The sequence below is a fragment of the Malaclemys terrapin genome, chromosome 19 (genome assembly GCF_027887155.1).
Source record: "Malaclemys terrapin pileata isolate rMalTer1 chromosome 19, rMalTer1.hap1, whole genome shotgun sequence".
Taxonomy (NCBI): domain Eukaryota; kingdom Metazoa; phylum Chordata; order Testudines; family Emydidae; genus Malaclemys; species Malaclemys terrapin.
The window spans coordinates 12,801,760-12,941,629 of NC_071523.1; the positions used below are offsets into that span (position 1 = coordinate 12,801,760).

At 48.2% G+C, this 139,870-nt stretch overlaps 2 protein-coding genes and 1 long non-coding RNA gene across 7 annotated transcripts; all 3 read right to left on the reverse strand.

Annotated features, from left to right (window-relative positions):
- Positions 1 to 3,627: 3,627 nt before the first annotated feature.
- On the reverse strand, positions 3,628 to 75,358 carry SPSB1 (splA/ryanodine receptor domain and SOCS box containing 1). Of its 2 annotated transcripts, none has more exons than XM_054009122.1 (3): positions 75,066 to 75,358; positions 12,576 to 13,397; positions 3,628 to 5,891 (listed from the first exon to the last, which is right to left on the reverse strand). In XM_054009122.1, exons 2-3 carry the CDS (start codon positions 13,267 to 13,269, stop codon positions 5,764 to 5,766), a joined length of 822 nt encoding a protein of 273 aa, XP_053865097.1. In that variant the 5' UTR covers positions 13,270 to 13,397; positions 75,066 to 75,358; the 3' UTR covers positions 3,628 to 5,763. The 2 variants fall into 2 exon arrangements, with proteins under 2 accessions (XP_053865097.1, XP_053865098.1); XM_054009123.1 differs by lacking the exon at positions 75,066 to 75,358 and adding an exon at positions 15,593 to 15,959.
- A 14,540-nt stretch (positions 75,359 to 89,898) lies between these two features.
- H6PD (hexose-6-phosphate dehydrogenase/glucose 1-dehydrogenase) lies at positions 89,899 to 112,953 on the reverse strand. Of its 4 annotated transcripts, none has more exons than XM_054009118.1 (6): positions 112,903 to 112,946; positions 111,150 to 111,212; positions 102,532 to 103,188; positions 98,642 to 98,759; positions 96,497 to 96,766; positions 89,899 to 95,764 (listed from the first exon to the last, which is right to left on the reverse strand). In XM_054009118.1, the coding sequence occupies exons 3-6, from the start codon at positions 103,156 to 103,158 to the stop codon at positions 94,407 to 94,409; spliced, it is 2,373 nt and encodes a 790-aa protein (XP_053865093.1). In that variant the 5' UTR covers positions 103,159 to 103,188; positions 111,150 to 111,212; positions 112,903 to 112,946; the 3' UTR covers positions 89,899 to 94,406. The 4 variants fall into 4 exon arrangements, with proteins under 4 accessions (XP_053865093.1, XP_053865095.1, XP_053865096.1 ...); XM_054009120.1 differs by lacking the exon at positions 112,903 to 112,946 and adding an exon at positions 112,791 to 112,840; XM_054009121.1 differs by lacking the exon at positions 111,150 to 111,212 and having other exon boundaries at positions 112,903 to 112,953.
- Positions 112,954 to 131,775: 18,822 nt separating this feature from the next.
- LOC128826052 (uncharacterized) lies at positions 131,776 to 136,277 on the reverse strand. The gene is made up of 2 exons (XR_008442781.1): positions 135,494 to 136,277; positions 131,776 to 134,471 (listed from the first exon to the last, which is right to left on the reverse strand). It is a non-coding gene; the product is annotated as an uncharacterized LOC128826052 (long non-coding RNA).
- Between the last annotated feature and the right edge of the window lie 3,593 nt (positions 136,278 to 139,870).

Sequence of the window (139,870 nt, forward strand, 5' to 3'; positions counted from 1 at the left end):
TAACTTGTGAGTTACTTCTGGGGATGGGTTTTTTTGGGGGGAAGGAGAAAAGGTTATCATCAGGATATCTCAGATTCTTTCAGAGATCACCACGGGACATCTCTGGGGAGAGGAGCGTCAGATACCTTGGATTGCATCACAGAGAGCAAAGCAGGATAGACTGCAATAAAATGGGAAGGCAAAATTCCATGCAGATGAACGTGATTAGTCAGCAATAGAAGGGAGACAAACGATATTGGCCAGCAAGCCAGGATTGGCTTTAAAGGAAGCCCTGATGCAAGTGGGACTTGTAATTTTCATGCTCTTCAGAGGTGGGAGCAGCCTTGGCTGCTGCAGGCCAGGACCCAAGCATATGCGACAGCAGGGGAAACAGGGCTCCACGGATTCATTAGGATTTGCTAATCCGTGACATCATTTGTTGATTCCACCAGGTCCAGTCCACATCTCATGACTTCCTGCATGGTTGCTAAGGCGATGTACATAAACACTGCAAACTCCAGGCCCCGAGCAGGTCATTTATTTCAAATATTCCCAGCAGCTGGAACACGAGCCTGTTTGGGTGTCTGGAGCGGAGCATGAACAAATTTCTCAGTCTTTGGCACCCACCCCACCTTCTGTCCCCACAACCCCAGCCCACTGCTGTGCCCCTCCCAGTATCGTTTATGGCTCACTAGAGCTCACATTCCATAGAACATTGATGGGACAGGCTGCAAGGGAGGCAAGCTTTGCCCACATATGGTCAGAAATTAATATTTCTCTTCGAATCCCCGGTACCTGCAGCATGAGAAAGATGCAGAGATTAATCGCTACCATGTGTGCAGGCTGCCTTTGCTGAGCATCATTTCACTAGCGCTTTCCTCCCGCCCCCTCCCCTCCCAACCCTCATTTATCTTGCATTTGCCCCCTGCCCCGGGCAGAAGCGGTTTCTGGTGTATTGCAACCTTCATTGGAGCTCAGTTTTACAGACCCCCTTCCCCAGACTGGAGTTGTAAGAGGTCGTTTTCCTCTCGCACCCACCCCGCCCAGTTTGGTAGCTACGGCACTGGTGTGCTCCCTCTCACAAGAGGGTGCAAGGCTTGCCCCAGATTAGTACAGGTGCTCTCAACCCCAGCCCAGTAAGTTGCATACACAGTAGTCTACCAGGGAAAAACTGCAACATTAGCTAAGGTCACCTTATAGCCATTATAGAATTCTAGAAAGGACTAGACAGAGCAACCACCCCGAACACCACGGCATTGGCATTGCACGATGCCACTTCCGGGACCATGGAACTACCTTCTTTAGACAGGGCTTTCTTTCCAAGGAGTGAAACCTCTCCCCAAAGCCTCTGTAGTGTCATTTCAAGCAGTCACAGGGAGGAGTGGGCACTAATCATACCAACTGCATCCCCATCGGTGCTTTGAGTCAAAAATCACAGTGGAACGGCTCGAACTGGTGAAAGGTGCTAGGTTAAGAGCCCTGTAGCTGAAAGGCCTCAGTGTATTGTGTGGGCAGCGGCAGTGTAAACTTCCACCCACTGCCCCTTGCAAATGCTTCAGCCTTGACCTGGAGGCCCACCAGGCCTAAGAGGGTTATTCAGATTCCACCACCAAATTAAATTTTTGGCCTCCAACAGCCAACTGCAATGACATCTATACCAGACAGATCTAATGGCAAACGGTCTCAGTTCATCGCCACCAGGTCTGACCTAGGTAGGAGTCAACAGCCTACAGGAAAGAGGCTCTGTGCATCCCACTACAGATTCCAGAGCCATCAATCCCCTGCATCAAGAGCATGTGCTACATTAACCTGCAGGGGCAGGGCACTGCTCTTCAGCTTTCCCACCCCATCCAAAAGACCCTCATTTAAGTGAATGAGGAGAAACAGGAATCGCACTACTTCCATGTAACCTCAGAAGAGCCCGGCTGGAATAGATCATGATCTCCTTTATTTATCCAGTTCCCTTCTCTCGCTCCATTTCTTCCTCTCTGCCTCTCCCGATCCCCTCCACTTTTTCTTCGCAACTTTCAGGAACCCACTCAAATAACCCTAGAGGGAAAAAAAAATGCTCCCGTATTTATGGTGTATTGCCCATTAAATTTTGCTCATATACATGGTGATTCTTTACCCTTACACTACAGCATGAATAAGGCACACATTTTAAAAAGAGAGGCTAGCTAGCCATTGGAACTTAAGGAATGTGGTGGATTCTCAGTCACTTAAAGTCCAAATCAAGACTGCAAGTGTCTAAAAGATCATCTTTCCTCACCCAGAAGTTATGGGGTTGATACAGGAATCACTGGGTAAAACTCTCTGGCATGTGCTATGCAGGAAGTCAACCTAGATAACAGTCCCCTTAAGGCCTTAAAAAAAAGCATCTATGAGTGAACCTGGTTCATTTTAAGGAACTGAGTACAGGGCCAGTAACAAATCTTCCCTGCCAAAACTGCCATCTCATCTCAGAGATATTCATTCCAGCCACATGTGCAGTAGAGATTTCCAGGCATGACTGGCAGATGTGGGTCCCATAAGCCTTTAGAAGTTAATGAGGTTGTCTAAACATACTGGTTCGCAGAAGATCCCCAATGCTTCAAGGAAACAAAAGTGCTGCAATTCTCATACATCACATCCCCACTCTCTTGGCCTGCCTCCTGCAGCCCTCCTCTCACTCAGTATTCAGAAGGAAGTTACATGCAACGAAAGGGCTGCAGGCTTGAACCCAAGTGACAAACGGTGGAGACCTGAACTCAAATGGTACCTGCTGTTACAGGTGGAAACAGTGCAACACTACCATGATAACCACAAGCTACCAAAGGAAATGGTAGAGTCTCAGACTCTTGGGAGTCTTCACTTCAAAGACCGGATGCCTTTCTGGAAGATCTGCTCTAGCCCAACATGTTGTTGGTGTCAATGCAGGGGTAACAGGGTAAAACTTCCCTGCCTCATGATACGCAGGAAGTCAGACTAGGCGATTGAATGGTCCCTTCTGGCCTTACAATCTATTAAAAAAAGCTGAGCCGTCTGAGGCTATAGTTGTCCATTATGTGCCTCTGCTAGGAAGCATGCAATGGATTGCAAGGAGCCCAGCGTCTGGAGAACAGAGTGAGGGGTTCCACTGGTCAGATGGAAGAAAAGTGGCACTGGGGGCATAGGGGCTGGCCCCTCCACTAGCTACAATAGGATACTCCAGCCTTTCACCGATACCACTTCAGCTTCCTATCCACACAACCCTGTTCCCCAGTCACCTCTACGTCTCCTCCAACACGGCCAGGCACCTTGCTTTCAGCAGGGGAGCACCACCACAAGCCCATACCAGATGAGCACAAGTGCAACTAGTAATGACAGCTCCGCATGTAAGGAGGGGGGGGGGGGGGAGAGTAGGGAAGAAGCGTTTCAGTCTGAAGAGCAAGGATGGTCCGGGGGTTATAGATTAGAGATCTGGGTTTAATTCCCAGCTCTGCCACAGACTTTTTGGGTAGCCTCAGAATGGGATCTGTAAAATGGGCATAACCCATGCTCTCATCTTTGTTTGTTCTATTCAGACTAGACTCTTTGGGGCAGGTCTCTTGGTCTGTACATAGACCCGAGCACAATTGGCCTCTGATTTTGGCAGGGCCCCCTTAGGCACAAATAAAACAGGACTCCTGCTCAATATTTAATAAACTTTATTTCTGTATTGAGTTACTGAGTATTATTTACAGCTGTAAAAGAGAAAGCAAAGAGTTTAAAACTGTACAAAGCAATGCACTGGGGACAGCAGAGACAAAGGAGGGGCTAAAAGCACAAAAACAACAGGGCAGAAGGAGTGGTGGAAGACGCTGGTAGAGTTGAAGGCAATCAAGCTAGGCTCTGTACATGCTGAATTCTCTTGTGCAACTTTGTACGTGTCCCACCCTGTAACAGAAGCTTGTACAAATCCCTACATAAAAATAATAATCCAGGTTACATTAAAAAAAAAGAAAGGGGGCACTCTGCACCCCCACCCAGTCTTGGCACCAATTCTGTGCTTTAAAAAATATACTATGCCAGTAGATTTTTTTTTTTTTTTAAAAAGGTACCCTACAGCAGCTGTTTAAAACAGGATTATACAAACACCACAAATATATATTAAACATTTTCAACAAATAAACGCATTTGTACCTGTACAGAACAGAAGCAAAAAAAAAAAAAAAACCACACAAACATTGTTTTTCAAGACAAAAAAGAAATGTGCAAAATAACCCCAGAGAAGGCAGCTTAATAGCCTGCTATTTGGAGAGGCCAGGAGAGAGCAGCTCCTGTTGACGGTGGGGAACTGGGTCCTCTCTTTTTGGCTACTGAGGTGAGAATCTTTATTTGGGATGTGCAAGGATTTCTCCTTTTAAAAAAAAAATAATAATAATAATAATAAAGTCTCACAATGGTTCTTCTCCCCCTCTTTTCTTGACTGTAATTCAGGCTAGTTCCCTTTGCTGTGCATGCAAAGCATCAAAAGAGCACTCTTAAGCCTCCCATCAAACTACTTTCCATCACATCACCCTCTAGACGTCTGGCCTGCTGACATACTGTAAGGCAGAACACACTGTTCACACCCTTCCTCCTGGGTCGTCCCTCTGTCCACTAGCAGGGATGAGAGAGAGGGTCGTTCCTGCCAGAGAGCAAGGAGGAGATTACCTTGATGGACAATGGCAGACTGAAAAGCTCCGATTTGAAATACTCTAAGCAGCTTATCAAAGCAGAAGATTCCCTGGCAGATCCATTTCAGGGGCGCGAACATGGACTAGAATATGCATGACGCAGACATGGGAAAGGAGAGGTCTGTGGTTGTAAAGGATCTGCCATCAACAAATCAGTCTGGAGTGGCTGGCTCTCCAGGGATGATATTGCATGCCAACGAGTTGTGGCGGGGGAAGAAACTGACCGCCAATGGAGAGGGGCAGGCATCTGATCTAAAAGCTGCAGGTTAAAGTGAACACAAGGAAAGAGGGGGGGAAGATGCAAACATCAGAGGGGCTGCTCAATAGATTGGTTTCCCCATCCACTTCAGGCCTTATTTGCCCCTAGCGTCACAGCCAGTGAAAAGGAAGACAGACAAGATGCAGGAAAAGTGGAGTGAGGGATGGAAAGTGATGGTGAAAGAAACAAGATTCAATCTACATAAAGTAACAGTTAAGACAGGGTGAGACAGTATCACGACATTGACATCAGCTACATAACCACCTTATCCAAGTTAAAAAAAAAAAAAAAAAAAAAGTGTCCATGTGGAGTTTTTTTGGTGTCTTCACTTCCCATTGAAGTGATTTACGTCCTTGCTTGTCAGAAGGCCCCCCCATCTCGTGCCATTCCACTTCTAGCACCTGGCATTTGACGTGTTGCAATTCTCAATGCTTCCCCGTCCAAGCTTCATGTACTTTCCTTCAGCCCGAGTAAGAGGCAGAATTTGCTCCTAGACTTCAGGCATTCAAAGGATGCGCTACAGCTGTTTGTCAGGAGCTGTGAGGAAAGCAGCAAGGGATGTGCAGAGAGATTCTGGAAGGTTGTGTTTTTGGGGGTGTTTTTTTTGGAAGCATGCAGGGATGGGATGTGACCTTCATCAGCAAAGGTCATCTTAGTCGTTGAAACAAGGATACTTGAAAACGGCCATTTTAAGGTCATATTTGGTTTGGGCACTGGAGGAAGGTACTTGGGCTGAGGATGTCCAACACTAGTGATGATGGGGGGAGGCTGGCAGGACCACGGTCCAATGGGTCAGCGCCAAATCATTTGCCTCTGTTTCAGATCTCACAGCATCCTTCAACCTGTAGGTCATTGGTAGAGAAGGTAGCTCTTGAGGGATGCCGGCAGTGGCAGCGCTTGGATCTCACTCAGTCGATCCTTGCCCAGAGCCAGCCGCACAGAACGCCGGCACAGGTCCATCAGAGGCAGTGGTTCGGCTGCAAGACAAAAAAGCCACACGTTAACTCGGAACACGAGTTAGAGCCCGGTGGCTGCGTTGTTAGTTACGGTAGCCAACACACTCAAGAGGAGCGTGAGAGAAACTGAGGCCCTGGTCTGTTCAGGAGCCCTTGACTACCCAGCACCCTCAGCAAGCGAGGCAGCAGTTCTAGGTTACTATGCAGGGGGTCCCAGTAGGCCACGAAAGCTGTGAACTATCTGCAGCAAGCACTGAAGGTAATACATGCCCTAGAAATACCAACGGTAGAGCAGGAAAGGAGATCCTGGAATCCCCCTATAAGTAATTAAGGAGGTGTATTCAGTTAAGGGGGGGGGGGAAGATCCCCCGTTTTAGACGCCACAATGTGGGAACCTTTGTGAAATCTGTTTAAACACAGGACTGCATGTTGCAGTATGATTTTACCATTTCTAGGTACCCCAAAGCACTGTACTGTTCTTCACATTTCTAGGCACCCCAGAAGCCTTCACATGCTTACTTCTGACCTCCCCACTCCCAAAATACGGACAGGCCAGCTCCATCAAGGTTCACAAGTCACTAGATTTGCTCACCTCAGCAGAGATTTCACCTTCAACCTGAATCCTGATCCAGCAGCACCACATGGGACTATACACCCGCACACATTAGTTCAGTATCCATGCAGCAGGTTTCATAGCCCTCAGCAGCGAGCCAGCTTTATTTAGAGCTCACACCGCCAGTTCTACTGGGATGTCTTTCTATGCATCCTTGGTGGATTGGGCACGTTCCTTGTGCCAGCACAGCATCCCCCATGGTGGAGCTCAAGTGTTCCTATTCTGTTAACACCTCCTGAAATGCAAGCGCCACGCGATTAAGGGTGCAGGTGTTCTGGCTGCTAAAGCCAGTGTTTGCACTGAACAGGCATCACTGATGTGAGTAATAATTTCTCTTCTGCAGGCAACCCTGCCCACCCCCCACCCCCCCAAAAACCGTCACTGCAGCAGATCTCTAGCCCATTTCCTCTCCAAGGAGATTTTCCAATGACGTAGCTCAAGACCGCAGTTTCCATCAGAGGCTAATGGTAGCCACCTTGAGAAAAATCCAAAGCCTAACATGAAGTCACCCCCAAAGAGCGAGTGGAGCTCACTTGCCTAGGTCAGGACTTCAGTGTCTGGTGGGCAGATGAGAACCAAGCCACCTACATAATGTCCCCAGCAAACCAGGTTTCAACACCTCTATTAAAGGGGGCAAGCCCATGTCATAGACCCCAGAGAGTGCTCCCAGGACTGGGGACAGACCAAACTCTACTGGAAGATCTGCAACTACAATTCTTGCAAAATGTCTTTAATAATACAGAAAAGGAGAAAGCACAAGAGTGGCTGGCTTCACTAACCAGGATTAAGACCCACCCAATGTGGAAAAGCTAGTCAAAAGCCCAGCTTCATTTTAGCTCCACAGTTACATTTTCAGGTTAGGTTTGACCGACTACGGCAGTACCCCAGCAATGAGGAGTTGGGGAAATGTTTTTCATATCAAACGATTGCATATGCACCTATGGCTCCATACACGTCAATGCAGCAGAGAGCTGCTATCTCTAGTTCTCAGGAAGAGGAGACTCTACGAAGGCCAAGTTTCCAGCACAGTGAGCCCAGGAAATCGAGGAGGTTGAGATTCAGATTTGATATTTTAGAGACAGAAGATCCAAACTGCCATCTCCCTACCTCCCAGGTTACAATTCTGCTATCTAAGCAATTTCATAGCCCTGAAAAAGTTTGGGATTCTGTAGGCCAAACTCAAGAACGCTCTGCATTCAGATGCATGAACAGCAAGTAGGAGATAAAATTTAACTTGAGCGAGCTGCCACAACAGATTAAAATACAAATGAATATTTACTAGGAATATTTCACTATTCTCCACAGGAAAGACTGGTTTCTTGTGCTCTGATGGGGCAGACAGCAGAAACCAAAGTTACAGCTGCACATAAGGAAAAGAATCTGAACTTTCAGGAGTTTTTCTTGATGAAGTTTTCCAAGCTCATCTGGATAGCACTAAATAAGGGTCAAGGTTTTGCAAAAGTGACTAGGCATGCCTCTGCTTTGGGCGGTCTCACTAGAACCTTTAAGAGGGTCTGATTTAAAAACAAGAAAAACAAACAAACAAAAAAGCTCACCAGCATCTAAAAATCCAGGCTCCAGCTGGGAACCCCAAAATGGGGACTTTGAAAATCTTGGTCAACCAGTGTCAGTTTTTCAGGAGCTGACTACAGATTAATGCCAACAGCGCTCGCTTCCTCTGGAACAAGCCAAATTAAGCTATCGGCCCTGTTCATCCTGCTGCCACTGCCAACAGATGGGAGGCAAAGTTTTTAGTCCATTTTCTGACCATAAGTGTCACTGCATTCGTGCTCCCTTCCAGGATCATTCCAGAAAAAAATAATAAAAAAAAAAATCCCTCTTGCATCTCTCCTCTAACGCTTTCCACTCCATAGGAGTTTTAAGATCCATCCTTCCCTTTCTGTCCAGAGCAACGACACTCTCATTCAGGTCTACCCCCCCACACCTCGTTTTCAGATTATTGTAGCCATTGCTTCCACCTTTTAGCCTCCCAATACTCATTGACAAAACTGTGGCAGAGTTTGCCTAGCAGCTCGGACAGAATCCCTTCATAGATTGCAAGGCCAGACGGGACCACTGGGAACCTCTAATCTGACCTCATGTGTAACCCAGGCTAGAGAAATTCCCCGAAATAATTCCTAGGGTGTAGTTTTTAGAAAGACATCCAGTCTTGATTTCAAAATTCAGTGCCCTGCATGTCAGATCAAGTTCAAGATTCCAACCCTTCCTTTCAAGGTTCTAAACATCTCTGCTCCCCTCCTCCCCCCCTCCCCCCCGGCACACCACACCTCTCTGCCCATCAAGCAGCCTCTCCACCTAGCCAGCGATGCCAGCCTTGTCCACCGACTGGTCTTTGAGCTTTCCACTAGGATCCACCCCTCTGTCCATACTAGGGTTTCCCTGCACCAACCCCGAAGGTCCCAATCCTTCTCTCGAGATGCAGCTCAGCTGCAGTGCTGGTAAATCAGCTAATTAATGGCTACATGGTGAGGCATATGGGGACATGACTCTTTATAAGTCATTTTAAAAGGCCAGAGTGCACACTGTGCATTTGATTCTCTACTTCCCGCTCCAGGCTCCATCCCAATGAACTTCATTTGTCCTTTCACCTGTAAGCTCTTCGGGGCAAGGACTGCGTCTTTGTTTACACAGCATTCAGCACAATAGGGCCCTGACCCTCCTCCTTGGGTCCCGTGGCATCACTGCAATAGAAACATGCCAATGCCGTGGCCTTCAAAGACACTTTGGATGCAAACTAATCCAGCTAAATCGCACTAACTACGTTAGTTATTTGTGCAGATAACCCCAAAACAGTCCTGTAAAGACCACCCCGCTCCACAGGAGCCAGGAATGAACTTCTGTTGGTGGGTTAAACACCCAGAAGAACAAACCATGCTGACCCAGAGAACGCAGCCACTGCTCGTGGAGCAGGTTCATGAGCATGGTGTCATTAGACCCAGGATCATTACTAAGTACTCCAGTACAACTACACTCAGGAGCTGTTCTATCTGTGCCTGGTAGCTGGTGTCTGACCATTTCTGACTCTGTTACCGTTACCCACGGTCAAGGCTGGGCTCCAGTAGCCCCATATTGGGTATGTTACATCTTGGAACCCACTCCAGCTGAAGCAGACACAGAACGTGACTGTTTGCTTGCTATGTGGAGTTCTGTGCTGAGAACTCCAATCTATATTGGCCACCTACTGGCTTCACCCCTATGGTGCTGAATGGTTTGGGACCCAGCTACCTGAACGACTGCCTCCCCTAGGCCATACTGGATAGCAGCAGTGAGAGCTGGAATCCCTTCTGAGTGGTAGGGCACCACTGCCAAGAGCTCTCTATTCAAATGCTTGATCCCATGGCCTCCAGGGTTGGGCACCCGTCTGGACATGCTCTCAGCTAGCCTGATTAGAGACAAGGAGGCTGGAGGAAGTAGCTGCTGAGGGACCATCTGGTTTTTAGATGGTAGTGTTTACTTGTGGAAGGCAGTCTATACGGAAAGCATTGACAGTGTGCATTTTCAAGTTTCAGCACCAGCATCCTGAAGGGGCACCTCTCATACATGGAGATGAGACATCGGACCTTTATCCAGTGCCTTTCCCTACTTCACACACACACTTGCCCTGTGCCTGGACCCTTGAAACCAGTGCAAGTGAAGGGCTCTTGCTCATTTATTAGCCTGTAAAGTAAATACAAAGCATTCCCAGCCATTGCCTCTGCCCTGCCATTGGCTCCTTTCAGATACAGAAGACTTGATAGGGTGATTGGCCAAGACCACAGTGCAGACAAGAATCTGTGTTCCTGTGTCACAAAACTCGATTTAGGCCACCTCAAAATTAGACCAGTCTAGTCCCATCACTGTTTAGAAGGAGAGGAATACACAATATCAGTGCTCCAATCCCTACCCGTCTGCTCCTGGATGTAATTTGAAATGCCTGTTTTGCTTTACCTACGTCCACACGGTTTGGGACCTAGGTACCTATGAGACTAACCATCCCCAAAGTGCTGCTACAGCTATCAGGCTTAGCTGGAAAGCTCTCTCCAACCAACGGCACCTGGAAGTGAGGAGTAACAGCAGAGTTTTTGAGGAAGGGTCCTGGGCTGTGGAATTCTCCTCTCTGATGTGCAGGGCAAAGCTCTTCCTTTGAGCCAAGCATTTGCTCGACATGGGTCACAGCTAAGACAATGTTTTGCTGTGAGAGGTACCGGGGGCGAGGGTTGGGGGGCTGTCATTAGGGAGATCTCAGTTACAGTGCACTGAAAGTGTAGAGTAAAAATACACGAGTTTGGATATGTTTAATCAGCAGCTGTCTCTGTAGTCATGTAAAAGCTCAGAGCTTGCTAAATACCCAGCTGCACCATTGGCCAGGTTTGCTCAGGGCCACTAAATTTGAAAATCAAGAGACTGAACGGTAGGTGTTTACAGCAGGGCAAATTAGGAGAAGTGAAAATTAGCGCGCACACACACACACACACACCCCCAAATGTTTCACGCCAATGCCTGTGACTCAGCACTGGCTCTGTCTCAGGCCAGGAATACCCTACTGCATGTCGATTGGTTGCCAGGTTTGGCTAGATAATAGAGCAGCAGAAACACCAAAGCTGGAAGATTCAGTCTCTGCAGGCCAACCTGGGTAGCAAAAACTAGGAGGAGTTTTAATGCAGAGTGGAAGGAAAAAAAAAAAAAATCTCACTGTTCAAAAACATTGTCCCTTTTGGTCGGTTTGTATAGCCCCTAGCACAACAGAATCCTGCTCCATGACTGGGGCTCCCGGGGGACTACAATACAAACACCACCCATTGCCTTAATTTAATAGCTACAGTAGCAAGGAGAGTCAAGTCTGCAGTATTAGGCACTTGCACTTCGTTCTACAGAAGTGAACTATCCTGCTTAAATAATTCATAATTCATTAATTGTAATTAATACTACACTTGATTCTGAAAGGGCTCCATCATTGCCCTGGGTGACCTTTGCATGGCTTTGATGAAGAGGAAGTATATTTACCCCCAAATACAGGAAGAAAGTATTCTATAATCCCTTGCAACAATACAAGACAGATGCTACTCTGGGGCTTGGGGTGAACATGCTAATCCTTCCCATATTAAACCTGACAAATTTCTGTAGCAGTGAATCCAGGTTAAGCCATTCCTCCGAATGGACTAAGTCCCATTCTGGTGCAATTGGGAACCTCTGTCCCAAAGAGACAGACAGGCTTTTTTTCAGGACCAATTTGAACTTGGGAAGCTTGTACTAAGCTTGGTGACCAACTGCCATCCTGAGTTTACACTGAGAAGTCAGAACTACGAAGGTTTTCCTGGCCACAATACCCAACCCCACTCTGTTCAACAGCGTTCCTTAGCCTGGAAGGGAAAAGGACAGAAAGCTAGTTGCTGAAAGGTGGGGTTCCAGGCTAATGACTGCACAGCTCCCTACACACCTGCCTGCAGAGCAAGTTTAAAACTTGTTCTCCTGTATAAAGAGTACGTGGAGGAAAGGTCACCTTTCAGGTAAAGCGTGCTACAGAAAAGCTACAGGATTCTGCCTTGTCCATTGGCCTAAATCCATAGTAAGGCTCTGGAGACTCTAGCAGTAAAGAGAAGGAGGAAGAGAACATCAGTTTTCCAGATAGACTTCATGCAGATGGCTGGAGTCCCAGCCGTAGGTTTCCTCTCCGCATGGCTGCCCAAAATCCACACTTTCCGTCCTATACAGTCACCTAGTTACTATCAAACTGCTTTCCTAATTTGAGGCTCCGTATGCTGATGTGTACCCAGACCAGTGGGGGTTACCCTGCTATAGGGACATAATCTGGCTGACTGGTAGCTGCACCAGATCCAGTTAGAAACAATACTGGTCTTTCCAAACACAGCCCATCAGCAGAGACTAATCTGGAGTAGAAACCCCATCCTCCCCCTAACCCTTTGCTGCCCGAACAGACCCTGCTGTCCTAACCGGCTTCATTTCGGTTTGCACGAGTCACAGTTTTCAGGTACATAGCTCACTAGCTATTGGGAAGAGAGTGCGGCTATGTGGTTCAATCTCTTTAGCGGGGCTAGGAAGGCATGCAGAGATTTGCACAGGGTTATACTCACGATCAAGCCCGTTCAAGTAGCGCATCCGTATTTCGCAGTGCCCCCACACCGCGCTTACAACTGGATACAGTTTTTTCCCTTTAAGTCCTCGAAAAGCAACACCCATGTACTGCCCATCTACGATGAAGCTCAGGGTCCCATCATCCATGTCCAGGACCACCAGGAAAGAGTCCGGCACAATGAAAGTCTCATCCGGTTCTAAGAAGGCAGGGTAGGTTTTACTCGGCTGGTTCTTGCCATCGTGGTACAGTCTGTTCCGCCCAAGGTCCCAGCCCCAGGATTCATGGTTATTCCCTATCAGGGTCGTGTACCCTACAGAATGCAAGGGCGCGTCCGCCGTAGCCACCCCTACCACGGCATGCGTGCCCCGCTGCCTCATGGCCCACGTGATCTGCCACACATGCAGTCCCCTCGTATATCCAACTTTGCCTCGGATGGCATCTGTGCTCTGAGCCACCGGATGCCGGTGAAATATTAGTTTGTCGTCCTCTTTCACAAAGACATTCAGCGAGCGGTCATCGTTGTTCCATGAGTGCAGCAGCTGGACCTCGTACGAGACCGGAGGCATGTCCAATAGCAAGTCCAGGCGCGTGGGCTTGCAGTAATCCAACCCCTGGAGCTCCTGCTTGAGTGGCCTGTATGCAGGGTCTCTCATATCCACAGTCTTTATCCCGCCAGTGACCTTCTGACCCATCTTGTGTTTTGATTTCACGTATTTAGAGACTCCCAGGGCAAGCTCATCAATTACCCTCCCGCTGTCATTCAGCCCTGCAGAAGAGGTTGCTAGGAGACCTTATCAAGATGTGCACTGGTCAGTATTGCCTAATGGAGGGAAAGAAAAACAAGGAGAGTTAAACATTAGAGTTAAACATTAGCACATCACCCATAAACAAGATTTCCAGCACCTCCTTGTCAGACCAAAGGTCACACCTAGGGGGGCTCACGTGCCCTGCACAGACAGAGACCGGACCACCACTCACTGGAACTTGCAGTGTGTTCTAGAGGGAACCTTTAAAAGTTCTGTCTACACTGCAGGACCAGGTGTGACTGCCACATATACTGACCTACCTGAGCCAGCTTTAATCTAGCAAGTGAGAGCACCAAGAGCAGCGAAGCCACCGCAGCACAGAGGCTTAAACCCGTCTGGGACCCGGGGTACCCAGGCAGTTAGCCGATGCTGAAGTCCTTGCTGCTGCAGCCTCACCACTACTGGGACTTGCAATAGCTGGATTAAAGCTCTCTCAGGTCGGTCTCCACACGATGCAATTTCACCTCTAACTGCAGTGTGGACATACTGTAAGGACTGGGAGTTTGCCAGGCAACTCATGTAGGCGAGGTTTAATAAGGAAGCTGGAAAAATTTAAGCACGCCCAGCCTCTCACGAGCTGCAAGGAGGACACAAGTCTACGTACGGTGATATACGATGCATCGAGAAACCCAGACTTTGGCCCTTTGTGGGCGTCATTGAAAACACTGAAGCTGTGGTTTTCCCTTGGGTTACACAGACTGGACCACCCTGTTGTCACTGGGCCATGCTAAAACTTTTAGACACAGGGCTTCTCTAATATGCTGCCTTCCCATAGGTATCCCCTGCATTTAATCCCCAATCACTCCTGCTAAATACTCTATTGTATGCCGCATACATGGGCACAAGCGTTGATACAAGATAGTGGCAGAGATTAAGAAATTCCTTGATGGTCCTGAATCCACAATGGAGTTGTAGCAGATACGGCTTTTAGCGAGCATAGCCTTGCTTCCTCTCAGCCCCAACCTATACGCTCATGGATGCAAGTGGCACGAGACACCCCAGCCACTGCCAGGACCATCCACCTGTGTGCATCTTTCCAGACACTTAGAAAGGCCCTGGAATTACATTCCAACTGGACAACAGTCAAAGCAATCTCTACAGTTGCCCAGAAAGGAGCCAAAACACACAAAGCATTTAACATTCTGCAAAGAAAAATCCCTAAACAGCCCCAGGCAACTACTGCGCCTATTTGAGCCCTTGTAGCAAAGCGATTCCCAGAGGTAGGTCCAAGTTCAGAGGGATTGAAGTCGCATTTAGAGCCTAGAAGGAGCTTGCTTTCATCTTGCAGGGGAGACTGCTCTGGCAGGAGAACTGAGCTTGCTTATTTGGACTTGGTTACTGAAGCTTAAGGCAAGGTCCAGGGATTACGGCATGTTCGGTATTTAGCTAGTTCTTAGCAGCACAAGCCTCCCCATCCTGATCCCCTAGTCTTATTTTGCAATAGATAAGACACAACCAACCTCCAAACAGAGGCAGTTGCCACTAAATAATAAAGGTGGCTGAAATAGGACTATAGGAGTAGTAAAGGAGCAGGCTGGGTTTCAGTGGGTCTCCCTTCAGGGTTTTATTTCCTAAACACCGTGCTCTCAGGGGAAACCTGAAGACCTGATCCCAATCTGCGAAGATGTCTAGTGCTTGCTGGGATATTACAGGGCTGGCTGGCAGAGCCGGAGGTCTATGCTACCCTGCGTCCCACTCGCTGGTTCAGCAAGGGCTGAGAGCACAGCAGAGGAAGCACTTGCTCATGTGAAGTGGGGAAGTGACTTGCATGGATTTCCCTGGAGTAGCTATAGCTGGCAAAGGGCGCGGGAGATCCAGCCTTCCTTGGCTGCCTGCCGTGGGTGACAAGGCTCTCGGGGTGGGAGGGAATCCTCTGGGCTCTAAGCACCCTCTGGAGAAAAGATTACACAAGGCAAACGCACAGGCGAGGTTGGCTCCTTGATAGCTTTTCCTTCCTCCGCTCAGCACTGAAACGCAGCTCCTGAAAAAGCTTTAAACATGGCTACTTCCCAACAGCAATAAAGCTATTTCAGTGATCAAAAAAGGGAGAGGCCAGGCAGTAAGGGAAAGCCCCCAATGGCTACAAACCATTTTCTGATCAGTGGGCAGAGTTAGAGAGCGCACCCTCCGCTGGGACAGGTCTGGAGAGGAATCTGTCCCCCAAACCCCCAGCACTTCCCTAGTCCGACCCCTCAATACTGTGAAGTACCTTGGAAGCGTCCAACTTTGCAGAGCTGAAGGAGCAGGCAAACAGGCTCAGCCCAGCCTCAGGAGGCCCACATTCCAGCAACGCTTGGCAGCAGAGCTCCCATTGAGTTACTGGAATCCAGACAGCAGTTACAAAAACCCTCCTTGTACGTTTCGTCTCCAATTCTCTGCATCACTGGGGCAGCTGCTCTTCCCAGGGAGACAGAAGCAGACTCCGAGTCCGGAGAGAGAAGCAGGATTCTTTGCACAGCTTAACAGTTTCCTTCCAAGCTTCAGACAGACTCATTTTGAGAAGAGCCTATCTGCTTCGAGACCAGCTACCCTCGTGCACCGCTCTGTGGCATTGTGTCCACCCAAGCAAATCTGCTCTCACTCGGCTACACAAGCAACCCTCTGTTTATGAGCCGCCAGAGTAGGGGCGGCTATTAGGAAAATAAAAATATGGGAGGGGAGGGAACCAGCTTTCTAAGAAAAAAGTGTTATTTTAACATTTCCTGGAGTGAGGCAATCACCCAGAATTCCTGCCAGCTAACAGTCACAACAGTTACTCATGACCAGGACCTCATCTGGCATGGAAAAAAAATCACAGTGCATGAATCAGATCTTGTATAAAAAAAAAAAAAAAAAAAAAAGGTTACCGGACATAAGCGGCAGCACTTCAGTTAGAGGCAATGGGGGGAAGGAAGGGCTGTAACGTGCGTCGGCATTACCATGGACAGACTGATCAGCTTCGCCTAAGCTTTATGCTAACGAAGTTGCTGAGACTACTCTGCTATTTTAGGTGCCTGCGGTCCAGGGTTGCTGCAGTTCTGTGGCTATTTGCATAGTTTGCTAAACTACACACACAGGTTTCAGAGTAGCAGCCGTGTTAGTCTGTATGCTGTAGTCCACGAAAGCTTATGCTCTAATAAATTTGTTAGTCTCTAAAGTGCCACAAGTACTCCTGTTCTTTTTACACACACACACACACACACACACACAGAGTTTGTCAAGCTTTCTGAGACTAACCCCCAAAGTTCCATCTCTGAGAAGCCAGTTCCACAGCTGGCATAGTACATTGGCCCTGAAGATCTTCCACATTCTCTTCTACCTTTGCCCGGTGAGCTGAACGTCAGATTCTTGGAGGTGTGCTCTTAGGGAACAAACCACTCCCAACCTCCCAGTCAAGCCTGCCCTAGTTTGTTAGGCAACTATGAAAGAAAAAGCAGCTGCCTCTTAGAACAGTTTGTTTCTCACCTTTAGATGCCCACCCATTTTCTGCTATGGTGTTGCACAGGCCGTATGCTTCACCATTTAAGAGACAGTGTCAATGAAACAACAAGACCTATCCTACATCTCAAGTACTATATTGGGCTCTCTTCAGGGACCTCTGCCCTACGAGACAGAAGTGCTTTAACAAACTCCAGTCCTGTAGAACAGGGCTGATAACATTGGTAATGAACAATTTGAAATGGAGGCTAATTACTATAAGTCAGACATCATCCAGTATTATCCACGGGGGCACCCGAAGACGAGCTAGGGAACTTGCAAGGACTGCTTAAATCACACTCCAGCATTTGCTGACTGCCTAAGCAGCTAAGTCACTAACCAATTGCAGAACAATTTTAATGATGTTCCCCTTTCTTTGGCTCAATGCTTCTCTTTAAAATATGTGCCTCATTCTCCCCGGGAATCTCATTCCACTTCACTCCAATAGGTGGCAACACTAAGTCTTGATTAAATCTGCAGATATTTAGGTCTCTAATCTGCCTTCCTAGCACTTCTCTGCCAATGCAGGTGCCTCTGGCACTGGTGCACCTGGGTCACTCCTATTCTCTCCCTGAGGCATATAGTAATCTAGTTTCACATGGGCTGAATGCTAGAGTCTGGTTTCGGTTCGGTGTGCATCTGCTGGGTGGTGTTGGTGGCCTGTGATATATAGGATGTCAGACGAGATGATCTGGTGATCCTTTGGGGCCTTAAACTCTATGATGAAGGATCAAAACACTGGCAGAAAAGGAGATGCAGAGATTTTCCTGAATGCAATAGTCCACGTGACAGCAACAGACAAGAAGCTACAATCCAGCCTGCCAAACAGTGAGTATCTGGTGCAGACCATTTTGAAGCAAGACAGACTTGAGAGTAGAGTAGAGGGTACTTCTGTACTCTGCTAATGAGCAAACAATCCCCCATTTCCCTGCTCCATCTACGGAAGTGCCAGCAAGACTAGATTCCAGTACGTGTTATCTACAGCAGCCTTTCATACACTCCTTGTCTTTGACTTAACTTGCACTTGGGAATAGCTTCCCTTCAGCAATCTCTGTTACTGCACCCATGCTCATCCGTAAGTAGATAGGGTTTGCTTCTGCTTGAAGCCGAGTGGAGCTCAGAGAAAGGGTGGGCTTTACATACCTGTAACACTGAATTGAGCCAAGGATTCCAAGGACAGAATGAGAGCGCCAAATCGGAACACCGTGGCTTGTGGATTTAGCAAGTATTGTAATGCATCACAATATATACCTACTGCAACACTCCATTGTGCACCATGTGCCCAACAGAGCCGCTGCCCCAGAAATGGGGTAGGGGTGTCGCAAGAGAGAAAGGAGCTTTCAGCTGGGAATGAAAGCTGATGCCCTTGGAAACTTGAAAGAACCTCACCCACCTTTGGATGAGTACTAGTCACTGCATGCTTCATTACCTTTCTTTCCTGAGGCAAAGAACTAGGGAGCTAGCCAGGTCCAAGCAGCAAAGAACTAGATTCGACATTACAGCCAGGACACGAGAGAGAGAAAAAGGTTGGGTTGGGAAGGAACAGAAAGGAGCAGCGAGAACTGAACACAAGTAAGGGGCTTCTAGAAGGTCAGACTGGATAGTGTCCAAGTAACACAAGGAGATGCTACTTAACTTATGGCTCCAAGATGCATGTAGAATGTGGCCCCTTTACAATCTGACAGGCTAAGGCAGAATCCGTCAGCTCTGTTAGAGGGATTGACGAACACCGTGCAAGCTGACATCTAGTTATAAGCAGTAACACTAGTTGAGGAGAGCCAGCTTTGGCAGGGAATCAGATTACCCAAAGGCAGGGTTTATTCCTTACACCCCAACAGGATTTTAAAAGAAAAGTGCCTGCCTTTTCAAACTAAAGTATAGCAGCCACCATGGTGCTCAGCAAGCACAAAGCAGACCAGAATACAGTTCTGCTGTGCAAACGGCTTTGTGTCCCGAGGACTGGACTCCTGTACTGTTAAGAGTGGTGGCTTACCGATCTGGGAGTGCAGAGCTATGCATTACGCCTCCCTACAGACAGCTCAGCACGAGACGCAGGCAGCCCTAGAGAAAAAGGGTCAGAAGACACCAAGCACTTAAAGCTACAAACCTTTCACCACAAAGATTTTCAGGGGTCTATAAAGGTGCCTACCACCGTGGAATCTACACACTGGAAGATCTCCATTGCTCATGCAGCCTGTGCTTACTGGATTTCTGCATTGCTCTACTACCACCAGCCCCGTTTGGCCCCACAGTTTTAAAGCCCCATTTTGCTCCTGTGTTATTCTGGTTTTATTCGGAACCTGACAGATTTAAGAACTTTGGAGTCTCACAGCAACGACATCCGCTGCTATTTTCAGAGCATTAGCTCTTTCTTTAGTTTAGCTGCTAGGAACCAACTGGCAACGTCCCATGGTACACACACGCGTCAGGCTACAAAACAAATGATGTTGGCGAGTGGGCACGAATGCGATCATGAGACGTTTCTCCATCAAGGGCTTTCACACCACAAGAGAGGAGCAGGGACATTGTTTTGGGGCTGCTCAAGAACGATTGCAGCAAAGGTGCAAATGGAAGCGGAGATGGAGAACAGGGTATCCCACCTAGAAAGCCTTCTCTGTCTTCCTGGCACCTTGTCTCCCCTAGACAGAAATGCTGCCCCAACAGCCAGGCTCAACCACTGAGCACATCCAGACCATCTTCTCACCTCTCCACCCAAATAACTTGTGTTTTACTAAGAGTCGAGGTCATGCAAACGTTGCTTCCCTGACAACCTCCTTTGCCTTCTCCCAAGGGATGCATGCAGCCTTCCATTTGCATGTTGTCCTGCACCATCTCCACTTCCTAGGGCTGGAACACCTCCCCTAACCCAGCCCCATTATGCAACCACCCTCTAAGGCCCCAAATTAAACTGCACTTCTTGCAAAGGACTTGTAAGCCTCGCCCTCCCCATTGAATCATTAGCTAATGCAACGATTCATCACCAATACACTGCATGCAAGATGTTGAGAAGCCACGCTTTGCCTCTGTTCATACATTCCCCTCCACCCCAACATCACATCCAAACCCCAGCCCTGCTTTGGCCATCTAGACCCATCCACACTACAGAGCGTTCAAGTTTGAAAGCAACTGACCAACTGAGTTAGCTGACAATGCTCACCACGATCTAACCCCGACGCTTCGCTAGCGGTCAGCCCTGCGTCAACAAACTCGACTGTTCATAATTTTGTCCCAACACGGCAACGTTCTGTAGTGTAGGCAAGACCCAAGACTCCGCTCCATTGCTTTTAGTTTCTTTTGATTTGTTTAAAACACTCCCACAGAGGGTCCGGAAGTTTCACAATAATTTATACAAGGTCTGAGAAAAAAAAAGTCTAACTACTAAACTCCAGACAGGCTAGGAGGAACCCCACAGATTCATAGACATGCCCTACCCACTCCATCCTTCAACCCACTGTGCTCTCCTTTTTTGAGCTTTGCCATGTGCCATAAAAGTTAAATCTGGGCCGTCTGAACAACCAGGAGGAGAAGTTCTCAGGAAGAGGGGCTCTCACCCAAGAAGTCCTCCCACCAGCTCTCCCTGCTCTGTCTAAAGCCAGATGACTGCTCAAACTGCATTGCTGTCACACAGACCGGTCGTTTCAGATAGTCCCATTCCAAACCACATGGGGCTTTAAAGGGTCAAATCCTACGACAAACTCCATCCAGGAGCTAAGTGGGAAGCAGTGCAAGTCTGCAGAACATCAGTGCACAAAGCAGGGACTTGGTGCTGGGAGCTTTACAAAGGAGTACAGAGACATTGCTGGTGCCATTACCCCAACCCCACCCTGAACTGTGGTTATCAAGTTTGTAGTAAGTCCTGCCCAGAGCTCTCTACGCTCGAGAGGGTTAAAGCAAATATTAAAAGCTGCATTAAGGAAAAAAAGCAGAACCTCTCCATTTGCTCTGGGACAAGCAATGTTGCCAAACATGGAAGCAGCAGGAAGGGATGTTAGGACAGGAAAGCACCTCCAGTGTGGACCCCTACGATGCACTCATTGCATGGAGCAGAGCCATACTGGTGCCAGCTCAGACAAAGGAGATTGGAACTGAAAACGAACCAAACACTGCAGAAAGGGAAAAGCCGAAGGCAACTCTAGCCAGCTACGAAAGGTTTTGGACAACTGAAGTTCAAAGCCACGCACAGCTGCTCTGGCCAAGCTGAGCTGCAAAGCAACGGATGACACCTCCCAGGTCACCAGGCACGGAGGCCCCAACATGCTTTTCTCCATCCCCTGGCTTCCCGTGTAAGTTTTGCTCTATGGCTGTTGGTTTGAGGGAGAGTTTACTCTGGCTCGCTCTCTTCCCACAGTATTTACACAGAGTTTCTACGGGGGAGAGGTCAGGCATCTATAAAGCACCCAGAGCGTGAGGAGAAACTCCTGGCCCCACCCCAAAGAGCTTAAGATCCAGAGACACCATACAGAGGGGCAGGGGGAGAGGAAATGCTGTGTACAGCCACTTAACCAAGCTTTTAAAAAGGAGAATGATTTAACTGCCTGGTATGAGCCTTGTCATCATTCTACCGTTCTTTAACCCTGGCTTATGTCTTTTAAAAAAAGGAATCGGATTTTCCAAGTCCTTTTGGTTTGTTTTAGGTCTAAGACTAAGTCAACGCTGTCCCTCTTCCTACTTGTTAGAGACCAAGAACTCATCACGGCCAGTGGGCAGGGCACTGGACTGGCGTGTGGAGTCCTGGTTCTAGTCCCAGCTCTGCCCTCAATCTGTTCCTTGGGCAATTGACTCCCCCCCCCCCCACACACACAATTTCCCCATCACTCCTTTGTTTTGGCCAAGGCCTCACTGTGTCTGTACAGCGCCTAGCACAATGGAACCCTTCTTTTGACCCTCTGACCGCACTCCTGTCCCTCTTATTTCATTAGTTGTCCCCCGAAATCAGTTGGGTTTCGGGTCCTGTGGATCCTCCCCTTAGGCTGGGGGGTGGGTGAAGAGAGAAGAGATCCTTCCCGGAACCCAATAGGTGCAATGGAACCCTGATCTCAACTAGGGCCTCTAGAGGTGGATCTACACTGCAAACACACACCTGCTGACACGGTCTAGCAGCAGGTGTTTGATTGCCATGTAGACATGCCCAAGTGCGACTTCAATCCAAAGCAACAATAATCCTTCCTTCTCTCAGCAGTCAGCACCGTCCAGGAGCACAAACCCTCTTGCATTGGACTGAAAGCACAGCCGACTGTAGCAACATTTTAACCAGAAGGGAAAGCACACCGCTCAAGTTCCCCTGTGAAACTAGTGCAACTGAAATCTGCACAACAGTTAAGCTTTGATCTCAGCAGAAAGTTACCAGCACTGTGTTTTTATTCTCAGTCCACTCTCACAAAGGAGATCAGAGGGCGACGTCAGGAGACCCAGTCCTGCTACTCCCCCACCGCACAGACACCCCCTGCACTCAGAACATCTCCGAAGTCCCAGCTCCTGCCGCTAACAATTAATCAACGCTTTTGAAACACCTACCTGCCAGAAGGAGCCTTTGCCGGCTGCCCTGGAAGCTAGTCGGTGTGCGGCAAACGCTAGCCAGCCCCAGAACAGGCTGCCTCGGCAGCTGCTAAGTAGCACACAGAGACCACTGCATTAGTAACACGGTTTACGCTAGTTTTGAAGTGTTGCAAGTCAGCCCCAGCAGAGACGGGGAGGCACAATCATCACTGCCCGGCACCAGTTTTTGGCACTGGTTGCCGCCCCTCTTCAGTCTTGCTTCACAGACCACAAAAAGAAGTTGTCCAAGGGGGCAACTTCCCCCAACCCCACCACCGGCAGAAGCAGCTTGACTAGGAAGGTTCAATTGCTGGAAAGGCTGTTACGGTCCCTCTGCAGAAAGTGAAACTGCCTTAGCATGTGAGAGCAGGAGGAAAGCAATAAAGAGGGATGGCACACGTTCTGGCAGACAGACAGAGCAAGAAAATCCTCTTCCAAAACAGAGGCCCCGACAAGCAGCTGTATTCTACAGATCTGCAGGGGATGGAGGAGAACAAGCCTCTTTACAGCCTAACTGAGCAGTACTCTGCCAAAAGCAATGCTGGCAACCCACGTTCCTAAGCCAAGCACCAGATTCTTCTGCAAAGTTGTGGGCCCTATGCCTACAGACTTCTGCAGCTAGATTCCAGTTCTTCTAGATGCTGAGTGAGAGATGTACCTGATTCCTCATTCCTCTAAGAGAGAGGTCTCCACTACAGGTACGAGGAGGGGTATCTTTTCAGAAAGAGGAGAAAGGCCATCTCCTGGGCAGGGGCTTTCAGAAAATTCGACCTTGTAAAACAGCTGGCTTTTAAACTGCTCCAGGTCCTAGCAGTGCCATAAAATGGGTCTAAGAAGGGTCCTCCAAGCAGAAGCTTCGCAAAAGCGGTGCATTTTGGGTAGCATGTGAAATGCACTGTGGACATCTCATGCGCTGTGGTTCATCCTCAAACTGTTCAATTTTCAAACACAACCATAGCAGGGCTGTGAACTCAAATAAGCCAGCACCCGGAATTAGCTAGGCCCACCCTCGCTCCCGTCAACATCTGCATAAAGCCACATAACGGAGGAGCCACCTACAGGAATCCAATCTCCTGGTTAAGTTTCCACTCTCCTCCGACCCAACACAGCCATGAAGCTCTGCAGCTAGCAACAAGAAAGTCTTGAAGCACCTCTACAACCAGGGAAGAGGATGAATAATTCATAGATTCCAAGGCAAGAAGAGACCACTGTGATCTAGTCTAACCTCCTGTACAACACAAGCCAGAGAACTTCCTCAAAATAATTCCTAGGGAATGGCTTCTAGGGGGAAAAAGAAAAATCTAATCTTAAACCTCCAGTCAAGAGATTCTGAAGCATTGTGGTCATCAGGGGAGTTCTGCACAACTCAGTTCCAATAGCTGAGACAAAAACATTTGCTTTGTTGAAGGTTTGTACTCGGGAAGACATGTCTGGAAGAAGGTGGTTTCCTGCTACTGCAAGAGATGCTCCCCTGGATTATACAGGCCAGCTGCAAGTGGCAGTTAAAGTCAAACTCCTGGATGCAATGTGCATATCGGCATTTGCTAGTGGTCTCAAAGGCCTGGTCATATCTTAAAAGCTTTAAGGGGAATCCCGCATCACAAAGTTTAGCAGATGTGCCAAGAAGGTCACTAGATTATCTGCAGCTCTCAAGAAAACTCATATTCCTTGCCAGTGCCAGCTGCAAATCAAACCACATGCACAGACACAGCATTTCCTCAAGGCTCTTAAAAATAGCCTGCTTAAGTGAAGGCAGATTCCAGCCATTCCCTCCCCATAGCAACAAAATCTACACTAGAGGGACAGAAAAGTTTCAAACTGTACAATTTTTTTTACAGTGGCATTGCCAGGCCAGCTCTCCATCTCCAATGCTGGTCAAGATCAGGCTTTTCAGAGGAAGATGCTCTAATCCTCGCAATGCCCTACTTATGAGGAAGATTTTTCTTAACTATCCCCCATCTGCATCAGTCAGTGGGTGGCTTTTGCCCCCGAGTGTAGGAGATTATAAAAAACTTGCATTTATAAAAACCACCTTGTTCAAGCCCTGAAGTTCAGCTACAGGCAGCTGATATATTTTCACGGCTTTCAAGATCACAAGGGATCATTTTTCCCCCTCACTCTGTCCCATTTAGGACAATATCCGCTTGGCGCTTAAGCATCCAGGTTAGTGCTATAGATACCACTGACACATGTGGATGGGTTTGTATCCTGTCAAATGCTGCCAGGGTCCTCTTGGCAATGACATGGGATCCGGCTTCTTTCTAAGCGAGTATGTACGTTTCAGAGCACCTTTACGGCAGTTGCTTCTCAGACAGGGTGCAGAGTGGGAGCACGTTCGTTTTCTTTCCTCCTTTGATGGAACAGCACCGGCATGAAACGGCGCAGTGCCGGAAGACAGGATTCCATGTTAATGGTTCTCAGGCAAACCAGCACTGGCTACCTGCAGCCAGATCAGAAACAATACACACGGGTCGCCACAAACTGTAGCGCCACCTGTAACTGGATTTTCTCTCTTTAAATAAGGATGGTTCACACACCCCTGCCCCGTACTCCATTGTCTCCGGTGCTGAGCCAAACCACTGTTCCCCCTCCCCCCGCCCAAAGAAGTTTTTTTGTTTTAAATAAAGTGATCACACCCGAGGATATATTTCAGGCTGCAGCAAGCTTTGCTCAAAGTGCTGTAAAGACACATGCCTCCACCACTCCAGAGACCACCAGAGGCAGCGTGGCTTAATGGATAGAAAGAGGTGGGTTTTCTATCCTGGGCTCCGATCTGCCGCGAGACCTTGGCCAAGTCACTTCTCCTCTGTGTGTCCGTTTCTCCTCCCATCATCTGTCTTGTCTATTTAGTCTGTGAGCTCTTTGGGGCAAAGACCATCTCACTGTGTCCAATGCAAAGCACAAGAAGGATCCCACTACGGTAGGCCAGGTGCCACCATGATAACCCTTTGGTAGATTGGAGGAGAGGGAGAACCAGGCGCAAAGGTTAAGTGACTTGGCCAAGTGTCTCCCAGCAGTGTCATTTGCACAGCCAGGAATAGAAACCCCAACAGAACTCCCAGCCCATTCCCCTCAAACACCAAGGCCCAGGGATAAGCACCTCTGCAGAATGACTTCTGGCGAGCAAGTTTAGCAGCTTTATATTCTAGAAGGCACCTTTAATAGTGATAAGAGGGGAAATAAGGACATGGGGATATTTCAGTGAGTTCGCCAGAGCTAGGTCACTTTAAATAGCGGCAGGGACGTGAACTATTAGAGACCATCTCCCCAGGATACAGCCCTGGCCGTTTAAGATCCCATTAAACTAGTACTGCACTGCATCTCTGCCAGATTGCTGAGAAATTTAGCAAAAGCCCCTTCCCATGTCCCTAATTTGCAGCTGCAGCCCTGACCTTCCCCACAACTCTTCCCCTCTGCTCCTCTCCAACATCCTGTGGATGCAAGCATTTGGCTGCAGCCCACTGGCGAAATGCTGTTTTGATCAGCTGTGTCTGTGTGTCACAAGAACTGCCAGGCACTCTTACAGTTCAGAGATCTGGTCTAATGAGCTCTGTTTCCAGGTATACTTCGTGGTGTCTAAACCACCTTCGGTGCCACAAGCCAGACTGTCACATGTCTGGACGCCAACTGCCACCGAGAGTTAATCCAGCCATCTGTCCGCAGCTCTTTCTGAAGCTAGCAGTGTGTACGGATGGGTTGCAGACATACCTTGTTTTTATGCAAGGGTTGCAGACAGGCTATATCAGGAACATCACTGATGATGATGATCATATGTGGGGAGTTAGAATAAGAGCCATAACTCTGAACTCCAGATAGACTCTTTTGGAGGAAATAGCACGAAGTTGTGGTCTGGCAGATACGGCAGCATTGAGACGGCACCTGTACATTGCGTTACGCCTGGATTTTCCTGCCCAGTATTTTTCCCCTTGCTCCAAGGCAAGTCTGAGGCGGCAAAAAAGACACGTGTCTGGAGCATCCCAGAAGTTACACATCAGAGAGGGAAGTGAGGAGACAGAGAGAGAGAGAACAACGTGTCCTTGCAGTAATTAGGCAATTACACAGAGCTATTCCTCTCCAAAGCGCTTTGCAAATATTAGCCATCAGCCCTCCCATGCTGCAGTGTAAGCATTTCACCAACGAGGAACCAGTCACAGATTTAAGTGACTTGGCCAGGGCCACAGTATCAATTGCAACATTTGGTGCCATGGCAACCGATCCACATTCTTAGGTGTAAAGGGGACACAACTGACTCTTGCAGAAAGTAGATTGGCTAGATCAAGCGTCTGCCCCAGACAGGAGAACAAGCCTTCAGAGCACCTGAGCTGGCATCATTTGCCATAGTTTGTCAAAAGGCAGGACAAGGGGTCAGGAGCTCCTGGTTCTGCGCCTCGTAGACGGGTGGTTTTCTAAGCCAAGCTCTTTGTGGACATTTATAACACCACAGAGCCGATGCAGCGGCTCGTCTCCTCAGTCGGAGCACCGAGGGTGCAGCGTCCACCAGGACTGAGGTTCATTGGCAGAGCCACGTGGAGAGGGGCTCACAGGTTGGATCAGCAGCCCCTCATGCCAAAGTCAACAACCCAGGGGGACGGAAGTCGATGGAGTAAAACTAGGGCCCCAGAGCGCAGTACTTTCTTCGGAAGGGCCCAGGCGTTTCAGAATCTCATGGTGATGGTTCCTTATACCCAGACAATATTTCCAGCGCCCATACTGGGTCAGGATTCAAGAACCACTTGCCAGTCAGGATGCTGTGGGCGCAGAGCCAGTGGGGGAGGGGAGGACTTCATCTCTCCTTAGGAAATCTCGCCTCCCATCCCCACATACCTGCCCTATTCCGAAGTTAACTTTTCTAGCACTGCCAGGACTTGAAAAGCTCGCACACGCCTCCCCCACGAAGACGTCACCTCCCCAGTAAGGGTTGTGCCAGGCTCGGCTTGCGTCACAGCTAGCAAAGATCCCAAAGCCACAGCTTAGCAGCGCTGGAAAGACTGGTTTGGGCAGTGGGGAGACTGTACTGAGAGGCACCAGCCGTGCTGTCATCCAGGTTATTAACAGAGCCTTGTCTTGGGAGCCTCTCCCTGCTTTCACAAGCTAATCTCCACACTTCCCCGTTCCGACACATGCTCAGCAGGCAGGACAAGCCTGGCTTTAAAGAGGCTTTTTTAAAAGCCAGGTGCTCAGGCAGGCTTCTGTCTCTATGGATGCTGCATCATGGTTCCTGTGTCCTTAGACTAGAAGCTCTTTGAGGCAGGGGTTGGCTATTTTGTATTTGCACTGCACCTTGCCTGATAGGATCCTGATCCATGCCTAGAGCGCCAAGGTGCTCCTACAACCTCCCCAATAATATTACCCTGTGCACAGCTGCCCCACCTCACAGCAGACAGTCATAGTCTAGGCCTGGCCAAACGAAGAACTCACAGAGACCACTAGGGTGATACCAATTGCATCATGTTTTTTTGACTACAGCTGACAGGTCTGAGACACACCCAGCTGGTGAGCTAAGTGGGTGAAAGACTGATCCTTCGTGGCCACGCCAAGTTTCCACTTCTGGGGTGGTGCACTCAAGCCATCAAGGAAGAGTTGACACATTACTGGATTTACTGAAATTGCTAGTCTAGCTCAGAGCAGCTGTTCTGACTTGGAAAGCGTCATGTGCCTGTGAATAAAGGAGCACTTAGCAGCAGGTGGGTAGGTTCCCTACCACTGACCCTCACCTCCGGACAGTTTGTCACTGTTATCTTGTCACTCCCCGTCCAGGAACACAGCCAGCTGGAAAGTACAGCATCTGAGACAGCTCTCGGGCTGCTCTTTTGCAAGACCCATAGGTTAAATGGGCAGGAGACAAAACAGCAGGAAAGTGTGGGTGGAATAAAGAACCAGATAAGGAGGGCAGGGATGGTCCCCCTAAAATTAACACCAGTAACCTTTTGCCATAGTTACTGGGCAGCAAACTGACAGAGGTGCTCAGATTAGCCCCAGTTCCAATGTGTTTAACTGTTCTGTGCCTGGCTTGGGAGCTTCCAAACAGCTGGTGCCTTCTACACCCCCCTCAACACAGATTCTCCCCTCAGTAAGAAGTGTCTAGCTGATTAACCCCTTCCCTCATCAGGTTTCTCTGAACCCAGGAGCTATAATATCGGGATAAGCAGCATTTTAAAAAGATATTTCCTCGGCTAGTAAGCCACCATAAATTTAAAATAGATGTTTACCTTTGGAGTTATTTGCATTAAAGAAACACACCTAATCCTTAGCCAAACCAAGCTCCTCTTACACAGCCAGGGCTCCAGCGTCTAATTTATTCCCTCTTTACTTATTCATCGCCCATGCAGCAGTCAGCCTGTGTGTTTATCTGCCTAAACGACCTTCTTTAGTTCTGTGTCATTCGTTGGACAATCACACCAGTTTGAGACAGTGGGGAAGAGAAGGAAAGAAACGAGTTTCTATCACTATCCAGAGTTTCTGTTCCCATATCAGAAGCTCTTTTCTGCTGAGACAGTACTATGGGCCAACAAAACAACCCATCAGGACCCAGGTTTTCGTAACAGCACTCTCCTTCCCTCGTGAAGCCCGTTAGCACTGAGTCACTGTGGTTTAATGCTAGCGGCAGCTGCACTGATGGAAGGAATCCACATTAAAGTTGAACAACATCATCTACCCCATCCTTCTCCAAGGGACAGTGGGGCAGACAGATGACTGCTTGAAAGCCCAGGAGATTGGGACAGGAGCAACCATTTCACTGGGGGGTAGATTGTTCTTAGGTAGAAGGAAGGGGCTGGGTTGATAGCAGGGACAATTACAGCACAGGCAGTGGTGAAACTTAAGGCTCCCACACCCCAGTGTGCAAGTTTACCCTGCCGTGGCAGGACTAGCCAGTAATACCAGAGGAGTTTAGTTTTCATTCTGTTCAGCCCTTGGCCTGCCAACCAGTGTGGACGCCTAGGGTACATCTACACTGCAATAACAAAAACCCACGACACCGAGCCTCAGAGCCCAGCTCCACTGACCCAGGCTCGCCGGGCTAAAATTTGCAGCGTAGATGTTTGGGCTTGGGCTGGAGTTTGAGCTCTGAGACCCACCTCCCCAGCAGAGTTTCAGAGCCTGGGCTCCAGCTGGAGCCTGAACAGCGACACTGCAATATTTTTAGCCGTGCAAGCCATGTCTACTGACCCTAGCCAGCCACGGCCAACCTGCGGGTCTTATTGCAGTGTGGATGTACCCTTCGTGACTAGAACCAGGCAGAAGTCACTCATTTTCATACAGACTTCTGAACAGCAACTGGCCGGATCTGAACTAGTAACTAAGACACACAAGACTTTTCCAGTTACCAGGATCCTGTATGATGACTGGACAACTAGAGAGCACAGGCGGGTCTCCCCTTGTGCCTCAGCATTCTAGGAAATTAATTTCCTCCTTCCCTTACAAACGGCCAAGCAAAGGTGCATTCCACACTAGCACCCCAGCGACTATCATGCCCAAACAGCGCAGTGACACAGTTCTGGGGAGTCGTTAGCATGACCCCAGACTAGAACCCAGGTCTCTCCTCTATTGCCTGCTGTAGCCACTAGGTGACACTCTCCTAATAAGCAGTTCCAGGAGTCAGCGCAGATCTGAAAGACAGGCCTGCAGAACAAAGCCAAGAGTCCTTCCGCTGTTAATGCCTTGTTTTGCCTTTGTTTTACCATTTGTTTCGAGAACACAGCAAGCTTGTCAGGGATTGAACAAGGCAGCCTAGTACAGGACTGTCACGGGGATCGGAGGCCTATCTGAACTAGTCAGCCACTGGAAGGCTGAGAGGGAGAATCAAAGGCTAGAAAGGAGCGAGTTTGCTCATATATACTGAACCGACAGGGCCAGAGAGATATTCGGAAAAGAATGTTTTTGTGCTGAGCCAGAAGTTGCCAAGCCTCCTGTGTGTATGGGCGAGGCTTGGGGAGCGGAGAGCAATTCCTTATGACCCAACCGCCTTTACATTCTTTGGGAGCATCCAGTTAGCTGGGGATCAGCTGTCCCCTTTAAGATTCCGGTTGCATTTGGCAGAAGTCCTTCGCACCCAAAGCAACGGGACAAAATTTAGTTTCCAGGTTAAAATGTTTCACACAGCTGACGATACCAAGATGTGTGGGTCTTGCAGAGGATCCTAGAAAAGCCATGACTCCCTAGCCCCAGAAGTGCAGCTGAATACATCTAGAATACCAGGTCATCCTAAACTGCTAACCTGGAGGCTCCATCCAGCATGGCAGAGAAGCCACCACTAGCTAGGATCTGGAGAAGGGCAAATGCATAGTAACACCCCCCCCCCCCCCCCGCCACCCCAGCAACTCTGAGCCATGGTCAACGTAATACAAGTGGAGACACTGCATTACCTATGTCAATGCTAACAGTCCTGCAGCAGCTGTTGAACGATGCCAGACACTAGCCACTCTGCTCACAATTGTAAACCCCATTGCCCAGGTGTCACTGAAATCGGAAGCCCCCCATCCCCTTTACGGCCCCCCAAATTTTTGAAATGCCTTTTCCTGATTGTCCAGTTTGGTGAGCTCACCTAATCGCTCTCCTTTGTTGTGTGCAACTGCTCAGCTGACCCGGACGGCTACAAGCTCCAGACGTGCTCTGGCTTGGAAAAGACAGGAGATATTGGATCCCCTGGGCCTGTGTGGAGAAGAGGCTGTGCAAGCAGTGCTGTGGAGATCTAGGAGCAGGATGCACAGGGGATGCAGGCGAAGGGAACAGCAGCAGTGTCTTAAGAAAGCAAAGGAACTGTGGTAGGCCTACCAAAAGGCCAGGGAGACCTACCGCTGATCCACTGCCAAGCTGCAGGCCTGCCGCTTTTACAAAAAGCAGCATGCCATACTTGGCAGAGACCCCACCAATCACCCCTGGTGTGAATAGCTAGGATGACGAAGAGGCCGAGGATAAGGGACATGCGACCGGAGGGTCCAATTATGCTGCAGGCCAGGACCTATTTGACACTCCACCACAGCCCAGTCAGTTGAGCACGGGTGAGACCAATGCAGGGGAAGGAACTTGGGGTAAATGTGTGTCAATTTATTTCCCATTACAGTGATGGCGCCTCCATGTTAGCAGGACACAACTATCTACGTCTCATTAATATCCTCATGCTAGAAGAGGTCTTGGTACAACAGAAGTAGAGTTATCTACTTTGGATGCAGGCGGCTGGGGCGGGGGTTGCGGAGCAGTTCACGTACACAGGGATGTCCCTGGAATCCTTGAGATCTCTCAGTGAAACTTCCCTGGAGATACTCTGCAATCCTTTCCAAAAGGTTTCTAGGGCTGGCAGCTTTATTTCTTCCTTTGCAGTAGGACACTTTCCCACGCCAGATGGGGATTACTGCAACGGTGCCTGCCGAAGTTAATGGGTTAGCAGCATACCGGCATGGCCAGCTTTGGGATGCCAGCTGCAGCGGTGCTCGTGTTACCCTCAGCAGTGAGAGATCAACTAAAAACACCACCGAAGGTGGGGAACGATGCCAGTATTCTGTGCCATTGCCCTATAATTATAGTTTCATGCAACTGAGCAATTCCCTCCCAATGTCCCTCCCCCGACTAGCCACACTCACCATGGCTGGAGCCAAGAGCTGTGAGAGCTGACCATGCACAAGCACTCTGAAGCAGACGTGTCCATAAACACGCCTCATTTAAAACTGTAGGGGAACAAGGGAAGAGAGCTCTGAATCTTCACTTTCACTTTCTGAGGTGCCTATACAGACAATAGTGCCTGTGTGTGTTTTATCTGTAGCTGCTGCTGTGGTGGCCTTGAGGGTTTTTTTCCTCCACATCTGCAGAATGCCTGAGCCAGATAAGGAGGAGGAAGAGGACGACATGTTCAGCGAGGTCCTGCAAGCCAGTGCTGCATCAGACCAGGAACAGAGAGCCTGGAGGATGAATATTGCAGACTGTATGGAGAAGGAAAGAGTGGACAGGAGAAAGGCCCAGCAGTTGGAGAGGGAGAGGCACCAGGACATAAACGGGGCTTCTTTGGCAGAAGACAGATGCTGCAGACTCTTAGGGAGCTACAGGTTCAGTCCCAGGCCCACCTCCCCTTTGCAGTCGATCGAGAACTCCAGTACAGCACCTTCCTACTCCTCCCTCGCCCCGATCACTGTACATCGGGGGACATTAAGGACAACCACAGCTTCACATACCCTCACCTGTGAGCAGGGGTGAAAGTAACTTAAAGGACTTACCGGTATGCAGGGCCAGAGTCCTGAGCAGGGGGGCGGGGCCTCAACTGGAAGGGGGCGGGACCTCAAACAGAAGAGTCGGCCCCTTTAAAATTCCCAGGCCCTTTAAATCTCAATTTAAAGGGCTCGGGGCTCCGGCTACTATAGCCGCGGCTGGGAGCCCCGGGCCCTTTAAATCACTGCCGGAGCCCCATGGTAGCGGTAGCTGCGGTGGTGGCCAGGAGCCCCGGGGCTCAGGCTGCAATTTAAAGGACCCCAGGCTCTGGCCACCGCCACCCTGGGGCTCTGGCAGCGATGTAAAGGGCCCGGGGCTCCAGAGCCCCAGGCCCTTTAAATTGCCAGCCGAGCCCTGGGGCTCCCAGCTGCCGCCGCTACTCCAGGGCTCCAGCAGCAGGGCTCTGGTGGCAATTTAAAGGGCCCGGGGCTCCGCTGCAGTAGTGGTGGTCGGAAGCCCCAGACCCTTTAAATCACCGCTGGAGCCCCGGGGCTCCCGGCCCCCACTGCTACCCCGGGGCTCTGGCGGCAATTTAAAGGGCCGGGGGTGCTACCGGGAGCCCCAGGCCCTTTAAATCGCTGGCCTAAGGAAGCTGCCCCCTGCTGGTACAGTCGGCTGTGTACTGGCTCTTGCTGGTATGCCGTACCGGACCAGCTTACTTTCACCTCTGCCTATGAGAGCCACAGTTGATGTATGTGTCGCTAAAACAGAAGTGAATGTTCCTTCCCCTTCTTTAAGCCTGTTCCATGAATTTGTTAAGATTTTAATGCATTTGCTTTTAACTTGCACAGAATTTAAGTAGTTTTGTTACTCAGTAAAACTATTATTTGGAAAATAGTTTATCTTTATTAGTTCCCAACATATGCTGCAGAACAGCTGGAGGGACTTGTGATTGTACCCGGACACAACTAATAGGATCAAGTATCAGAGGGGTATCCGTGTTAGTCTGTATCCACAAAAAAGAACGAGGAGTCCGGTGGCACCTTAAAGACTAAGGGATTTATTTGGGCATAAGCTTCTGTGGGTAAAAAACCCAACTTCTTCAGATGTATGGAGTGAAAATTACAGAGGCAGGCATTATTATACATGAAGAGAAGGGCGTTACCTTAGAAGTGGAGAACCAGTGTTGACAGGGCCAGTTCAATCAGGGTGGATATGGTGCACTCCCAATAATTGATGCGGAGGTGTCAATTCCAAGAGAGGGAAAATTGCTTTTGTAATGAGCCAGCCACTCCCAGTCCCTATTCAAGCCCAAATGAATGATGTTAAATTTGCAAATGAATTGTAGCTCTGCAGTTTCTCTTTGAAGTCTGTTTTTGAAGTCCATCCGTTTGGAGAGGAAGATGTCTGTCTGTATCTGTGAGAGTTTTTTGAGGAGGTTGATGGATTTCCACTCATAGGATCAGTGACAGTGTAATCATACATGTGCACCAATCACCACAAAATTCTTAAAAGGCCCCCAAACAGAAGGCCAGGCACAGTAGCGTCACGACAACGTATTACTATGGCTCGCTGATCTAGTGCTCTTCCAAAGCCCCCCTGAACTGTATAGGTCCATGCTGAGCTCGTGCCAGCCTGGCTGTTCAAACTCAGCTGACAGCCGCTCCACCTTTGCCCTCCACCCTGGCAGCAAATTTCCCCCGCTTTGGTTCACAGCTGTTATGCAGGACACAGCAGGCCGCTAGAACCACTGGGGTATTTGTCTCATTGAGATCCAACCTTGTGCCCCTTCAATCTCCTAAAAGGGCATTCAGTCATTCTGCACCTACTGAGCCAGTAGTTGACTCTTTCCTCAGTGCTGTTGAGGCGGCCAGGGTCTGCTTTCATGAGCCAAGGAGTAAAGGGTAGGCTGGGTCCCCCAGGATCCTATATGATCATCTACTGGTTGGGAAAGGAAGTCCCTGCTTGTAGCTTTTGAGCAGTCCTGTGCTCTTAAAGATGCGAGCGTCATGCACTTTCCCTCAGCAGCTAGCGTTAATGTCAATAATGCATCCCCAGTACTTGCATAACCATAAAAAAAAAGGAGAACCCTCCCTGTTCATGTACTCTATGGCAAGACATTCTGATGCCAAAATATGGATGTGCTTGCAATCTATCGCTCCACAGCAGTTTGGGAACTGCTGGAGGGCTGGGGCGAGCTCGGCACACAGATCCAGGAACATGGCATTGCGCATCTGAACGTCCTGCAGGCACTGCTCGGCATCCCAAACCCGCATTATGATGCGATCCCACCAGGCAGTGCTCATTTCTTGGGCCCAGAAACAGCACGCAGTGAATGCCATTGACCATCTTGAACGGATTCTCGTTCTGGCCCACAGCAATCTGACCTCCGGGAAATGGTCATTTGCCACGCGGCTCTTCTTGCATCTCTGTGAATACCAGAGGATTGCGTGTCCTGTGTTTGTAATGCTCTGGACAACAGGGCAGAGCTGTTCAGGCTCCATGCTTCTCTCAGAGGTAGCGAACCAGTCCCATATAAGGTTCATGGGTTTGTCAAAATAGGCATGAAAAATCATGGGTGGAGAAAGCTGCATCATGGGAACTTATCTCCCTCAGTCTCAATCATCCCTTCATGACACATTTCTGACCCACCAGGCTTTGCCAAAACTTCCCAAGTCAATGGGCTGGATGATGGTAAGGTGCATACTGGGATACCTACCTATGGCGCACTGCACTGTGCATCGAAACTAGCACCCCGATGAGCAAGTGCACCCCAATGCAAGGCTGCAAGCATGCACAAGCAGTATACTAAACTGACAGCTTTATGCTGATGGGACTTCCATCGGCAAAAGTTTGTAGTGTAGACATGCCCTCAGTCTGACCTCTAAGGGATGTCAGAGACAGGACTATGGGGCTGCATGCAAATCTAAACCTCTGCCTCCAGGGCGGGGACCTGCAGGAGAATGAAGTGACTGGATAGACGGCGGAATATTTTTGTGACCAGGCAAAGGCAACAAGCCCTTCAAAACTTTTGGGGTGACAGATGGATCCAAGTTCAATCTTTGAAAACAGATGGGTAGAAGCAGTTTGTTCAGCCTACACATTTTACCTTAAATTTTGTATTTTAGCTGGTGCAGTGTCCTCCTATAAATGCTGAAAAAAGAGTCACACATTCTCCATCACCTTGCTTTCCTCCCAGGCACTCGAGACAATCCCACCTTACTCTCCATTAGGCTGCTTCATCCTCCCACCCCAGCTAGTCTTGCATTCAGGGAAACCACATCTTTAGCACTCAACTAACATTCCCAACAGAGCGTTTCCATTCTCCACCTCCTTGGGTGCTCTGCTTTGGCTGCAGACCCAGGAGCCTTCCACTGGCTTCTGCAAGCAGCAGCATGACTGGTGCGGTGAACGTGCACCTCTGCTTGCTAGTGCACAGCTGGCGGTGTCACCATTACAGCCCTTTGTCTCTTCTTGAGTTGGCTGAGAAATGGTTTGGTGCTGGGAGCAGGATTCAAGTTAGATGAGCAGTAAGTCTGTTCCAACAGCAGCTCCACACGCACAGGCAGACCGTCTCCTCTAGATGGAAAATCCCTTACAATTTTCAAGTTGTTTTATCAATACTAAGGCTGCCAAACTGCACCCTCCTCCTTCCTCTTTTCATTTAAGCTGTGTTAGCCAGGTCACAAGCACTATTAACCAAAGAGCAGAAATCCCCCACAATGAAGCACTAGATTACTCAGCCTGTTCCCTTCTAAGGCTTTGTTGAGTCTGATACACAGCTACAGTAAATGCTTCTTCATCAGTAAAGTCTCTGCCCAAGGGGAAGTTATGGCAAGCATGCTTGGGCCAGGTCTACACTAAAGTAAGGTCAGCCCACCTGTGTCCCTCAGTGTGTGAAAAATCCACACCCCTGAGCAATGTAGTTAAGCCAATCTTATTCCTGAAGGACTTCTTCCATCAACCTAGCTGCTGCCTCTCGGGCAGGTGGATTCCCTTTGCTGATGGGAGAATTCCCCTCCCATGGCTCTAGTGAGTGTCTACGCGGACATGCTACAGCAGCACAGCTGCAATGCTTAAGCGTAGACATAGCATTGGCAATGCCGCTCAGCTGTTTAGGAAGGCAGCACTGTCTGAAAATATTTGCCAACTAATTCCGCTTGATCTACAGCAGGTGCCCCTCCACACCCCACCCACCCCCAAACATTCTCACCACCTCTCCTGCAGAGAGGAGCTCAAGGGAAGTTTTGAGGAGCATAAAGGGGCCACGCTTCCATTTATTGGCATTCTATGCCAATAGGCCCAATGAGCCACTGGGCCACAAAGACTGAACTACCCATCCCTCTACAGGGGGTCTCTCCAGGTCAGAAGAGAGGCAGACTGGGTCTGTACATGTTTGTGCAATCTTGCATCAAATGATGCATTTTCTGAGGCTGAATAGAGGACATTACTCTGCAGGACTGGAAGGCAGAAGCTGCACCGTCAGCTAGCGGTGTTGAGATGCAGTGTTGCCTAGTCAGTAAGGCGCTGGAGTGTGATCAGGAGACTGGGTGCGAGTCCCAGCTCTGCCGCTGCATTGCCGGGGGGGGGGGGGGGGGGGTCAATTTCCTCCCTCTTTCCCCCCCCCACCCCATATCTACAAAATGGGTATAGCGATATGACCTCCTTTGTGATCTATGGATCAAAGCATTGGATAAGAGCTAGGTATTATTAAATGAGAGGAAGAACCTGGATCAAAGTTCCTCCCACCCCAACCCTGAGCAGCATCTCTTCCTAGGAGGGACTAGATCCCTCCTCACAAGAGCAAGAGGCATCTCTAGATAAATACAGAAGTGCTTGTGGTTGGAAGACTAATCAACTCCCTTCCGCTAGCCTCTTGAGGCAGGCAACACAGCACATTTGCTACAGTGGATTTGTTTTCTCCTTCCTATCCCGTACTCCCAAAAGCCACACTTCAGATGTGAGTTACAGTTTCTCTTTTCCCTCCTTTTCAACCTTAAATTCCTTTAAGAGGCCAACACTGAGCTTTTCTGGCTTCACCAGTCTCTGGTGTTTACACCTTACTACTTGTATTCAGTAAATGGACACTCAGCTTTGTGGAGTGAGATCTGTGCCAAGCCTCTCCAGCCTTGCTGGCCAACTGCCGCTGTAGGTTTACACTCATTACAGGGGCGGCTCTGGATCTGATCAGGTGTGAACACAAAAGGTGCACTGGTTTAAAAACCCCTTTGGTTAAACCAGTGTTCATAGGTGGTTCTACACTCTTGTTCTGAAAACTGGCTAAAAAGGATATAGCTAAAATTGGCTTGTTGCAAGCCTTAGGCAAAGTCAATTGAGCTACATATATTGTAAATAAGTGCTCATGCAGATTTGCAGCTGAATAATCAAATCGGTTTTAATCTACACCGTTTGGTATTCAAGTGCAAGTCTGAAGGTAGAACAATCACTTGGCCGAACCCAGCCACGGCAAGCCCATGCATTTATTAAATAGTCAGGAGAGGGGGTTATAGATTGAAATAAAAACGTTCCTGTACACACAAATAGCATCAGGTTTGAGGAACTAGAAGAGAACCACTCCAAATGAACAGTTAATGATTGCCCAATTACCCATGGAATTTCAAAAAGTAGAATGCTTTATTAGCTCTGTGACGAGCAGCCGCATGAATTGAGAAAACAAGCTGGGAAGTCAGACACCAAGAATGTCATTTTAGGATGGAGCATCTCTAGGATACATTGAACACCTTTCGGGAGCTCTGCCTAGCGGATACTTCTGCATGGCCTTCTAAAGGAGATTGAGACATGACACAGCACAAGATTGAGAGCGTGTTTGACAGGAAGGGGATAAAGTGATGCACAATACAATCCCCTTCTTAAATTCAACTTGCAGTCCACCCAGCCCACCAGACAGGCAGCACCTGACCCCCATACATAACAGCATCCCATGTCATCAGCATGCACTGAAGGTTTCTCCAAGCTGCTCCACCAGCAGTTTAAAAGATCGAGGTTACTTGTGCTCTGCTCTTTCCCTGTGCATCTGACTTAACATGCTAGTCTCTCCCCTCTGTTGGGGATAGCTGGTAGCCTTCCAGTGGCAAGCCGCCAACTCTGCCAGCGCATGCCAGTGAGACTGCGTTGGGGGGGGGGGGGGGGGGAGGCAGCAATTCCATTCCAAGTACGGCCAAAATCCCCTCCCTGCAGCAATGGGATAGCCCTTCCATACTGGGTTTCTTTCTCCCTGTGCCAGCACAGGTCACAGAGATTGAGAGCCTAACCCTTTTCTGGAGTCTACTAATAGCGAATCCAAACAGGAGAGCTAGGATCATATTTATGTAGTGCGGTACCCAAGTTCCTATATCTCTTCTTCTCTCCCTCCCCCCCAAATGAGGCAGGGAATACCTGCTGACACCTTATGGGATCTAGAACCAATCGACCCAGGCCAGTCGCAGGCATTTAACTGCTGTACAGATGTATCCTCTGAGATCTCCAGGATGGGCCTGGTTAAAGATCTTTATTTGGATAGATTCTAAAAGAGACAGCCCCTAATTTCAGCCCCCAGTGACATAATGTAACAGCATGAGTATCAAGCCTAGAACTGCTTCCTCTCATGACAAAGAAATGCTTCTCACTTATTAGCAATACTGACTTACTGAGTAAGACAAGACCGAGTCACGTGATACACAAGCCTGCAGAGTGCGTCTCTGGAGGAATAAGGCTATTCAGCTCCGGGGACAAGGTTACTGGAAGAGTCAGAAGAACCTTCTGTCCAATCATATTAGTCTGTTGTCCATCTGTGATTCCCAGCTCCTTCTTTTATACCACATGTCAATGAAGCCGCACTGAGTTAAAAAAAAGGACCACATCAAGAACTTAATAGCTAAGCTTCTCACAACCAATGCAGCTGCCACTACAGTCCTAGACAGGAAGAGATGCCAAGCTGTACTGAGGTTTTGTAATAGGGCCAAGTGTCCTTGGAGGAGTGAAATTAGATTTTGCTCTCATCTAACTGTGACCCAATAGACACTGGAACCCCATTTTGCTTGGAGAGTGGCTAGTCCACTAACATCCCTGCATCATTAAGTTCTCAAGCCACTTCCACACAAAAAGATGCTTCTACATCTTTGCTTATTCTCTCTGCCGGAGTCTTCCCCGAAGTGGAGAAAAATCTTTGTTAACAAAAGTCAGTGAAAGGCTCTGTACTGTTCTCTCCCCCACGCCCTGCCCCAAGCCACACAGTGCTGCATGCAATGAGATGGTCTTTAGCAGGGATCAGTTAAAGCCCCCAGCATTCAGCCAGGCAGAAACAACCTCCTGATTCCAGGACATGGGGACTCAGGTGTGGGAAAGAGATGAAGGGAGGCATTGTGCAAATGTCTAGGAGACTCAGAATCTCACAACAGGCTAGTCCTGGAAGGAGAGAAGAGAAAGGACCCTACTGTCTGACAGTAAGGCAATCAGCACTACCAACAGGAATTAGCAAGACTAGTACTGGAGGCAATCATTATGAATCAACAAGGAGTTTTATTTATTTGCAGCCAAATGTCTGAAGTACCCCAAAGCCAGACAAAAAACGAGGAAAGTCCCTCGGACAAATGGTCTGGATATAGTTGAAATTTCAAGTTTCAACATCACCACCCCCAAACAAGTTGTCTGCCCGTTGTTTTTGGGTATGTGGGAGGGGGAACCCAGGAAAGGTCTTTTCAGCTGCTTCCTTCTGGGAAACAAGCAGCCAATATCCCAGAACACAGCCCAGGCATGCAAGAGGTCAACATCTGTTGGCATACTGCTGATACACTGTATAGCTGCCACTCCTCCCTCCAAACCCACAAATCTCCTGCTTCCAAAGCTTTTAGCTATCCTGCAGAGAGGGTATGTCTCCACTGCATAAAAGAGAGGTTCCGTACCCCGGGGCAGGCAGCACCGAAGACAGGGGTTCGCTTTTCACTTGTTAGTGGCTAGAGTTAAAAAGTCTACAGGGAGTCTGGTGTTGAACTCAAGCAGCCTCATCTTCACTATTTTAACCTGAATGTTCTTTACTTGGGTTGGCGAACCCCTTTATTGAGGGAGGGGGGGAAGAGGACAACAGTGAAGACCTGCCCGTTGTGTGGTCAAAGCAAACCTTCAACAAATAAATCACAGGACAACGATCAACTGCTCCACAAGCTAAACACAGCAGCTTCCCCTTAAAAATACAGGTTGCCATGCTCCACCTCACAGAATCCCTGAGTTCAAACACCTCCACTGCCATTAAACAGCCCTATAGCCAAGCCCAAGCCTGCTGGCATGGGCCAGCAGTGGGTTAATTGCAATGTAGACAACCCTTACAGTCCACTGAATCACAACAAACCAGTCAATCTCACTTGTACCGGATACATGAGCTACTTAGATTGCCTGGGCAAAATTGCACTAATAGACCAGGTACAAAGTGCTGAGAGCAGAGGTCTAAGGAGAAGGGTACGTATACGGGTATTCCCGAGTGGAGTTTCACCATATGCCAAAGTCAGACACAACGCCTCCTAGTTTTTAAGAATCTCCTCCAGGGTGTTTGTCAGGATCATTTATCCCTCTATAAGAAGTTATTGACAAAAAGTGGCGACGGGAGGAAAGAGGAATTAGCCTTGTGTCTTCCTTCTCTGATTCACAAGGGCCCAAAAGGATGTTAGATGTTTGCTTACACTAAACATTCAGCCCCTTCCTGCCCTGAAGACGGACACCGAAGAATGTGCAGTTACAACAAACCCAAGACAGAACAGAGTTGAGTAACCAAGGGAGTGATTTTTACAACAGCTTCTGTTAACGCCAATACTTAACACAACCCCCCTTTTGCCAAGTGCTTATTAAGGAGTCAACATCCTTGCACATGCAATTAAAGTGTGAGAGCTCACACCCCCACCCCCAGGAGATCTTTCAGAGCCTGGGGAGACCATACTCGATATTCCTGATGTTACTAATCTTACAAAAACGTGGGTATGGGGGGGGGGGTTGTTTTTAAAGAACGCTAAAGACCTTCATGCAAAACAGTGAAATTTTCTAGACCAGCTAGGAGATTTAGAGACCCATTGGTAGGAACTGGAAGATCAACCCTTAGGCAGCTTTGGGGGGGGGGGGGGGAGAGAGAGGCACAAACTCCATTTTAAAAGCAAAAGCCTTTTACACGTCACCTTTAAAAAGTATGATACCGGTTTCGGTTTGTGAGCCAGGACCCCAAGCTGAAGGAGAACAGTCCTCACTTCTGGTCTGTGTCCTTAACTCAGAACCAATACTGGTACTTTGATAAGGCTCAGTGATCGGCAAGGTTGGGTAGGGAAAGAGAGAAGAGCCACTCGGTGGCACATTAAACACTAGCTTTTGATCCACTAGCGAGCCATGGCATGGGGTCATGGAAGCAGAGGAAGGAACCCAGCAGTTTCCCAGTAGTAAGCATGCTGGACAGCATCCCCAGCTCTGCCCTGTGAATCAGAGCGTTATCTCACCAATAAAAGGAAAAACGTGTTCAAGCGTTAGAGTGCCTCATGGTAACAACGAGCCTACCCATGCACATGGCACTTCAGCTTCATGCTTTATAAATATCCACCCTATATAGACAGCGCCAGCCCTATTATGTAAGCAGGGACAAGTTAGACAAGTGACTTGCCCACAACTGCAGAGGGAGCAAGCAACAGAGCCAGGACTAGACGCGGGGTGTTACCTTACGCCTAGCCCCACGTTCAGCCCAAGCAGGGAAACTCAACAGGTCCACCAGATAAGATATACTCCTACCTGGCTTGCAGCTACAGATCACTTCACTGCCACAAGTACTCCTGTTCTCACTGCCACAGTTAAAGGTCTTCTCAAGATTGAGGTTCATCTGCCCGGCTTCCTACCACAGTTGTGCTAGGGAAGAGCTTCACGCTGAACCACACCAATGGCACGATACCGGTAGCATCATTTTCACACTACAGCCTATAATCAACTGGGAGGTGAACAAGTTGCAGGAACGGTCGGTACAACATGTGATGTCCCTCAAACCAACTCTTCCCCTTCAATCCCTCATTTTCCAGCCTCCCGGCTCAAGCTCTACCTGCCCCTCAAAGAGGCCACATGCTGCAGAGCGGTCAGTGAAACAGCCAAGTGGAACAGACTACGAGAGTCGAAATGTTAGCCCAAGTGTGGTCCCCAGTTGCTTTGTAGGGTCACGTTTGATTTTTAGGGAGGGGGCTGAACGACACAGGGCTCACCTTGCTGTAAAAAAGGCATTTTATTACCAAAGTGGTCTGGATGGGGAGCTTTGAAAAACTCCCTTCTCCCCCCACATGAAAGTCCAGTTAAATTTAGCTTTGCAACCAAAACAAAACACAAGCAGCATCTGCTTGGAAGAGATGAACACAAGATAAAAGGTGTCCATGACAGAAAGCTGGCTGCAGCCTCCTGTTTTCTTTTCAAGTTTGAGCTGGGAAAGAAACATAACAAGAGCTGTGGAAAAACCCTTTCCAAATCCAGCAACGCAGCCGGAAGAGGCAATTATTCTTCCCCAACGGCATCAATAGCCAGGCAAGGTAAGAAGTTGAGACAGATCTAAACTTGCTGTCCCCTCTGGTGCCTAAAGCTCCTCTGCTTGCAGGAATCTGGAGGGATTTTCCCAGCCCCCCAAAGAAAGAGCAGTTTCCTAGGGATCTCCCTCAGCAAAAAGGAAGTTGAGTTTCATATGATGGCAGGGCGCCTCCAGAATTTTTCTGGCATGGAAGGTTTGCAACCCCGCCAGTAAGGAAAGGAAAAGCACTGGCATCTTTCCTCTGCCTAGAACGGACTGTTCTTAGAGGAGAGTGAAGTTAGGATCATCATGGGTTTGCTGGGACGTTATATAATACAGTATTTAGACACTGCTGAGGTCTCATCGTGGTTAAGCCCAACACTGCAGTATGAATAGACAAGGATTGCCCGGCTGCAGATGCACAGTAACATAGCAGTTCTGCCCCCACTCCAGGGAGGCGCCACCATCCCTTACCTGGCAGCATCCCAGCTGCCAGTACCCCCTTGGACACACAGTGCCCCTAGTATACAAGTTAATCCAGCACAACAGAGCTTATGAAATGTGGGTTTCTGCTAGGGGCCGACTGAAAAAGCCAAGGTGCCTTAAGGATCCAGGATTTTACACACTTCAGGCTCTTGTGGTCTCAGTCCAGCCTCCAATGGACAAGCCTCCACCACTACACTGGTCCCCCTTGTTGTCAAGCCTCAGCATAGGTTCCCAGGACTGAATGGGCTAGCGAGACCCAACGCTCACCCCTAGAGGCGGTTGCTGCAGAACTGAAACAGCCTGGGCAGGGCAGGGCAAGCTTGCCATGTGAGGATTTATTGGTCTCCAAAGTCAAGTATTCCCTCTTCGTGAGCACAATAATCACACCAACAGTCTTGCTTGCTGATTTTGCCCATACTACTACTATTTTTGTATGGCATTTGCCAAGCAATGGGGTGGGATTATAATTGAATCTTGAGATTCAAAAGCCATTCTAATGCTTCTGGGGTAAGTAGGTCAGTCTTCCTTGTACCACAACTGTAAATGTTAATGGGGGTGTTATCCATGAGGCATCCTGGCCACCTGAGAGATCAGGTCAGGCTGTGTCCCTCAAAAGTTTCTATAGCTGAAGGACTAGGTACAGGGGTTCCCTCACCTTTCATAGCATGAACTACATTTTGGTAGAAATTGTCATACGGACCTCCCCCTCCAGCTTCCGTTGCTTCTTATCCCTGAAGCAGTTCCAGCAGTTGCATTTGGAGTACACTCATTTCTCATCTTCACAGTATCCGGCAGTCAGAAAGAAGGAGAAGAAGTTATAAGACGACGAAGGGGAGGGGGAGGGATGTGATAGAGGTCTATAAAACCATGACTGGTGTGGAGAAAGTGAGTGTTACGTTTACTCCTTCACAACACAAGAACCATGGGGTCACTCAGTTAAGCTAATAGGCAGCAGGTTTAAAACAAACACACCGTCAACCTGTGGAACTCGTTGCCAGGGAATGCTGAAGGCCGAAAGCATAACAGGATTCAAATAAATAAATAAATATAAAAACAATTAAAAAATGGCAAGTTCATGGAGGATAGCCAAGGACAGCTGTTAGCCAAGATGATCAGGGATGCAACTGCATGCTCTGGGTGTCCGTAAGCCTCTGACTGCCAGGTAACGGGATGGATCACTCAGTCGCCCTGTTCTGTTCATTCCCTCTGAAGCATCCAGCACCGGCCACTGTCAGAAAACAGGATACTGGGCTAGCTGGACCATTGGTCTGACCCAGTATGATTGTTCTTATGTTCAACACTACGTGCCCAGCCTCCTCTCAATCCACCTGCAGCATCTATTAAAAAGGTACATACGTGCCCCTCCCATTACCAGAGTATCTGTCAAAGTCTACAAAGCATTTGAAAAATTACATACGTGGGAACCAAACAGGATTCATCCAGATGTGGCACGGACAAGTGCTAAGCCACTCTGTCAATGTTGAGATGACTATCTCATAGTACACCAGCGCAAATACCACTGCCAGAACACACAGAAGTGACAAGTTACGCCACAGCATCTCATGGGCTGCCCAGTAACTATTGGGTAAGAGGACATTCCTGAGAGAACTCAAGACTACTCAAAAGGCAGCTCAGATTACCCGTGTACTGGAACATACACAGAAACTCCCTCAGCTAAACATGCTGGGCCGGTACCTCTCTAGAGCTCATGGATCCTTCATTAGTCAAAGAGGTGGTTGAACCTTGTGTTTACCAGAATGCTTCAGTCCAATTATTTTTAAATGGGAATATGGCAGGCGGTACACACCCCTCAGTGAAGATTACAGCTCTGCACTGCCATCCAGGCTCATTAGATAATACAGGACTCCTTTCACCCTACCCGGAGAGGCTTATGAGAACAGAATCATGTTTGTCAAGTGCTTTTAGTAGGGTGGGGCTACAGGAGTGATTAATTTGGATTCTTACATCACCTAGCATTGCAAAGGGATTAAGATACCACATGGGTCAGCGACAAGACAGCTAGATTTGTCCATTTGTTTAGGTGTTTTTTCAGCTTTGCCAGTTGAAGTTTTATGCAAAGCAGCTTGCATCAGAGGACACAAGCAGAGCTCAGATTTGCATGTACAAAAAAACTGAAGCTACTGGTTCAGCTGTGCTTCCCTTTGGGGAGGTCTACACTGGAAACACTACAGCCGCACAGCTAGTGCGGCAACTGCGCCGGTGTAGCGCTTCAACATAGACAGTCACTACAGCAATGGGAGGGGGTCTTCCGTCTCTGTAGTAAATCCAGTCCCCCGGGGAGGCGGTAGCTAGGTTGACGGAAGAATTATTCTGTTAAGTCCCCATGTAGACAGTGCTAGGTTAAGTCAGCTTAACTACAAAGCGCAGAGTCAGATTTTTCATTCGCCTGAGTGATGTAGCTGCGTCCATCTAATTTTCTAATGTAGAGCAGCCCCGAGTCTTTACTCCTTCAATATAGCCCAGAGGGATCTGCTCTTCAGACAGCCCTCCCTCATTGAGAGAGAGCCTCTTAAGACTGAGGCCTGGACTACACCTACCTAGTTATGTCACTTTGGGGCATGAAAAAGTTTATTCCCTCCCCCTCCTCCCCCCGGAGCGAAGTCACTCAGGGCCTGTATACACTTATCGGGGATCGACGCATCGGCGGTCGATTTAGCGGGTCTAGTGAAGACCCGGCTAAATCAACCGCCAATCCTCTCCCATCAACGTCACGTAGTGTGGACCCCATGGTAAGTGGGTCTAAGCTACATCGATTTGAGTTATGCTAGTCACATAACTCAAATTGCGCAACTTAGATCGACTGTCCCCTGTAGTGCAGACAAGGCCTAAGCCAACCTCAGCCCAGCTGTACAGACTCTGCTAGCTCAATGGAGAATTCTTCTATTGACCCACCTACTGGCTCTCAAGGGGGTGGATTTACTACAGCAACAGACAACCCCCTCCTGTTGCTGTGGAGTCTACGCTACGGCAGCACCGTGCCTGTAGCACTTGTAGCACAGGGATACCCAAAGAGGAGAAGGACAGTGGGAGCTGCGTCAGGCCCATAGAGTTGAACGGCACAAGCTCTAGACATAGATTGCAAGACATCATAACAAGTACTTGCCTCTCCAACCTCTTCCAGTCAGCGTGAAGCTGTGCCCAGCTCATTAAATTACTTAAGGGAGTTCTAACAACTTAGGCTTCCCCACGTGGTGCATTCCCTATACCAGTTTACATAACAGGAGCACCACCCTAGGGCAGCAAACGTGAGCTGCGTAACTTGACTACATTACTTGCCGCCATGTCAGTGCGAGGATATTAGTGTGACAATATGGTCCAATAAAAGCCTCTCTCACCCACCAACTTTTGTTGGCAAGAGAGAGACGTCTGAAGAGCTCTGTGTAAGCTTGTCTTACACAAACAGAATGTGGACATATAAAAAAGATATTATCTCACCCCCATGCATCTCTAACTTCCTCAGACTAACATGACTATATGACCACAGACGACAACTTACTGTACACACTCCTTTGCATAACCTCATGCAGTCTTACATCGGCTGGTTAGAAGACAAATTGCATGGTAAGCACATAAGCAAATTCTTATAGCCTTCTGTTCCTTACAAGCTTTTTTTTTTTTTTTTTTGGGGGGGGGGGGGGGGGGTCCACAGTGGGAAGAATACCTGGCAGTAAGATTAAAGACCTAAAAACAGCCATATTTTTGACACTTGCCTAGAGTTAAAGGAAAGTTGTTCCAGCCAGTCTAGAGTAATCAGAAGTGAGGTCTAGTGAAGCTGTGAGGAAAAGCAAAAGATTGTAGGAACTGGAGTTAGCTCACACTGGATGTTTGAGCTTGTTTTTCCCCTGTAAATCTGAAGTACAGATGAGGCTTACTTGCTGATTTCCTGTACTAGAATGTATGCATGCTTGGTTGGGAAATTAAGACCAGAGTTTAATTAGCCTTGTAATGCATTGACTGATGGTATAGATTTTGTTTAGCTATCTGCCAAGATAGTCTCCAGCAATGAAGAAAGGCTGCTAGAACACACTGTCCACAGGGCAATTAGCAAAAAACAAAAACAAAACAAAAAACAACCTTTGCCTACATAACTTCACATAGACCTCCCTCCTTCGTTGAAAGGGAATTTTACTTCAACCCTCTAGAATAAAAATAAGAGAAGAGTTTTCCAAAAAACACATGGTCAGATCTTGTTCATGCTGCATTGTAGAACTTTAAGAACTAGCCTGCCCCTTACATTTTCACATTCCAAGTGCACCAACAATACCGCAGGGTCCTGTGTTAAGTGGTGTTTGGAAGAAGCCTCAGAAATGAGCACACACACACACACACCCCCCACGCCCTCCCTGGGACTCCCGTGCAGACTACACTGTGGGCTTCCTCTTAGAAAGGACAGAATTCCAGTACAATACCTGTAATTAAGCTAGCTGCTTTATGCCACAACTGTTCCAACGTGGATGTCTGAATCCTTTCCATCATTACCAAGGCAAAAAAAAAGCAAGCTAGACAAAGTGAGAAAGAAACACAAGAGAGTCAAAGAGAGGGCAAGTACCACGAACCAACCCCGAATTCTCTTATCTGGCATTTCACGGCTGCTAGTATTTTTTACAGTTCAAAGGCAAGGCAAAAAAATATCCATAGTCAACCTGTCCTCTCATAGCCATCTTAAGTCCTCATAAATCAACATACCCACTAAACAAACATTTAATACAAATGTTTATATAGTCACTTACTTCCTGGTGAACCAAATCATTTGAAGTGGGCCCTGGAAAGTTGATGACATCAGTGGAAAGTTTCCAATTAGGAGACCAAGTTTAAGGCATATTAAGGGCATTTCGGGCTCTTTAAATAAAGCTGCGGACATGGAAACAGCCAAAAAGAAACCTGCTGTTAAGCAAAGAGTCATTTTAAAAACAGGTTTCAGTGGTAGCCGTGTTAGTCTGTATCAGCAAAAAAGAAAAAAAAAAAAAAAAAAAAGAAAAAAGAGGAGTTCCTGTGGCACCTACTGCCCAAATAAATTTGTTAGTCTCTAAGGTGCCACAAGGACTCCTCGTTTTTAAAACAGACTTCTAGGACCAAATGAAGAATTTAGATCAGGTCTTGTGTTCTTAGTCGGTGCTTATGCGAGCTGACTGAATGCAAACAGCACATGACCCGATGGACACGCTAGGTCATTAGGTTCAGGCTTCTGTCTTTATTAAGACTGGTTGAGGGACTCAACAAGCCAAGCTGTTTCATCCATCTAAAGCTCACTGAACCTTTACCTCTTTTCAAGTTACCATTGAGTTAGAAGCATCCACTCTAGATCAAAAGGGTAGAGTCAGTCATTACCAGTCTCTTGCCAATCACACACACATTTCAGGAGCATTCTCCATCAGGACTTCTTACTAGGCTACATCAGCTCTGCAGTACAATAGTTGGACTAGACGATTTTTCCCAGTTTTAGGAGTCTGGTATCTGGTCCCAGCCAGATCATGGGCTTGAGTACAGGGGAGTGGTTCCCCTCCACCCTCAAAGGAATTAACACTTGCCAAAGCAACTCAGACAAGTTGCAGTAGAGTTCAGCAATCCTCAAGAAGCCACCATTAAAATAGGGGCTACTGGACAGAGAAGGGGCAGACTGCTGAGCCCTAAGGGGCTCTAGTCCAAGCAGAGACTCTAGTTTACCTCTTAAGTGTGTGTGTGTGTGTGTGGAGGGGGGAAGGGGGGGGGTAGACGGACGACACAGTATTATTTATAGTCTTTCTAAAAACTGAAGTTACACCAAGCTAAGTGTGACAGTCTGGTGTTTGAGGTTGTGGGGAGGACTTTCGCATTTGCTTACAAACCACTTAGGACAGGACTTGATAGGTTTCCATCAACATGCCTCTTTCCAGCCAGATTCCTGCAAGGAACCAGTGCACTTTCAAGACATTTGTCCAACAGCCGTCATTCCGATGTGGTCCCACTGGACTGAGGTTATTGCCTGCCAGCTCTTCATTTCTAGTGGTCTCGCTCACAATTAAGAGCCCAGAGGTAGATGCTAGTAAGAGGCGCCGCAGGACTGCTTCTTTAAGACACCCATGTGTGAAGAGCCAGACTCAGGACCACAGCTGCAGAGTGAGCAATCCTACGGGGGTGGGAGGAGACAGCCTCAGTAAGTATCCGCTCTGCTAGCTGTTGAGTGAAAGGGACATCCCGGCCAGCCTCCACACACGCTGCTTTCTAAGCAAGCGCAGTGCTGGCCTGGAGCTGTGTCAATGCAGCACACCCTTTGCCAGAGGGACGCTTGTAGGCACTTCAGTTTCCGAACCAAAACGTACAAGAGAGACTTGGAAAAAAGAGCCCTATGAGGGATAATTACAGACTTCACACAACCAGCTGTCTCCAAGTCACGCGCTCTACAACAGCCGCACTTACGGTGCTAAAACGTTTTGTGCTACTAACACCACGCACAGAATGGGACACCTCCCCCACATCCCGATTCCCAGCTGTCACCATTACAGAGAAGGAACAGTTGTTTTTTTAGTGCAGAATGATCACCTTTGCTTTTCGAATGTGACCAAGGAGCTATCGCCTAGGACGGGTCTTGAACAATCATTACATCAGACAGGAGCACTCTCTCTCTCCTGTTAAGGCATCTGGCATTGGACACTGTCAGAAGACAGGATAGTGGGCAAGCTGGACCATTGGCCTGACTCAGTATGGCCTTTCTTGCCCTTAAGGGAATTCACAGCAGACAAGCTTGGAATCATGGTCATTTTTGGCAATCAAGTCACTGCAGATTTAGGGAGTCCTTAAGAAAAGAGTGGTTTCATGTTAGGGTGACCAGATAGCAAGTGTGAAAAATCGGGACAGGGGTGTGTGTGGGGAGGAGGGGGGGTAATAGGTGCCTATATAAGAAAAAGCTCCAAATATCGGGACTGTCCCTATAAAATTGGAACATCTGGTCACCCTATTTCATGTACTGAAGTGTACTACAATATTAGACCTCTTTCCTCCAGGGCAGGAGGAGTCCTGGATTAGCCTTATTGCCCTGATGTAGTACAGAGCACATATTTTAACAGGCAGGGAAATAATGGCCAGATCCTCGGGACCTGGAATAAAGTTTGGCTTCACACTCATTAGAATTTAACATGAAAGGAAGGGGTGGCAGTGTGGTCTAGTAGATAGGAGCACCAGACTGGGACTCAGGAGACCTGGATTCTATTCCCAGTTTTGTCACTGGCCTGCTGGGTGACCTTGGGCAAGTCACTTTGCACCCTGTGCCTCAGTTTCCCCCATTTGTAAGATAAAAAAAATAAGGCTCCCGACCACGTAAGCTGCTTCGAGATCTACTGATGAAAAGCACTGTAAAACTCACTGTCATTACTACTCCAGGAGCTACGTTTCCAAAGCAACACTGTATCAACTTAGAGCAGAGGTGAGTGATTAAGTACTGCTTGAAAGGTGCTTCCAAGAAGGGGGGTATATGAAAAAGGTTCATCTAAAGTGGTAGCCTGAAAAATTACCAAGGGCCTTTTAACCACTTGAGACGGATTGTGTGCCAACAGCACAGTAATCTATAGCAAGAGGATCTTGAACGGAAGCTTTTAGTTCAGGATGGATTCACTAGAGGATTTCTGGAGAACAGCAAATTGACAGTTGTCTAGTAAGTCTCAAGGTTGTGACTTGGGGCCTTTTTAGATGAGCATCCCCTTGTTTAGATGATTGGCTTCAAGGGAAGCCAGAGCTTGGCTCAGACCTCTTTGCAAGAGGGGAGCCGGGCTAGAAGAACAGAAGCTCAGGGCAGTAGAGAACTCACATCCCAGCCTCCTCCTCAAAGAAGAATCTTTCCCAGTTGCCTGAACCCAAGTCAGGATTAAAATACCCTGCTCTGAGACAAGCGAAGAGCTCTCCACTAATGCAAGTATTTAGAGATTGGCAAAAAAAAAAAAAAAAAAAAAAGGGGGTGACCCATTATAGAAGGCAGGGTAACAGGTGCAAACCAGATGCACCGTAGCATCTGCTGCCCAAGCACGGAGCATCTGTGCCAAAGCAGAGCAGGACATACTCCTGGCTGACCACTTTAGAAGGTCAGTGGCAGCATCATTCAGGAAGTTTGCTGCTAACAGCAACAGAGGAGTAACCTTTGCAATGTCTTTTCCGTGCCACAGCTGGGACACCCGTCTAATTTGGGCAGCCACTATTAAGCGCTACCCAAATCGGCCTATTGCACAGTGGCTTTTCAGGAGACTGCCAAACTGCTCTCAGTCTGCAAAGATGAGCTGCTGTCAGTTCATCCCACCATCAAACCCTCCACCACAGGAATACAGCTCTCACACAAAACACACTGAAACAACATCCCCCCATAGGTTTGATCATGCCACACACAGATCCAAAGGCTGGCTAAGCAGTTCTTCACCCCAGATAATTCTGTATAGATGCACATGAGGTAGATTGGCCAACTTTTATATTAGCCTTACAGCCAAAATGGTTAATTTCAGCCGTCTGCAAAGCCATCCCTTTCGCTGTTGACTGCCTGCCACCTGCTGGGCCATTTGCCTTGTCTGCTCAGGACTCACGAGAAAACCTTTGTTAGCAAATGGCTCAATATTGGCACATACAAGATTTCACTAGATTCTTTTATGGGTGGCCCAACCGCGCCAAGACAACAAGATTCCATGACACATAGAATAGGACATTAAAAAAATGCTACTCCAGAGCTGGTGGGGCCTTTTGCTGTTTGATTCTAGATGCTTGGGAGGACCCCAGGCAGCCAACCAACCAACCAGATGACTAGGGTCTTGTCTAGACTAGGATTCAAGGCATGATATTAGCATGTTAGCCAACGTGCACCAACATGTTTAAGAAATCAGTATAGACATGGGACACTGCTTTTACACATGCTAAACTGGTCAAGTAAAGCCTAATGGATAGCTTAAGATCCAACGTGACCAGCTTCACAAGCATACATTGCCTTGTTCTACCTATCCTAGGTTCCTGAAACACACTAGCATGTGCCAATGTCATACCACAAATCCTAGTCTAGGCAAGTCTTCAACTGCATCTGCTACAGCTTAGTCGCATTTGTCTTCCCCTCCCCCCGCACAATGAATATTGATAGGACTGAACTGGAATGTAGTGCTCTTTCCTATCTGGAACAGGACGTTCCCTCAAAAATCATGACCCTTTTGAGTGGTCCGCCCGGGAAACCACTTCTGCTTTAAGCTGTTTGAGAGCAGAGTGGAATCTTGAGTTCTGTGTTTGGCTCTTCTGTATTTCCTGATCAGGGACACAAAAAAGAGTCAGAAGGATGTTGTTTATTGTCAAGGAAGAAGTCTCTACACCAGACATTTGGTGTTCAGAAGGCCCAACATGACTTGGAGTCTACAACATCACGACCTTGGAACACAATGTCTATATTTATATAGGTTTCAGAGTAGCAGCCATGTTAGTCTGTATCCGCAAAAAGAACAGGAGTACTTGTGGCACCTTAGAGGCTAACAAATTTATTAGAGCATCTATATTTATATATCCCATCAAGCTCACCTTCACTCCTCCCCTTCCAGGAGGGGCTCTCGCTATGGCTGGCCACTCTCCCTCCCTGGCATCCAACGAAGGAGTCCTTCCCTGATGGCAGCAATTATCTCAGCCAGTCCTCTAGGCGAGTCCCAAGCTTGCACCCACCTTAGTAACTATCTAGGGCCAGTCCATTCCCTACCCCACCCAGGGGCAGCAGAACAGAGGGACCAGGGGGACATGGCCCCATCACTTTTTACCAGCCAAGCAATGGGTGGGAAGGGTCTCAGGGGAAGAGGCAGCGTGGGGCAGGGCCATGGTTCGGGAGCCGGTGGTCCCCGCCACTTTGAGGGAGCTTCTGTAACTGGAAATTCCCCCTCACCCTCCCAGCAAGGGCAAGCAATCATTTGACCATGTTCCCCAGCACTATCAGCAGTGAGCTGAAGAGTTCCTCCTGGAGTTACCTGGCTGCTAATGGAACTTCATAGCTCACTTAGTCTGCAGTCGTCAGCCCTGCTCTGACTAGCCTTACGCATCCCTTGTACCACTGATGCTTTTACTCACAACAATGTGAGCAGGCTTGTCCTGCAGCTGTCCAGAGGTTCCTAGAAACCAGACAGTGCTTGCCCAGTCTCCCAGTTCAGCTTATTCCTTGGCTGCTTGGCCAGGTTTTGTATTTCTTGGCCGGGATGCAGCCTGGAATCTCGCACATCTACTTTGGGTGAACTTTGATTCGGGGATTAGACTAGTCCAAAACATCAGAGCAATCCCCCCCAATCAACTCAGGCTGTGATTGGTTTGATCCCGACTAGCTAGGGAAAAACGCTTTCCAATGCGTTCTCTTACAGGAAGGCCAGAGGTGATTGATCTAGCAGCTTTGTTTTGAACCACTGGCATGTAGAACACCCCCCCCCCCCCGACACACCCATCACCTCCATTCCTGCAGAGGCAAAACAGACTGAGGTTTACAACTGCCTCACTCAGAAGCACTTCAGAGCAAAAGCACTTCAGAGATCACAATTCCTGTACACGAAGACAGTCACGCAGCTCACAAAGCAGCAGACGGGCAGCTAATGCTCCTGTGATGTGCCCATGCAGATCAGTGAAAGGCTGTTCTGATTGGTTACTCTTTTGGGACATGGTTTCAACAAGCTTGCAAAAGATTTCACAGCTGTCCATAAGTATAGTATTCACAATTGGAGCAGATCACAGGGACTTAAAGCTGGTCACATTTAAGATTTGCCTTTTGAATTACAGGCATGTAGAAATCTCTTCTTCCAACAAGTGGTAATTTACTGTCATTCACCAAGGAGCCAGCTGGAATACAGACACACACACACCCCTTCTTCCCCAATCAAATTCTACCCTTAGCATACCCTGTGTATTCCTTTCTGCCCCCATTTTATCCATTGGCTTCCTTGAACGTAGTCCACTTAAACCAAGTTCTTCTGACCAGGGACCTGCCTTACTTGGTGTCTAAGCCCCTAGCGCATTCGGAGAGCTACATAGACACAAACACATACAGAGGCAGCTCTAACAGGAGGAAGAAGAGTGCCAGTTTGAGGCTTGGTCTTCACTTCTTCTGTTGGTAGAACTACGTTGCTCCGGGGTCTGGATTTTCCCCTGAGCGACAGTTATACTGATCTAACCCCTGGTGTAGACAGCACTATGTCAATGAAAGGTCTTCTTCCCCAAGAGACAGTAGCTATGTCGACGGGAGTGGAGTTCCTACGCCAACAGAAGAAGCTCTCCCATCAGCGTCGGCATAGACAAGCCCTGAGTGTCAGTCTCTGCAATTACTTTTACCGACATTCATTTTTATCGCTGGTAGAAGGAGGCGAGTCCGTGGCTTTGGGTGCCTGGGCACTTATGAAAATGCTAAGGAAGTTAAACCAGGTCACACTATTGAGCCCACCCCCACAAAAACTAGAACCCTGGCCTCTTTAATGGGACACTGTTCAACTGCATCAGGCTGCTTCCACCACCGGTTCAACAGTCCGAAGGCATGTGCTCCACCTGGATTGGACAAGATCAGGTTCAGGGGCACTGGAATGAGTGGTGTAGCAGCACCCCGGCTTAAAGTAATAATAGCGTGGCTTCCATAATATGCAGCGTTTGCAGTGTTGTTCAATGGCTTTCAACACCCCTGCTACCAAAATCATTCCAGCATCCTTGGTCTCGGAGTTTAATCATCAGCTTGGAAAGAACATTTAAATTCTGCCTGGCCCAACTCACCAATTCATCCTTCTTTTGGTAGGGACTGTAGATACAGTCCTGGGGCCTGACTGCTCTGTGCCCCTGCAGATTTAACCAACTGAATTGCGCACAAGTTGTACAACCTGAGCTGAAGCCTCACAACCAGGAGGTCCTGGTAGGCCCTGGAATCCATGAGTTAGAAAGTTGAGGTATGTCAACCAAGTTGCATTGTTATAATTAAAAGACACCCTGATTTCTGTTGAAACAAAGCTTATTTTAGCTTGGCTCAGCTTATTGGGAATCTCTTTCAACTAACCCAACAATGCCACTCAAGTCAGAGAAGAGTCCACACAAGGGTTTGCAGCAGTTTAAATGAGTAAGTCTTTTTAAAGACCGATTTTAAACCAGTGCTGCTTTCTTGTGCAGAAAAGGGCTTGGTCTCCTCCATCCCTGGCTTATGTTGGCTGTTGACAGTTTGTGGCTTGAGTTCTCTTTAAAACGCAGTCATTCCTAGAAGGACTATTGTTTAGTTACTGACTGGCTTTGTACATTTATGGTGTCGAGGCCCCATTTGGGATCGCCTCACGATATAGATTCTTGACATGGCAACATGTCACAGATCCAAAGAAAGCATCTCTGGCATCTATGCAGCTGCTGCAAAACTGAAGACTTCTCATCAAATTCCCTTCCCAGCCCGGGAGAGAAAGCCCTTGTTTGGTAACTCCATATTCTAGCACACCGCCACCTTCTGCCCCAGTGCCCTCAGATAAGAAGCAGGCATATCTGTACATTTAGAAAAAAGAAAAAAGTAAAATCCTATCTCCATCCCAAGGTTATAAAAGTCCTAAGGCAATTTAATATACTAGCAGTGCTACCATAGTGAGCTGTCTGCTTCTGGAGTCAGAGAGCAGAGCAACCACCTAAACCTCAGAGAATTTTAAAAAGGAGTTTGTTTTATTGCCATTAAGAAGGTTGCAGAGAGCCCTGTTGACTTCTAACAATGTGCGCGCAGATGGCAATTTCTGCATGAAGACTGGGAAAAGCATCTCATCTGAAGAGTTTCTTTGGTGCTCAATTTAATTAGTCCCAAGACTAAGTAAGCTTCACATGTGAAAGGTTTCTGAACGACACTGAAGTTGTGAGAAAATAGTGGGAAGAATTTTTTGGATGCGAGTTGGGAAAGAATTAGAGCCAGTAGCACACTGTTTTTCCTACATCTGTGAAGGGGAAGAGATCCCATTTCTGAAGCTTGTTTATATTACGGTAACATCCACAAACCCCCAAAACCAACTGGGCCTCTCACTGCATTAAGCTCATAAGCAAGAGGGCTGTCCCTGCCCCACAGAGCCTACAATTGAGAGCACGTAGCGATGCACCAGATCAGAATAGCCAAAATGCACCAATATACTAAGGATGGCTTATACTGTTCCAGCACGAGTCAGGAAGGAAAACAGCCTGGCCCTGGTAGGGTCTGCAGCTGACAGTGGTCCTCAGATTATTTCCAGAGAGAACATACAACAAAGATTCCTTCTATGCCCAGGAAAGAAGCAGCTGGAATGTAAAGGGATGCCTTCCCCTCCCATTCAAAGCTATGTTGGTGTGTCCCAGGGAAGAGACGGCACACCAAAACATAGTGCAGCACCAGATCAATCCAGACTGTCCAACCCTCAGTGGAGAGAAGCTGCATTTCCTTTATCAAACGTTTCATTTGACGGTAACCCCACCACTGATGCCAAGGTCCTGCACACATGGCAGCTGTTCATCAGCTTTTAAGGAAGCCCAGGTTAGAATGGCAGGAACTGTACACAGGATACATTTTAAAACCCAAATTATCTTCCTTTAGTATGCACGGAGCTCCGAGAGAGGGTGAGAAGACTTTTCCCAGTTGCTACTGATATCTTCCAATAAGAATTAATCTGTTTTTATATATGCTGCTTACTTTTTGCATCTCACTCTGCTTAGACGATGAAGCAGCTTCTAAACCAGTTTCACTTCCAGGTTATCATGCACCAGCACCAATAGCCCAAGGTTCGCAGTGCTAGCCCTGTAGGGGAATGCACGTTGAAGTCCAGAGACAAAGCCTCATTTTCGCTTATTTTAAAAGTTAATATTTCTAGTAGAATCCACTTTTACAGAGCAAAAGTACCTTAATTTTGGGCTTCACCTGCCTAACATGGGCCCTTCTGTAGCACGGCCCAAAAGGCAGGGAATAGAGCTGTGGCAGAGCTGGTTTCCTTGGTTGTGTCCTTTGCAGTCAATCAGTCCCCTTGCAACCAAGGCTAACTTCATGAAGTAAAGCGAACAGAAATCTAGGCCTAATTTTTTGCAGGGTTGTGTATGAAGCGATACAAAACCTCAGCCCAAGGTGGCAAAGGAGTCCAAATCAAGGGGAGTCAATTGTTAAATCATTAGGTAGTCAGAGGTGAATGGGCCACAGGGGATGGATCACTTGATGATTATCTGTTCCGTTCATTCTCTCTGGGGCACCTGGCATTGGTCACTGTCGGAAGACAGGATACTGGGTTAGACGGACCTTTGGTCTGACCCAGTATGGCCGCTCTTATGTTCTTATATTCTAATAGTTCAGCCCCGAGATGTGTAAGGCATTGCACAATAAAGGCTAGCAAACCTAATACCCAGTCTCCCACTTTGGTCAGTGCTCTCTATGTCTTTCTAGCCCACTCCTTGAGCGCCGTGCTTTGTAATTCAACTAATATTAGGGCTTGGCAGAATTTGTTGGTTTTTTAAATAAATAAATAAATAAATAAACATCGTTATCCATCAAAATTATAAGTTCTATTTTTATCGAGGTGTTTTCACAGTTGCAGGAAGTTATGGGGTCATGCTTCTCAAGAAGCATTTTGCTTACTTTGCCCACTTGAGTGTTTTAATTATCTATGGACTTTTTTCATTGTGGAAACTGGTGGAACTGATGTTCACCACCATTTACTGATAGGAATCTAATCCTGCCAAGCCTTGTCATATTGTATTTGTCTGAGCCAGACTGCAAACATTTCAGCACAGGCACTGGACACGTCGGCCTGGTCTACACTTACAAGTTTTACTGGTATAACTATTTTGGTTATGGGGAGTTTGTTTTAAAACAAATATTTATCCTGCTAAAAGCCCTAGGATGGCTGCAATTATAACAGTATAAAGATAACTTATATAGTATAGCTTCTTCCACCTCCTGAACCAGAATGAGTTATACCAGTACAAGCACTTACACTGGTGTAACTGCGAGAGCGGTCAGAATAGCAGATTTTTCAGTTTGCAGGCAATTCCAAAAAACAGGAGGGGGAGATTGTTGTGTGTCAAAACTAAACGTCTTTTTTAACCCAAAACAAATTGTTGTTTTGACAGAGTTTTATGTGTAAGTGTTTAGACGTTTCCTTTAAGTTGAAGTTAATTTTGAATCACTGACGTTTTTTTAAATGAAATGTTTCTATTTTATATTTTCCGACCAAAACAATTCAGAAATGAAAGTTTGTGAAATGTTTTGGTGTTACCAAATCTGCATTTTTCTCCAAAAAAGGTTTGTCAAAAAGCGTTACCCTGCTCTAACGACTTCACCTACACTAGTAGTTTTGTTGCCCCCACCCACCCTCACCATAGCAAAGCTTTCTAGTGTAATTAAGGCCCTTGATTCAATGCCATTTAAAATTCAATTTTTTATAGTAAAGGACATAGTTTAAAAACTCTACCCCAAACGGACCGAGGGGCTAGTTTATTCTAATGTGATAGGTATTGGTAATAAGATTGTCGTACTACAGTAACCTACCGCAGCTGCCTATGGTAAGGGTGGGAGAAAAGCATTTTGAACTATTGCCACTACACAAGTTTGAACAGACGCCAGCATCCAAATCATGCCCAAAAGGTATTAAGGAAGATCAGAGGCCTCTTTAAAAACCTAACATCCAGCAAGTAAAATAGTTGTTACTTTATGAGAAAATATTCACAACCTTCTACAGACACAGGCAGGTTCACACAGAACCTGTAGCCAGTTTACTGATTATTTATAATCGCATCAACTTTCTCTTGCTTGGGGGAGAGTTTGTTTCAAGCATGATTTTCTCTATACATGAAAATTTGTTTTTTCAACCAGACAGCCATGCACATAAAACAATCAGGAATAGACAGAGCAAGTGAAAAATGGCTTCTCTACATTTGTATATTGGGCTTATGCATGAGAGGTGTGCTTGGGTGGACAGTCAGTACAATGCCTGGATGTTTACAATAAGCCAGAGAGGCATGTGCAACAAACAAACAAGAATAATGAAGTATCAGAGGGGTAGCTGTGTTAGTCTGACTCTGTAAAAAGCAACAGAGGGTCCTGTGGCACCTTTAAGGCTAACTGAAGTATTGGAGCATAAGCTTTCGTGGGTGAATGCCCACTTCATCAGACGCAAGAATAATGAAATTATTCATTCAGAAATAAACAAACAAGAGCTTTTCCTTGTAAGTTTAGGATACCATTCTCTAATTAAAACACTGAGAAACTGAACTTGTGTGCCCATAACCCATTTTCCTATCTTTTTCACCCAGTTGTTTTTAAAATAACCTGCATGGACTTCAATGTCCCTTCCACACAATTTCCTATTAGAAATAGTACAATTCTAATTCCCAAAATGTTTGTCTCACACCCTGGCATTTTCACATACACCTCCACGAACAAGGTAGTTGTCCTTATTATTGGTGTGAAAGTTACAAGCAGCCCACTCTCCAGATATCGGACAATGGCAGAACTGTTCCAGCCAACATACTTAAAGCTGCCTCATGTTACACAACAAGCATTTGATGCCACTAGACTTTATGAGCCTAACACAGGAAGAAAACCCATTGGTTTGGGGGGGGATCAGAGTCACTTCTAAGCTCTGGAGGGATCCCGAGTTTTAAGAAGACAGATCATACACGAGGTTGCATTAGATGCTATTCTTCTGGGAATAATGTGCTTGTAAGAAGCAAGGGGTGTCAGCCAGGAGTGCCCAGCCTGAAGGCCCTGCTACTGATCTATCAGAATCACAATGACTGAATGGGGAAGAGGAGAAAGAACAAACCTTAAGGATAACGACAGCTCAACTATCCTCTGACGTCAGGGCCGAAGGGAAATGCGGAGTGGTCCAAGCTTTCTGGTTAGAGGAGTAACAGTAACTCAGATGTTGAGTTTTGCAGTCCGGTTTAGGACTTCCGATTTTTCTTCCACTGGCTAATGACTGGGGATTTAAGTTCCGCTTTCCTCCCTTAAGAGGAGTGTGGAACACCAGGAAGTGCAAGTCCAACAGAGCTGGTTAGATCCATGCAGACACTGAGCAAGTTTGCCGACACCTGAAGCCAGACTCTCACCAGCTGTCATTCTTCTCCCATCTCCCTTTCTAGAACAGGCTATCAAGGGCTGACGGTGCAGTGGTTCTTCAACAGAGGCTCAAACTCAGTGCACTTGTGACCCAAGCAACATACGAGCCAGGATGCCAGGAATGAAAAGCTACGCCAGGATTTATACGTTCTGTTTATCGGTGTGTTTGCTTGAGGCATCAATCCCGGTTTCCTTTCAAAGGAAGTTTATTGTTAAAGGCTTGCACTGAGTCAGAAGGTTTCAAGTATTAAAAGAAACACATGTTTCAGTCTTCAAGACGGCTATTTTGCAGCTTAATAATGAGGCTGCTGCAGAAACTCACCAAGCCATGCTGATGACTCATGATCCACAGGGAAGGGGAGGGCTAGCAGGCAGGTGACATCCAAGAAAGCCTCTACCTCAAGTGTCCTTGCTTATCTCCTCTGAACAATGTTAGGAACGCATCCAAAAAAAAATTCCTTCCCACTTCTGACTTGTAATGAGCCAGCATCCAGAAATGAGGGTGGAAAGGCTTCCGGCACGCACCAGCAGTTCCAGGCAACATGCTGCAGCCACAGTGCCCAGCCGCTGCATTTTCAGGGTGTCGACAGGATTGATTCCTTCCCTCCGCCCCCAGTCAAAATGAGTCCCCACATCATGAGAAATCTCCCACCAAAACCAAGCAATGCTGCTTCCTGCATTAGCCAGCGCCATGGAAATCAGCACCATATGAACATCAGTCCTCTCAACAACCCGGCTCAGCAGATTTCTCCTTCTGTAAAGACAGGGCTGACTCATTAAGGGACCTGCTCAAGGCCACACAACAAGTCAATGGTACAGCTGAGATTAGCCTACTATTCCTCCTGGCTCCCAGCCCTGTCCTCAATCCACTAAACCACACTTCTTGGGGCAGGCTATTGCTGCCAGAATGCTACAAGCACCAGGTGGCCCAGAGAACCCTAGACCTAAAGCCCAATCTCAGGTACAGCAACATGCTGCGAATGTGATGATCACTGGAGATTGAGTGAGCATCTTTCTCGTGCATCCGTCTGTCACTTTAGCAACACCCCTGGCCTCACTCACTCCACATACAGTCGTTCTCCCACCAATGAAACCCCTCTTATGCGCATATGCTCCCCCTCCAAATCAACAGCACACGAGGAACCAGTCTACAGGCCACCTGATGGCGCAGAGGACGGATGAGGAGTTATTCAGCATTTCACCTTTAAGTCATTGCTTTATACACAGATTGTTAGGAACAGAGTTGTTACTGTACTGTAGCTATTCAGTGAGTGCGGGGGGGGGGGGGGGGGGCAGGGAGGCTCAGCCCAGCATACACCCCTAACACCAGTGAGCCTTGTTCGGGAGAGGTCAAGGACATCAAAGTAGCCTTTGACCCCTACAAATGATCCTTCCAGGTCAGGGCTGAGGAAGCTCATGTTGCTGCAGATTGAATCGTGCAGAAAATTGCGTGATCGGTCCTTTCAGCAGCATTAAAATCACAGATTTAACCCCTCCAATTTTCCACTTACTAGAACCACTCCTAGCCCTGATCATACACACCTAAGAAACAGCACTGTAAGCTGAACGCACGTCTCTTCACTACTAGAGCACTCCTAGAGAGTTCAGGCTGGCGCCAGCCTCAACAGCACTCGTTTGTTAACTGCAGTAGGGTTTTCCTTGAGATTATACCAGAGCTGCATTTAAATTTCAGTTTCCAAGACTGCAGAATTGCTATGACTAGAGTGGGAGAAGCTAATTAGAGTGTCACTACTGGGGAGACTGCCACCATGTAAACCTGTCACAATACAGAATAACTGCAACAGACATTTCATCAGAGCCAGGAAAGCCTTAAGTTTAAAGGGAGGTTAAGCCTGTCCACTGGTCAGACCAAAAACGACTACATCTAGAAGTGCCCCCAACTCCCTTGTATCTCTCTCCAAGCAAGTCTCCGTTTCCCTCTATTCCAGTCAACCAAGCTGGACAACTAGGTGCAAGTTCATCTTGATAGTGAACTTCTAAACTCCTTTGTATGCTAGACAGACAAAGTCTTTCCTCTGCTCAGCCCTACAGTGGCCAAGAATGATACCCCTCTAGTGCATCTGGAACTCACAACATTGGAGCCGTCAGTCATCCGCTGGAGTGTAGTTGGCAGGAGAAATTCACTCTTCGACCTGGTCTACACTGAAGTTAAGTGGACATAGCTATGTCAGTCCAGGGGTAAAAAACATCCCCCTTCCCCTCCAAGTGTCATAGCTATCCAGATCTAAACCCCAGGGCCCAGAATGCTTCTGTCAGCTTAGCTACCATCACGCGGGGAGGGGGTGTTCCCACACAGCCTGGAAAACCCCTTCCATTGGCGCAGGCTGTGTCTTCATTACTGGATCTCGGCAGTGTAGACATACCCGGAATTACCTTGCATCACCTCTGCCAGTAAAATTATATAAGTGCATAACTGCATGTTAGCAAAGCAAAATTATCAACGATTTCAGCACACGTGTACTGTGCAGTGTAAACATACTAGATAAGACCGTGGGAAAACTTCCATCCTACTCAGCATGGATAATTAGTCTACTGGACCATGCTTCTTCTAAACACAGAAATGGAAGCCAGGACCTCCTGGCATTCTAATCCTGGCTGTGCCAACAGCCCCGCCAATGCTCCAGGCATGCCAGTTAAGTCTGGAAACACACAAGTTTAACATCTGATAGATATTTGCCTACCTCACAGGATTGTTGGAAGTGGTTTATACAGGATCAGGGTGGATAAAAATCAATTACTTTAAAAAAAAAAAAAAAACAGATTTTTTTAATTTAAATCAGATTTTTTGGATAAAATGTTTTTTGAGGAAAAACTTATCTAAAGATAGTTTTAATTAAGATACATTATAGCTCAAAGATCATGGAATAGGGATTATAAATTCTAATTCTATAGCATGAGACAATATATTCATGTAATGTTTAAGAAAAGTTTGGTAAATGAGTTCCAATAGTTAATGGATTAGGGACCCAATCTTATGGGGTTCCAGAAGCTTCTGTATAGATTATTTAGGTTAATCTTTCTATCTACCCAATGGGACTCAGTGCTCAGTCTAGAAGATACCATCAGAGATGTTTCAGAGTAGCAGCCGTGTTAGTCTGTATCCGCAAAAAGAACAGGAGTACTTGTGGCACCTTAGAGACTAACAGATTTATTAGAGCATAAGCTTTCGTGGACTACAGCCCACTTCTTCGGATCAGAGATGCTTAATTTTGCAGTTCTTAAACTGTGAATTTGTGTCTCCAGAGATAACATGCTTGTTAACGGCAAAATGTTTTTAAATAAATAAATAAATAAATAAATAGAGGTGAGAAATAACAGACCTCAACCCTATTGTCCCTCCGCAAATTTGGGTACACAGAGTCAACCCCTTACCTCTCTCTAATAGTGCAAAGTTTCAAAAAGTTTAATTAATAGAAGATTGTTGGGGGCGGAATAGTTCTGGACAAGGAGAAGAAGTCTGGAGACAAATGTGAGAAGGGGGGACAGGCAGTAGAAACAAAAGTGCAACTGTTTGAGCAACATATTCCAGGAGTCTTGAGGTCTTTCTGAGTGTGGCCTTCCTTGATTTGAGATCTACCATACCATTCTCTCACTAGAAGGGAAAACCTATGAAGGCAGCAGGCCATAAAAGAGACCCAGGTGGAGAATATTTTAATGAAGTTCCTCTACCTGTGAAGAATATGTATGAAGGTTATAACCACCACCAAGAATGCACTTTTATGTAGAAATCCATGATTAAATTGAATCTTCCTGACTAGTGATTTAAATCAGTTCCACCCTGTACAGAATGCACGCACACACAAGCTAACTATTAAACGCTACTGCTACACCTTTCAGTCAAGGATCAAAGTCATTTACAAACACTTTGTCACAACCCATCCTGTGAAGCAGATGCATCAACCCCTTTTTACAAAACAGGGAAACAGAGGCACAGGGATGAAGGGACATTCCCACGGTCACACACCACGGCAGAGACATTCCCACGGTCACACACCACGGCAGAGACATTCCCAGGAAAAGGAATCAGACATCCTGGTTCCCAGTCACACACGCAGAACACTGAAAAAATTAAGTAATTCCGTGGGCATGTTTCCTCCTTTACATACCAGATGCAAAGCCACGTGTAGTGCAAAGCTGCATTCTTTGGAACCTAGTCATCATTTCAGACACCCTAGAGCTCTCCTCTCCTGCCCCTGCAGTTAAGCTGTGAAAGAACAGAGCCGCCTCAGCTACTGAGGGAAGGCACCACCTCCATAACCCCTGGTCAGAACAGCAAGAGGCCTGCAGGCAAGGGGAGAGTTCAGCCAAACGTGCCGTGTCACAGTTCAAGGCAACTGCACCCGAATTTCCCTGGCCCAACAAAGGAACCTGCTCTAGGTGCCTGGCTCCCCAGCCGTCACCTCTCTTGTCTCCTCCCGACTGGCCTATTTCCGGGCTGCACAGTTCCCTGCCTACATTGTGAATCCCCAGCAGTTCTGACTGTGCAGCAAGCCTGCCTGGCCTTCATCCCTCGGAGGCTATAAACAGCGTAATTATCCACAGTTACCACACAGCCCTTTCTAAGTGTCATTCTTCATGTACCAGTATTAGACAAGACATATTAACAATAAAAACCTACCTGCAAGCTAATCGCTTACCAGAGATCACCCTTGACTCCAGCAGGGGCTCTCGGAGGTGAATGGTCCTTCAAACACCAAGCCCTTCTGAGGTCATAAGTACAAAACCACCTTGGCACCGACTGAGAGTCACTCTTATCCAGTTTGAGCCTCTGATCTTGTCTGCACTTAACAGATGATCAGCAGACAATGGGTTTCTCCTCAGGGAGCAGGTTCCAGAGATAAGAAGTTACCTTCCCTGCCTCCCAAGTACTTCCTAGGTATCCCACTTTGCTTGGTCTGTCTAGCCCATTGTTTCCCAGAGTCCTTTGAAGCTCCTAACACTTCCCAAGGGGAAGTTACACACAATCCTACAACAATACAAACATTTGCATTTTCAATACAATGAGTTCCTAAGACACTTAAACTTAATTCAATAAGGTTTGTCCACACTATTGCAAGGCGTGTCTCACAGGTGGAAGGTTGGTCAGAACAGGCTGAAATTTGCTTGGTTGTAAGGCTGACCTGATGAACTGTTCGAGCTGACTCTATGGCTATACACTTAACCGCCATCTATTTGAGATTATTGGACAAGCCAGAACTCGGGAACGTAGGTTTAAAGCTAACTGGACTCAAGCAAAATGATGAAGTGTTTGGAAGAGCAAATTGCTGCCATATGCTTGAAGCTGAGGAGTCAAGCAGCATTATCGTGACTAAGCAAGGACTGGACACTGGGAAAGAATGTGCTTGTCATGAGTCAGTAGAGTACTCTGAATAGCATCCCACCCTTTTGCGGGAGTGGGGGTGTCTGAGACAAGAAGAATGGCCTTGCAGTTGAGGCAGGGAACGGGGACTGGAACTGGAGAGATCTGGGTTGAATTCCCAGCTCTGCCACAAACTTCCTGTGTGAAGTCAGGCAAGTCACTTACCCTGTTTCCCCGAAAATAAGACAGTGTCTTATATTAATTTTTGCTCCCAAAGATGCGCTAGGTCTTATTTTCAGGGGATGTCTTATTTTTCAGAAATGAAAAATGCCTTATTATCGGTGGATGCCTTATTATCGGGGAGGTCTTATTATCGGGGGGATGCCTTATATTACAACGAGAGGCAAAACTGTAAGTAGGCCTTATTTTCGGAGGATGTCTTATTTTCGGGGAAACAGGGTATTAAGACTTTGTTTCCCCATCTCTAAAACAACTTCCCAACCACTCATATTTCTGAGGCAAGGAGGGGCCATGGAGATAGCCCCCTGACCATGGTACTCTTTCCCTTCCCATAGAAGGGCTACAGAGCATTTCTACCTATTATCAACAACAGCTTGTTTTTAAAACTTGCTCTAAACAGGACAGAGCTGGCTTGCAGCCCATTTTAGCGCTCTTCGCCCCCTCACAACCATGTCCAAGGTTCAGCAGAGAGCAAACGACTGCTTGCCCAACATGCGCCAGAGTCCTCACGAACTGGATAATAGAAAGACCCGCTGCATTTTGGTGGAGTTTCTTCATTCAGCAGGAGCAAGCTAGCTGCCAGCAGAACCTCCCACTGAAACTGCAGGCCTTGTCCTCGGTTTAAGGGGGCAAGTCCCTGTGTGTACACGCACTTCAGTTTAGGGGTGGCTTATTTCAGCTTAAATAGATTCCTAACTGACTTAACCTAAGCCAAACTAAGTGTGGCCACACAAGGATTTCCAAAAGATTTAAGTGAAACCAGAGGAGCATTCTTGTTAAAACAAAGTCTCAGTGATAAGATTGAGCAAGAGAGAGAGAGAGAGGGGATCACACGTAGCAGTGGTAAATGGCTCCCTGACCCTGGCAGCCTCCCACCAACCAGGCTATTTATAGCTGATGAGTGCTAAGTGAGCTGCTGAAGGCAGCAGTATCCATTAAGGAGAGAGGACATCCATACTGTTGCTGCTGAACCCGATAAGGTTAACAAAAACCCAGAGGAATAGAGAACTGTCAGAGAATCACAGAAACACAAGCACCACTCAGGCCCTCGCTTACACACACACGCAAAATCAGACCAACAAAGACACATGAAATTCAACCATCTCTCTCCATTCAGTTTCAGATTCCAGAGAGCTATTGTTGCAAAATGCTATTATCCCTATTCAGTTATCAGCCTGCACCCACAAGGACATTCCTTCTCCAGCAGTTTGCTGGGGCTTTGCTTCTAACAAAGACATCAAGCTATAAATTTTTCAGTGGCTCTAGCCCTGTGCCCCCCCCCCCGACTAGTATTTCAAATGAAGATCTAGGCAAAACCAAAACCAAAAGGATGCAAGAGGCCCTGGCTGAGGAAGCTCTTTGTGGGGGGAAAGTGGGAATAATCGATCCATCAGGATAACTTGAAACTGGTAAATGAGTATGGCTCTTTCCATTAGCCTATAAATAAATGATTGCTAAGTAATCAAGCAGCTGTAACCTTGTCTGAAAGTCACACGTGACCAGCTCTGCTGAAAATAACTTCCTAAATCTTTAAGATCTTGGTAGAAGGAGAATGGACTTATTCTCACTACTTTGTTGCCTGGTGGTCAGTTTTTAATCATAGTATCCAGAGAACACGAGGACTGTTCATCAAAATGAAGTAAGGAAGTGGGTTCCAGGAAACCTGTGTCAATCAGAATTATCCATGGCGTTGTCTACTCTTGGACTGCTTTAACTATATCAGTACAGTTAAAGCAGTACCCCAGTGTGGGCACCGTTGCAGTAACAAAGATGATTTATTCCAGTTAAGTTTACTCCCCCTTCTTCTGCTAGAATAAGTTATACCAATATAAGGCAGTTTTATACCAATATAGCTGTGCCCATACTAGGGGTTGTACAGGTACAACTATTTTGGCCAAATGAAAGTCACACCACTAACCAAAATAGTTATGCTGCAAAATCTGAGTTTAGACCAGATCTTCACTTCTGCCCATCCCCTCCCAGTAGAAGAAAAGCCCTCTGTCCTAAAGGATGCTTTAAACATAGGAGAACCTTCTTTCCTTCCCATCATGCCCCTCCCATCTGGGAAAACCCCCTGGGCAGATTCAGTACTTCAGAACCCATGCCTCAATGAGACCACAAGTCCCCAAGTTAATACAATCCCAGCTCTGCATCCAGATCTTTTGGGAGGCAGTTATTGAAATTCCTGTTTTTATTACCATCACGCACACACACGGGACAACTGTATAACATCTCCCAACCCCCACTTACAGCTATACCGCCACGGCTATTTAAGAAGATGTACCAAGGACACCACCTATTGTCTTGAGGCTCCAGTGCCTCTTTCACATGGACAAAGAACCTGGAAGCCTATCTGATCCTCATTCAACTGAGAAAATTATTTGTACTGTGACCACATGGCACAAAGCAACCTCCTTCCGGCCAAGAAATGAGAGTTCACAATGTGGTTATATAGGGACAAAGCAAGACACACCAATTTGGCAGGGGGAGGAGAGGGAGATCCTCACAGGCCTATGGCCAAGCATACTAATGAGCACTTAATCAACCCAGTAGTGAGATGCAAAGTTCACCACGGCCTTATAATTAGCTCTGAGCTCTTCCCCCTCTTCATTCGGATTTGAAGAATGGCAACCAAGTATATAGCGCAGTAACAGATAAGGCCATGTCAGAGGAATGTGACATGTGACCCAAAACCTAGATTAGGCATATAATAGCCAAATCCAGATGTTCCAGTTTCCTTCCTTGTATCTCATACAATGTGGAAGCTTCCCAGTGTTTAATTCTCCTAAACTTGCCTTACTGCACATGCTATCTGCTGGATAGTCTTCTTATATGATACCATGTGGATATGCAGGACCTGATGTAGGCCTTGGCTACGCTGGCAATTCACAGCACTGCACTTGCTGCGCTCAGGGGTGTGAAAATGCCCCCCCCCAAGCACAGCGCTGTAAAGCGCCAGTGTAATCAGCACCTGCAGCGCTGCACGCTCCCTCGCAGCACTGCAAGCTATTCCCCTCGGAGAGGTGAGAGCAGAGCGCTCTCGCAGCACCGGCGGCGCGACTACACTCACGCTTCACAGCGCTGCCGCGGCAGCGCTGTGAATCCGCAAGTGTAGCCAAGGCCTAAGATTGGACTCTGAAAAAAGGGAGGGAGGCATTGGAGCAAGTTCTAACAGTGACTCAAGTTTCGCTTTTGGCCTTACAAATATAGATTTTCTTGAGCATAGAAAAGAAATGTGCCAGGCTACGTTTATGCATCTCTCCCCGGTTGGGTGACCAGACGTCCCGATTTTATAGGGATAGTCCTGATATTTGGGGCTTTGTCTTATATAGGCACCTATTACCCCCACCCCCGTCCCAATTTTTCATGCTTGCTGTCTGGTCACCCTACTCCCCAGTCACTGAAATGTGTTGGTTAACTTATGAGGTGACGGGGGAAGATATTAAAATGGCCATTCATTTACACTAGCGTAAGATGTGCTTTAGGGGGCAAAAGTTAGTCCCTACAAAAATAGAGAGTAAGTTCCAAACAGAGGGGCAGCATGAAGAGACTAAGCTGAAAACAAGCCACAAAACCTGAGGTTGTCTTCACTGCAAAAAAAGCAAGAGAGAGTTTTCACATCAAGGTAGCTTGATGGAAGGCAGGGGGAGGGAGATTAAGTAGGGTTGACCTCAACTTGCCATAATCGAGGTAACTACTTGTGCCTTGTCTCCATTTGGGATTTTACATTGTTTGCTACCTTGATGCAAAATAAAAAAGCCACATTCACCCTTTCTGCAGTGAAAGCATAGCCTAGGAGGAAGGTATCAGTAGGAGGAAGTCAGAGCAGAGATTGTGCAGGGCCCCGAAAGTGAAGGACAGGAGCTCAAATCTGATGTGGTAAGGGGCCGGAAGCCAGTGCAGCAGACTGTTCAGTATTCTGAGCCTGGAACATCTGTACCGAGTCTGGCCGCGTGCCCACCCTGAATTTGTTACGAAGGGTTTTTGCTTTTAGCCATGGTATTTAGTGCCCATATTGGTGTGGTTTGTACAATTATTGTAAACTGAGAAAGTCAATAATGCCAAACTTGCACATTTCAGAGCGAGCCCAGGGATGCTGGCTACTAGAATCCATCCCCTAATTGCACACTGGAACTAGGTGTTCTGCTGTTTTGACACAACTGCACACTACTAAAAAAAAAAAAAAAGAAGAAGTTTGTGGTCTTAAATATCCCATTACTGAAGTTCTCATCCAGCCTCAGCAGTGGGTTTGTTTGTTTTTTAACCCCAAGTTTCAAGACTTCCTGTTCTGTTTTTAACAGTTTTCTATTACATTTAATTCAATGACCCACCATAATTTGACCCTAGAGAGATCCTTCTACACACAAAAGTCTCCTTCAATCACACAGCTGCCAAGATCTCCAGCAAGCCACTCAATTCAGATAGGTGGGTCTCACCAGTACAAAACTTATTAGCTACTTACTTTGGAAGACTATTCCTATATTCTCCCCGCCCCCAGAAAAAGACATGGTTTGATAGAGCAATGCTTCCTGTGGCATTAGTGGAACGGGCCAGTAGGCTTTAAGATAACTACAATCATTGGGCAAGAGCTTGCCCTGGGTTGGTTTCCATTCCTGTTCTAAGGCTCTCAAACTTTCTCCAGACTTCGGACTACATCTCAATAAAAATATAGTCTCTTGGACAGACCCAAGCAATAGCATGCGTCACTCCCCCATTTGCCCATGTGCAACAGCATAACATCCTTGTGGTAACTCCAGCAATTGCTTACATGGAAGAGCAACCTTAGGGAAGTAGTTTGCTGTCGAATACAATGTAGTAGCTGGAAGTGAGTCAGCAGCACGTTGACACGAGCCAACTCTGAAGACCAGCAGCAAGAACTCCACAGACGACGTTTGGAAGCCTCCGTTCTCAGACACATTCACTTTTTATATCCCATGAGCATTACCCTCGATTGCACAATCTTTTCAGGAGCTCATCATACAACTGGTGTTTAATTAGTGCCCTAACCCAGCACTCTACAGGAGCCATTCGTGGGAGAGATTAAATAACTCTCCCATTATTAGTCTGCTCACGTGAAGAGCAGGGCTGTCCACTGGACCGGTCTCCATCTTAGGTGATGTCTATGTCAAGGAAATTTGCACCAAATCAATCATTGCAAACTTCCCCTGTAGTTATTACACTGTTGTGACTTACCCCATTGAACATCAGGTGTAAATTGCACAGGTGCAGCATCTACATTAGGGCTTTGCACTGGCATAGCTGTACTAAAAGAGCCTCACTTATGCACGCACATTGGCACCGATTTCCCTCATCTAACCAAGCCCTCGAGGACTGGGAGCAACTTGCTCATCTCATCCCCACCCTTGTCCCATTCTCATATGGGTGAGTAGTTGAGCCCTGCTTCAAAGGGAGAGACGTAAGGCTGGTTTAGAGTTCCAAGTCAGAACCTGCTTCCATCCTTATTAACTTCCAGCTGCTCTTGTAGTAAGTGCTGCTGGTGCAGGAATAGCGTAGGTAAGCACTGAGTACGCCAACCGCTCACCGTATCAGCCTACCACATGAACCGACAGGCATGTAATACTTTCCCCTCCCTGCCACCACACACAGAGGAAGAAGCTGTTGCTACCCTCTTTGTTGCAAATGCAGCCACAGTGAATGAACAGCATCACATCAGCTGAAGAATCAGCTGCATCTTCAGCTACATTTACAAGATAAGCAAAACCTCCAGGGCAAGCAGCCCACATCTTTGCACCCGGCAGGAGACAATGGGGACACTGTCCTCAGCCGCCATGCTTCATTTCACTTTTAAAAACCCATGGAAAAGTGTGACAAGAAGTACAATACAGTGCAGTGCTAGACCAGAGCCCAGATAAAAGAAATGGAGACAAAACTGAGTCTTGAAAGTTAAAAAGACTGTCAGTCATAATTACATCAAGTTGAATGCATGGTTTATGGGATTTTCTCCTGAACAGTTCTGGGGGAAATGTTGAACAATTCTACTCCCCTCCTTCCCCCTTCATGAACTATGAATCAAACACTCTAATACAAATAAAAGTACCCTCAGGGTCCCCTATAAATACCACTGAACTATGAACATAATAAATAAATAAAAACTTACTGGGTTAAATGCAAGACTCCTTGAACTTGAAAATTAATCAGTTTATGCAGTGTTAGCTTCACAGCATGCAGCAGCTTATGTACAAATCCATAGGGCTAAGAATTCCAGTGTACTAACTGGCTCAACTACAAATCAAATGCCTTCATCAATTCGTAACCAGCCCATTTTAAAGTGCATCATTTATAGCTTATTGGGGGGAGGGACTGAATATTAAACTAACTCCTTTTGTGTCCAGGATCCATGTAAAGCCACCTGACTCCACAGGAGGACAATACACCATTACAGCAAATTAGTTCCTGGAAAACCAGACCACAGCTTAGACACATCCAACATATGGGATCCAAAAAACAAAAACTCCCAATCACATTATAATGCACTTCAGTGATCTCTGAAGAAACAGAGACAACACACTAAGCTACACCAGCACAATCCCCCTCCAGGGGAATACTCTGCTGTGAAACAGTTATCATTCCTATTGCCTCTGCAATACAAAAAAAGATGAATGGGCAGAAGGAGGGAGGAATAAATCACACCTTAATATGTCAATCATGTTAGTTCTTGATAAAGCCAAGACACGGCTAGGCAGATTGACAGAGCAGTTCCATGTATTTAGCATTTATTTAAATATCATCCTATCAAGGGGGAAAGAGTCTTCCATGTATCAAAGTTTAAGTCCCTCTTGAAGGTGCCATTTACTTTTAGATTACTTTATAAGAAGTGGAATGGCTCCATCTTATTCTCAATGCATTTCATATCAACTGGCTCTGCTCACAGGGCTGTCCATCCCCCACCCCTACAACTGTCATCCGCGGTCTCATTCTACAGTCCCATGTACCCAGATCCCCCGTTGTAGTGAATGGGAATTCTGCACATGGACTGCTCAGAAGATCAGGCCTTCACCTTGCAGGGTATGAATATGGATGAGGCAAAAGAAAAAAGGTAAATAAATTTTATATATTTATAAAATGTATTTATTTTTTTAAATCAACCCTTGCCCTCCCCTATCTGTCTCTGTCCTGCATTGCCGACAGGAGTAAAAAGTTCAATCCCCTCTCAGGAAAGTTGATTGTTGCCATTTTTACAATCACTTAGGGCTTGTCTGTACTTGTAAGTAGCGTTTCAAGTGTAGACAACTACACTAGAAACAGTAGTGGGAAACCTCTCCCACAGTTCTCCCATGGATCCAGCCCTGTCTACAGAGGGGCTTAGGTCGGTATAATTATGTCTCTCAGGGGCGTGGATTTTTCACATCCCTGAGACACAAGCTATGCCAATGCTAGTTCCTAGTGTAGACCACCCTTAAGTCTTACCCAAAAGGATGCTTTAAGCAGGACAGAAGATAGCCCATTTACAATGAACACCAGGCTTAGGTGCAGTTCATGACATGTCAGGTTGTTCATTAGCCATTGACTCAATCAGGAAGCCGCAAATGCCAAATGAACTAGGAAACCCCCTGATGAAGAGCTCTGCGAAAGCTCAAACGCGCGTCTCTTTCACCAACAGAAGTTGGTCCAATATTACCTCACCCACCTGTGTCTCAAATTAACTGCATTTCATCTTTACTTGTCAAGAGTATTTTGTCATGGAAATGACAAGACACCAGCTATTTAGAACCAGGCAGAAGTCTTCCTATACTACCAAGATGACCATGTTGTAAAAATAACCATGTTCGTTAGACTTGCAGGGTGTGCTCCCGAGACCATTCAGAGCGGCACTGTAAAGCATACACTTAATAAACAAACCTATTTCCTTAGTTAGTTTAAATCTCTGAATCAACATTATTGGTGTTTGCCTTTCAAATTCACACAGGGCTATAGCAGATGACCTCTGGCCGTTAAATATTTCCTTGCATCCCAATCACTTGGGTTTTCTGATAAAGGAAATAAAGCATTTGCCCAGATCCCCAGCTGACAGCTCTGAGACAACTGGCACTTGCGATTGGCCCAGCTAATCTTAACTAATTTTCATATGAAAAGGACACTGCCATTCACTTTTGCCCTAAGGTGAAGATACTGTAACAGAGCAGTTCAGATACAACAGCACCTTTAAGCTGCACAAACAAGGGCATAAAGTCTAGAGGAATCAGAGTTGGGTATTGTTTGGTTTTGGGGTGGGTTTTTTTATTTTATTTTATTGGTAAGATTTGCATTGAGCTAGTTCGGTTACTAGAAGAAACAAGTTCTTCGCCGTGAACTTGGAGGAGGGGGGAGAGGAAATCCTCATCCCAACTAAGTTTTCAACATCCAGTGTTTGCACAACAGCTGCATCTTAAGGAGGGGGGAAGGAAATAGTGACTGTTGGCCAGGCGAGGAGACGGAGCAGGAAAGTGAATTTACCCTCTCAGCAGAAGCGCCAGCAGGTGAGAGCTCCCTCCAAGCGGGATGTTTTGGGGGAGGAGGGAGCGAGGCCGGCGCACAAGCGCGGTACTTGTCTCTGCCCCTAGCGTGGGCCGCTACATAGGAAACTGAAGCCACAGAAGGTGGGAAGTGAGGACCGGTCCCTAGCCAAGTTTCCATTAACCCCTTCGCAGCCGACCGGCTCTACCCCGCCTTTCCCGGGCTGCTGAGGGTTTCCTGGGATGGGCAAGGGACGCCCACGTTACTCACCCCGCTCCCCCGGGACTCTCCAGCCCATCCCCCCGGAGCTTCAGGGGAGGCCCCTTCCCCAGCACCCGCCTGGCTGGCTCCGGGGCGACCAAGCACCCACGAGCCCCCCTACTCCCTGCCCTACTGCCCGCCCGGAGCCCCCCGCCGGCACTCGGGGAAGGGGGAGCGGGCGCACCCGCCACCCCCCAAGCCCCAGCCCCGCTCGGGCCCCGGGAAGCCCCGCTTCTTACCATGCAAGCCCGCCTCCCCGAGCAGCGCTGCTTCCTATCGCTCCGGGACTCGGCACCGGAGCATGGCAGCGGCCGAGGCCAGGCTCTCCCCGCTCCCGGGCTGCTCCTCGTCCGCGTCCTCCCCAGGCAGGGCCGCTGGGATGCCAAGCGACTGCCGGGGGCGAGGGGAAACCCAGCCCCACCCCTTGCACGCAAGCCCGGCTCCTCCAGGCAGCTGCAAGCCCCGGCAGCGCGTGACTCCCCCCCGGGCAAGTTCAGGGCTGGAGCCGCACTCGCCGGGCTCCTCCTGGGCGCCAGACGCGAAGAGCTCCGGCCGGCCGGATCACATGGGCCAAATAGCTCCCAGCTGCCGCTTGGCACCTCCCCGCTCCCAGCCCCTCCTCTCGGCGGGGAGGGGGGACCCGCGGCCGAGCTTGGGAGCGGGAAAAACCCTCTGCCCAGGCCGGCTTTGCAGCAGAGCTGGGTGTCCAGAGGTGAGAAAAGCCCCCAGCTAGAGCGACCAGGGAAAACTTTCTCACTCGAAGGCTCTGGAACAAAGGCCTCCAAGGGGCTGTGGCATCCCCTTCCTTGGGGAGGTTTAAGAACAGGTTGGACCAACAGCTGTCAGGGATGGTCTGGGGGGCTAGGTTTACTTGGTCCTGCCTCAATGGAGGCGGCTGGATGGTTTTCTCAAGGTCCCTTCCTCCAGCCCTACGTTTCTATGCATCTGTGAACTGGGGGTATGATCAGGGGCTAGGAAGTGATGTATATCCAGATTAAAAAGAAGAACAGGAGTACTTGTGGCACCTTAGAGACTAACAAATTTATTAGAGCATAAGCTTTCGTGGACTACAGCCCACTTCTTCGGATGCATATAGAATGGAACATATATTGAGGAGATATATATACACACATACAGAGGGCATAAACAGGTGGGAGTTGTCTTACCAACTCTGAGAGGCCAATTAATTAAGAGAAAAAAAACTTTTGAAGTGATAATCAAGATAGCCCAGTACAGACAGTTTGATAAGAAGTGTGAGCATACTTACAAGGGGAGATAGATTCAATGTTTGTAATGGCTCAGCCATTCCCAGTCCTTATTCAAACCGGAGTTGATTGTGTCTAGTTTGCATATCAATTCCAGCTCAGCAGTCTCTCGTTGGAGTCTGTTTTTGAAGTTTTTCTGTTGTAATATAGCCACCCGCAGGTCTGTCACTGAATGACCAGACAGGTTAAAGTGTTCTCCCACTGGTTTTTGAGTATTTTGATTCCTGATGTCAGATTTGTGTGAAATATATCCAGATTATTACTGGATTGTGGTGGTGTCTAAAAGGCCATTGTGCCAGGCACCCTACAAACAGATACGATGAGTTTGCAACCCAAAGCGCTAGATCCTGTAAATACTTATGCACGGTGCTTAACTACACTACCCTGGCTAGTTCCACCGATTTCTTGTTAGGACACCTCTGGTAGCAAAAGTTGAGCACATGCATAAGTGTTTGCAGGATGGGGGCTGCAGTGCATACTGACGGCCCCAAGCATTCACAGGCCACAAGTCAGGCCCCTTAAAATCATGAAAATGGCTTAAAAATCATGAAATTTAACAAATAATTATCGGTTCTTTTTATTGGCTTTCTCGTATTTGACCCTTTAGATTACACTCAGGACACATTTTCAAGCTTTTCACTCTAGCCATGAAAGCTAGAAGCTTACTTAACAAAAAACAAAAAAAAAAGGCAGAGATTCACAACTACTCACATGATTCCAGGAGTTGGGATTTTGAGAAAAATACCAAATAGGATGAGAGTTGGCAATACTGCAGGGTCAAAATTCTACTTGTCTAATGCCTTACCTATGTTACAAATAACACCTTAGGTTATTAATGCACAAAGCATTTGTTTTTTTACTATTTATACACTGTTTATTTTCATTTATTTGTGGACAAATAAACCCAGTTCCACTTTTGTTTGTGAACTGTCTAGTAGAGGCAAACCCTTTAGTGGAAGGTGTATTTAAAAAAAAAAAAAAACAATTTCATTACAAATAAATCATGAAAACAATTCTATTGGTTTTAGGTTCTCCAAAAAGGAAATTGTGGGACAAATTTGATTTGACGGTCTCCTTTTAAGAGGTGCATTTTCAGTATTTCCAAGCAAAAGGTCTGTTTGTAACTATACCACTTAGGGCTGTGAACTTATAAGTTCTCATAAATTAAGCAAGCTTGAACTTGATCAGTATTGAATGGAGCACTCCAACGGCCACCTACGTGGTGCAGGAAGTGGTATGAATGATTCAGTAGGTGGCACTCTGCCAGACAAGTCAGTATTGAACCAGTGCCCCATCCTGGTGCAGAAGGTGGTGGACTTTGAGTTGAGACATTCAAATCCGGTCCTGACTACCTGTGGTCATTACAGATCCCATGACACTTTTCCCAAGAAAAGTCTTGGCTAAATGGAAAGGGCCTGATTCTCATCTATGCTCAGGCACTTTTACACTGCAGAGCCTTTGTTTAACTAAGAATCATACTCAAGTTGTGTAACTGCTTTCTGCCTACCTAAATGCAGTTAAAGTTAGAAAACTTTCTTTCCTGTTAGTGTTGCTGTGCTCTTTTTAGTGATGACTGAAGTTCAAAAGCGAGTGAGGGGATTCCTTTCTATGCACATCATAGGCTTGTCTTTGCTGCAGAAAAGGAGTGGGGTTTCACAGTGGGAGAACTAACATTAGCTATCCCACTATAAAATCCTAGTGGAGAGAAATCACTATAGCTTTTACTGCAAGGTAACTAGGTGAGTTTAGAAGCATAGTACATTTACATGACATTTTTCAGAGTAGCAGCCGTGTTAGTTTGTATCCGCAAAAAGAACAGGAGTACTTGTGGCACCTTAGAGACTAACAAATTTATTAGAGCATAAGCTTTTGTGGGCTACAGCCCACTTCTTCGGATGCATAACATGACATTAAGGTCGTTATTCTAGCTGCCTAGTAGCTGGGAATTTAAAGATAAAGCACAAAATCCTTTAACACACCACATTGCAGGAGAGAAAAGGGAGAAACAAATGTGAAAAATATATAGGTAGGTGGCATTTTCAAAACCACTTTGTATTGACCTGACTCTTCCCCCATTTAAGTCTGGAAGTTTTCCATTCATTTCCATGGCAGCACTGAGCCGGTTTTAAAATCCCACATGCATACTTTTCCTCCGTGTACTTTTTATTTGAACAGGTGGTGGGCCAAGCCCTGCAGGTCCACCCTCAGCTGAAGTCAGTGGGAGTTTTGCCTGAAGAAGGAGTGAGTAGGGAGTGCAGGGTTTTGCGCTGTGTAATAGCTCCAAGTTCAGCCAGGACTGCAGTGACAGCCCGCTGGGTAACTCCTTCTTTGTCTGGGCATCAATTCTTTGCAGCTGTTAAAGTCTCTTGTGTCTCTTGTCCTCCCGCACGGGCATAACACTGCTCTATGCAGAAATTTCTGCTCGGAAAATCGCAGCATGGATACTAACACTCAGGATTGTGGCTATCTTTATTTGGGTATTTAAAAACACCAAAACCACTCTAAATCATTCTCATTTACACTGAGGCTTCTCTACACCATTCTGACAGGGTAGATGTCACTAAAGTACATGTTACACCTACTTTAAGGCTCTTTTATACTATCAGAGAGATGTCAATGGGGTCTTAATGTAATGAGTATCTGACCCATGGAGGTTAACATAGGCCGAAATGACCTTGGAACCCAGAAAGCTGTAGCTGTGTCCCCCGTGGGGCACTGATTCATTTGTTACTGGAATGTCGCGCTTGTGAAAGGTGTTGGATCCGGACTGAGGTCTTTGGTTGGCCCACAGAATAGGTACAGCAGGGGCAGCAGCAGTGCACGTTTCCCTGCAAACCTGCAGGTGGCACCGAGCAGGTTTCTAGTGGACTCTCCTGATGCTGCCAACGAGGTTTCCACTGACAGTGTTCGCTACGATCCTACCACCTCATTTCACTTAAGCCACCAAACAGCCATCAAGAGGTTAAAACCTACTACTGACCTGATCCAGGATCACACTGGGGACCTAGACAGTAAATCTCCAAAGACCCCCTACCCATTGCTTGAGGTGTCAAGTTCCTATCACTCACAGAGCTTACAAAGAGCCAGTTGGATTTACTGATGCTTAACCGTAAGGATTGGGAAAGTCCCTCTTTCACGGCATTTGCGCAGTGCCCCAGGGGAAGTCCGGCTGTGGCAACGCTTTGCTGCAGCACCATAGGGGGAACCATGCCCCTGTGGGAACTTAAAAGCTCTTGCATGGAGATTCCGAAGGAGCCTTTAGCTACTGCTCCCATGCCGCTTTGGGAACCAGTGTGAGGTTTTCACCTCCTGCAGAGAAGGAGGCCAAGTCACTGGTGACTCCCAAAAATAAGAATTCTGCAGGGAAGACACCACCCGTCTGCCTGTGAACTCCACAGCTCAGTTAGCTGCTCTGCAGTGGAATAGGCAGGTCTCCCAATGTACGCACAGGGGATACCAGCTCCATGGAAGACTGGACAGTGAAAGGGAAGTAATAAGGCTTTAACTGGAAGAGGGAAAAAAAAGTTAGACACTCACCAAGAGAGCAGAGAGAAAAGGCACTAGGCATTTGTTAGAAGATTCTCTTAATCTGTATGATGGACACTACTAGTCCTTTTGCCTGCTGGAGAGAAGGAGGGGGAAAACTAACCCACCTGCCGGGGTGTGCAGCACAAAATGTATCAAAATGGCAAGGATATGTTAGTTCATCTCTTGCAGGATGAGGTCATGGCAGACCCACTAGAGAGGCTAACCTAGTACAAGCTATAAGGAAAAAAAACTTTCTTGATGTACTGGGCCAAATCCATCCCTGGTGCGTACCTTGGATAACTTCAGGAGTGTTACAGTGGGGATGCATCTGGCCTGCAGTGTGCAGAGGTGGATTTTAGGATGCACGAGTGACAGAGTAGAGACAGCTAAGGACATTATTTCACCCCACCTCTTCCTAACAGACACTGCTTCTTGGCTGAAAGTTTAAAAAGTGACTAGGAATTTTGGGTGCTCAACTGGAAACACCTTAAAAGGGCCTGGTTTTCAGAGGGTGGGCACTCAGCATTGTGTGCATATGAGGCCCCTTTAAGATGTCGAAATTTGGACAGCCAAAATCACTAGTCACTTTTTGAAATGTAGGACCTTATCTGTAGAAGGCACTGTCATGCTTAGAGCAGGACAGGGAGTCAGCAGGCCAGGCTTGTCCACTGTTTTTCTGTGGGATCTTGGACAATTCATGCCTTTGTCACTTGGTCCAGATCCTCAAAGGTGGCTCTTTAGGTGCCAAACCCTCAATGGGTAGAGATCTGCTTTATATCCGCTTTATATCCGCGGACCATGTTTGCAGCTCGCGGCTCAGATACGGATTCAAATTTTGTATCCATGCAGGGCTCTACCAATGGGAGTTAGGCAGCTATATACCTTTGATGATCGGGGCCACCGAGATGAGGCTGTTGCAATGCATTCTACATGGGGCTAACCCTTACATCCATTCCAAAACTTAAACTGGTGCAATATGCACCCCCCCACTTACCTTGTGGAGAGCACATTATATCCCTGGCAAGTAAAGAAGTATTCTTTTCCAAGTGAGCGAGTAAATGACACGTCCAAGGTCACATACAGTCTGCACCAGACTGGAAATTGAGCACAGGTCTTGAGGCCCGGTCTGGCTCCTTAATAACCACAAAAATCTCCCCCTCTCAGTCTGAAAGGGTACTGCCCAAAAAGACCAAAGGTAAAGCAGTTGGCACCAGCCTGAAAGAGGGAATGCTGCACCAATTCATGTGCGAAATAGGACACTTTTCCATCAGGATTGTCTGAACCAGCATGCAGAAAATAAGTACCTACTCCGTGTGAGAACTTAGGTTTCTTTCCCATGATAATGCACCATGCTGTCTCCACGCTGGCCCTTGTAAATGCCACTTTATTAATTATTATCTTCTTTTAAGACACTCTATTCTTAGTATCTGGCCTCTGAGCATGGATAGACTGCAAGAGAACACAACAGCCAGATGAGGCCTCTTATTCTGTAGACAATATGGGCTAAATTTTCCTCTGATTTACAGTGGTGCAACCACACTGAGCTCAAGAGGGCTTCGCCGATGTGATTAGCAGGCTCTCTCACCCACTCCCACAGGGATGTGGGGCTCCTTCATTGACTCACCCTGTAACCAGGATTCAGAAGCCTGCCCAAAGCTGAGGGATAAATTCTGCTGACTCACAATGGCAGGTGCAGCTTGTTAACTTCAGTGAGATAAGAAAGTATGGGGGCAGCTCTCTTGTCATGGGTGGGTTTAGAGACAGAAACAAGGTCTCCTAGGATACTTGCTCTTTGAGTCCTGAGCAGAGTCAGGCCCCACAAGGGGGTTGAGTTACATGTCATGTATAGGCTTTATCTTCAGCAAGCCATGTTCTGCTACTGAGAAGAAAACCAGGTCCTGTGTCTTCAGCTCTTAAGTCAAAGACAACCTTATAGAGGGCTTTATCACTATCCCCTTGTGACCTGTTATGCAAGTTTCCTTGTTCCGAGGGATTGTCTCACAACCTTGTACGTCCTTTTGATGCAGTTCAAGGCATGTGAAGGTCTCCTGCTGTGTCTAACCAAAAGATACTCTTATCTCTGGATTAACGGCTGGGAATGCCCAGGGTGTTCTGTTCCAGGGGGTCTCAGCCAGACAGATATTAATGCACATGCAAGCTAAGCACCCTCGATCTGACCTGCTCTTTTTGCGTTCACTTGGCTGTGATTTGCAGATTGCTGGAGAATTGTTACGCATCGGGTGGTGATACAAAATGTTCAGCTCTAGCTTTTTGTTACCCTGCAATTTTACCCTTCTTGTATCTGTAAGAAGAGCAGACAGATTGGAGGAAACACCAGGTTGCAAACAGTCAAAACATGGTTCTGGAACTTCTGGCCAGTCCATTCTGAAGGTGGACACCTTCTCTGGGAGCAGATGGGGCATTGGAACCTCTTGCCAGATGAGATTCCAGCTTCTACGGAACAGTTTAATTTTGTCACATTTAACTCTCCTGCATCTTCAAGGATCATAAAGATATGAGTTATTTGCTAGACTCACTAACAATCACATCCAACCAGCTTCCTAAGAGAGGTGTGGTTTTTTTTCGGTTTTGTTTTTAAATCCCTCTACATTTCAATTTTGACTGAAATAAATGGAGGAAGGGGATAATTGACAAATGCCATTGCCCAGTGACTAAAACTGAATCTGCTTGAAGAGCTAGATTCTGCCTTGACTGGGGAGTGGACCCAGTTGATTGAACAGGCCTTCTCCAGCTCTACCCACAGCCTAAACCAAGATTTAAAAAAAATATTAGTTCTTTCGGGTGCCAGGGTGTTTGACTTTAGGCACCTTAAAAGGGCCTGTTTTTTAGAAAATGCTAAGCACCTGCCTTCTGAGAATCAGGCCTCTATAAGGTGTCTCATGTTGGGCTCCCAGAATCACTTATAGGGTTTCCATCTCTGAGGCACAGCAAAACTGTCTGTGAGGTCAGGTCCCAACTTGGGGGGCTGGCCTGTGGGAGGGAGTAGGTCCCAGGGCTGCAGGGAAGAGGCTCAGTTCTTGGAAATTTGGAGAGATCTGGGACTGGGATTGGTCACCACTTCCCTATGAGCTGATGTCCGCCCTTTGCACACTACATGCATGCAGAGCAGTACCCAGGGTCCAGCTAGATAGCTGCGGTGCACTCCCAGCTGCCAAGCGCCCAGCCAGCAGTTAAGATATTGCATGTGTATGGAGCAAAAAACCTGGCAAATGACATCTTCTGTCCCTGGACAAGCGAGTCAAAACCCTGCCCAGTGGCCAACCCTATTACTCCTCACTTTTGAAAGTGGCCCAAAAGCTGCTACATGATTTATAGGGGTCCTTTTGCCCTGCAGGAGTTACTCCATCAGCAGAAGGCTGGGAGACTGTATCTAAAATAAATCCCAGCACTTTGCCTTTTGGCTGCAGGTGTAAAGAGTATCGGGGGGTAGCAGTGTTAGTCTGTATCCACAAAAACAACAGATCTGTTAGTCTTTAAGGTGCCACCGGACTCCTTGTTGTTTTGGTGTAAAGAGTCTGCAGCCATGTAGCGTTTTTGAAGGGAGCCAGATCTCTCCTAGCCTACCACCCCCTTTTGCCTGGGGACAGTTGTGGTGTTCCCAGGGGCAGCGAGGCTGAGCAGCGCCCGGAAGCATCTACGTGCTGCATGCAGGCTCTGCATGTGGGAATCTAGGGAGACAATGTGACAGGCGGAACAATGAGGGTCTGTATCGTACCGCTCTGGAGCCAGAGTAACCTAGTACTCTGTTGAACAGAGGGAAAGAGACGTTTTTAAAACAGCAGCATCCCCAGAGGTAGAATTCCTGCCAAGCTCGCTCATAATGCAATCAGCATGACCTCCTCAGCTAGAGGATGGGTCATTGTGATAGAGAAGGAAGTAAAAATGAGGGCGTGGGGATGGCGAATCCCAGGGGAACTCCTGCAGGCCAAACATAATCTCTGCTCTTTTAAGTCAGCCAACCTCCTGCGCGTCCCAGGTTCAGATCCCAATAGGGTCAACCCCAGAACTTCAACCTTTGCCAAGCAAATAAACGAAGCTCCACACAAGCTCTTTTCAAGCGAGACTTTAAATGAAGCCTGTCTACTCTGCACAGACACTAAAGCACTTATGGCACTACTCAGAAGAGTTGGGATTTGCACTGATGTTCTGGACCACCGTTTCCTCTGGCCCACCCCGGTTCCACAGGGCGCCAAATGGCCACTGGCTGCTTTGCACTGGTATTGGCCGTCTAGAGCCCTAAAGCTCTTTGCACAAAAGATGCTCATCAAAGATGATTCAAATAATATTTTATAGAGGTATCCGGCCACCGAGAGTCCAGTTAAACTTGGGATGCGTGGGCGGCAGTCATAACACCCCTTCCTGACTCCTCAATGGGTATGCATTCCTGGAGCACTGGTCTAGATGCATTCGCTGCTCCAGAGAAGGGCCCCTTCACAAGCCCATGGTTTTAATCATCACCGCTGCAATTGCAGTAACCTTAACAGCTAAGACAACCGTCCCTCCTTTATCCTCTGGGCATATAGTGCTGTCCCAGCCATTACTATATAGCACAATCACCAGTCTGTGCACAGGAGGCGGATCCCACTGTCACAGCCTGCACACAGAGTCGTCTTCTTTGTGCACAAGGAGTCTGCATGAATGTGAAATAGAGAAAATATTTTCTGGTCTTACTGACCCAAAATGATGGAGGAAACACAGGGAGCCACAGAAAGTCTATGGTTCCCTTACAGGCTACATGGGCCCTGCCACAGAAGAGCAGCCACTAAAACAAACATTGTGTCCCAGCTTAACCCAGAGGAGTTTATTTCTAGTAATCGTGCTCTCAGTGATGCGCAAACAGCTGGGCTCTGCATCGCCTGTGAACAATGCACTGCAGCACTGGGCGGAGAAAATAACTGGTTCAGTGTCCTGCTCGCTCTGCGTTAGGAAAAAGCACCCCCTGCTGGTGAGATGCCTGACTCAAAAGCACATTTGGCTCCAGACGCTAGAGTGCCTAGAGAAAGGCTGCGGCTTCGTCAGGCTTTGAAAAGCATCTGTAAAAAAAGTCCCTCTGCAAGTCATAACACTGCAGCGTGTGGGCGGTTTGTTTAATAGACGGTCTGACCATCATGTCAGAATACTGCGGCTGGGGAAGAAGCTGCATCTGCTCTCAGCAGCCGGGAAATACACAGGCAAGGCACAGAAAAAGATCTTGCTTGCTGCTGTTCTACTTCTAGTACTTGGGTTGGTATTTTATGGTGAATGTGTCTTTACACACAGAGAGAGACACTGCCCAAGGACTCTATAATGCTCTCCCTTCATCACCCTTAATCCAGCACTTTACAAACCTTCACTAAGCCTTTAAAAAATCGCCTACCTTCTGGGATGATGACAGCCCTTTTACAGAATGGGAAACCAAGGCACAGATAAGTTAGGTGACTTGCCCTCCCTGAATCAGTGGCAGAGCCCTGCCATCCTGGCTGCCTTCCCTTGCTCTAACCATGAGACAATATTCCCTCTTCGGAGCTGGGAACAGAACCAAGGAGTCCTGACTTCCTATTTCTCTGCTCTAGCCCCCCCCCACCCCCCCGACAACTCGTCATGTCAAGGAGATCAGTAAGGGGGCCTGGTTCCATTTCACCTCTCCCCCTTGGCTAGCCAGCGGGCCAGCTCACCAGCCAGTGCATCAAGCCCACTCAATAGCCACACAATTTTAGTCCCTTTACTTCAGGGCTGGAGTTTTATTTCTTCCAAATAAAAGTTTAACCTAAACGTTTCCACATCTCAACCACGCCCTTTCCTCTGACCCAGGGTCTCCTGCAGGCTCCGATCTCCTCACAGCCCAGCTACCTGACCACAAAGGAGAGCCTCTTTACCTCCTTATCTCCCTGCTCTCAGGCTGCCCTTTATCCCAGCTGTCCTAGTTCTGAGCCGCTTAGGGTGACCAGATGTCCCGATTTTATAGGGACAGTCCCGATTTTTGGGTCTTTTTCTTATATAGGCTCCTATTACCTCCCACCCCCATCCCGATTTTTCACACTTGCTGTCTGGTCACCCTAGAGCCACTCAGCTTCTATCCTGTGACCCCAGGACTTACTCCCTTCCCAGGGGAGGTGAGCTGAGCCTGGCAAAGTGAAGCAGCTGAACCCCCAAATCTCTTAACGAGCCAGCTCACCCTGTGACCCTCCCTTCAGCACTCAGCTTTGTTCCAGCCCCTCTCAAACATATGGCACTCCCTGTTCCACTACTTTGCTACAGTGTGTGCCCCAAAACGCACGTCCCCAAGGTGCTTATTCACCTTGGTCTCTGCACCAGGGGCAGCAATGGTGAATGACCCTCTGACGCAGTGTCATTCCCATGACACAGCTTGTTTTGTGTACGAGTGGATGCCTACAAAAGGGAGCCCGAATGAAGGAAAAAATGAAGTGATGTCTGCTCTGCGCATTATAGGGACAGCTTTTCCAAGGAAATTTTCCCAAGAGCAGTTCGTCAAGGGGGAGCCAGTGCGTCCCGAGGGAAGGAGCATTGTAAGGGCACAGGCCTGTCCGCCGGAAAGCCTGGTGCTGCATTGCTACAGGATAACATGCCAGCTCTGCAGAGGTAGGACCTGGGCTGAACTGTAGCCATTTAAAACACACACAGACAATTCATCCACTCGTTTGTTTAGGAATCAAAGGGATTCCTGAGATGTGACACTTTTTTCCCCCTTTGTTCTGCATTTTCTCCTTCCCTTTTTATGAAACATCCATTTTCAATCGTACCGTTTTGGGGGGAAAATTAAATCAAACCATTACAAAGGAGAGGAGCCTGGAATTCCAGATCTGCACAGGGCAAGCTTAGCGGTCGACTGCGGAGAAGCCAAGGCAACCATTAAAAGAGACATTTATTTCTGAAATGATTCAGGTGCTACTATGGGCAAGCGTCTCAGACCTTCAATCCTTTCCATCAGTCCTGCCTCTGCGCATGGTGGGGGAGGGGAGACCTGGCTTTGGTAAAAACCTGCCAGTATTTTTAAGCATCCACCTTCAGGGATATGCGCTGAACAAGAATTGCCTTTCCAAACAGTTTGTGACTGAACGGGGAAGCAACATCTCTCCCATGTGGCCGAGCTGTTACATATGTTTTCAATCATCGATTTGGATTTATTAACTGACATGTGTTTTGTTGAATCCTAATGTAATAGGCTGCCATCTCCATTCAGCATGTGCGTGAGATGCTCATGTGTGGCCCTAGTTATACGGACATCAGTCCGGGGGACATCAAAGGGCTATTAGGATGTGGCTATCATTTCCCCCCACCTTGGCCAGTACAGCAGTGTTCCTTTACTCCACGTTTTCTCATACTATAGGGCCAATTCTGGACCCTATTCTGACCCATGCCTACTGCCCCATCAACATCTAGAGTCAGAAACTGAGCCACAAAGGACCAGGGGAGAATTCCCCAAGTACAGAAGCAGCATAAGGCAGTTGTAAGGGCCCTACGCTGCCTCCCACGCAAGCCTTGGCGTAGAGGCATGCTAGAGGGAGTCCTGGGGGCAGAAGGGGAAGTACCCCTAGCACTTGGTGCTACAGAGAACCCCGCCTGCAATACAGCCCAGGGGCAGCTCTGGGGTGGCTGTTGTAATACTCTAATTTTACCCAGGGTCATTTTGGCCCCTGCAACAACCCAGAATCCAGGCAGCATGAAGTCATACTTGTCACCCATCCTCCTGGGTGATACAGCACAGAAGCTAGCCCTTTGTCAAGTTAGAAAGTTTCACCTCCTTCCATTCGGCGACTATTCCACAGTCTAATAGAATATGTGTTTCCGATGGTATAGTGTTCTTCTGGAAGAGGTCATTGGCTGCCATCAAGCAGGTCTTTGATCTCTAGACAATCATAGGCCTGGTTAAAGCTGATGCGTGTGCTGTGCACCATTCTTTCAGGCTAAATGGAAGGAGCAATGAAATGCCTCTTTATGTAATGATAGCTGCAAACAGGAGGAAGCCACCACCCAAAACAATGGGCCTCAGGATAAGTCCCATAAGAAGTTAAGCCTTGTTGACTGAGGAGTTTTCCTGGGGCTGACTGTAAAATGCAGGCACTAGGGGATTGGTTGGCTCAGGTAAGTATCTGTATGTAACAGAGGCAGAAAACCAGCAAAGCAGTGGTGAGTGTGGCCTTCAAAGGGAAGTGAGAGACAGAGATGCTTTTGGGCACAGTACTTGATGAAAAAGCAGACTTGGATTTATGATCAAGGAAACAGCTTGCCGCTTTTTGTTTCTACTGTGTTCAGGGAAACAGGACTTTTATGTACACCCTTTTTAAATAAGCAGGATTGCACTAAAGAAATTCCGGACTTGTATAATCAGTTTCTCCTCCTAATTAAAACAACTTACCCCCAAACACTGACAAACTGCTAGGCCCCAAAGTGGCAACAGCATAAACTTCTACGTTTTGCCTCCTCATCCCCAAATGATGCAGTTTCTTTTTCTGCTCCTCCCTTCTCTCCTCCTCCCGGCCCCCTCCCGCCGACTAGGTTCTACACCTTTTTGTTTTGTTTACTGGAGAGAAAAATCTAACATATTAAAATGTATTTAATTTTTCAAGTGATGGCACTAACTAAGGAGGGGGTTGGTTCTAGGCAGTGGCCGTTAGGAATACAGGGGAACAGAGAACACTGAGCTGGTTTCGGCCCCAGCACTGGAATTCTCTTATTCAGCAGACAGCATATTCTGTAGAAGACAGTCTACAGATTTAATTTTAAAATTCAACTACACAATCTTGACTCGCTGGAACCTAAGTTACTAAGCAACCAGATACTATGGTGATGGCTTCTACAGAAATGCATAGAATAAATCAATAGAGCACTGGAGATTTTCCCCAAGCAGCATAGGGCTGATTCCAGACATTAGAACCTATGTTTTCAAAGACTAGTGATTTTGGGAACCCAACCTGACACCTTAAAAAGGACTTGATTTTTAGAAGGAGGATGGTTCAGCACTTTCTGAAACCCTGGCCCTTTTAAAATGGCTCAGGTTAGGCAGGCAAAAATTGAGAGAGTTGAAATGAACACTCATGCCAAAAATGCAGACCTACTCTCTTCAAACTCTTGTAAATTTAGGCCTACTGTCTTTGTAAGAACCAGTACAATTTAAATGCAATCACCAAACAGAGAATAAACAAAAGAAGAATGAAAGGCAGCTTTAGGCCAAAAAACGATTTTATTATTCAAAAATATATATTTGTTTTTTAAAAATAAATTTCCATCAATTCCCAAACATTTTATGGTTCATTATTAACAGGAAAAGAACTGTTTACAGCTTGATTTATAAACATTAAACCATGTGAAAAATGGCCCGTTTCCAGTGTTAGATTTTTGTAAAAACGTATATAAACAGTCACATCATTGCTTTGTATGAACACTGTTAAGAAATAGTTCTTCCTTTTAAAAAAAGCGCGATGACAATACAAATAATTGGTGGTGTGATAAAATGACTGCAAAAAGTCACTCAATGGGCTCCTCTTTGCAAGGATGTTTAACACACATTCACTCAGCAACGCAACTGCACACAGCATTCCTAGCTCACTATTCACTGAAAATAAAAATCTATCAACCGTTTCTATTAATAGCTTTCCCAAAATGTAACTAGCACTCTGATTCCATGGCCTAGAATGAAGTAGATCTTTACCACACTGTCTTTTTCAGTGTCAGACTTATTTTAGAGTTTCACGTTCCCTCCCCCACATCCTGCTCCCCAAATCTCTTGCTGGTAAACTTCGGAGGTTTAAAAATATTTATCCCCACTCTGTTATTTTCCATTTGGCAAATACAAACAAAGAGTTTAAAACAGATGCTTCTGAAAAAGACATCGCCCTGAGAAATACAGTGAAGAATACATCACAGATATATTCCAGAGCACAATTACTAACGAAGGATACACTGACGTACAAAGTTTCTATTGGAATTTTATAAAGGGAAACCTGAGGTTTTAGTCACAATTTTGGGGTGCCCAACCTAAGATATCTTAAGAGGTCCTGATTTTCAGAAAGAGCTGAGCACTCAACTTCTGAGAAATCAGGCCTCTTTGAGGTGTCAAGTGGGGCACCTCAAAACCATTAGTCATTTAAAAAAATTTCAGCCAAATTATTAAAAAAAGAATCAAGGAAACACTCCACCCCCTAAGCCACTCCTCCAATGTCACAATCCCTTCCGATCTCGAGAGAAATTCTGCTGATAGCCATTACATTTATTTTCCTGGAATCTCTCCCCCCCCCCGCCCTTTTTTTTTTTTTTTTTTTTTAATTACATTAAACCTGTTGCACCACACACGCCATTTGAATGAAGCTGAAGGTAAAACAGCTCATTTTGTTTAACAAAGAAAAATGAAGCTTTGAATTTTCAGCCATCCCAGGCCTAAAACCTCCTCCTCTACATGGCTGCTTCAGCCCCGGGGGCACATTTTGGAATTAGCAGCGTTTGTTAGCAACCTGGCACTTCAAGCCAGCAGAGCAGGGGGAATTGTGTTCTTCTAGGTCTGTGACAGAGGGCGAGCAGCACCACCCTAAGCACTGATGTTGTTGCAGACAAGGAAAGGCTACGGGCTCAGCGGGAAGCAGTTAACCACTTTTCTATTAGGGGATTATGAGCACCTGGGGGGTAATTACTACACGACTGGAATAACTGGCAGTAATTGGGAGGATCAGGAAGGGGGGATCTCAGAAGCTGTATGGAAAGCCCTGCCTGCAGCATACCTGTATCCTCTCTTTGGTTTGGGACTGAGGGACCATGGAAGCAGGCCAGGAAGTGAGGCACAGCGGGTAGCTAAGGGAGCACCCCGTGACAAGGTCCTATCGTAGGGGGTTGTGATGGCAGTGGCACTCTGTGTTAATGCTTTCAGAGGCGGGAGGATTTTCTGTCTGGAGAAAACAATGTAGCGGATGGTATGAGACACGATGGAGAAGAGGAAGACCAAAAACCTTTTCTAATGCCAGTAAGCCACAGCATCGTCCCTTCTAAAAGCAACCACCAGGGCTTCCCCACTACACAATGCTTTACGCTTACCCTTTGCTCTGAGGCGGATAGGTAGGCCCGCCTGCCATTATAATCCATGGAGGAGGTAGCTCCAATCCATGCTCATATCTGATTAGACAGCCTTTGTCTCCTCGGGATCTGAGCCGATGATGTAGCTACACCAGTGCAACCTCCCTAATGTAGACAAGCCAAGCTACTTGCAGCAGAGCCATTTATCCCAGATTGATCAGAGGCACCAGTGCAAACTGCAGCTTGGTCTTTCCGCACTAGATGCTTGCACTGGTGCAACGACCTCAGTGGCAGACGTCAAAGCAGCCTCAGCTCTGAATTTCACTGCGATCAGAACACGTCTCCCACCCCAGCTTACTGCTCTCACTACCTTAGTTTGCCCCGGGTCTGAAAACAAGGGATTGGTTCTCAAGAACTTCCCCATTTTATTTTTATCCACAGCATTAAAAGAGGATTGCGTGTTACAATAAAAGCCATTCGGAATGAGCAGGAGTGGGAACACAGGTGCACAGGAACAGCCAGACTGAAGGTGACCCATGTCCCCCGCGTCTCGGACAACGGCCAGCATCCGATACTTTGGAGGAAGGTACAGGAGACGCCCCCCCGCAGATGTGGGATAATCTGACCCCCCACATTACATCTCCTCCTGATCTCTAGTAGTCAGAGGCTGGCTTGACTCAGCAGAGGAGGGGTTTTACATCCCTTCCACGTTTTTTTTGGTATTAACTCTGTTAACGCTGGATATTTCTCGTTAGCCATATGCCTTCCCTCTTTGAAGCACTTTGACAACGCACCCCACCCCCGCAACAAATCTATATATTCTCAGAACTCCAAACCAGCTTACAGTGAAGTCCTACTCTGAAAAACAGGAAGAAATGTCCTGCAGCCCGTTATACCCCGAATCCTCGCTGCTGATTTTAGTGTGTTTTTCCCTATTTGTTACTCCTGCTAGCCCCTCAGCCATTAGCATGAACCCAACTCCTTCCCAGCTTATGCAGCATCAACACGGCTAGTGGTCTGCCTGTGCCCTGACTGCCTCTTCCACCAATGTCCATAGAGTTCAGTGGGGTGCAAGTCAGACAGAATTTCGCCCCAGTATCCACCTCCCAGACCCCTGGATAGACTTTTCCTCCCTCCCCACTCCATCAGCATTTCACATCCGAGTCGGTCAGGAGGGCTGGCTCCTGAGAACCTCGCAAGCAGGAGAGGCACAGCCTCCCCTGGTTTCAGGCTCAAACTTGGAAAATACACACAATTTATCACCACTTGGTTTGTTTGGTCAGGGCGCCATCTTGTGTCAGACTCCAGCTTTTCCACTGAACTCCAGTCGCGCCCGTCACTGACTGACGACGTCCATCTGGACTCCGACAAGACTGGAGTGCTGGACAACTAATTCTTTCACTAGCTGCAAACATCAGAGAGTCAACAGCCAGCAACTCACTCTCCCCAAAAGGGGGCTGCTAAAAATCCTTCTGAAAACCGCCACTTTCTTCCCTTCTCCAGTTCTGCCAGCCAAGGATGTGGCATTGCTGGGTGCGGATCAGACACCAGCGGATCTGGATTTGCCAGGAACTGGTAGAAAGTCCCTATTCTGGGTTCCTACAGCTCTGTCTTGTACTCCTGGCCCTGCAACGCTTGGGGGGATTTACCTCCGCCCCCCAAACAGATCATAGAGCAGCTCAACATCTCCCAGTGCAGTCAGCAGAATCCAGGTTTCCTTATCTAAAAAAAGAACGTTCCTCCTGCACTCCATAGTAAATAGCCCACTAAAGCAGGCCATAGCATCACAAGAGTATATGGGGCTAAGGATTATATAAAGGACGAGCAGCATCTGGGCAAGGCGGAATTTAGGCAGTGGGGGAAAGAGGGTTCTAAAGATTCTTCCCCCTTTTACTAAACAGGACTGCACCCCCCGCTTTTGTGCAGTTGGTCTAGGCTCTTCTGTCCTCCCTCAGATGTTTTCAAAGGACGGGTCCTCCCTACGCGGTGACAGCCATGTGTGGATTGGCTAGAAAACACCCAGGAGACAGAAAACTCCCTCCCCTTATCCAACAGCACCCCAGTGCCCTGGAGTAACAGCCCAGGTCGCGGCAGTATCCTTGTCGTAAGCGCTGGGGTGTCGGGATCATTACTGCTGAAGACCGTAGTACTCTATACAGGTGCCTTGCGGGGAGATGTCATAAGTGCTGAACAATGCCACAGCTTGCCCCTGAGGGCGGAGGAGGGCTCTTCCCGGGGAGTACAACACAAAGGCACCTCAGGATATTTAAGGAGACCCAATTCCATCTGCAGCTAACTCTGCCCTCCACCCCTGATCCTCTGACCAGGGGAGCTTCGTGCAGCAGTAACGTCACGCCGCAGACAAATGCCATCTCCAGAATAACGGGAGCTGAGCCACGATGCTCTCAGCCCAATCCCCATAATCCTGAAAACCTAAAAATCCCTTGCCTTTTCCATCCCCCTGGGGTGCTGGCTTCCCATTTAGGAAGAGCAGCAATTGCTACTGACAGCTACGCCTGTGCACCAGGACAATTTCTAAAGCCTCAGACCGGCACTCAGCACACAGCTCAGTGCCAGGGAGGGGGCGGTGTTGGTCACACAAGGGATGGTCCCGGGGTGTCTGCAGCTTCCAGGGCTGCATAAACACAGCCATGTAGGGAAGGGGACTGGTTGTTTCTCTTTGTTTGGGGGGGGAGGAGGGCAGGGGGAAGAGGGGGAGGAGGTGGAATCAATAACAGGGCCAATGCAATTGACAAAGGTTAATATGAGACAAATCCCTGTGGATGGCATAAGGCAAGCAGGCAGGGTCTGGAAAACTCCAGTGCCCAATGACTGTACCCAATCATGCCCTTACAATGAAGCAAGGCCCCACACATGCCAATACAGGAGAGCTCTAAAACAGGAACTGCATCAGAAGACATTAGACTAGGGGTACTAACCTCTATCAGGGATCGATTTATCACGTCTCGTCTACACAATAAATCGATCCCCAAACGTGCTCCCCATCGACTCCGGAACTCCACCAGGGCGAGAGGCAGAAGTGGAGTCGACGGGGGAGCCGCGGCCATCGATCCTGCGCCGTGAGGACGCAAGGTAAGTCGATCTAAGATACGTTGACTTCAGCTACGCTATTCTCGTAGCTGAAGTTGCGTATCTTAGATCGATCCCCCCCCACAATGTAGACCAGCCCTAGAAGACTCCGTAGAGGAAGAGAGTGGGAAAATGGTCAGTATTTTGCTGAAGTAAAGGGTTGGCACATACGGGACTAGAGCACAATCTGAATGGGACTGTGACTGGGCCTCTGGCCACCGTGAAAATGCTTCTGTCAGCCTGTCTGATCAGAGGTGAACATTAGCAGTCAGTAACACTGCGCTTCTCTCTGTTCCTCTCCTCTGAGAATCCTGAAGAGCTCTGCAGGCAATTAATCAGAGTGGTCTTGGATGGCTCCTGCGAGGTAGGTAGGTATTATTAACCCCATAGGGTGTGGGGGAAACTGAGGCACAGAGCAGCGACGTGGCTTGCCCAAGGTCCCAGAAGCAGTCAGGGGTAAAGTCAGGAATACAACGCTGATCTCTGAGCGCTGAGCCGCCCCCCTTTCTAGGCTCAGATGACAGAGCCGTTACAGCCAATGGATCTTCACAAAAGTTAGAGGGACTGTTCAGAGCAGGAGCTGTTATTGTAAACACAGGAGCCTGTGTGCAGTGTTCGAAAATCAAGGCTCCAGGGGGCAATGGGACAGGCGTGAGGGGAGGATAAACCAAGAGATCATCCAAGCAAAGCGTCATAATCCATGTACCACACCAGCTGGCCAGAGCTGGGGTTGACCCCTGAAATAGGCCATTTTTTGGGCTCCTGCCCCACTCTACTCATCTGGGTTGTGATTTCATGCTTCCCCTTCCCCATCACCAGCACGGCCACCTGCCTGGCTTTGTTGATGAGAGGCAGGCTGAGGCTCATCCTCTGGTGGGGTTTGACGGGGCTCTCCGTGAGCACCACTGTCTGGGCCCCTTCGAGGCCGCTGGATGAACGCGGGAAGAGCGAGGCCGTGTGCCCGTCGGAGCCCAGCCCCAGCAGCACAAAGTCCAAGCTGGCGTTGTTCACTAGCGCTGCAATCTCCTTGGCATACAGCTCTGGCCCCCGGTCCTCCTCCACGCACAGCCGCCGGTTCAGGTGCACCGGCATGGGGTGGATGTTGAGGTAGGGCACCCGGACGTGCTGGAGGAGGTGGTCGTGCAAGCTGCGGAAGTTGGACTCCGGGTCGGCGAGCGGCACGCAGCGCTCATCCACCAGCCACAAGTGGGTGTGTCTCCATGGGAAGCCGTAGTGGTGGGTCACCAGCCTCCGGAACATGACAATGGGGCTCGAGCCGCCCGACAGGGCCAGGTGGAACTCGCCGCAGCGTGCCACAGCCTCGGCCGCCGCCGTCTCAATGTCTGATGCCAACTGGGCGATCAGCTCCTCCGGCCAAGCCGAGACCAAGGGGCTTTGCCGAAACTTGGCCTGGATGGTTCTGTAATCGCCCGGCTTTTGCCCGTCGATGTGCAGCAGTTCCACCGGATCCTCCAGCGTGAAGGACAGCTCCCTGCCCACCATTTCAAAGTCCAGGAGGTGCTGGTTCTCCAGGCCCCCCGGGTACAAGCGTGGGACCTGCTGGGTTAAGCTGTCCAGCAGTGGGGTCCAGAACTCCCAAGAAGCCAGCAGGTTCTCAGTGGTGATGAAGGAGTCCTTCCTGCCATGGAAGATGCTGGAAATGAGGACAGAATAAGCCTCTCTCTCCTTCACGGGGCTGTACACGTAGTAATCAGACAGCGGGAGCCCGAAGAGGCTCAGCTGCGGGCGATCCGCCACCTCCTTCCAGCTGCCTTCTGGCATGATGGGCTTGAAGAGGTTCCTGCTGATCAGCACGGCAGGACAGCTCAGCTCCCCGTGCCCGATGTAGAAGATGATCTGCTTGGCTCCACACTGGCTCTGTCCCGCCTCCCTCAGGCTCTCGCGCTGGGTGCAGTAGGCCCGGTTCTTGAAGAGGACACGGACGTAGCCTACCCGCTCGTCCAGGGCTTTGCCAGAGGTGAGGAGGAAGGGGACTCCCTCCCACCGCAGGCTGTCTAGCTGAATCAACACACCTGAAATGACAGGGGAACCTCAGGCCCGAGCCCAAGCACCATTCTCCTTGCGTGGGTCCTGGCATCCGGAGTCTCCCTGGCACCACAATCAGTCCTCCCCATCACCCTGCCAGTCACTGCTCTCCCGGTCCCCAAAGATTTGCCTTGCTCCCTCCCGATTAGCCCACCACGTTCCTCAGATTGCCTAGCTACCCCTTAGGACAGCACGGATGAGCCGTCACGTCACTCCCTAGCCAAGAATCAAAACACTGAGCTTGTGCAGCATGGCCAGAGATGGCCTTGTGATGAAGTGAGGTCCACCGGCCCCAGAGAAACCCCCCGGTTCTTACCTTTTGGAGACATGGAATGGCCCCCATACAGTGAAGGGCGGGACCTAAGGCACTATAGAATGAATTCCTAACCCCCACCCCCCTGACATTTATAGTAATAATTCCACATGTGGCTTCATGGGCCAACAGATCCTTATAGGTCCCTGGGCAGCTGGACCTCGGGCTCTTTAGGTCCCACGGGGACAGATACCCTAGAAATAAACAAGGCAGCTACTGTCCCCGTGTTACAGCCATGGAAGCAGAGACAGAAGTTAAGTGATTGGCCCACAGCCACAGAGGAAGTGACGGAGCTGAGATTAGGATTTGGCCGCTCTCCCCGTCGCCTAGTCCCATGCAGTGACCCCACCCCACCTGCCTCAGCCTTTATGCCCTATGACGTCATCAGCCTGGGTCTTGCCCCAACCTGCAAAGGTCGGCGTCGTGCTGACGTAGTCCTGTGCCTTCTGCAGCTCCTCCCGCACCTGGCTGGCATAGGCCTGGTATTGACCCAGCACCGCGCTGGTGCTCTCCGGGCCCTGCAATGCCTTGAAGGTCTGCAGCTTGCGCCGGAGAACGTCTTCAGTGCTGCTGATGTTGGCCGGCAGCTCCATGGCGAGATACATCAGGACCTCGGTGAGGTGGTTCTGGAGCACGTCGCGGATGACCCCGTACTGCTCATAGAAGCTGGTGCGGCCTGAGTGTGACGAGGAGGCGAGAGACGAGCAATCAGAGCGGCAGGAAAAAGAAACCCCCCTGCAGCCCCCAGCACGTGAAAGGAGCTTGAATATTGGTGCTCGAGGGAATGAAGGGACAGGCCCAGGGTCGGAGCCGTCTCTAGCCCCAGATTGGGTACGACGCCAGCTGCCTCTGCGGGCACCTCAGCAACTCCCTTCAGCCCGCACACTGCAGCGGGGCCTCCCAGGAGAAGCTGCTGCAGCTGATAAAGGATTCCCAGGGGACCGGCTGCCCTCACTGGAGCAGCAAGCGGGACCTCCGCTGGAGGAAGGAACAGGAGAGTGGGGGCGGGGTTGGCCAGCTGGGTGAGCGGAAGGGCTGAGAGGAGGCACCAAATCCTCTCTGTCCTCAGGCACCAATGTAGACTTAGGACAACCCTAATTACAGCCTTGCGTGGGGCTTCCTGAGCTCAGTGGGGGCGGGGAGGGGGCTTTGCTTGAGCAGGCTGGCAGCACAGTCCGTGTTCAGTCTGAGCCTGGGATCAGCGTCCAGCCCACGTGCTGGGAAAGGAACGCAAGACCGTGCAGTGCCAGGCGTCTTTCACCCCAGCAACGATGGGCACATCTCAAGGGGTAGGGGGGAGGGCAGCAGAGCCCGGGGTCTCTAGCCGGAGTGTGAATCCGCATCAAAGCCTTAACAGAGGGATCAGAACAAACCCGGTTACCCCTTGCAATTCTGCAGCCACGGACCAGGTCAACAGAGCAGCAGCTGTCTGCATTACACTGGACCCCTTCCATCCACCACTCCATGCATAGCCCACTCTGAGCCACTGAATACTCCCCCATACCATCAACTTAAGCTCTGCCCTTTCTGCAAGAGTCGGGCTTTACCTGTTTCAATACAGGACGTGCCTTGCCCTGGGCTGATTTCTTACTGGGGCCGGGAGGGAGAAGGACGATGTCCTATTAAATGCAGGTGATTCCAACCAAAGCCTCCTGTTAGCTGGTCAGGGGCAGGCTAAGCGCTGCAGACCAAGCGCTGCAGACCTTGCCCCTGCCCTGGGCTTCCCCTTCGGTTTGATATAGTTTGTCTCCCTCTCTTTAATCCAAAGGCGCATTTGTTAACGCAATCAATGCGGCAGCCTCTCTGGAAGCCGGGGGGCTGTGTGTGTGGGGGGTGGGGTGGGAGTCAAATGATCAAGGACCAGGCTTTAAGAGTTATCTTATTTAACACGCGTGGGTGGTGGCTAGGAGCAGGGGAGGGAGAAAAAGGGGAGCAGACACACAATCCTGATGTTGCAGAAATAAGGGCACCTGGTGTCCCCACAACTGCTGCCGGTGGCAGCCCAACCCGGAGTGCTTTCCGCTCAGCCCTGCGGCGTGGGGCTGGAGCCCTGCAGGCCGGGATTGCAGCTGCGTCCATCCAGCATCTCTCCCTCTCCGAACAGCTGCTGAGAGATGCCCCTGTGCCGGGATGGATGAGCACAGCCTGGTGAGTGCGAGTCAATCCCTCGGGCAAAAGCTGCAGCAGCCGAACCCTGATTTAAACTTTCACACCACAGCACCAAATGAGACCTGAACCCAGACCAGGCCCTTTCCGAGTCCCTCTGCAGCAGAACTCAGGGTCTCTGGGCATTGATCTGAAAGGCTCCCGAACTCTGCAGCAGAAGGAAGGGGCAGGTTCCCCTCCAGTCGAGGGAGGTAACAGCAGTGACTGGGAATCAAATTTCTGCCTCTCAAGTGCCCATGCAGAGAGACACCGCTCAGCTACCCACCTGGCCTCCTTCTCATGCATTTGCAACATTCAGCCACAGGGGTCGCTCTCACACAGATACACTAAAGCCACCCAGGTCCTGAGAGATTTCCCTTGGCTAGCTCAGCCCAGGCTCCCTGACCTTTAGCATCCAGAGTCTCCTTCAGGACAATCTCTACTCTCTCCACATGATGCCGGTTCCAGATTGGGTCCAGAAACCGTCGGTTCTGGTCTCGGAAAGGCAGGATGTGGGCCACAGCCTGCGAAGGAAGGAAGGGAGGGAGGGAGGGTGGGAAAGATCAGCATTAAAAACAAAAATCCAAAGCCAGCAGCATTTCTAGAGCATCTCCCATCCCACTGCTCCATCCAGCCTGAAACGCAGCCCTGTCTGAGGTCTAGGGAGCACAGGGCACGGGGAGAAAGAGGGGAAATGGGCACAAGAACTGCAGGGTAAAGCCCGACTCTTGCAGAAAGTACCGGGGGGGGGGGGGGGGGGTGTCTCTAATGTCCACATGGGACAGACACAAAAGACCTCCCTGGACAAGGCAAACGTTTTACAGTTTCATTGGAAAGACTCCCACACAAAAACACAAGACACTCAGCCTCTCTCCCTCGGAAGGGCAAATGGCCGAGTCAGACCCTGCTAAGATTCCAGGCCGGGGTTCCAAGGAGTTGAGGCGGATCAAAGGGACGCGTACATCACTGAGCCATCTGTTCTCACTTAGGGCAAAAAAAATTCCAGTAGAGATGCTCTCCTTGAAGTCAGGCACGCACCCTTGTGACCGGACCATGAGGCCATGGATGGAATAAGGCTATTTTGAAAAGGAGATGTCCCAGCACACTGAGGCCAGGGCAGTGCATCCACCTCACACGTGTTCCCTCGAGGGGCCATACGGCTGCTCAGACGCCGCATCGGGACAGGGCAGCGGCATGTTCTCAGAGCCCTGTGTTCTGGGGTCAAGAGTGAAACTTCAGCTCAGCCCACTCCATGGCTACGGAAAGTGACACCTTGTCGGCTGGCTGAGGAAGGCCGGGTGGGAAGGGGAGGGAAGGGAAAGGTCACCTGAGGTCTTCAACAACCTGATCCACCACGGCGCAGCACTGTGGCCCTCAAATCACTTGTGGTCTAGTGGATCTGGGGCTGGGCTGGGAGTCAGAAGACCTGGGTTCTGTTCCTGGCTCTGACAATGGCCTGCTGGGTGACCTTGGGCCAGTATCTTCCCTTCCCCATCCATAACATGTGGATAGCGACACTTACCTCTGTATGTAGAGGACCCCAGTATCTCTAGCTGACCGGCCTTATCAGAGCTAGATGTGCTGAAAACCCATGAAGGTCAAGAGGCACAAAGTCAGGAAAACTCCCGTATAAAGCTAACCATCACGTCTCTGGCACAACCCAGCTGTTCCCAAACTAGTGGTTCACAGGGATAACAGGTGCTGGGAAGTGGGACTGTGGGTGGATGATGGATAATTTGGAGTTCCTTGGGAACCCCTAGAAGAAGGCAGAAGAAACTGAGGACAAAGTGGGAAACATTAAAGCATTGCATCTTTGGACTGGTTCTCAAGTAGGATGTTAACACTGGTCTCCCAGCTCAGGATGGATCCTGGTCAGGTACCACTCCCTACTTCATGTTTATAGTTCAAAAGATGGGGTAGCGGCACAACGGGCCACCAGAATGGCGATCCCCTCTTAGGTCCTTATCAGAAAGATCCCAGCAGATCCAAGAGAGAACCCTGTTCTATCCATCTACTGCTAGAGGAGTGCTACCGAGCCCCTGGGTACGCAGGATTGACAGGGAGAGAAAGATGTCTCCCAGTGTGGCAGATACAATCACCTGGATTGTGTGGCAGCTGCCTTCCAATTAGGGGACCTGACCCCAAGCAGGTCTGTACCAGCAATTTACCTGCTGGATGTGGCAATATCTGCAGGGGAAAGGACAAACAAAGTCAAAACCAGAGAGCATATAGGCCATAGGTCGGGGGCTAGGATCTCATGGGGGTGGGGATGACGGAACAGTCCTGATTCTCAAGAGAATCAAGTGATGAACCCCTTTCCTGCCCCGACACCCTCTTCCAGCCCAGAGCAGGAGAAGTGTGACTTCCTCTGTCGCAGGGCTACGTTCACTGCCTTTTACACCCCCTCCCCACTCTGTCCCTGCTGCAGTCACCCGCACAGATGCACAGCCCCTGAAAAATTGGCTGATCATTTAAAAAAAAAAAAAAAAAAGTGACAGCACATCATATCAAATTAAAAGCCTCCTCTAGAAGCTGGTGCTCAGGGGCTGGGCCTGCGTGGAAGGGAAGGGTTTGCTTATTCAGCGAAATACAAGCCCCGACCTTGACTGGAAGACCAGATGGATTCTGCATCTCACACACCTCCATATGTGGCCGCCTCGCTAGGAGGAGGAGAACAAAAAAGCCTGACCCTTATCACTTGGGCATGAAAAGGTCCGGCCTCTGCATTTTCCTCGGTGAGAGATGGGCCGGCAGTACAGGGGAAGAGTAATGGCCAGTCACTGCAAGGTCGCTTGGCTGCAGCCTGGAATAGTGGGCTGGACACATTCTTTTTGGCAAGGGCAGGGTTTGAAACATGCTCTGAACTGCTCTGCCTGGGATCCCAAGGGGAGATGGACCCCCTCAGACACCAGGGAAGGGGGCAGGATCCAGATATGCCGTGAGAGCAGTAAAAGAGCTCTAAGCGCTTCATAAACAGGGATCCACTCGCAGGCAGGGACCATCCTCATCTGCAGATGGAGAAGCTGAGGCACAGAGAGGACAAGTCACAGCACCTCTAGGAGGCAGAGCTTGGAAATGAATCTAGGAGTCCGGACTCACAGTGGCTGTGCCGTAGCCACAAGGCCGACCTGCTTCCGTTATTAAGCAAAGGACAGGCCAGTCAAGACAAAAACTAAGAGCCAAGAGCACAAAACTCATCAATGGGGCTGAACCCTCTTGCTTGCAGGCAGAAAGGGAAGAGAGAAGCTGCCTAAGGAGATCTGTAGCTATAAGCCCTTCAGGAATGGCTGGGGTGGGAGCAGGGGAGAAAACATAGACCTTGATAACCCACTTTCTGGTACTCTTGCACCTAGTCCTTAATTGTTTGTATTGCCCTGATCTACAACAGACTCTCGACTCCTCAGGCACCTTGCCTTCTTCGGCATCTGCAAAGCACCATGCACGCCTATGGCGCTGCAGGGTAACACAGTCCAGGGACATGCAGCGCGCAGGCAGGCTGGCATTCGCTAAGAGGAAACGTGGGAGCAATGAAGCCACCCACGAGTGTCTCCAAACTCCACAGGTCTGATGGGAATGGGACATCATGGCCTGCGAGTGACGTCACACACACCTGACATGGCCCTCGAGCGACAGCTACAGTTCACAATATTATTGCAGCAACCCTACATTTGTTAGATACAAATTGCACAGGAGGACCCAGCCAGATTTTGAGGGGGAGGCTCCAGGTTCTGCCCAGCATGTTTAAAATCCTGCCGCACCCTCAGACCCAAAGGGAGGGTGGAAATACCCAGCTTGTGGCCTGCACCCCACCCCCTCCCTGCCTTCCCTTTACCGTCCATGTGCCGGGCGCATCAGCCAGTCTTACTAAGGTTTATTTTGCTGATGCTGAATATAAGCCATGGATCCTTTCTGCAGCTGGGCAAAGACCAGTAGTATTAATAAGTGAGGAGAAGCCAACGTGGCCCTCGTTTCACAAGACGGTCAGATCAACAGGAACCAAGACAGCCTCACTGGGTCCCAGCTAGCTGTAAATTAGTCTCCAGCCCTGCGCATCGTGGTGAAGGGGACAAGGTACCAGCCAAATGAACAGTGATAATAAGACTTAATAGGCTCCAGGTCACTTCACTGCTCCAGCAACCTAGGTGAGCAGCTCAGTTGGGCTGTGATTGGTGCACCTGGCAGCCTGCTGCTCACATGAAATGAATGCCTGAAATTTAGGGCCCTCCCACCATCCAAGCTCCCACCCCACCGAGACCCCATCCAGCATGGCAACAGAGTCATTCCAAGTCTGCTCACCTGTTTGCCAAGGTAGTGATCCACCCGGTACATCTCCTCTTCCCGGAAGAAAGTCCTCAGCTCGATGGCCAGCTGCTGGGCTGACTTGAGGTCATGGCCAAAAGGCTTCTCCAGCACCACCCGCAGCCAGGCTCCGGGGCGCGGCCTGCAGCTGCCGTTGATGTGGCGGGCGATCTCCGCGTAGGCGAAGGGCGGCACCGAGAAGTAGAAGATCCTGCCGGCTTCCTCCAGCCCCTCCTGCTGGAGCAGGGTCTCAATCTCCCGATTCAGGGCAGTGTAGTTCTCGGACGTCTTCAGCTGGTGATACCGGCTCAGCTTGAGGAACTGGTCTTTGACCACAGCGCACCTGTCGGGGGACACGTCCGACGGGCAGGCCAGCTTCTTCAGCACCTCAAACATCAGCCCCTGCCCTGGCTCGTGCGCCGTCAGCGCAGCCCCGTGGAAAGTGAAGCTGTGGCCGCTGCTCACCTGGTCCAGGTAGAGGTGGAACAGCCCCTCCCACAAGTACTTCTTGGCCAGGTCCCCCGTGGCTCCCAGCAAGACGACTGAGACATGCCCTCGGGACTCCTTGGCCAATGATGGCAGGGCGCCTAAGAGAAAGACGGCACACAGGGCTGCCCTCAGCATCCTGTGGGAGGAGACAAGGACCCAGGGAACCTAGAGGATGGGAGAAGAGAAGGGAAACATCAAGCTACATTAGCACAAAATATAATGCCACAAACCACAACCCCGGGTGCTGGTTCTTCCACAGCACTCGAGCCAGGAATTTTCACCTGGATTCCTCTCCCCAAAAGTCTCTCTCCTGGTTTGCCACAGGTGGGAGTGATTAAAGCTGAGGTCCCGGATGCTGCATAAACCAGATGGCGTCTGTCAATAAGGAAGACCAGATCTCCTGGAGTAGAGCGGATCAATGCCATCAGCACTGAGCAATAGGGTGGGGAGACCTGGCACTAGGCATAAGTACACTAAGCAATTGCTTAGGGCCCCAAGCAGCTCAAGGGGGCCCTCTATTCACTTTTTTAGAATGTGTTGTATGTGGGGGACCCCCAAAATATCCCTGCCGAGGGCCCCCATGGGCTAGCACTGCGTGCGTGTGTGTGGCTGGCTGCACAGGACAATAAGGCTGCATTAGTGCAGGAAGCCTCGTCACTTCCCCCCCGTTTGACAGAGTTTATGATTATTGCCAGCAAATATTTGCATTACAGGGCCCACATGCCCCTATCAGGACTGGGCTCTGGACAAACATAAAGAAGAACACAGCACCTGCCTTGGAGACCTTCCTGCTGCGTCAGCACTAACCCCTACATGGTGAGGTTTCTGAGTGGGAGTCGCTGGCTTTGAGCTGTGGAAATGAAATCCATTCTTACGCGAGTCTCAGTGTCTGCTGCAAACAAACGTGTGCGTCAATGCATGCAGGATGCTACTTCCTGCTTGGGGCTTTTCTTCCATTTTGGCACCGATTTGCATCAATATTGTCACAGCGCTTCAGAGACAGGCGCCACAACTGGGAGTCCTGCTTTTCTAGCTCTTCGGTTCACTTCGATAATATGCAGCCATAAGACTTGCATGTAACTATGTCCCCATGACTGGCACTGAATAAGGCTCCAATAAGCCAAAATGGACCAATCAGTCTGATGAAACAAGTCTAGTATATGTAGCTATGAATCAGTGATGCATTTTGTGTGTGTACTTGCACCTTTATATCTCTAAGCACTCTGCCTGTCTGCAGAGACCCCCCATTCTGTTCCCAGAGTTGCTACAGCCTATAACAGAAGAGATGAACACAGTCCACTCTCCAAAATAAACTTAGCTTTTGTTCCTTCTTGCTTCGGTTTTCTTTAGACCAAAATACAAGTAATTTTTTAGACGAAAGTACAGGTTTTGTTCTTTGTGCAAGACAGTGATGTGGGAAACCAGGAGAGAGAACCCAGAAGGACAAGTTACGAAGACAGCACAACGGTTGATTCATAATCTATTGCATCAGTTGTTATCTCGCGCTGTTCACCTAGTTTCCTGGAGTTGTGCATTACTGGACAGCAGCCACAATGATAGCACAGTTGAGATAATCCAGGGCTTTCATGGCATTGCACACAGCTAAGCCTTATCTACAACAGCAAGTTGTGTTGCTTTAACTACACCAGTTTAATTAAAGCATGAGAACACCCCCAAGTGCGACCACAGTCATATTGGTATAACAATGCTTTAGACCACTATAGTTACTCCTGTACTCTGTGCCCACCGTAGTTTACGTACTAGCCTAACTACTTAGGTAAAAACATCATACCTCTAACTGACATAGTTACACCAGTACAAAACTGGTGTTTTGACCAGGCCTTAATGAGCAAGTTTCTCAAGTGTCTCAGTGAAACAGGAAATGTATTTGACACCACAGACCCCGTTTGCTTTTTGCACATTCTGCATTGGGGGCAATGAAACTAGTCGGTTTCACTTTCTAGCTTTCCTGCAGCAGTTGGTCAGGATGGATTTCTCCAGTGCATGGGCCTGGCAAAATATCATTTCAGAAATTAAAAAAACAGGTGACAATATTTCCATTCACATTTAGGGTTTGAAACAACCCGGTTTTCTTTTTACAGCAGGACTACACCAGGGTTCTGCTCTACCATGCAGAGAGCGTCGCTCCAGGGTATTTGGTTCATTTTCCTCGACAGGAAATACCCGTTCTCCACCAATACAGTAAATGATCCATAACGAAGGATGCAGGTTTTTTAAGCCTGTTTCCTCTGGCGTCAGTGACCCCAACAGTACCCATTCAGGCCATATAGGTCAAATGTAAGGACTGGTCTTGTTCAGATTCTTGCATGAAATGGGAGCGTTGGGTATTTAGGATTTTTCTCCTGCTCCCCCAACAGCCTCATATCATCTGCTGCCATTTTCCCCTGACCCCACTGCCTGCTCTGCCAATTCTGGGCTAGTTCACCTCTCCTCATCCCAAAATATCAGCAGAGTGGGGAGCTGGGTGCCAGTAAGGGGAGTGTGCCATGTTCTGTTTAACATGCTCTGGGCACGTGTGTTAGGCACAGCAAGGCTTCTGATTACTGGACTGAGTGCTCCGAGCTGGTTTGAACCCCAGTTTCCAAACCAGCTTGTCCTGGTTACACTTGCTGTTCAAACCACGTTCAACACTGGCTCAGATGCCCTTGTTGTCAACCTTGGGTATCTTTCGGTGTAGACAAGGCTACCTAGAAGGAGAGTTGGAGTGGGCAGGTCTGCGTCTGAAGGGAGGAGAGAAGGGGAATGGAGTGAGGGAGAGCTGGTAGGTTTGGAGGATAAAGGCAAAGGAAGAGAAACAAAACCCAAACTCCCCCCCACTCCATCCCTGTGCGATCTCCCCTCTCCTCCAGCTTCTGCCTGGAGCTTGGCAGCTCAATGAAATGTTTCTGGCAGTGCCAACACAGAGTGCTGGGAATGGATGGAAAGTGGAGATGTAGCAGCCCCCAAGTACCACTTTGTAGGTAGAAATGGGAAACAAAGGCTTCTCCACAGGCTCCCAGAATTCCTGGCTACAGCAGCCAGCTCCCCTCTCTCCCAACACACAGTGACCCTTGCACCAACATCCGTTCCCTTCCTCCTCCCCAAGCCCCACTTCAGGGCCTGGTTCTGGAACAAAGGACCTGGACTCTGACCCCCTGCACGGCAGCGGGCTGAGCGGGTCCCACCCTCCTACCACAGTTCATCTAATGGGGTCCAAGGAAAAGTCTCTTCAGCGCTAGTGTTTTCACTAAATCAACACAGGGAGCCCCAGGAAATCTTCACGGCCCCATCGTGAACAAACATGATTAAAACACACACTGGTCTCACCCAGCAGACTCACCCCAGTAACACAAGGACTTTGCAAAGACTGCAGTGGTGAAAGTGCTCTGGAAACTGACTTCCGCCTGTTAACTCCTGACCACAGATCTTTCTTCTCCTGCAGCCAGGGACAGGCTATGCCAGCGCACTCAGGACTAGCAAACTGATCGATAGGTAGACAAACAAGAGACCTCGTTAACGATAAGCCAGCTCAGCACTTTCTGGTAAAGGGGGGGAAACAGCAAACCTGAACCTCCCATTCCCAGCAGAGAAAAAAAGCTCCTGTACCCGTCCCCACCCGGCGCTTCAAATTCATTGGTCCAACCAAGTTCCTTTTACATAACCGTCCAGGGATGGGGGTGGGAGGGAGAGATTTTTTTTTTCCCATCATGGATTCTTGATCTTTTATTTAAAAGAGTTGGAGGGAAACCAAGGTTAAAGTTAAATATTTGCATCTAGGCTAGCGGCAGGTGTGTGAAATGCTGGCCCATGCAGGAAGTCCAACTTCCCAAGAATTTTCTCTGAAACATTCATCTGATTAGTTAAGACACTTGAGAATCAAACCTCCCCCTCCTAGTGAGAAGCACTGGTAATGGCTTATAGTGAGCCTTCAGTGAGAGGGATTTAAGAAAAGCCTGCCCGAAGTCACAAAAACGGAGTGAAGAAAAGTGTACATTTTAATACACACACACAAATAAAATAAATTAAGGGTTTGATGCTGTTGAAATTCTGAATGCCCTTGATCAGAGCTGAATTTGCAGATTAGGAAAGATGGTGTGGAAAGATGGAGGAAAAGCACTAGTGTAGGTCTTGACAGACCGGAGTTCTTGCCCCAGCTTCGCCACAGCCTCCTTACATGACCTTGGGCAAGTCACTTTGAGGCCTTGTCTATGCACAGTTAAGCCAATAAGAATGTGACCCTCGTGAGAGATGTCATTTTTCTAGTTCAGTCAGTATCACCCCTACCAGTTATATTGGTATAAAGGTGTCTTACACTGGAATCATTCGTTGCTTTTCCCACAGGAATAGCTATACCAGTAGAAGGCACCTTTCCACCAGCGTAACTGCATCCACACTGGGTGTTGTGCTGCTTTCTCTATCCCAGTTAAGATAAAGCGCTACAACTTGCGTTCGTAAACAAGGCCTTAATCTCTCTGTGCCTCAGGTCCCCAGCCATAAAAAAGGAACACCACCACGCCCCTTCGCCCACCTTTTGTCTGTCTTGTCTATTTCAGCCCATCAGCAATTTGGGGCAGGGACTGTCTCCTCTTACTGGAATGCACAGCACCTAGCGCGATGAGCGCCTATACGCGCAGGAGCCTCTCGGTGCCGCTGTACTTCTACTTATGTGCTTTTCCCCAGCCCTGGCTGATCGATGGGGTTTTCAGGTACACAGAGCAGCACAGAAGGCGTTTCTTTGATGTTTTTCAAACACAGGAAAGAACGCCCCCTGGCTGCAGAGGAAGAATGTCACACATTAGCTGAACACAGGCAGAGCAGATCTAACCTGACCTACGTCGACATTTAGCAAAGGGAAACAGGAGATAGCCTCAGCGTTTACCACAGTGTGGAACGCTCTCTCAGGAGACAGTCTGGGATGAATTCTTTTTCTCCTGGGAGCTCCCACAAGATATATCTTCGCTCATCAATCTCTCCCCAGCCATCCACTGTAACTCTCCTACCCCTCCCTCCTTACTTACTTCTTCACCGCTGGCTACTTAACCTCTATGCAGCCGTCAAAGTGCACTGACAACCACATAGGGCCAAAAGCATGGGACATAATCCCCTTGTCTACTGTATTATAGAGAGTGATTATTTTGCATGTGTACATGATAGTCTTTCCTTCCACTATGGAAATATAATAGAATAATATTATTGTATCTGGATCAGCAACTTCTATTTAACCCTAGAGTGCTTCAAATGTATTTAGATAGAGCATAAGTGAAATGCTCCTACCTTGTGGGGTGCAGGGGGCTAGCCCCTTAGAACTCAATATAGTGCATGACAGCTGAGGCGGGGTGAGCAAGGATTTCGGCTAAGGACCCTGGCACAGCCCTCAAGTCCTATAATAAAAAGCCATGGGATCGTCTCTGATCTCAGCTGCATACAGGGGCATAAGGAGGGGGGCCAGGTTACCTGCCCGGCTGCCCCCAATCTGAGTGGTGTTGCGACACCGTGTGCCAGGTCACAACACCACTCGCTTAAATTTGGCCCACGCGGTCCTGCATCATCCAGTTAGGGGCTGGGGTGCTGCATCCCCGCTGTGCCCCCGGCTGTGTGTGAAATAACCCTACATAAACTACAGGGCATCATTTATCAACTCCAACACTGGAAGGACAAACCACCCCCATAGGGACTAGAATCTGTGATGCTACAGTTTGGGCATCAAAACCCTGGGCATCCCAAAGCTAAGATAACCCTTCGGGAATTTTCTCTGTATTAGACCAGTGGTTCTCGAGCAGGGGTACACGTAACCTTGCGGGTATGCAGAGGTCTTCCGGGGGGGTACATCCACTCATCTAGATATTTACCTAGTTTTACAACAGACTGCATAAACGCAAAGTCAGTACAAACTAAGATTGCATACAGACAATGACTTGTTTATACTGCTCTATATACTATACACTGAAAGGTAAGTACAATATTTATATTTCAATCGATTTATTTTATAATTACATGGTAAAAATTAGAAAGTCAGCATTTTTTCAGTAAGTGTGCTGTGACACTTCTGTATTTTTAGGTCTGATTTTGTAAGCAAGTGATTTTTAAGTGAGGTGAATCTTGGGGGTAGGCAAGACAAATCAGATTCCTGAAAGGGGCATAGTACCCTGGAAAGGTTGAGAACCACTGCATTAGACAACTTGTACTGATGTAATTAAAACCAATTTAAAGTTAGTTTAGTCACACCCGTGCAAACCCCTACTGTAGACACGTTTACTGGTTTAAAGTGCATCATTCTGATTTAGCTCAATTTGGTAACTGAATTAAACTGGGGTGAGCATATTTTAAACCAGTTTAAATGTGTCTACAGAAGGGTCTTACACCAGTGTAAGTAAGCTAATTTAGGTCACATCTACACTCGCATTTATGTTGGAAAAACTTTTGTGGCTCAGGGATGTGAAAAAAAAAAAAACCACCCTCCTGAGCGATATAAGTTTTGCCTGCAGAAGTGCCTGTGTGCACAGCGCTTTGTGGGCAGGAGACACTCTACCGCGGACACAGCTTCCGCCTCTCGCAGAGGTGGAGTAATTATGCCGACAGGAGCGCACTCTCCCATCAGCGGCGTGCGTCTCCACCAGCTGCGCTGCAGCTGCGCCAATATAGCATGGTAGCATAGACTTGCCCTAAGCCAAGTGGACTCCTCAGGGATTCAATTACACAGTCTCACACATTTCCAGTCCAACTAAAAACTGGTTACTCAATACTTCCAATTGCAAAACACCGCCCTGCTGTGCCCAGAGCCAACAGAATAAACCCAGTTCCCCTGGTTTACTGCTGTAATCAGGGGCAGTGCTACCATTTAGGCCAACTAGGCGGTTGCCTAGGGCGCCAAGATTTGGGGGTGCCAAAAAGCGGCGCCCCCAATTTTTTTTTTTTTTTTTTTTTTTTTTTACAGCGGCCGCTGCACTGGGAGGGAGAGGGAGTTCGAGTCGCTGGCAGGGAGCCCAGGGGTTCCCCAGGTCAGCGCGCCGCCGGCAGCCCAGGTGTTCCCCTGGGTCAGAGCTGCCACACGGATCCCTGGGCCAGAGGGTGGGGGCTGCCACGGGGGCGGGGCGCCTCAGGGTGGAGGGGGGGCGGGGAGCTGCCGCAGGGCTGGGGGGGGGCGGGGGGCGCAAGGTGGAAGTTTCGCCTAGGGCGCCTTGCACCGGCCCTGGCTGTAATATCATATAACAAAAAGGACCCATGTAAAAATAAAACCAGACAGGATTATGTTACCCAAGAAGGATTCCTTTCCCATGTGACCTACAGCTTAGCTATATGAGAAAGTTGCAACATTTTAACTTAAATCCATTTTAAATCTGGGTTAGTTAAACCGGTGCAGGCCCCTGTGCAGACATTCTTATTCTGGTTGAAGAATAGCTTGTTTGGGTTTATCTGGGTAAATTCCCAAAACTTAAAAACCAAAATAATTGCTATCAAATGGGCATAAGGCAACCCTGGTGCAAAAGTCCCCCGTCCCCCCGTTATAAGAAGCACCCTGACAACCACAAACCTGAAAATAAACAGCCCGATTAAAATGAATGGATTTTACAACATGGCCATAAAGTCTTGTCCTGCAGTGACTCCATTCAGGCAATCCACTGAGGGTAACGCTGCCCTACTGCCCAGCAAACCAATTCCAAGGGCTTTCTCACCCTGGATGTCACTGCTTGCAGCAGTTCAGGACCCATACCGAGAGCATTCCACTTGGCCATAACCACTGTGACATACGCATTCAGGCCCTCATCCTGCAATGATCTGTCAAACTACGGGTTGTCTTCAAGGTTAGCAGTCCAATGGGGTTCCCAAGGGAGGCTGAAAGACTGTCTTAGACCCTAATTTTTCATTACAGATCCACTAGTGCAGGTGATTGCAGGATCAGGGCCAAATATGTTCTCCCAAACTCTCTGCCTCTGCTAACCAAAAAGCCACGCACAGTACGACACAGATCACCCTGAAGTCTCTAGTGCTGGGCTCTTTAAGGGAGTAAGATTGATTTGGGTTGGTCTGGGAGAGCACTGCAGAGAAAAATCACCTGTTAATCACTTTTACACACACACACACACACACACACACACACAGTCTTCTGACCAAAGAAAAGCACTTACAGCCTTGGGAAAACAGCAGCTACTGTCACGACTGGCTAGAAGTCTCAATCACCCAACTCGTCACTGTATGAAAAAATGACAAAATGATCACTCAGTGGCAGGTTTTCACTAGTGAATTAGCATTCAGTCTGCTCCGCAAAACATTTAAGAGATACACAGCACAACACAGCATGGTTTAAACCTTCTGTAAGGCTAGGCATAAATAAAACACAAGGAAAGCGTCATCAAGAGGGAGTGAGAATCAGGAAAAAAAAGTCAGCCTTCTGCACGGGGGAGTATTAGAGATGGGTTGAATTGGCACCATCAGTTCCTGGAAAAGTCAGAGGTTTAATGCCCCAGATCCCATTAAGTACAGAAGGAGAGATTCAAATGAGCACTTGATCCTTTCTATTAACTGTTCTGACAAAGCCGTGACCTCCAAGCCTCACACAAAAGGGACAGAGCTTAGGCCACCAACCCCAGAAAACTGAATCACAGAATTTCCGGCGAGTAGGAGGGGCAGACTCGCTTTTATAAAAGCCCCAATCAATACAGCATCTATTCCTCAATGACACAGAAGGCAAAATGCTGGCAATACAGGGTTAGCATTTCTTGCTACTCCCATCAGTGTGTCTAAGTGGAGATCTAAAATACTCCTCATCTGCCTTCCTCAGGCTGATTCCAACCCAGTAATTTATTTGTTAAACCCCTAAGCAGCAAGGAGGCAGGAGACGAATTTCATCAAGGTTGTGGAACCATGCACAGAGGTAACCAGTGTCATAATTGGCAATAACTAGCAAATGATTTACCAAAAACAATAAAACAAACCAAAGAGTTACCAAGGCAGAGATGGGGAAGTGTATTTCCTTAGGTGAGACCTAAGGAAAAGTTACCTTAGAAGAGGGGTATTTCTTGTAACGTACACCACACGCACAACCTACACATAAATAACTTTGTCAAGTAGCCGAGGCGTAGCCGTGTGAGACTGTATCCACAAAAACAGCGAGGAGTCCAGTGGCACCTTAAAAACTAACAGATTTATTTGGGCATAAGCTTTCGTGGGTAAAAAACCCACTTCTTCAGATACATGGAGTGAAAATTACGTGCATATGAAGAAGTGGGTTTTTTACCCATGAAAGCTTATGCCCAAATAAATCTGTTTGTTAGTCTTTAAGGTACCACCGGACTCCTCGTTGTTTTTATAAATACCGTAACTTTGTTCCCTTCCCTTGACAAGGCATCACCAAAACCCACACCCCATAAATAAATCACTCCTCACACACACACAATCTCCCTACCCATAAACGACTGACTGAGCTCCTCCTTTCACCTCCTCCCGTCCCAGAATCCTCCACGGAACAGAAACCAAGTGCACTCTGCAAACTGACTTGTGCAAGAAGAAAGAGCCCTGACCATGGTGCTTTCTTACACACACAGCCCAAGACAGGGAAGGGGAAGAACTTCCCCATATTCCTCCCTCCCCAAAAAGCACTAGCTGACCCCTCCCCCAAATCCAAGTCTAATTCTGCAAACCCACAGCCCATCAGCTGACACGGGCTCTTGTGCAGGGACAGCCCAGCCTGCCCACGCTTGGCCGCACAGCAGTCCATCCCCCTGGGTCCCCAGCAGTTTGCAAGCTGGGCAGAGTGCACGGCGCTGCACCTGGCTCTGCTCCCACCACGCATTTCGCAGCGGCTCGCCCCACGCAGCAGCCAGGCAGGGACTCCCGCCCCGCCGCCCAGGATATACGCGGGCCCCCTCCCCCCGTACTCACCCGAAGGGCCAAGCCACGGGAAAACCTCCCTGGGCCGGGCCGGCTGCAGCTGCGGGCTCCGCCTCCCGCACCGGCGCACAGGGCTCCGCTCCGCCTCTGCTAGTAAAGTCTATGGTTCACTCTGCACTGGCTCCCGCTATTGAGAGGCGGGAGGGGGCAGAAAGACTGTATACGTGGATTCTTGGGAATTCAGCTGCAAGGGTGGGTCTGGCCCCCAAACTAGGCAGCTTCAGTCTCAGAGGGGCCAGATTTCCCCCCCCCAACAAAAGATTTTAGCTCCTAGCTGAACACTTAAATGAAGCTGGTCAGACTTCCAAAAGTTCCCAGTAGCTGTAGAGCCCATGGGACTTGTCAAGTTTTGAAACAAAGCGGTGGGTGCTTTCTCCCACGCTGCCCCACATGCTTGGGAACAGCTCCCAGTTAGCATCCCCAAAGCAATCTCCTTAGCCGCCGTCAAATCCCTCCACCAAACTCTCCTTTGCCATGTTACCTACAAAAAAACTTGACAACCGTTAGATTGCTGGTGTGCTGAGATCACTGCCTGTCAGGCTGACCATATCCCATGGTTTCCTTGTAGTCCCCCATCTAGCTGTTGTCTCTTGTCTTAGGGGGTAAGCACCTTGGGGCAGGGACCATCTTTTTGTTCTGGGTTTGTACAGCACCTAGCACAGTGAAGTCCTGGACCATGATTTGGGCTCCGAGGCTCTGTGATAATACAAATAATAAATAATTATTGATAATTAACTCTTTGGGAAATCTGGCCATGCATGCACTGATCTCTACACAGTCCTGATGTTCAGTAACTTACCATCCCCAAACAGTGGATTTTCTTCTGTCTCTATTTGTCTGCGGTTTACATTACCATTATGCTAAACATGTTATGAGTGGCTGGGCAGGGCAGGGCTGCTACCCAATAGCTGCAGGAGAGATCTAGTTTTGTTGGAGAGTGGGGACTCACTGGTTGCAGGATGCTCTCAGGTCTGAAAGCTACCGCCCATGTCCCGCGAGGCACTGTCACATGATGACATTGCAATTTAACCGGATGACCTTTGTACACAGATTGAGGATGCCTAGGACATGTGTCCTTGCATTATTTGCATTGCAGCATGACAACAGACACAATGCAACATGATAATGTCACACCTTACCCTGTTTTGTTGCAATATGCCACTATGATAGCTTAGACCATTGGACAAACTCCAAAATGAGGCAACCTTTACAGCCCATGGCCCTGATCTTGGAAGATCCACGTGCAGGGACTCCATTCACCCAGAGCTCATTGCAGCATCAGGGCCCCATATGTAGCTCCCACCACCTCCCCATCTAACAGGGTGTGAAATTAACGTGTGTGTTACAAAAATCTGTGGTCACTTGAGACTTCCTAGTTGTCACTGTGTTGCATACCATGACCACTCAGAAATACATGGCACTAGGAGGGATTGAACTCTGATCTTTCTGCTTTCAAAGAAAAAAACTTTCGATGAACCTCCATAAACCACCAGTACATTACAGCTAATAGTGCACACTTGAACAGTTCTAATTCTATCCAGAAAAGGGCAGTGAGCTACATAGTAAGAATAAATACTTAGCATACCTATGGTGTGTTCCACCCAAGGAGCTCAAATTACTTTACAAAAGTGGATCTATATTATTAAACCATTTTACAGATGAGGAACTTGAGGCACAACAACAGAACTCAGCTCTCCTGAGGGCCAGTCCTATGCTCTCACCTCTACACTACACAGTTCCTTATGCTCTATTTTGTGGTATAGTTTCTTTATACCTGTAATTTACCTTCACTTTATTAGCTTCTCCCACATAAAGTGAGCCAAAGTATGACATGCAGGCTCTTGGGGCTTTTCAGCATCACTCAAAGACACCCTAATTTTTAATCGTAGAGAACACAGGGGACCCAGGAGCAAATGCTCCATCTTGATCTTCAGCACTGTGTGTTGGCAGAGCATTGGCCCTCCCCATCCAGCATCCTGTCTCCAGCTGTGGCCATCCTTGATGCTTCAGAGAAAGGGCTCACCTCCTCCCCGCCCCCAAGAATACCCATTTGTGCATCGGGGGGAAAGCCCTTCCTTCGTTTCATAGATTCTAGTACTGGAAGGGACCTCGAGAGGTCATCGAGTCCAGTCCCCTGCCCTCATGGCAGGACCAAATACTGTCTAGACCATCCCTGATAGATTTATCTAACCTACTCTTAAATATCTCCAGAGATGGAGATTCCACAACCTCCCTAGGCAATTTATTCCAGTGTTTAACCACCCTGACAGTTAGGAACTTTTTCCTAATGTCCAACCTAGACCTCCCTTGCTGCAGTTTAAGCCCATTGCTTCTTTAGAGGCTAAGGTGAACAAGTTTTCTCCCTCCTCCTTATGACACCCTTTTAGATACCTGAAAACTGCTATCATGTCCCCTCTCAGTCTTCTCTTTTCCAAACTAAACAAACCCAATTCTTTCAGCCTTCCTTCATAGGTCATGTTCTCAAGACCTTTAATCATTCTTGTTGCTCTTCTCTGGACCCTCTCCAATTTCTCCACATCGTTCTTGAAATGCGGTGCCCAGAACTGGACACAATACTCCAGTTGAGGCCTAACCAGCGCAGAGTAGAGCGGAAGAATGACTTCTCATGTCTTGCTCACAACACACTAGTTAATACATCCCAGAATCATGTTTGCTTTTTTTGCAACAGCATCACACTGTTGACTCATATTTAGCTTGCGGTCCACTATAACCCCTAGATCCCTTTCTGCCGTACTCCTTCCTAGACGGTCTCGTCCCATTCTGTATGTGTGAAACTGATTTTTCCTTCCTAAGTGGAGCACTTTGCATTTGTCTTTGTTAAACTTCATCCTGTTTACCTCAGACCATTTGCCCAATTTGTCCAGATCATTTTGAATTATGACCCTGTCCTCCAAAGCAGTTGCAATCCCTCCCAGATTGGTATCATCCGCAAACTTAATAAGTGTACTTTCTATGCCAATACCTAAGTCGTTAATGAAGATATTGAACATAGCCGGTCCCAAAACAGACCCCTGCGGAACCCCACGTGTTATGCCTTTCCAGCAGGATTGGGAACCATTAATAACAACTCTCTGAGTACGGTTATCCAGCCAGTTATGCACCCTCCTTATAGTAGCCCAATCTAAATTGTTTTGAGTGTGGCTGAGTAGTTGTTCCCAGATGAGTCCTCAATAACAGCTGGCAGCTCAGATGTTGTGTCACCTGGATGAGAAACATGGGACTGAGAATCAGAAAACCTGGGATCTAGTGTCAACTCTACCACTGACTTGCTGTGTGACCTCGGATAAGTCCTGTAGGTCCAGATTCTGATACCTTTACTTTGTGGTCTGGCCCCTCCCTCCATGAGTTTCTCTATTGGCTTCTCTCGGATGAGCTGAGGAGGAACAGAACTCTCCAATGTGAGTCAGGGTGTGAGAAAGTGGCACTTGACCTTTTGGGGCCTTAATTTCTTTGTGTGTGAAATGGGGGTAATGATACACAGGAAGGGAAGGATTGTTGAAAATAATGGACACTAGACAATAATTCCTGTATCTGAGTCCATTGCAGCCCTGGTAGCACTGAACATTGTGAGTTCCCCTCTTCAGGTCATTCTAGTGATGCCAGTTGAAACCTCATGCTCCCTTTCTTTTAGAAATGGACACCTCTACATGCATGAGTGTGTGTGTGTGAACACGCACAAATTTCTGTCTTGACATTTTGGGCCCAACCCTGTTCCCATGTAAGTCAATGGGAGTTTTGCCATTGACATCAATGGGGGAAGGATTGGGATGTTTCCTTCTGAAGAATGTCGATGGAGAGTTTTTCTTTAGGGCTAATTTGCTGGCATTGAGGTCTTTCTTTCTTTTTTCTTTCTTGTAAACAACTGCATTGACATACTTATTATGGGGAGAAAACCCCAAATAAGGATTTACATAGATTCTATAAAGAGAGATTTTAAAAAAGCTCACATTTTGGCCTCGGTGCCCATTTAAATCAAGATTTTTATTAATCCATGTGCATAGTGCATCTTTGAATACCAGCTTCTACTTTCGTATTGATTTCTGATTGACTGATACAGGTTTAACAATCACAGTAGCTTTATTTGTACTGTCTGAGAAGTTTTGCTAATTATTTTGTTACAGACAACGGCGTTATATCTAGGAAGCACCTTGAAAACAAAGCGCAAAGCCAGCAGGTCAGTGACGTCCCCATTGTGATGGCGTGGTGCTGCAGGGAGCTGCATTGCACTGCATGTCACAATGCAGAGCTGATGCAGAGTGCTGCACTGAACTGCACGAATCCTGATAAGGAAACTCAATGGCCTCTTCTGAACATGTGATAATTGAATGCAAAGAAACCTTATGTTAATGCAACATTAAGGAGGAGAATCTAAAAATGCGCCAAGGTCAGAAAATAATGAAGCTACCGTCCTCACACCACCGTTAACTGAGCCGAACTGCACAGCTGTGTTATTTTCACTGAGCTGGATTGCAACAGTGCCTTAGTACAGGATTTTGGATCACAGTCCATGCTGTTAAATGCACCCCTCAATGTACTGCACAGAAGCAATGTGGCTGAGCTATAGCACAGTGGCGTGACGGTTTATTATTCTCCATCTTATTTCGTGAACCAGAAGAGTTTGGTTATTCAGTAGTGGGTGAAGTAACAGCTATGTATATCCCTTACCTATTTCACAGGGTGGTGCAGTGGCGCACATTTCATGTTTGTGGGTGCTTTGAGCTCCTCAAGGAAGGTGATATTGCTATTACTATGTTATTGTTTATCTTACAATAGCATCTAGAGGACCCACCTTGAGATCAGAGTCCCATGGGGCTTGGTGCTGTACATGCGCACACAATAAGACACAGTCCTTACTCCAAAGAATTTACCATCTAAATAGACAAGACAAACAAAGGGTGGTAGGAGTAGGCGAAGTGACTTGCCCAAGGTCACATACCTGGTCAGCAGCAGAGCCTAGATCTCCTGAGTCCCAGCCTAGTACCTTAGCCACTGGACCAGCTTGTGTCTCTTCTCTTAAGTATGTAACATGAGAGCTGTTGGGTGTCAGCCCAGTTCCCCGTGGACAGGAGCACACATCACAAACTCACCAGTACATTTACCACTAGTTGGCACCTTCATTTGAAAGTGCAGCAGGAAGGCCAAGGATCAAGAGTGGGAGCCTACAAAGTGCTGAGCACCCTCTCGGAGGTGCTGAGTGCCCTAGACTCCCAGTGATGTTGCGGGCAGGCAGTACCTTGCCGGACTGGGACCTGAGTGAGCCATGGAGAACGAAATCCCCTCTGGCCCCTGGAGGACAATCCCTGGCATGGACTCAGGCACATGGATGGCCCAGCCCGCGAGAAGCCTGCACTGCTAATGCCCTTGCTGTGCATGGAGAGCTTCAGACTCCCAAAGTGCCAAGCTAGCACTGTTCACAAACACTCAGCTCCACTGGAAAAAATTACAGAGCTACCGATTAAATAAGGATCAGATAAAGGCACATGGACACTCCCTTATGCTGGCCCAGCTACACCAGGCTGAGTTTAGCAGTAGATACTTGGGCAAGCTTGGAGGCTTTACTGATTAACTTTCTCAACCCCCCCTACTTTGGTGCATTGCATCCACCCTATAAACGATCCCAGAGATTTGGAGACGCACCGTGTATGTTGTCACTTCCACTGAGCCTCCGGGAAAGCAGGACTGCACAGAAGCCAGGATTCTGAAGACCTGTTTGGGGTGTAGTTCAGTGTGGTACACCGCTGGCCCATGCATCTTCAGTTACTGGCCATTTAATACCCAGCATTATAGCTGCTTGGTGCATTGGCTTTTTCACAACAAACTATACCCCACCCCCAAGCTTTGCAGAACAAAAAATGACAAGATGGCATTGGAGGATGGAAAAATTAAACCATTCAGACCTAAAACCAATTACCAAAGGGGAGTGCAATTATGATGAGAGACAGGGGAGGGATTTTCAAAAGTCGTCTCTGCTTTGGGAGCTGCAGGTGCTTAACAGCTCCGAAAACTTGGCCTCAAGTATTTCAAGTTGGGCACCCAAAACCGGAGGCACTCCTGATGGCTGTCTTCTTGGCCTCGCCCCCACTCTGTGTCTCTGCATCTTCTGTAGATCAAGATAACATCCACCTTCATAAAATGCTTTGGTATCTATGGATGAAAAGTACTTACCGGTAATTTGTTAATGTCTTGCCTCAAACCTATCCCCCTGGCCCGCCCTCCCCCACTCTCTCTGCTTCTTCGTTACACCAACATATTGCAGCTTGCCTTAATTAAGACCCCATTCCTGCACCTGGCACCGCACGGCCAGCACTCTGCATTAAGTTAAGTTGGGCTCCACTGAAGGCCTAGGCTTTCGGCCTGGAAGCACGTCAGAGTAGAGGCTGTCTCTGACTGTGGGCCCTGCACCTGGGTAGTTGTTTTGCGCCATTGCAGAGCAGGTGTAAAATGGAATCGGTCTGAGCGGGTTGCACTTCACACCCAGTTTTGCCCTTCTGTAAATGACTCCACAGGGTGCCGCTCAGGAGTGAATTTGGGCCCTATACATTTGTGCAGCACTTCGTAGATTGGGACTCAATCTGACTGGGGCGTTTTTGGGCAGCTGCATCACAAATCAGACATTCTAACACAGGCATTTACTGTTACGAGGGCGGCAGAGCTGGAGGGTCTTAGAATGTGCTGTGCTGAGTCCTTCCTGTCAGAGCTCCCGTCAACAGAGCTAGGTCACGTAGTCACGTGAAGTCCTCTTAATGCTAAATCAAAGAGGTCCCAGTGCATTCTGCAATAGCCTCAGTGCCACGTGGCAGCATCTGTAAGCGCAGGGAACCAGACTGAGACCCAGACACCAGCCCAGATCCTCACAGGCATGGAGCCTCCTAACTTCAATGGAAGGAGCCTACGTACCTTTGAGGAGCTGGATGAATCCAAGATGGAATGGAACGATCAACAAGAGAAGCCTTTTGACTAGAAGTGAGCACAGGATTTGGGCTTGTCTGATCAAGGACAGCTTGGCGTAGAGCTTTCACCCAGCTGATATGAATTTTACACCACCCCGTTTAATACATATATACACACCATGCCCTGGAGTAGCCCTGAGCTAAAGCTAACCCACCATCTCCCAGTGCTGTGGAGGGACCCTGGGCCCACAGCCAGCAAGGGGGCAGCTAAATCATCTTTGCAATTCAAAGAGGCAAAGTGGATCTTCTCTTCCTTGGAAACGAGTGTCTCCGTGTCCACGTCTGAGACCCAAAAGAGAAAAAAGAGCTTTGCACAAAATGGCTCTGTGGCTTACAGAAATCACGCTCTAGACTAGTGGTGCGGTGGGCTGAATCCAGCATGGAGGAAGAAAAAAAGGAGGGTGGGGGGTGGCATGGTGGCATAGCTTCCTTTCCTGTACAATTCCAAAGGCTTTATCAATGGGCTACTCAATGAGACAGAAACTGAATATTCTATCCAGCTAATAAAAGGCCAGTCGGAATCAAATGCACAAAGGGTAAAAAATCACCTTCGGGCCAGATTCTCAGAGGCTGTAAATCAGCACTGATGTCAGTGGAGTGATGTTGATTTACACCAGCTCAAGGTCTGGAACCTTGCTTGGTATTGTCCTGCACGTCAGGAATAAAACATAGGGCAATCGCATGAGCGGAGTTTTTTTTTGTTTTTTCTCAGATAGAACCTCTCACTGGATTCCCGGTGGAGTTCTAAACTGGCTGGGAGAAGACTGGGATTAACTTGGGTGAGAGTCTCCCTTATTCCTCTCCTGTCTTCTTTATTTGTTCCATTATCCATGCCAAGCCCATTTTCTCCCCGGCTGGCCTGAGCACCAGCGCTACTAGCAACTTGTGAACAAGTTCCAACCTGCCCCAAAAGGTGCACCCAAGAGGGAGGGGGAAAGGGGCCCCCGAGTCTGTGCACAGGCCTGATGTGTTTTTGTTTTGCCAGAGGTGTCGCTCCAAGTGAGCCCATCCAGCAGGCAATCAAATCGAGCCTTTACCTGGACAAAAAATGGGGAGGGGGAGAGGGGAGATGCTTCTTAGGTGCCTTCCTATAGGATCAGCGTTCTTGCAATGTCAGGGATTTCAATTTCTTTTTTTACTCCCCCACCCCCCGCTTGCTTGTCAGAACTGCAGCTCGGGCCACCCCCGGCCTCATTTCAGTGCAACGACCCATCTGACACTCCGTATTGGAGGTCCTGCCTCTCCATTGGCAGCAGCAGTCCGCAAGCAACTTTTGCAGCTTCAGCCAGGACCCAGCTCCGAGGACGGGAGCTGCGCAAAGCGGATCTGCGGGGAGAGAGGTAACTTTCGGGTGGGGTGGGGGATTCAGAACTTGCCTTCACCCCCGTTAGCAATGATCCTTGTTAAAGGAGTGTTCGTATTTCCTTCCCAAGGGTCGGGGTAATTCATGCAATTTGCAGAAATTCATAAGATTTGGGGATTCCCCCCCTTAAACTTTCTAGGGGCGCTTGCTCATTAATTGTCCCCGGTTCAGTTCTTGCCGGGGATCAATGCAGGGACGGGTCAGTCAGTGTCGTCCAGAAATGGATTATTTTGGATGTTAAAACCCGCTTTGTAGCATTGCTAAAGGCCGTTTGGCTGCTTGTCTGGGGCTTCCAGTTTGCAATATCTTTGCTGTTTCATTTTTCTGGCTAGAGGGGATGGATTGATTTTGATGCCCCCAGTCTCATGCAGCCCTGCTGCAGTCCCAGCTCCCTGGCAAACTGCAGACAGACCCTTGGCTGCAGGAAGGAGTGCATCAAAATGCATTGCCTTCCCACTCAGGCAGCAGCGTGTGGGGGGGGGTCTTCCTGGGTCCCTCTCTACCCCAGTCGCCCCCTTGGTCACCCCTACCTGTGCGGGCGCTTGGAGGTTGAGATGCAGGAAATTGAAGGAGGAATTGGACACTGCAGCTTTAAGAGTGCCGTAATGCGAAAGCTTTTCTCCTTCAAGTGATCTGCAGAGAAGCAGCTTCAACCAGGGGATTTCCCCCTTCCTTGATGCTCTGCGCTCTCCACGGCTACCAGCCAGCAAAGGAAAGTGCAGCAATCAGGCCTTTGCACGATCAGCCTCAAGTTTCCTGACTTTTGTTTTGAATTGTTTTAAAAATATAAAGGGAGGGGATGTAGGTACCTGCTGTGACATATGCAAGTTTGGATGGCAGCTCCTGCCTTCAGCAAGATCCTGCCCTGGTGCATTCATTTCTGTTTAATTAACTGGGTTTTGTTTTTTTAAAACCAGTGTCTAGTGTTTGATTTATGAAATCAGGAGATGAGCCGCATGATCTCTGAGCATCAGTGCCTTGTCACTGGATGCAAAAGTAGAATTTCCCTTGGGAACGTGCTCGTACAGTGGGTGCAAGACCTGGATCGTCTTCTGGGGGGATGTGAGCTCTGGACAAAATCTGCTAATGGAATGAGGTTTGAATGATGATTTATTGTCGATTTAAAAAAAATAAACCACACTAACTGGCATTAGGGACGTGATTCTTTCTCTAAACTAGTATGGGGGTTTCTTCCCCGCAGTGCAAAAATACAGCTACAAACACTCAATTAAAAATGAGTGCAGATTTTGTCAATTGCCAGTTCTGTGGGATCGATAGGAATGTGAATGGATGGGGCTGGTGGGGCCGGTGGGGGGGGAGATTGAACTCTGAGCAATTGTTAATTCTAGTGAAATGTAATAACGGCAAAGTCAGCTGGGTTGAAATCTCGCTAGATAAATATTTCACATACTCTATCTATCTAGGGGGAGGAAAGTTGCTCTGAAAGCAGCTTTTAGAAAACACCAAGTTAGTTCCTTGCTGCTGTAGGAAAAAGCACTTGGTGACATTTAGTGGGGCCTGGCATGGCCACATTTTTGTCTGCATTTTTGGTGATGTCATTCAGCACCAATGAGGACCTTTCTGCAAAGAGTCTCCACTGAGGGCTGAGGCTTTTCTTGTCCATAACTTCTTCTAAAGCAGAGGTGTGTCTTTACTTGTCTTTGATCTGTAATAGTAATACCTGGCAATTGTATTGCCGTTTTTCATCTGAAGGTTGCACAATGATTTATAAATGCCAATCAAGTAAACCCCAGATCTGTGGACAAGGTAAGTATTAGCCCCAGAGTACATTGAAGATCAGAGGCTGCATTCCCAAGGTCATGCAGCCAGTCAGTGGCAGAGGCTGGGCAAGGTGTCCTGAGTTTGATGCTTCTGCTTCAGGCACAGCGGGTCAAATTTGCAGACGTTAAGTTATATCAGGATTGAATTTGTCCTAGTGTCTGCTCTGTGTCTCTGGTTGAGTCCTAGATTGGTTGTAAAGACCCTGATAAGCTTTGTGTGCTGTAAAAAATCAAAAGCGAAAGTACCGAAAACATGAAATGATGGCAAACAATAATGCTGGCTTGCACTGGCTCGTAGTGCGTGTCTTGAATGTCCCCATGTACTATCATACAGTTACCAAGAATTAAGCCTGGGCTTTTAAAAAATATGAAAGCACTGTGATACATTTGTGCGGTTCCTCATCAGTGGCACTGCGTAATTCATAGAGAGAAAGTACCGTATACTAGTAATCAGATGTGTGACTAACATAAAGGCTGATGGTTATTAATAGGGGACAGACTATTGTGGGATGAGTGACTTTCCTAGACTGGGCCAGATCTGATGATGCAGAGTTCCAAATCACGGGCTGCACTGCAGAATCTGGAGGTTCTATCATCAGCTGCTGCCTTATGAAATAAGATACCTTTATGAAGAGTTGGGGAGAAGGGAGGATTCCACCAGGAGGAGGAAAATATGCCCATCTACTCAAAGCAAATGAGATCCAGGGGATATAGAGAGCCGAGCAGCTTCCATGTGCCTAGGAGTTTGGCTTTCTAGAAGAATATACCCACTTAAAGCTGTTCCTTCCTCCCTCCCAGCAGTGAGGGCAAGATGACCCTGCATCAGATGCTCGAGAGAAGAGAAGTGGCTTATAGAGGACAACGTGTTCCAAATTCAGTACTGGTAGAAGCAGGTTCAACTCAAACTGGAGTCTCTGGACCAAATTTGGAGGTGAAGAATAGGATGACGTGAGTTACACGTAACCCTTTATGGCTCCTGCACAACATGCACTAGTATGGGAATGTAACATAGGTGCAGAGAAGAAGGAAAAATGCAGCAGACAAACTAATAGGAGAGTGTAAGATAACTTAGCAGAGGTTGCTTTATCTGACAGCCCGCTGTTACTTTTTCCCTTTTGGTAGATGTAACACTTGCTTTGATCACCTACTGGATGCCGTCCTTAGTGCAAACTCCTTAACCAAGCGCACTCCACCTGTACGTTGCAGCACCCTTCGAGTCACCTTGTATTTTGGCCTGCTATAGGTATTACACAGAACAATCCACGTGCAATTGACATGAATCTAAAGCCAGCCAGGATACAGAATATTCTAAGCACAGGCATAGAGTCTATGCTTCTCTGCATGGAATCATGACCTAAAAATCTCTACCCATAGGAGACCATAGCACCCTGAATCACAATCCTTAAAGCCAACACTCATGGTATAATGAGTGACACTTTTGTGAGCTGTGTTATTTTGGACTATTATGGTATATAATTTACCCATGCACTAGTCTCTGTCTCTTAGATATTAATAATCATTTCTTCTCTATAAGTCCTAGCATGAAATGCTAACCAGAATTAAATGCACACGATGCACGCTTCTTGCCCTTCTTGGGGTTGAGGAAGTTGGGCAAGGAGAGATCAGAGCCGGGTCTGCATAGTCGTTGCAGGGTGTTTTGGTTTGCACGGTTGACGAGTGGAATTTGCAGCAGATCACTCCTGTCTACTGGTTTGTAATTCTCTCCCCCTCTAGTGGGAGAAAGGTTTGGAAACGGTTGAGGGAGATTTGTTTAAGCGGCAGCCGCCCGTGTTATTTTTTGCAGTTGAAGGTCATGGATGCTGTTCCTCATGCCCCACTCACAGAAGTGAACCCCTTAAATATTCCGGTACTTCTGCAGTTTATAAATTATCACCCTCTGTGCTGCTGCTGCCGCTGCTGGCACTGGTGTGGTGTGGCGTAACCAGAGGCTACACACAGGCTTTTGGGATAACTTGGAAATAAACGAGAGATTGGGCTCCCCTTTATCCTCCCCCCAAGACATGAATGGCATGTTCTCCAGGCACTGCAGCAAATGTACATTTCCATAAATCAGTCGTTTCCATGAGAGCTGGTTTAAAGAGGTAGGGGGTGAAAGCAGCCGTGGAAAGCAGAGGCTATTTGTCCACTTCAAGAGGAGATTATTAAATGCTCTCCAAAATGAGAGGCCTATTGGCAGTGCTGTTTCCCATGAAGAATCTAAATGGTGCTTATGCACCCAGTACCAGGCTGTTCTCCCGCAAACCTGAAAGGCTTGGAGCAGGGCCTGGGGGTGGGGGTAGGGGAGTGAGCTTTTAGTGCCACTTCTCTCAAAACCTCTGCAGATTCTTCCAGTTGGCTGCGTTGCTGCAGAATCCACAGTGGTCACAGATGCAAGGGAGTGGGAGGGAGAAACGGGCTGTCTCAGTTGTGCAGTGTGATGCACCGCTGTCTAAATTTAAAAAAAAGGACTTCAGCCGCTACTGTAAATGGCGTTTGGCCCATCCCTGTCTGACGCAGGAACCCTGCAAAAATCTGAATCGTTTTCTTCTTTATTCCCAGGCCTGGGTCTAAATGTCCGTCCGAGGTAACTTTTCCAGCTCAGCCCTTAGAATCTCTGGTGGTGCTGTGAGTGCTAAGCGGTGGCAGGTTTGCCATCCAGTTACTCTTCTCTAGCCTTTCCCCTCATCTGCTGCCAAGAGCAAGGGGCCCCATTTATGGGAGAGAACCACTGAGATCTAGCAAACGTTATTTCTATCTACCGCAACAAATAACAATAATGTGTATATGAAACTGGGACAAAGAACTTCTGACTGCAAACTTGCTTGACTGTAGTAAGTGCAAAGTCACCTGCTCCTGCTGCGTTTATATATCGCTAAAGAAAAAAAATGAGTCCAGGGGATATTTCTTGGGTACACTGCCCAGGATAAACCCTGCCTTTGTTTAGAACCAGAAAGTGAAACTAATTAGAAGCAGAAGTGAAACTGACCAGTCTGTTTTTATATTCTGTTAGCACCTAAAGGTCCCAACCAAGGTTGTTGTGGGTCCCTTGGGAACAGGATAGATGATTGTCCCTGTCCCCAAAAGCTTACAGTCTAAAAACACAAGACCGACAAACAGGTATAGACAAATTACGTGTTTTGTTGTTAACCTATGATCCAGCTTCCATATTTCACAAATGGGGATGGAAAGAAATATTGGATTAAAACCGTTCACGGTTTTTAATCTAACACCAATCTTAAATATTTTCCTCTTGACAGTCCCTCCCTTTAAAAATCAACCAGTCGGCACAGAGCAGACCCAGCGCCTAGTGGTAGTGTCTGGACCACAATGTGCATGTGCAGGACATAAAACCAATGGACAGTCATCTGTGGCCTTCGGGGAAGCTGCCAGATTTGGGGTGTGCTGAGGGTTGAGGAAGGATCAGGTTTTTTAAATGGTGCATGCTGGGAGAGGCTGAGGGAGAGCCGCATCCTATTTGCGAGGGCTGAGCAAGCATGCACACTGGACGTGCGTCAGAGTATGAACCACATATGAGGTGGGAAGCTCTCTCTAGATTAGCTGATACTGATTTGCCAGTGCAACAGCATTGTCAGTGCAACAGGGAATGATGCGAATCTTCCAAAAGCCGACAGAGTGCTAGGCTAGAGTGACTGCTGTGCACCAAGGAGAGGCACTTGAGGTGCTCCAGGCAAGGAGACCACCGTGAGCAAAACTTGGATCCAAATGACCTTGAACTTGGGGGGAAAGTTTATATCCAAACTCAGTAGCTGAGGCTCACTTTTAGAGTTTCTTGGGCTGTTGCAATGGTGCATAGATAGGAGCAATGGGATACAGTCAAGAAGAGCAACAGAGGGTCCCGTAAGACTAACAGAAGTATTGGGAGCATAAGCTTCCGTGGGTAAGAACCTCACTTCTTCAGATGCAAGTCAAGAAGAGGTGACCGTAGGTTGAATAGCAGGAAAAGATCCTAACCGTGAGATCTACCTGCCTGTGAAAACCAAGGGAAAAGGTTGAAGCCCCAGTGGAACTGTCCTTTATACTAAAGTCCCTTTCTGCCACTCTGACAGCGTACAGGGAAAGTAAAGTGAACATCAAAACTTACGCTCCCTGTAATGCCTCTTTATACTGCTAGAGAGGTGGAAAGGAGCCTTAATATAAGACTTGGGCAACTCCAGGGTTCGTTATTTCTCTAATTACTACACATCGCCAGCCGCAGAGAAGGCGGAAGAAGTGATGAATGCAAACACCCTTCCTTTTTGCAGACCCCACTAGCCAGCAAAGCATGATTTCCCTGTGATGCCCAGCACTGCAGCAGGAGCCCTGTCTGATGCAGGGAGGAGAGTGGAGCGGGAGGGTGTGCAGAAGAGGGAGCTGCATGCAGCATGAGGAATGGCTGAGACTGAGACAACCTCCCTCCCCATCCTTCTACAGCAACGGAGTTGGCTAGAGATAGTAGCCGTCCCAGGCTGAGTGTCCTTGGTGTGTCAGGGCGGGTGAGCCGTGCTGTGGAGAAGCGGAAGGTGCCTATAGAAAGGGGGCGTTCTACTTGTGGGTCACAATGGCTGAGCCTGCAGCAGCTGTCCCTTGGAGCGCTGTGCCTGCAGAGTATACAGGGTCGCTAGGCTATTGCTGTAGAACAAGTGTTACTGGTGCATCAGAGGCTGCCCCTCACTCCCGTTCTGTCCCTTCTTGTGCCTCCAGCAACCCCTTGGTTTGCTGAAGTGCGAGCTCCTTCCTAGCTGGGCATCCACCCCCTTTCAGTGAACTGACACCAGCCACATCTGCCCTTGGCTTCCCCCAAGGGGCGGTGTTGGGCTGCAGAGGGAACTGGCCTCTGTCGAGCCCGCGCTCTCTTTCAGCCTTTCGTCTTTGCTCGTGTACCCATCCTCGCTGCACCGGAGGTGGGAGGCCGAAAGCAAGAGGCCTCCATTGATCCACAGGCCAGGTGCTGCAATGTGGGGCCTGCTAGCCGCATTCTGCAGGGACTTGGGGAGAACGTCCTCCTTGCTAGGGGACGTCCCAGGGTGCTGATTCCAGGCCAGACCTCTTGGCAGCACAGCTTGCTAGCTGAGCAGAATTCTGCCTGTCTGCGGTGTTGGGAGGGAAATGTGCAGAGGCCATTGGGCTCCTTTCACAGGGTAAGTGTGTCCCTCCTCCATACAAGGGAGTTAACCCCTTAGCTCAGGCTGATGCAGTGTCACAGGATAAAGAACAGGGAATGCTGGCTGAGTTTCCCTTGCAGAGATGGTGTCGGCAGTGTAGGCCAGTTAATCAGTGCCGGGAGATTACCCAGGGGGTGACACTTGGTTCCTGGGACCCCCTCAAAGAAAGCAGGGAGTAAGGTAGCTGTGCAAGCATGAGGCTCACAGAAGGTCCTATTGTGAGCTGGAGCCAGCCCTTTTGGGGTGTCGGGATAGAAGTGAAGGGTGGGTGAGGGAAGAATGCTGGAGACCCTCCCTCCTGACTCCCTTTCCCTCTTTGCGTCTAAATCAGCCTGCCTCTTTCCATAAGGGCAGAGGCCCTGTAGACATATGCAGGTGTCTGCACCTCTGCCCGGATAACCACCTGCGCACACAGGGAAACTTAATCTTCACCCCGGCTTCCTTGCAAACTCCTCTGCTTCTGCCAACACTGAGCAGAAATGCCTGCAGCCCCTGGGGCAAATGGGCCTGGAAGCACTCGGACCAGATTAATCTGTAACTGGGTGAGCCATAAAATGAGAAGCCCGTGAAGGTGTCCCTTTGTCGGACAGAGTCCCAGCGGGGGAAGTGCTTTGCCAGCTGCCAGCAGCAGAAAGAAGGGGACAAGACAGGGAGGACCCCTTCACTTTCCTTTATGGAATGGTTCCAAAGGAGATCAGCGTAGCTGCATTAACTCATCCTTCCTGCTGCAGCCCAGTGACTCTAAGCACACACTGGGGCAAGGACACTCGGACATTTCTTTGGCTAAACACTCAGGCTGAAGAGAGGGAAAACCAGGTTTCTTGTTCAAAAGAAGGGAATTGTCCTTTATGATATGGTGCAATTTGGGCATCTCCCAGCAGAGGGCGCCAGCAGCACGTAGGACTATAAATGCTACAAAAAGAACAACAGGAGTACTGGCTTCTGGCAAAGTGCTGGGTGGGAAGGGTAGCGGATGCTTTTCAGTCAGTCTGTGTAGAGAAAACCTCAGAAACTGCTGGGTGCTTTAAGGGATAAAGAAATTACAGTCAAATACATGCGAAAAGAAAGTGTCTCCGGGTAGGAAGAAAACCAGTGTCTCCATTGATCTCACCGGAGGGGTAAAAGTGTGCGAGATCTATTAAATGGGGGTGGAATCCACTCCCTAGGGAAGTGGTGGAAACGGCATCTCTTGGGCCACTCGAAAACTGGGCTGGTGGATAAGTGAGATAGGGAACAATCCTGAACTGACCAAGGAACAGGCTAGGTGACCCGCTGAGTTTTCTGCTGTCTCTTCATTTCTGTGATTGTGATACCTAGTGCAAAAATCTCATGTCCACTCACCCATCTAGAGTATCCGATGCAGGGTCTCCAGTCTGCTCTTCTCAATATATTACATCCGCAACTAGCCAAGAGCCCTGTGTGTGTGAGCCTTGTGCTTGTGTGTGACTGACGGGCGAGAGGATCAGTGTCTCCATATTGTCCTGGAGGCTCGCTCCTCAGCTGGAAAGCACAGGATTGCTGTGTCCTATGTAGAACAATCCCCTGCCTTCCTTGGGGCTGCAAGGGCAGGCTCCTGTATTGCAGAGAGCGTATGGTGGCACAGCCAGAGTGCTACCTCTGCTCTCCTCTGTCTGCATCTCACCAGGTTATTGCCTGCTGGGCCAGAATGACTTGACCATCATAGAAATGAGGGTGAGGGAAGGAAGCCAGAGAATGTGTCATTCCTTAAAAAGGGATGCGACATCACCCCCCCCCCCCCCCATGTAACAGTTCACTGTCGCCGTGGGTGATGTCTGGCACTGCTGTTATTTATTTTCTGTCTAGAATGGCTCACCAGGGCTACACCCCAATGCACAACACTTTTGCAAGGAGTTTGTCAGCAGAGCACTGAGCTCTGGCAGTTCCACGCCAGCGTCGGTCTAGGTACTTACATGTTCCTCAGTGCCCCGCAGTATCTGAGTGCCTGGCAGTTGTGAATGGCTTTTACCCTCCCTGTGAGGTAGGACAGTATTATCCCCATTTCACAGCTGGGGAACTAAGTCACAAGGGAGACTAAATGACTTGCCCAAGGTCACACAGGAAGTCCGTGGCAGAGCCTGGAACTGACCTCCCCGATCTTCTGACTCCCACGGCCCCCATCCAGTAGACCACGCTGCCAGTGGATGCCCTTAGGAAGTGAAGGTCTCTATGGTCCATCTGTATCCTAAACTCTGAACATCTCTCCCTATCCCCCATTCTAATCAATAGGCATTATGGGTGCTCAGTGCCTCAAAGGATTTGACCCCATTTAGGGAACCCTTCACTACCTAGTGTCTATATCAGCCTTGCTAGGAGTTTCCTTCTCATCTCCTTGCTGCTGTCTTTCTCCTGTATGTTGTCCCTTCTGGCTGGCCTGGCCAGGCAGCCAGTGGGGATGGCTGTCCTTGCATTGAGCAGTTTTGAATGTCCTTTCTGTGGCAACTGATAGAAAAGAGATTCATTGCATGCAGGAAAAAGGCTGAGATGTGGTGAGATTCCACACTTGTCTGCTGGGAGGTAACTATGGGGATCCTGCACTGTTCAGACCTGTAGCTTTCAAGGTACCTGGATTAGGACAGTGTCTTTGTACTGTATTTGTACAGCACCTAGCACAGTGGGGTCCTGATCCCTGACTAGGACTCCTAGGTAGTTACTACTAATAAAGCTGCTTACACAGCGTGAATAAAGTGCTTTATTGGGATCTTCTCTGCTTCTTTCTATGCTGGCTTGGAAGGGAGGCAAACTACCCCAGGCAGGGGTGCAAAGGTTATTTCCTTCAGCCTTATACTCATGGGAGTCACCCTATTGTTAGCAAGGCCAAGAAGGCTGCTCACCTGAATAAGGCCTGTAGGATGGACCATCTGTTACTCTTTTGCAGCCACTGGAAGCATGACCTAGTGGCTAGAGCAGGGGGGTCTATCTGCTAGGAGATCTGAGTTCTATCTCTGGCTCCATCACTGACTCGCTCCTTTTCCTTGGGAAAGTCACTAAACTTCTCTGCCCTTCAGATTATCCATCTGTAAAATGGGGATAATACCCACTGGATGCTGTGTTAGCTAACTAGCTACGTAGCCATTTTGGAGGGGAGGCACCATAGATCAGCAGGGCCATAGTGAAGACCCAAGAGCTTATGGGAGACCATTTTTCTCTGCTAATATTAAACAGGCTCTTTGGAGGTGGAATTGTGTAGTGATGGGACCGGAAATGGAATCTGAATTGTTGCATATTGGCGGGGGTTTAATTACAGCAGGGTGAATAGAAGTGAGTGCTAGCAATGATCTGGGAGACGCTCCATTTTGCTGCCTTGGAAGATTTTTGTTTCCTCTGTTCTCCTTGATTAAAATATGGCTTAAAAACCACAAAGGACAATGTAACTATTTTCCACCAGCATCAGCCTTAATTTTATTTATTTATTTTTAATCCTTTGTGTTTAGCTAGATGGCCCTTAGGGAGAACAAAGCATGTCTTTGGCAATTGGTGAGACTGACCAAGCATCTGTATACAGCATTTTGACAAATGTGGCTGCCAGGCAGATTCTGTCACATATCAGACCTGGGGGCAGGGATATGGACTATTTAAATATTTTATTAAAGCTAATGTTAAAATTATATAATCCACAGGTTGAGAAAAGAGTGTCTGTACATCTGGGTATAGTGCTTAGATTAGCCACAAATACAAAGTTTGTTTTTAAAGTCATAAGCTACATATAGTGCATAATCAGCAGTCACCCAAATTTAGGAGAATACATTTAAGAATACAGTTTAGATATTAGCATCCAAGTATTCGGGTACATCGCTCCTGAAAAGTTATACAGAGAGTTGTCTGTGGAAAGCACATACTGTAGATCAATGAGTGAAGATTGTCCCTCAGTAATTGAGAATGTAGGTAGGTTGTTCAGTCAGAAAATACAGTCCATGAGGAAATATTTCAGTTACTTTCCCCACTAGGCTTCTCATCCACACTCCAGCTCATCCCTCCTGGTATTGCTGATGTCCGGTGATGTGTTCTATGGAGCTTCTGATAGCATTCCACACCATGAGTTACTGCATCAGCCAAGCGTAGCATTGACCAATTCCACATTCTCTCAACACTCGCTCGTCTACACTGCTCCCAAAAACCAGCTTCTTGAGAATTGGTCTCCCTTCCCAGTGCTGGCCTAGCCTGCCCCTGCTTAGCTTGGAAGAGGATAGCTTGAAGCACTGTGGCTGCACCATGTAGTTCAGCACCCTTCTCTTGCACAGCTTGTCTGTTTCACACCAGCTTTGGGCCGGCATATTTAATAAGAGGTCAAGTTCATCCTTGATGTAACAACTTCTGTTGTCAAATGGCGTTACACCAGGGCTAATTTTGGCCTAGGAAATTCCCGGCACTTTGTTTTGCTGATTTGTACCTGATGGTTTGAGTCTCCCAGCAGAGGCCTGTCTGAAGCTTGCAAAAGCAACTCCTCCTCCCTGAGTTCCAAGGGGCTGCAATTGTAGGAGGGAGAAAGGCAGTGGCCTGATTGACCATAATGAATGGACCAAAGTCATCCCAGGTGTAAGCCCATCGGATTCCGTGCATATGTGGAGAAGAGGGAAGAGAAATCTAGAGCATCTCCCTTGTTTGTCCAGCGTTTGAGATTGGCACATGAGGCTCGATACCAAAGTCAGCCTCTCCCCCAAAGCAGGTAGCCTCATGTCACAAGCTGTAGCTGTTTGTTACACACTGAAGACGCTGTGGCTGATTCCCTGACCTGCGCAGTTATCCTTGGGGCTTGCACACTTCAGAGGCCTTGGATTCCACCCCTGCTCTCTATTCCCCTTCATGGTGCTGGTTAACAACTTCTTCACGCAGAGCAGCACAGTACTTAGGAACGTATCCAGGCTGCAGGTGGGGACGCATCAGACCTACAGCGGAAGGAGATGCTCCTCAGGGTGGGACAGCTACATGCAGGGCTTAGCTCGGTTCCCCAGGCCACCCCACTCCCTGAGGCCATGTCTCTGGGCACAGTGCCCTGGATTCTCGAGAGCAACCATAGCGAGGTCTAGATTCCCAGAAAGAAACATTCCCCCAGCAAGAGAGGGGTTAATGACTTGGCAGCCAAGCATAGGCTCCAGCCCCTGCTAACCCTGAGTGCTGCAGAGCTAATGCCCTTGCCTGCCCCTTAAGGGAACGGATTACTCCGTAACCGCTCTACTCTCTGGCCAGTGTGACTTGGGAGTGCTCCAGAGTAGTCCCACCCGGCGCTCTCTGGTTGGAAGAAAGATTGCTGTCAGTGGAGTGTGTTCTCGAGCCCTTCACTTGTCCAGTTTCTAAGGCTCCAAATGATGGGGCTTCCACCCACTAGCTCCCTGGGGGACGCTCTCTTTCAGCCCCATCACTCAGCCCTCTAACCCAGAGTGAGCTCTGCTTCCTGATGGGAGTCTCTTCCCACAGACTGCCAAGGAGGTTTTCTCTAAGTGCTAAGTGGTCGACAGTCCCCATCCTTGCTTCATCTTGCACCTGCAGGAGTTCCAAGAAGGAGGTTGGTTGTGAGACCGAAGGAGAGACCCTAAGATGATTTCTGACTTCTGCATTTGCCAGCTGGTTGAATGTCCTGCGTTATGTCCTAACAGAGGGGGCATTGCTGCAATGGAAAACGTGAAGTCTCTCTCGTTTGCGCTAAGGATTTGACAGCCCTGTTGGTTTCCCCGAGGTGAAAGTAGCTTGGCCGTGACCGTGACTCACTGATGAAACATGAGCCTGCCTGATTGCAGGCAGGATGTCATGAAAAGGCTGTTTCACCACTGTTCGGTGGCTACTTGTGCTGTGGCAGCAGATGCTCTAAGATCTTCAATGCCAATACGTGCTTCTGCCCTCCTATCTTCATCCAGCGCTGCAGACGCACCTCTGTTAGCTGGTGCAATTTCAGTTTGGGTGATTCCCGCAAGCCGCATGATCATGGAAGTCCACTGCAGTTCAACACTCTCCTTTGCACAAGGCAGTTAAATCTGGCTTTACCATAGGCCTGTCCACGTTTATTGAACAAGGCTTGAGACAAAGATTGAAGTGAAAGCAAGGATAAGGATTTGGAAATATAAGGTTACCGGTAAAAGAAAAACATAAGACACAAATTATAGTTATTGTCTCTTACCCCCGGAGGTCCCCCATCTCAGACTCTTCTTGGGGTTCTTTTGTCTTCGTAAATCCTCCAGCCTGCCCCAGGGCCAGCCTGTAAACAGGCTGTTGTTCTCCACCTCGATTGAGACTCCCTCGCCTCAGGTGGGAAGTTTCACTTCCAGCCGTTCTGGAACACAATGGCCTACATGTTAAATAACGCTCAAACAGCTTCCCCACAAACACCTTGCAATAACCTGGCAATCTTCTCGTTCTTAGCTTTCAACAGAGACCACCCATGACCCCCCTTAGGTGAAATATACCCCAGGGGTAATATACCTGCCTGGGGATGTCCGGGCATGTCTGTCACACTTGCTAGCAGGTGTGGGGGGAATACCCTGCTGGCAGCTGAGTGCTGAACTCTCATCCCCTGACTACACTGGGCTGAACCTGCAGCTAGAACGGAATGGCTGCCAGACGCTGCTGCTGCTCGTCTTTCAGCCAAATGCATCTGGACTGAGCTCTGGATTGTCAATGGGAGCCCGACTGTGACACTGTTGCTACCCAAAAGGGGTTAAAGGAATCTATTGCCCGTAGCATGGCAGGGGGCCAGTGTTCCTGCAGGGAAATTGTGCCTGTATCGTGGCGGGGTGCCAGGATGCCTATGGGGAGACTGGATTTGCTTGCGTTAAAATGTGTGCAGTTTAAAGAGATCAGTCGGCTTAATCTCCCTCAGCTGTGAAATAAATCAAGTGGTGCCGTGCTACCAAGCTTCTGGGCAGTGACCAGAGTTCTCTCGTCCCTGCCTGGATACAGTAGCGTTCGCTGCTCAGGGGCGAAGACGGGTGGCATCCCGTGCTATTGAAAATGGCTTGGGGATGTCTTAGACTGAGCCTCACTTATTCCTGCCCAATTTCAAGCATTTGGCCTCAGACTCAAGATTTTGGGAGAGCTTTTGGGCCCTTCCCTGAGTTCTCCTGCCTTCTGGTGACGTCACCCTCACAAATCCATGTGCAGAATAGCTGGGGATCATGAAGGCTAAATTGGATGCAGGTTCGTCACGTGGGGATGCCCATTCTGTGCTGCCGGAATAGATCCTCAGCTGTACGTTGCAATGTTGCTGCTCGTCTAGGAATCTGTATTTGGGCTGGGATAAAGAGGGGCTGGGATCTCCAAGCACGGAGGGAAGGAAAGGAACAAGCGATCCAGTACCTAATGATACCTGAGTACATCCCATCTCCTTGCAATGTGCTTCCTGACAGGCCGTTCTTAATCCCTTTTCTTCCTAGCAGGACACATTTTAATTTTCGGTCTTGCGTTGTTAGTTCGTCAGAGGCAGAGCAAGCTCAAAGAGGAGTCCACCCACCTCCAGGGCAGAAACTGGCTCTTCCGAGAGGTATGGTGGAGGGCACATAGGGGAGGAAACGGGGCTAGGAGCATATCCTAGCTCAAAGGGAAGGAATGCTTCAGTGCAGAAAACGGATGCTCGAAATCTGGTGAGGGGCTCCCTGTGGGATCAGTGAGTCACCCGCTCTCTCCTCTAAAAGTGGGCCTGGCTAGGGTAGGGTCCAAGTTGTTGATCCTCAGACAGGAAGGATGAATCAGACCCGCCTGTGATTGCGGTGCGAAGAGCCGAGCAAACGTCCATCCCCTTCCAAGTCTCTGCATTTCACAAACGTTTCATGCCTAACAAAATGCCGGAATCGTTTGTGACTGTCCTGGGATAAGTTCATCTGTGTGTCATGTCTCTGCTGAAGTCAGTGGGGTTGCCTGGGGCGGGGGTTGGGGGGAGGCAGGGACTTGACCCAATATATAATATATCCTATGGCCTAGAATATTTAAAGGTGACCAGTCACTTTTGGGGGCTTCTTTCTTTTCTTTTTCTTTCTTAGCCCCAATGTTTTGTAAAGAGGTTGATTTTCAGAGGGTGGGTGCTCTCTCAGTATCTGCTCCTTTTTAAGGCGTCTCAAGTTGGGCACTCAAAATCAGTAGCCGCTTTGGCAAATCTAAGCACAAAAAAAAATCACTGTGAGTTTTGAGTCCAGGTCACTAGACTGCATGTCTCATCCCCACAAACCATTGAAAACAAGGGAAGAAGTAATTAAGTAATGCACTACTCATCCCCTCGTCAGTTCCCTTTCTCAACCTCAGTTACTTTCCTTCCGCTGCCCCCCAGAACCACATCTCCGCCCTCATCCTGAGAGCCCAAACAAGCCCCCTTGAACTCTGACCATGTTTGTTGATGACATGTTCCTTGCCTAGGTGACTAATACAGGGATGGTGCGGCTTTCGCATGTAACCTGTGGGTGACTCTTGCATTGGTTTGTCTAGGCCAGTGGTTCTCAAACTTTTGTACTTTTGTACCCCTTTCACATAGCAAGCCTCTAAGTGCGACCCCCCCTTATAAATTAAAACACTTTTTAATATATTTAACACCATTATAAATGCTGGAGGCAAAGCAGGGTTTGGGGTGGAGTCTGACAGCTCATGCCCCCCATGTAATAACCTTGCGACCCCCAGATGTGTCCCGACCCCCAGTTTGAGAACCCCTGGGCTAGGCGAGGCGTCGTGCGAGAGTGCAGATGGTGACTTCAGCATGCTTCTTACATTTTTTCCTGTAGTGTCTGGGGAGGGAAAGGGTGTGAATGGTGATCAAAATTAGCAAGTGTTCAAAGTCTGGGATGAGATTTTTCTAAATGTCGCAATTAGAGGCAAAAATCCACATTTGTGGCTGCACTGGTATATTTATATTTATGGGCAGACGTAAGGCTGCACACTTGGGTGGGAAAGATGTGGGCTTAGGAAGGAAGTTTTTGGGGTGCTAACGTAGGAGTTCTATCAGGGCTTTGACACAGAAGCATCTCCCCTCTTCTAAGCCATCCCTGTTAAGCCCCTCCTGCTTCTATCTCCTCCCAAGCCAGAGCTCATCCACTCGTTCCCAGCTGGCTAGCCTCCCTCCCTGGCTTGCTAGAGGTATTCACGGGGCATTCCAGTGAGTCAAAGAGCTGATCAGGGAAAAGCAAACTACCAAACTTTGACAAAAAATGAAAACTTCCCTGAATTTCCCCCCTTCTCCCCTCCACTGTCCAGCTGTAGTCAGGGCCACCAAATGGCAACATTGGGGAAAGCTGATGGATCTTGGCAAAACTCAGTTAGTTGCCCTGAATAAGAGGAGTGACTCTTTGTAACAAGTTTTTAACAGTGGACGAAGTGGAGTTTGCAGAGAGGGGAGTTGTTGAGCTGCAGGACTCCAAGACACGGGGATTGGGAGAGGAGGCAAAAAAAAAATTTGTTTTAAGGGTAAATTTTATGTTTTCTGAAAATAACTTCAATAGAAAACTCTGCTGCCTTCTGAATTTAATCCCCAGGTGTGGCATGCACCCTCACTCTCTTCATTAATATGTAACATGGGAAGGGCTTTTAGCTTTGCTTGAAGTAGAAATTGCACTGAAGCCTTATCTGTGGAGTCACTACCAACTGTGTGTGTGTGTGTTTCTCCTCTCCTTCATTAACACACTAGAGCTGACTGGGAAAAGGTGTGTGTGTGTGTGGGGGGGGGGGTTTGTTGGATTTTCCCTGCTGAAGAACTTTGACTCTGTCCAAAAAAAAAAAAAAAACCACCCACCCTGAAAACTGTCAGTTTTCCAGTTTTCAGCAGCCAAAAATCAAAATATTTTCAGCAACTGAAAACTACCTTTCACAAAATTATCTTCTGATGAAGAATCCAAACATTTTGAGGACAGTGGACACGTTGCCTGAAAAAATTTAATTTGTCAAAAACCCAATTTTTGCATCTGAAAAAAAACCCGAAAAATGTTTTCATGGAAAATTATATACCAGCCCTAATCAGCCCGCAACTCCCATAGCAACTATACATAAAGGAGGATGAGTGTGTGTGATGCTAACTCCTAGTGTCTAAGACTTGGGCTAGTTGAGTCATAGACTCATAGACTTTAAGGTCAGATGGGACCATTATGATCATCTAGTCTGACCTGCACAACGCAGGCCACGGGATCTCACCCACCCCCTCCTGTAACAAACCCCTAACCTATGTCTGAGTTACTGAAGTCCTCAAATCGTGGTTTAAAGACCTCAAGGTGCAGAGAATCCTCCAGCAAGTGACCCGTGCCCCACGCTGCAGAGGACGGCGAAAAACCTCCAGGGCCTCTGCCAATCTGCCCTGGAGGAAAATTCCTTCCCGACCCCAAATATGGCGATCAGTTAAACCCTGAGCATGTGGGCAAGACTCACCAGCCAGCACCCAGGAAAGAATTCTCTGTAGTAACTCAGATCCCTCCCCATCTAACATCCCATCACAGACCATTGGGCATATTTACCTGCTAATAATCAAAGATGAATTAATGGCCAAAATTAGGCTATCCCATCATACCATCCCCTCCATAAACTTATCAAGCTTAGTCTTGAAGCTAGATATGTCTTTTACCCCACTACTCCCCTTGGACGTCTGTTCCAGAACTTCACTCCTCTGATGGTTAGAAACCTTCGTCTAATTTCAAGACTAAACTTCCTAGAGTCAGGCAAGATCAGTGCTCTTGGTCCACTTGCCCTGAGTCCCCTTATAGCCAAATTCTGCTTCTGGCTGTACCCATGGTATCTCTCTCAAATCAATGGGGGCTCGCCAGGCGTAAGAGGGTAGTATTATTCCATATGGTCATTTCTGTTCTGTACTTCGCTGGCTGCAGTCACGGTATCTCCATCTCCTCGAAGAGTCTGTCATGCAGCCCAACTGGTCCGACTCTTAATTTCTTCCTAATGTCTAGGCTAAAGTTCTCCATCCTTAACGTCCTCCATTCTGCTTGTTCTTTCCTCTTTGGAGACAGAGTAATTCCCTTCTTTCCTTTAGGCTGTTACCTGGATGGTATTTAGAGACTGTGTGTGTGTGTGCCTGTGTCTGTTCTGCATTCTTCTCTTCTCTTCACTGTACCTAACTGGATAAATATCCTAGATCTTGTGATTGCAGACTTCTTTTAATATGCACTTCTTGATGGCTTGTTCAGTGTTTATAATGAATACGGGACTTCCTGCTGATGGATTTTGTTTGTTCTGATTTTTTTTTTTGGCAGCTTAGTCTTTAGCCAATTATGGCTCCATTTTAGTGGAAGTTGAACTAATTTTGTAGGATTTGTTTTTAAATTGGGGATTTTAAAATATTTTTACTCCAATTATATCAATTCCCCCCACCCACCCCCCTTCCCTTAGGATCAACTCCCAGCAATTTGCAGTGATCCCTCTGGCCAACTTTCAATGCTGAGAAAACTTCAAACCTTGGGTCATTTTTGGTGTGTGTGTGTGTGATCTTCAACATAAGCTGCTTCTATGAAACTCACAGTAGGACAGCTGCAGTTCTGAGAGTGAGGCATGTTGAGGTGGAAAACAATGGGATCAGGCCCCCAAGTGCAAAGATTCTCCGCTGTGCCTGGGTCTGCGATGGGCAAGGGCACTATGTTGAAGGAGGTTTCATTTTTATTTAGTCCATGGAATCCTACCTGTCTGCACTGGGGGAAGGAAGGGAAATGCTAGTTCACTAAGGTGAACTATTTCCATGGAGGGGCTCTTCATAGCTTAACG

What these genes read in the sequence shown, in the direction of transcription:
- SPSB1 (XM_054009122.1), bottom strand. Translation starts at nt 13,269, where the DNA reads ATGGGTCAGAAGGTCACTGGCGGGATAAAGACTGTGGATATGAGAGAC. An exon ending in CTACTTGAACGGGCTTGATC is followed by an intron (nt 5,892 to 12,575) that starts GTGAGTATAACC and finishes TTTGTCTTGCAG; the next exon opens with CCGAACCACTGCCTCTGATG.
- H6PD (XM_054009121.1), bottom strand. Translation starts at nt 103,158, where the DNA reads ATGCTGAGGGCAGCCCTGTGTGCCGTCTTTCTCTTAGGCGCCCTGCCA. An exon ending in ATCACTACCTTGGCAAACAG is followed by an intron (nt 98,760 to 102,531) that starts GTGAGCAGACTT and finishes CTTCCTTCGCAG; the next exon opens with GCTGTGGCCCACATCCTGCC. An exon ending in GGAGACTCTGGATGCTAAAG is followed by an intron (nt 96,767 to 98,641) that starts GTCAGGGAGCCT and finishes CGTCACACTCAG; the next exon opens with GCCGCACCAGCTTCTATGAG.